Here is a 140,072-nt window from a genome sequence, read left to right on the forward strand (position 1 = left end):
GCTCAGTCTTGGGGGTTTTCCTGAAACTACAATGATCAATCATTCTCAAGTAGAGAGGATTGAATCATGTGGTGAGTAGTAGCAGGAGGTCCTAGTCTTGGAGGCTTCCAGTATGCTCTAGGGCGCGGAACGGACTAACCTCGTTAGTGTAGTAGGGTGGAACCCATTGGCAACGGCTTTGCAAAGCAGTAGAGGCCACCACGAGTGCATAACCCGCCATAGCTCGGTAATCATTATGGTTCGGACGAGTCGGTCTATAAAACAATGAGTCTTGTGATGTCAATGTATCATGTTGGAGTGACTTTTACATGTCGTGTGTGATTGAATAACATGATTTTTATATCTAGCTCACCCTTGCTCGTTTGTATTGCTTGTGTATGTTTCTTCTTGCGATGATCATCCATTTGGATGGGAGCAGATGGCGAGGAGGTTCCTTTGGAGACAACCTTGGAAGTTGAGGACAATGTTGTTACCTAGTCTCCTAGGATGTCATTAGTTGATTTTGTATTCTGAAATACTATTTCCCTTTCAGCTTACATTTTAGATCTCTTTGGATTTTAAGCTTAGATTCTGAAGTTTCTTTAAGGGTGACTGTAATCCTATTTACCTTTTACTGCTTTCCTATATTATGCATGATGACCTCTTTATTATATATATGCTTTCTATATAACTGGGATGTCACAGTATTAAATAATTTTTTCTTATAAAAATATGAAGTAATAATATATTAGTTTTGAATACTTACTTTTTTTTAAAATATTTATAGTTAATTAGTTTTAATCTTATAAAAAACATGGATTAATAATATGTAATAATGTAATATATTAAAAATTCATTTTTAATAAAATATTAGTATAAATATACAATTAATAAATATTGTCTTAATTTGAAGAGATAAAATATTTTTCCATTTGAAAAAAAAAATTAAAATTAAATTTAATCAAAAAGACAAAGGAACTAAATTGAAATCAAAATAATGATACAAATATGTGACAATACTTTATCACGTGACATCATAATGTGACATTGATAGTATCACGTGTTACACGAGTGACCTGACAGATGACAACATAATTTTTTACAAAAGAAATATTAAAAATTGAAAAATAAAAATAAAACAAAAAAATTAAAAAAAATCATATATTGATATGTTAACGACGTTAATATGTTTTTAAAAAAAACTTAATTGAGGGATATTTCAAAAATTAGGAAGCAATTAAAACTTTTTTCAAAAACTAGAGTACAATTGAAGCCTTTTTAAAAATGAAAACATGCTACAAGCTTTACGAGACCTACATTAAGCAGATCAACTGCAACTCTTTTGGGAGTCTTACCAAAGTGACAGATTGTGCTCTATCAAGGAATTGCACTATACTCCTCCTGAAAGCTTCCTTGATGTGTCAGTGTATGACTCTTGTCATGATGCTTTGTGAGGGAGATAAGTGTCACGTCTGCACTATTGGTTGAGCGGTCCTCCGTCGAGGACAGTGATGTGGAGGAGGTTTCCCATTCCCAGATCGACGAGCTTCTGGTAACGCTTGGAGATTGGCTTGATGTTGGGTGCACAAGGTTGCAAGCTCCTCATCATAGTGCTTGCATTATTGGTCGTTCTGTTGGATCAACGTCTATATTTTATTCTAAAGGCTTGTGATAGGGTTGGGCTCCATCTTGTATGACAATTGAGCATGACTTGAGGTGGTGACCATGATAGAGTGAGACTAGAGCAAAGTTTTATCAGGGTTCGATGATGGACGCCAAATGTTCTTATTGGGAACTTGGAGCAATCCTTTGGACAAGTAACAATATCTTGATGACTTTTGAGATCTTTGATGAACCTTGTTGAAGGCTGGAACACAAAGAAAGATCTACTTGTAAAAGACTATCTGACACTCAAGTCAGTATGAGAGTTTGTATTTTTTGAGTAAAAGATAATATGAGAGAGTGTGTGTTTCCATGATAAAATATGATGTGTATTTATAGGTTTTTGAACCCCAGGACTCATGTGATAAAAACAAATAGTATCAAGATTGATATTAAACAATATTAATAAAATAACAATCTATTACATATATGATAATTAATAGAAAAATCACAATCATGTGACACTTTATCTAATATACTAAATATTTTGTAAATATATAATATTAAAAAATATGATAGCGTAATCAAACTACTGAAATTGTTAATATGTAAATATTTACACCAACAAATATATTTTAGAATATCTTTCAACCATTTTAGTCACTAAAAGGATTTTGTTGAACTATATTAATTAACATATTTATTAGATTGAATATATATATTTCCTTCAAAACATTTTTAAGATAAGAAACACTGTTTATTGTTTAATTGTGAAGATCGAAATGATGTGTAGATGAAAAATGCAAATAAATTAAAATGATTCCATTTTCAAATTCCACTTTCTTCCCTCTAGATTTGTTTGAAAATGGAATGTAAAGAAATTTGGGTTCCAAATTCTATTAAGGTTCAAAGGATTAGTTACATTTCGCTGTTTGAAGTAGAATTTGTTGGCATAAAAATTAAAAATCATTAGTTTCACACTTCAACTACAATCTCAAGTCAATAGTCACCGTTCTTGTTAGTTTTTTCTATTTTTTTTGTGTTGTTTTTTCTCTTTGTGAGAAATTAATTTATCTATTCACTTTTAGTGGTGTTTCTGGAAAAGAATGCAATGAAGTAAAGAAATACATAAAAGGTTTAACTAAAGACAAAATCAGATTTAGAACTACCATAATTTTGAAAAATAGAACGCAATATAAACTCTGGAATATTATTTTCTTCTAGAAGCTATTTTTAATTTTTAACTTTTTTTAGAAGCAACTCAATTGGAATGGAAGTATGTTAGTCCATCGTAGGTGAACAAGCTCAAAATCTTTACCAAAGAGCACATTGGCGGAATAACCCCTCAACTATATTTTTATTTTTGTATTTTCAAATATATATATATATATATATATATATATATATATATATATATATATATATATATATATATATATATATTAAAAGTATATTATAAATATTTTTAAATTTTAATTAATTAACTAATATTATATTTACATAATAAATTACTTTATTTTAATTATTTATCTATATTTCGTAGTAATATAATAATCAAATTCAATATTTTAAATTAATTTTTATTAAAAAATAGTTAGTGGATAAATTCGTCTCTTCTTGTCTTTGACTTGGTAAATTGATGAACCAAACACGACATACTAAAATGGACTAATGAGTTAAAAACTCTGCGTCAAAGTTTGCTGTACAAGAAACTCGTGCATTAATAGTTTTAAACAAAATCTTATATGAAGAATAAGCAATAACTGATTAATTAATTTACAACATATCAATATAATGTTAGCATTTTTAAACAAAAGTCATCTAAATAATTGTGTAGGTTAAAACCTTCAAAATAGAAGCAAGTTTTGTTTGCATTGATTATATATTATTATATGTAGTATTGTAACTTGATACTAAAAATAATCAAGTGGTTAAATTTGATCTTTTAATTATTATTTAAGTGATTCTATTAGTAATATCTATGTAATTTCAAAATATTCATTTTACGTGTGGGAGTGGTTTATCCAAACTAATATAAAATTTTATTTTCTAAAATATATAAAGAAAATTAAATAATTTAATTTCATAATATTTATGTAAAATAAAATTTATAATCACTTATATATTATAAATTATATAATTAAATATAATATTTTTTATATATTATACACTATGAAACTGAGTATAATATTGATACGACGAGTTAAAAAATAATAAATATGATTAAAATTGATTTTAAACGAGGTTTAATATTATTTTATTATATAAATTTAAACTTAATTTAATTTTATAAAATTAATTTATAAAATACATTTTATATTATTATATATATATATATGTGTGTAACATCCCGATTATATAATAACAATTATTACATAATAAAGACGTCAACATTCCAATAAAGAGAACAGTCGGAGTATGACGTGTAATTAAATGTGAAATTACAGTAATCCAGAAATAAAAGAAACGAAAATTTAAACTTAAACAGTTTATAGGTTCGAACACTACACATGTTCAGATAGGAAATTCCTAAGAAGACTATTCCACAATCTCGGTATTCCCCAGCTCTTGCTCCAAATGACTCTTCCCGACAGCATCTGCTCCCATCCAAGTGGATGATCATCGCCAAAGACATATAACCAAATTGGCACACAACACAAACAATGCAAGGGTGAGCTAGATATAAAAAGCATGTTATATCAATATCACAGTTAACTCATGGTATCATACATAGATTCATACAAAAGAACAGTTAAGGAATACTCATTAACCCACAGTTCACACCCTCATCTTTACACTCGCATAGTCTGCTGGCACTCCCCAACACTATGCAAGGTAAACACGCACGACTCATCTTTACACTCGCATAGTCTGTCGGCACTCCCCAACACTATGCAAGACAAATACACCCGACTCATATTTACACTCGCATAGTCTGCTGGCACTCCCCAACACTAGGCAAGATAAATACACACGACTCATATTTACACTCGCATAGTCTGCTGGCACTCCCCAACACTATGCAAGATAAATACACACGATTCATCTTTACACTCACATAGTCTGCTGGCACTTCCCAACACTATGCAAAGTAAACACACACGATTCCTCTTTACACTCGCATAGTCTGCTGGCACTCCCCAACACTATGCAAAGTAACCACGCACGATTCCTCTTCACACTCGCATAGTCTGCTGGCACTCCCCAACACTATGCAAAGTAAACACACATGATTCCTCTTTACACTCGCATAGTCTGCTGGCACTCCCCAACACTATGCAAAGTAAACACACATAATTCAATTCTAGAGAAAATCAACTTTGAACCCAATACTATTCATCCAAACACTATTCATCCGAATACTATTCATCCGAACACTATTCATTCAAACACTATTCATCCAAACACTATTCATCCGAACACTATTCATTCAAACACTATTCATCCAAACACTATTCATCCGAACACTATTCATTCAAACACTATTCATCCGAACACTATTCATCCGAACACTATTTTGTGGAACGAACGTTACCGGACGAGCGCCCTTTTTAAACACTAGGCCGAACACTATTTGGCCGAACGTCACCACAATTCTTTTGGACGGACGTCATCTAAACCATTTGGACGAACGCTATCTGAACGAACGCTAACACCCTTTGGACGAACGTCATCTAAACCATTTGGACGAACGCTATCTGAACGAACGCTAACACCCTTTGGACGAACGTCATAAGTCGCTTATAAGACCGAACGTTCAGAGATTTCGAACTTAAGATTTATCCAATTAGGACCGAACGCTCAAGATTCCAAACTTATAATATCTTATAAAGGCCGAACGCTTAAACCACTTGAACACAATTACCGAACGCTACTTTGCTAATTGGACGAACGCTATAAGATTCAACAGGCCGAACGCTAAAATCGATTCAACACTATTGGGACGAACGTCATTTCCGAATACTAGGAATAACATTACATGGACGAACGTCATTTAAACAATTGGACGAACGCTCACTGCCGAACAGTCTGGACGAACGCTCACTGCTGAGCAGTCTGGACGAACGCTCGTAATCTAAACGAACGCTGACGAACGCGGACGAGCGCACAGTGGGACGAACGCTCGCTCACAACATCAGGCCACTTGCGCCGGGCGCCTGGCGCGACAGAGGCGCCGGGCGTGAATTCTGCAGAATGCAGAATTCTGCAGATTGAGGCCAGAACCTCGTTTTACCATTTTCAACCCTTTTTATCAACTTTTAACACCCTTAATTCTTGTTTTATACTTGATTGAACATACCTAATTGATTATAACCGTTCCTTATTCAATTCTTAAGGGATTCATACTCCAATTTAACCATAAAACACCAATTTTCATAACTTTGATACTCAAAATCCAATTCCACTACTTTGCACCTATTTTGATCAATTTAGTGACTCAAACAAGTCATAATCCAGTGGGTGAAACTGTTCCAAATGTTCAATAACACTCTAGACCCCAAATACTCAAAATCACTACCTCACTTCCTCTCCAAATAACTAAAAAGCTATAAAATCCTAATTTCCTTCAATTCCAAAACATACAAGATTACATACATGAATCAATATATCATTTTCAGTCCAACCATACACAAAATCTCAAATTTCCAGCATCTACATCATGCAACAACTACCATCACACAGAAAATCCAACTCCCCTTACCTCTTGAAGACTTCCTTGAATCTTGAAATGCAGTGTGCGGATCTCCTTCCAATTCCGAAAGCTCTCTATTTCTCCTCTCCCAGATCTTGCAGTAAGCTTTTCACTCCTCCAATTACAGCACCAACACTCTTCTTGAATCAATCTCTGCACTGTGTTCCTCCTCTGCCGTTCCAGTCCTCCACTACAGTGCCAGCTCTCCTTTTCTTCTTCTAGATTTTTCAGCAACTCTCCCACTCTGCCCAACTCCCAAAAATTCCCCTGAATTCACGAAACCCTCCCTTTAAGAGGAAGAAAATGTGCACTCCACTGCTGAACGAACCTCAGTCGTTCCCTTCCACTTCTTAGTGTTGTGCCCATTATGAAAGTGAGGATGGTGGTCTCATGGTGGTTGGAGCACTTCAAAGTGGGAAGACCCACCATCCACCAGCTGCACCACTCTGCAGACAGGGAGCCCCTCCACTTTCTCCAAGTGCAGCCGCCCACTTCCACTTCCAGGAACGTGCCTCCCTTCCCCCACCACTTCTTCTTTTATAAAATTAAAAAGGACACTCGGTCCTTACAATATGTGTGTGTTTTTTATTATAATAAATTGGTATTATTTTTAATTAAGAAAATATTTTTTTAATATTTTTTTGACAACTTTTTTAATACAACATGATTAATCTATTTTAAATATACGGATCAATAAAATAATGACACGTGTATAATAAAAAAATTGTTAAAATATCATCTCATTTTAATTAACCTATAACCATCGTTCCTTTATTTACATTTAAATGTATTCAACAAATTTGAAACATACGGTCTCAAAATTTGTAGTATGGTTACAAAGTTGCCTTTAATGTTGCCGAAAGAAAGAAAGAATTCGTGAATTCGTAATCACGCGTATGCACAATTCCCTCTTCAATCAGAACATCTCTAACTTGCAATACTTTGATCCACAGCGACAAAAACATTTGCAGTCACGGCCTCATTTGCTTCAATCACAACCCGATTATGAGACGCATTTCTGAGAGCATGATTTGGGAAGGTGCTGCCATTAACGATCAAAGTATACACAACATGCTTGATAAGGTTAGGAAAAAGCAAAAGTTTGCTAAAATCAGCAGTCCATGAGGTTCCATTCCCTTGCATAGTCATCTTTGCAACTGTGGCCTTTAAGTTCATACCCTTCACAACATTCCTAGCCACAAAAACTTGATCAATTTGATTAAAGGGACCGTTTGATTGGTCCAACTTGACCACATCAACCCCATGATTTAAGCCAGAGAACATGTTATCAACAATGTTCAGACCATTCACAATCCCTTTTACTGATTTTAACACAATGTTAGCATCACCAAGGAAGAAACTGCTAGAGATATGAAGTTGAACGGGGTCTTCTGCAACAATATTGGTGTAATCCATGTAAGAATTCACTATCCTAGTTTGTGTCAAACCAGGAAGTTTCAAATAAATTCCAGTGCCTCCAAAACCAGAGGCCTTGTTATAGCAATGCACTCCAGAAATGGTGTTGGCTTGACCAGTGACCATTATTCCTATGGCAGCAGAGAAAATCACAACATCTGTTATTGCATTGTCATTTCCCTGAAGGCTTATTCCAGTGCCTGAGAAGTTCCTTTCATGTTTGTCCCCTCCAGCAGTGATGTGCTGGCCAAGGAAGCAGTTTCTGATGAAGGTTTCATGACCACCTTGGACTAAGATTCCAGTGTTGGTGAAATGTGCTATGTAACAATTGTCTATGTTGATTCTCAGTGAGTTTTTCACTGAAATGCCCCCTCCTCTGAAGTTGGAATCCAGCAAGAGATCCTTTAGAGTTATGTACTCGTAATTGTAGGAATTTCTTTCTCCTGTGGTGGACAAGTCTATGAGATATCCATCTGCTGGAAAATTATTTGAGGCCCTTATAGTTCCCCCATGTATCTGTTATAACATTCAATGATAAAATTTTATCAAACTAAGACCAAAACTTCAGTTATGCCTTGATTTGCTGCAGCACTGTGTCTAAGAATTGGTGAAATATGAAAAGTCTAAGAAAAGAACAAAATAAAATATTGACTGAAAAGAAGAAGAGGTTGATAAAGGACTATATTCCTTTTGAATATTAAATGGATAGCCATTCCTAAAACCATTTTTCTATTTCAAGTTTGGCCAAAGCCAAGCTTCCAAAAGTTGCTATTTTTTTATGTTCTAGTTTAATGTGCCAATAGACCATTTGATATTATTAAGGAATTAAAGATCAAATATCATTACTAATACGTCTTTTAATATGATAACCTTTTAGTTTGTAATTTAAATCTTTAAAAAGTGAATTTTAAGTCCAACTCACAAAATTAGGATAAGTTATATATATATATATATATATATATATATATATATATATATATATATATATATATATATATATATATATATATATATATATATATATATATATATACTAGATATTAATCGACATAGAACAATTGATCGATCAAATAACAAGTTTTGTTATAATAGATTCTAACTTACGAGTAAATTGACAATTAAAACCATTTCAACTTATATGTAAGACCATTTACCGTTGAACGTTTCATGAAAATTATGCTTTTCTTACCATGAAGTTTCCAATCCCTGGCTGTGGCAATTGCAGTGGTTTGCTAATGAGGTACTTTCCACCCTCAAGATGAACCTGAGCACCTCCAAGATCTTTGATGTCCTGCATTAAGAACCCTTCATTTGGACCTTTGGCTGCATCTGCTATGGCTGCAAGAAGAGCTTCAGTGCTGTCTGAATTTCCTGTCGGATCTGCACCATAAGATGTAACAAGGTACACATGTGGTTTCTTGAGATCCTTCATCAACCGAAAAAGAAGTCCATCAAACATTTGATATTTTCCCACAGAAATAGCATGACCAAGTTCATGAGTACCTTCATCAAGGGGTTTCAAATTTCGACACTTTCTTAGAAAGGAAACAAAAGGGTATCTATTGATGACTGAATTACCTGTGGTGGAAGAGGAGAAGGAGTAGGAGAGTATGAAGGTGGTGTTGAAGTAATGGAGTCACGCCTAGTTATAGAGGCCTTGAATGCCTTAAGTCCAAGGAGTGCTTCTTCATGAGTGACACCAGAAAGAGTCCTTAGAGACATGTTCTCCACATAAGCATGAGCCACAAAGAAACAAGTTATCTCTAGAAAAATGAACAACATGGGAGACATGGTTGCCATTGTGGTTTCTAGTGGTGTGTTTGTTTTATAGAAAATGAGGTTGGGGAGAAGCAGTTATACGAGAAGGGATTGGTTGAGAGTGGATATAAATAAGGGGGATAAGTATGACATCATATGAAATCTTTGGTGTTAGTTTGAAGGCTTCTCTTTTAAAGTTTTCTTGTAAAATTTTCGTTTTGTTTCATGTGTCAAAAAAAGTAAGCAGATAATTAATCTGGGAGTTTTGCAAGTTTGACATAGAAAAGTGCTTTTTTAGGTGCGTTAGGTATCATGAAGTCACCAACTTCATGACATGTCTCAATGAGCCTTGGTTGAGTGAGTTGTTGACAAAGTGTGATAAGGTTTTTATGATAGAAAGAAACAAGCACTTTCACTGAACAAGAATTATATGATGACATTAATGAGCAGAAGGTCCATAATTTATTTGATGAAAAAGTTAGTGCTATAGAGCTTGATATATCTTGGAGATGAAGATACATCTTGGAGAAGTTAGCATTATTTAGTAGTATGGTTGATTTTGTAATAATTCATAAGAAATTGTCTGAGATCTAAGTTCATTAATGTATTATCCTTTAAGATATTATAAAATATTTTAAAAACATTTACTGGTAATATAATGATTCATTATCAGATTCTAAATAACACTAAATTACAATACATAAACGGAAACAAATGTCATGGTATAAATTGAATTTGTGAGAATATGTTTTGATTATTCCCATCTTTTCCTAACATGATATCAAATTGAATAAAGGAATAAAAATGGTTGGTGAAAATAATTCATGTTTATATTTTTGATAAATATATTTCAAAAAAAATATTTTTTTTAATAATTAAGTAAAACCATTTAAAAATTGTACTTTTGTGCAAGAAAATTATTTATAAAAAAAGTAATATTTTTTTAGAATTCTATCAGAAAATTAATAAAAATAATATTTCTGTCAAATAAATCAAATTGTATAGCATCGTTTTTTATGAAGTAATTCTCATATATAGAATTGGTTTTGACCGAAAGAAAAGTTTTCAAATCTGATTTCGTTTAAACTAGAATTAAATTTAAGAATCCAAAAGTGGAATAGAACATGAATACATTGTTTGTTTAATGTGTAATTCTTTTGTTGTTTAATGCACAGGCTTGATTGGATGAAAAAAAAGGACAGTATAGAATTGCAAATCAGTCAAAGATGCCATGTTTGATGTTGAAAATGGCCCAACAGGTAATTTTAGTCGTTTGTTTCTATATGGCAAATTGTTTTTCTAAACATGTGTTTAACATGTAAATTTAATTAGTCATTTAGAGCATATAAAATGGATGTAAAATTCATTTTATTTGTGAAATTGATTTATATTAGAGTTATCTATTAGAATCTATTTTAACGAAATTTCTTTTTTGTTTAGTCTATTGTATCACTTTTTATTGGGATATTTATTATTTATTGAATATATTGTTCTACCCACTATTGGAAGAAGATAATTCACACTTTCCATTAATGGTAAACTTTTAGATATTAATTTTAAATCTAAAATATAATTTACAATTTCAAATATATTTATCACTATAAATCTTAATTATGATGTCATTTGTATATCCAAATATATTTTTAATTCAACTTAAAATTTTATTATATAAAAGTAGTAAGAGCCTAAAAAATCGTGTTTTAGAATTGATAGAGTATTTAAAATAATAAGATCTAATTATTTTAATAATAAAAATCTAAAGTATAAATAAAATTCTTATAACGATTTTCATTATCTTAAAATCACATCATCTTTCTAAACACTTTTTTTTCTAGAACTTTCTTTCTTCTCTCTAGATTTTCTCATTGTTTATTTATCCGTTTGAAGATCGGAGACCGCTAGGATGATCATTAAGGTGAGTTCTCCACTTCTGTCCAATCAATTTTTTCAATAGAGTAATTTAGTTTTTTGTCCTTTTCTTTGTCAGTTTATTCTTTCTCTACTAGTCTCTGTTGATCAGTGATCCTAATGGTATGCTCTCATTGTTTGTGTTGCTCATAGGGTAGATTGAGCTTCATGTTTGTCTAAAGGTGTTTTGGGGGTTCTAAAGTTGTTTGATTATCTTTTAGGTAAGGGAAGCTGATTGCATTATTTTTAAGTTGTGGATATCTTGAAATTTTTATTTGCATGATTGAGTTGTATGATGATGTTTAATCTATTGAAATTGGTTTGTTTTGGATGTTTGTCATGTTGTTTGTCTTGGCTGAACTTGTGCTGAATTAAGAACTTAGGATTTGATCGTTTGAGCCAGTTGATGATGAGTTATGTTTTAGCTATGGGTGATAATGAAGCAACAGAATGGTGGTTTGGACCGTGCGTAGAGATGATGTTGCGCACTGGATTTCCTTTGGCAGCGGAAGTAATGAATTAAGTGAAGGTTGTTGGTGGAGGAAGGAGCTATCAGTGGAGGCGAAGCTAGCTTAGACGACCTTCCATCCCTGGAAGGAAGCTAGAGGAGAGAAAGGGGAAGCTCAAGGAAGGTGACTTTTGGGCAGCGTAAGGGAGCTGGCTTCAAGGCAGCAAAGACTTACTCATATTCATTCAAAAGTGAGATTTACAAAGAGGGTTGGGTGAATTTATAGGAGATTCACCGCCTTGCTCTAGAAGAAATGCAAGGCCACTAATCAGTTGTGTTTTAAGCAATATTGGCCACGTGGAAAATGCAAAGCAGGTGATGGATCACATGAACCACGTGCTGATTGAAGTGGATGAAAGCCGCTAGCGCCGGGCAGTGTAGGGTGAGCGCTCAGCGCCACCCGATTCCTTTTCTTCAAGCTTTCTACCCTTCATCTCATGATGTTTTGGTCCGTGATGGACTTTGTTGGATGCTCCTAAAGTTGCTCTTTGTTATTTCTTCAAGTAAATGGGTCTTTGCCTAAATGATGGGCTTGGGACCAAGTCATCAGTTGGTATATCCCTAATATTAAAATTTGTTTTCTACCAACATACTAAGAAGGAAATACCAATTTGATCATTTAAACAAGTTCCTTTTTCCCTAAATCACAAAAATTCATCGGCTAATATTTGATATAATGAGTAGTGACAGCCTAGCATTGAGCGCCAGTTCATTGTGCAGGTTTGGAAGCATTTTAGTTCTAGACTGTTAAGCGTCAATTTTGTACCACTGAGCGCATTAAAATTGTTAATGCTTTTGTGTTGAGCGGTAGCAGGGCACCGTTGAGCGCTATCTTTCTCTACAAGTCTATAACATTTTAGTTTTAGGACGTTGAGTGATAGAAGGGTGTCATTGAGCATGACTTTTTGTGAGATGAATGACACTAAGCATCAAGATTATTGTTAAGCACCACCTTTTGTGAAAGGCTTGGCGTTGAATGCTGGGACTATCGCTAAGTGCCACGTTCTACGAAAAGTCTAGTGTTGGGGGCCACTTCTGCGGGCCAGTGCACATGTTTGAAATTTATTATTCCATGATTGTTTGAGATAAATTTTTAATGTTCTTTATGTAGGTTTAAAAGTATTATTGTGTCTATTTATGTATGATATTGTAATGATGTTTGGCATAATTCCATGAATCTCGTGGGAAGATTCTATGGTGGTGTTCCACTAGTGTTTGTATTGATATAAAGATTCAATATTGAGAGTTATTTTTATCGCTCTAATAACCATCCAATCTCATGTAGAGAAGGGTGGGGTATATGGTGAGAGGTGCAAGAGGTCCTAGTCTAGGAGCTTACCTTAGCCAAAAATGGTTGAGAGACTAACCTTATGTATGATAGCTTGGGTGGATAAGTTTCCACCACCACAAGTGCATAACTCACCAAAGTTTGATATCAATACACGTATCTAAATAATTGAGTCTTATATGAGTCTTCATAATATTTTCTTGAATAAATGGTGTGAGATGATAATTATATGCATGTTGTTTGAATATTCTTTTTGCATCGTATCTTACCTTTTTTTTGTTTGTGTTTATTCTTTGTTTGTAATGATTACTTTAATGGTGTGAGGAGATGAAAATATGATAGTTGATCCAATCCAAGATGTGAATGATGCAACGACTTAGATTAAGTTGATGATCAGTTGTAATTATTGTTTTGAAAAACTCTAGTTTATGTTAGCATAGTTATATGACAATATGTACTCAGTATATACTTGATGACTGTAATATAGCAGTTATATGTTAGTTTTCTATGCTTAAATGATTATCATATCTATAATGTTTTGTTTAGTAGTTTTATATTAATAAATAAGATGTCATAAAGTAAATATTTTAGTTAAATATGTTTTTGGTCTCTTAATTTTAAATAAAAATTGAAATTAGTTTCTCTTCGAAACTTTAGTCTAATTTAGTTCTCTGAAATGTGTGAATTTAATATTTTAAATCAAATTTTGTTAGGTTTATTTGACGTTTCAAGTATGTTTTATGATAACATTTGAATTCTTTATACCTTTTGACACATTTCAGTTCCAATTTCAGCTTAGAAACGCGTCTGAAAAGTCAAATAAACTTAACAAAATTGGGTTAAATGAATTAAATTCACACCATTCTAAACATGGAAGACTAAATTAGTCTAAATTTTAAAAGAAAACTAATTTCAATTTTCATTTAAAAAATAAGAGGTTAAAACATATTTAATGCTAATATTTTACGCATAAGATTAAACTCTTAAAATACCAGTAACGGTTGTCTTTTTTAAGGTATAAGAGTCAACAATCATCTTTCACGTTACGAAAAACAAAGTTTTTACTATGTAGAATTACAAATCTAATATTTGAAATCTAAAACTAGCAATTAAATTAAAACAATCTTACGTCAACTGACTAAATTAAAACACTTTTAAGTGTTTTGCAAAATTACATATTTTTAAACTCTAGAACTCATAATTAAAGTAAAAAATCATATATCAATTCATTTATTATATAGATTTTGTTTCAATATACATTAAGACGAGTTAATTAAATGAAACTCAACTTTATCAGATCGGTTTATAAAATAAAATTTATATTTATTTATATATTATAAATTATTTTTATTTTTAGCATTATGAATTTTTAACTCTAATTTTTTTATTTATGTGTCTTTCATAATTTAAAAACTGTTAAAAATGGCTAACAACATTGGTTTAGAGAAAGCACGAGAATAATGTGTCCTTAAATTTAGAGGCTCATTGCAGAAAGCTGAATCACGTTTTGGCTAACGTTCAATAAAATACAACTGATATATAGGAAGATACGTGGGAATGTTTGCAATGTTACTAAGGAATTTTCACTTCAACTTTCAACGACGTGTGTCACCCCGTTTTTGCCTCATTTTATGAGTACAATTTTTTATTATTGAATTTTGAAATTTTATTATGTGAAATTTTATATAAATATATTGGTGTTTTACAAAAGAAATATTATAATTTTATATTAAACCAAGTATATATACATTGTTTCTTGATTTGAATCCCACTATCAGCGTATTTAATAGTCAAAGAATGAAAAATGTAATTTTCCCATGTAATGCTCTTTCTGAGCTCTTGTTTTGTCAAATTCAAAATATCCTAAAAATTGGATTTGAACCTGAGAGTAAGGTTGTGAATATTGAGTTGAGATGCTCTTAAACTAAATATAATTTAGTTTTGTTAAGATAAGAATTTGTGTTTCTTTTATCTTTTTTGATGAAATTAGGAGATAGAATATGAACTAAGTAATTCAACGAAAATAAAGGATAAAATGGTAGAGAAAAACTTACGAAAGAATGGAACAAGTCAGTTTCATTGAAGAAGTTTCAAGAGAACAGTTGAAAAGACAATAATTATGATCCTAAGATCCAAGCCAAGACTCAAGCACAAATACGATTCTTTTTTTTCTAATAACCCTAAATGCTTTAAAAGTCTATCTTAGTTCTCATATATTCAAAAGTTTTTACAAAGAAAATGAAAAAGTTGTTTTCAGCTACATTCCTAAGCTTTCTGAGATGCAAATGCCCCTAGAATTACACTCAAATGTGAAATTTAAAACCTATATCTAATAGCTAAAATTTAATCTTATTCTAGGAAGCGAAATCCGAAATTCAAAACTCAAAAATACTGGTGAAAGCTAAAAGAGTTTCCGACAGAGTTAAACTCCGAGTTTACCTGTCTCACGATGAACGTTGATTGTTTTGATAGAGTTTGAAACTCTAAACCAGAAAATAAATAAAAAGTGAATAATCTGATTCAAAATTAATTGTACTTTAAGCTAAATAATAAGTGTCACAACCTTTAAATGATTCTTCTATTTATAAACATTTCATCGTATAAATCTGAAGTTGATATTTATGTTACCCATCCTATACCTACAGGATACTCAGATAATAAATATAAACCATACAAAGATAATAAGAACCACTTCATAATTTCCTAAAGTCGCACTTAAAAATCTATAACCCACCTTATAGAATTATAAACCTTTGGACATTGGTCTATTGAGCCAGCTTGATCTCTGGCAATTGGTTGCTGACCCAATAGCAAAGTCGGCCTTTGGATGTTGATTTCTGGCTCAATAACTGAGTCGACGTGGATCGAACTTTGTATGTTCATATCTAACCTAGTAAGTGAGTCAATCTTTGTACAATGATCTCTGACGTAATAATTGGATCGACCTTCTAAAGAAACAAAATTGCAGCTAAGCTGTAGCTTAAAAATCAGTCTCAAAGTCTATAGAACCCAAGTTCAGTGACAGCAGTTAATGAGACATCTGATATCATCAGCAACGTCATTGAATTATAGGCTTAAATTGAAGCAGAAAATAGTGATTAATAATTCAGTTGGCCAGAAAGTGAGCATACTTCATATGAATAATGTTTATTTTAATGGATACGCTTTATGAAATTGTTAGCAGATTAGCCAATTCCGGGTTTTGTAACAAAAAATACAGGTCCTGGGTTCAAAGGAAGGAGACTCCAATATGAATCTTGACTATCAACCATACAGCTATGCCACTTGATTCTATAAGAACCTACGGGAAAGTTAGACACATCAAGTGAGCAATGTGAAAACCCCTGCCCTTTCTCATTAGGTCTAAAATCCATGAATGTCTCCACAGCTACGCTATTACCATGGGCCCTACTGCGCATACCAATTCTTCTCTTTCCTGCCACACCATCCAAGACATGGCAAACCAACTTCTGGTTCAGTTCAAATATTTCACCATCTTTCCAAGCTTCAGATATAGACTGTGAGTGCCCCAAAGTTTGTCCACATGGCACAAGGAAGGACGTACTGCAATGAAGGATGCAGTAACACTTAGTAGACTTAACCAGCAGGTTTAGTGGCACGTTCTTTAATTGAAGACAAATATTCAATGTGATGTGGGAGCCATGCGCCACGGATATTTCAACCCCATTAACAGAGTCCTCATTGTGGAGAAAAAGTTCTGCCCCAATGAATGGTCTGCAAAAATAATGCAAAACAGATATTTCAACACCGTATTTTTCAGAGTTAGGAAACACAAACAACCACCAAATTGCCAACTCTTGGTCATGGCTTTGATCAAATTAAGTACTTTAATGGACTACAATTGTTCTAGATTTGCATATAAGGCAGCTACGTCATAAAATTGGAGAGCACTATACGTGTAAAGGTTCACAACAAAGAGAGCATATCTTAAACAATAAAAGAAAACTAATTCAGCATAAAATACTAACCAAATTGGGAAACCATTTCTTGAGACTCCGATAAATCAAACGAAAAAGCAGATTAATCAATTCCTATCGACAATAGTTTATAATTATATAATTCATTTTCACATGAAAAAGAAGATAAGGGACAATGCTAAAGGAGAAAATAATAGTCCATGTGACAATCAATACAATAAAATCACACTATAATACAAAATACACATACATTTAAACTTTCATTAAAAAGTTCTCACTGACAACAGTGAATAATTGATAAACATACCTTACTTTGAAGAAGTACTTTGGAATCCCAAGATGAATCTGCATCAATTTTATCAAAGTACTAGAAACTAGTGACAAAGCATTCTTGGTAAACTCAGATGCAGTTTTCTGAAGCAAGCGTACAGCACTAGAGACAGCATAAGTACAAACATTGACCACCTGTCTGTCTTTAAACCTAATGCTACAAGCTCGGTACCCGGATCCTGGAGATAAACAATTCTCATTTAGGTCAAAATAATTCAACAGCAAAGAGAAACTCGCTCTGGTTCTATTATCCACACACCAAAATAGCCTCTGTAAATTTTGTATTGTGAAAGCCTGTAAATTACTAGAGGATGTGACACCAACAAAAATTCTATGAGAATTTTGGTCTATATTAGACACTCCAAAAGCAGTTACAAATGCTAATACTGAAGAACTCAGACTATGAGCTGCAAGGACTTCAGAACTTTCACTGTCCATCCCAATGAAAGATGCTCTAAGTAGATTAAATTCTTCTGCTAGTCTGAACAGTTGTAAAGAAATTTGATTAAAATCTTGACAAGACTTCAGGAATTGAAGCTTATCATTACTCTCGGTCTCTACCTGATTTAAATTCTGATCCACGTTCAATAAAACTTCACTCAAAGTTTTAACCACACACACTAAATTTTCCAACACTCTAGCTCTTAATGATAAAAACCACCTCTGGAAACAAAATTCTTGAGAACTTGTTGCAGAGGCTTCCAAGATTTTCAAGGAGGAGCACAATTCCATATGAGACTGAGTAAGCTGATCATAGTAATTACAATCATAAATTTTCCTGGCAAGTCTTGGACATATATCATCCTTGTAATCACATGATAAAGGAAATTCAATAGTCCCCACCAACTCTATTATTGATGTGGTTCCCTGTTTTGGCTGCTTAGGAAGTTGGAATTTTTCTTCAGAATTAGAATAATGAAACAATGCATTTAACCAGCTACAGCAAGAAACAGACTTCACTTTCTGTATTAATGTCCTGAATATAATAGTAGCCAGCGACCATTCACCCTGACACGCTGCATGAGCACCAACCTTGTAAGCAGTCCAGCCATTTGTTCCTGTCAAGACTTTGTTTACAAACGTTGTGCATTTAATAAGACAACTCGCCGGATGTGTTTCATCATTCTCATGGACTAAGCCATCACATATAGGCTGACTGTGCAATAGCAAATGGTACAATAAGTATGTATAGCAATCAATTAAACTACACTGGCATACAATTTCGGCCAAAATATTCACTTTACTTATCACTTCAGTATCGATAGCACCAACTACATAAAGGTTGTCAAGGCATGCCACCAGAAATCTGTATATTTTGGAAAGAAATTTAAAAATAAAGGAATTTTGCTTTTTCCCTTTAAAATTTACAGCTAGATGAGTTGATCGTACTGCACGATCAGTAGATGCAACAATCACAAGATAATATTCAATTACTTCTTTTATGTTATCAAGTACCAAACAACCAAGAGAAGGATGATTTTCAACAACAGTTAAAAGAATCTTTAGCAGACGCTGGAGCTCCTGACAAATTGTCAAATCATTTTGAGAATCTGCAAACAATGGCATCAACAAAAGTTTGATATGATCTTTGATTAAAGAGATAACATGTGATGGAAGGGAAGAACAACCAAAAACATTCTCAATTGCTGCTCTGTCCTTTGTCCTACAACACAAATCTGCTAGAATACAAATGGCCAAGCAGCTCTTCCTCGAGCCTGGATATTGACTTGTGTTTTCAATAATAGTTTGAAGCCTCATAAACTCACGAAGTTCCATGTGAAGTGAAGAAGGCGGAATAGAAAGAAGGACCTACGAATGATTTAATGCATGTCAAACAAGTTCATATATCATAAGAAATCAAATGAGAGTCTCATTTTGCGAAGTACTGAGCTCAAACCTTGTGCAAGACCCTTAGAGCTTTATATTGCATGGGCATTGAAATTTCAGGTTCCTCCATTATGGAAAACAGCCCACGAATTATACCTGAATTATCTGAGTTCTCACACAATCCTCTTCTGAATAAAAAATACAAGCATCTTAATGCTGTTTCTTTTACATGTGAAGTTCTTTCTCGATTGAGAAACAAAAGAAGAAAGTCCACCTGAATCCAAATGACTTAAAAAATATTACACAAGGAAAGTACCGTACACTGTATATATTTGAATTGGGACCATCATCTATGTATGCTAAAGCTGGCTGTGTGATGCTTTATTTTATCACAAGAATAGTTTACTAGCCATTTTTCAAAGGAAACAATCTAGCAATGAGTTTCATGAACTTCATATTATGGATAACTAATAAAACAATCACATTCAGTTGAAGGAACAAAACACTTGCCAAATGGTCACACAATCTTTCAAACAGACATAAAAGCAAGGATCCTGCTCAACTAGGATGCTCAAAATCATATAGTAGGACAGATACACACCTGATAAGAGGTTAAAGGAATTAAAATGCAAGCCAGTTTTGAGAGCGAGTATAACATAGCAACCATAAAACCTTCATCTGACGAATTTAGTACCAACTCCATACCTGTCTGCATCAGATCAATCATCACATCAGAAAACCAACTATGATTGTTCGAATAGTGAATCAGACAAAAGAAAAAGTAACAAATTTCTTTGGGTTGGTTAAACTTAACAATTGTTATGCTATTAAGTTTGGAGACTGAACCATGGTTCAGGGAGCTCATTGGGCAATAAAATATATCAGCACTGTACTGTAAGAATTAGTTCTGTTTTTATTTTCTTATAAAGTCACAGTATTGGTTTGAACAAAAATTGAATTCTCTAACTAAATTGTTCTATGGCAATACGGGAGCAACACACCAGAATACATTGTTCCATAATCCACTAGTAGTAGTCCTAGACTCTTGATTAAATTGAAATGGATAATGCATTATAACTCAAGCAAATTCAATGCAGAACAGTCTACCACAGAAACCATAATATTATAACAGAGAGAAGCCACAAAAATAAACAACAGAAGATAAAAGAAGGAAGAAGAAAGAATCACACACAAAAAACATGGTTGGGTTAAAGTGTTAATAAACTTCAATCTATGTCCATGAGAGAATTTACTATGCATAGAGATTACAACATGAAGTTTCTCTTTCAATGAACTCTCACTCAACTCCAATAGTTTTCTGTTTTTATAATTGAACTCAACTCTCAATTAGTTTAACTACCCTTACAGGTTCCTATATATGGCGTACAATTATTTTAACCAACTACTGTGAAATGCACCTAAACATGTGAAGATACATGACCACTATCTGCTTGAGTTGAAACGTCACTTAGGCAACTGTTCTAGTCAATACTAATCACTGTAGAAGCTATGAGACTAGAAGTTCTACTCAAACTAACCATCACATGCTGGAAATGCATATAGTCTAGTCAAGTTTGACGGTTTAGGAATCCTAATAAGATTTTACTGAAGCAATCTTCACACACTTTGATGTACGCTTAGTGTTATGACAGTATATTACAGCTAGTTGAGGCACAATGTCAGGAAATATTTACAATAAACTAGATGAGCCAATTTCAAAAAATTAGAACTTCACTCCAACCAAAATAAAAGAATCTAGGTCTTTTCTTCATAATTCCTCTAGGTCACCCTGTTTCCACTTGGTATCTTGTTAATTACGTCCTAAGTAAAAGGTAAAGGAAGAAAAAGTAAAGGAAGACAACATAGATATATCTAGAAACAAAAAAATTTCAGTTATTAGAAATACACATAAACAGAAGCCAGCAGGAAGTCACATCACACAATATTATAGATGTCATAGCATATAAAATTTTCAAATACCTTGTACGCTTTATGTGAAACTGAATAAGAGGATTTGCATTTTGCCAAAACGCGGGCAGCAGCCAACTTTACTGGCAAAGACACTGAAGATGAACTCATTATATTAAATAACATCTCCACTGAAACAGATGCAAAATCATCTGATACCTCACAAAGGCACCCAGTGGCATACAAAGATGCTCTAACCTGTGAAATCTCAACACAACATTTCAGATGTATTGATACAGAAAATTAATTATAATAAAAGTGTCTTCAAATAAGGTCAGGTAAACAAGTTATAAATCAGAATTAAAGAAAATTTGGAGAATATTCCAAGGCATTCACCCTCCACATTTTATTAAATAAAGAGGACAAAAGATATCCAATCAAGCATTCACTGTCATGTATCAATCAATCCATTTAGAGTCATGTAAATCAAATTAAGATTGCAGTTCCTCACTTGCAATATATTTAACAGAAAAAATTGAGACATTGGAAAACATGATTTAGGTAAACAGGTAGAAAATCAAAGTAAGCATATCCAACCAAGAGGTGTTAATATGAATGAAATCAGACATCTAAAACAAAAGTCACACTAAGGCAGTTATTTTACCTCACAGTCATGAGCAGAAACAAGGCTAGAAAATATCAAGTACCGAATCTGAGCATTGTCTTTCAGAAAATCAGCCCAACAACCTAACAAAACCAAAGCCAGTGCCTTCGACTCCAAATCCCCACTATCAAAAACAGATTTTACTCTCGTTAACAACTCCAAGTGATTAGCTACTCTGGCCTGTGAAAGCAACCCTTTGCATTGATTTTTCTTCTCCTTATTGCGATGTTTCCGTTCAGACAAGAAAACCCTAACAACCGCAAGTCTGGTCTCTATGTCTCCTCCCCTAAAGGCATCAGCAAGGCGCAAGAGGATAGCATTGGCAAATATTCTATCTTCGCCTGGAACAAGACCAAACATAGCATAGGGAGCAATGCCAGATTCAGGTTCTCTACTCCATTGCCAAAGGCGAGGCTCCATTTCCAATATGGCTTTGACAGGAGCACCTGACAGTGATGAATTTCAAAAATCATAAAAACAAAGCAAACAAATGAACACAAAAAACTATAACAATTTTAACTTTAAGGCTTTGTATGGAGCGATAATACACAGTGAATGAGGCATTATTTGAATAGTCACCATTGTTAGTATAGCCCAAATTTCAAAGGAATAAAAGAGAATATAATGATGGGAAAAAAAAGGATGAAAGAAAATAATTAAATAACCAGGTTTTGCAGAACGGAGGCCCATTTCAAGTTGAATGCTCCATTCCATGGCACGAGCACCACAAGTTGGTTCCATGGCTAATTCTCTTCTCCAGGCAACGGTGCTAACTACAGAGGACAAATTGCAAACTCGGAATAATCGTTATTTCAAGAAGTTTTAATTGAAAATTTCCCATTAACAATTTGAAAATCTAAAACATTAAAATAATTTGCAAATTGATCCTAAAATTTTTCCATAAAGCTATTATCCCCCTCCTAAAGGATGTCACGTTCAATCCATACCTGATAATTTAAGCTGGAAGGAAATAGTATGAAGAAGAGGCAGCAACAGATGATAATCCTTCTATAATCTATCCTGTTAAACCTTCATGAAACAACACAAATGCAATTGGCTTTTGGAATTCATATACCCAACAAAACCAACCCTTCCTTCAGTTAACTATACTTCCTTCTTTGCGAATTTCAGTAATAAATTTCGCAGTTTGAACAATGGAAAGTACCCTGTTAATGTGCCTCGGAAAGTTACAGGAGTTTCTTCTTCATGATAGGTCTCGGGAGCATTTTGTGTCCTAGAAACCAAACATGTGAAGGACCTAATAAGAGGACAAAATTCGTTGCTTCCATGAACAACATATCTTTCAATCTCTCTTCAGTGGCAATTCTTGAACAACATTTCTTAGAGAAGGATAGCGAGGTGTTGTGCCTCCTTTTGCAATATGTGCAAGAGCGTGGAGGTGTAGGGGTGTAAAGAGATTTAGGGTTTTAAAAAAATAAATAAAATTAAATGGTAAAAATTAAATTAATATAAGGTATTTTTAGAATAAAAAAAATAATGGAAGGTGTATACTAGATCATTTAAAGGGTGCATTTTTATTATTTCTTTTGTTTTGATTCTTACTTTTTTTGGTTTTGTTTTCTGGGCAGGTGTCCTTTACACATATTATTCTTATAAGTTTGTTATAAAAATAAAATAAGAATTATAAAATAAAAAGATAAAAAAAATAGAAAATGAAAAAAAGAGTAAAACTACAAAATTGTAAAAATAGTTTTAATTTTTTTTTTAACACTTAATATCTTTTAATAACTAAATGCACAGCTTTAATTTATTTTCTAATTTAGACTTTCTTAAAAAGATACGTATGCAAATATTATTTTTATTTTATTTTAGGTACTTAGATAAATATCATTATTGCTTCATATTAAACCCTTATGCAAATACAATTATTTTTTATAATTTTATTTTAAATATTTATGTAAATATTATTTTCATAATAAAAATTACAAAAGGAAAATTACAAAGTAAAAAATGAAAATAATAAAAAATTAAATAAGAGTATGAGTAGGATTATCATCTAGTATTTAATTCCTTCAATCTAAAAATTAAATAATGGTATAATTATTATGTAACAACTACATAATTTTTGATTATCCGTTAAGAGTAGAAATAAATAAGAGCATCTTATCAAATTCACTTTCCAAAAATCTAAATTTTTCTATAATCATTTTTAAACAAAAACAAACTTTCCAAACAGTTTGTTCAAGAACTACTTAATATTTTAAATGAGAATAGATCGGCCCAAAAAACTAAAAGATATATTTTGTTATTTTAGAGTATCGTTTTGGGAGATAATTGAACATTTTAAAAAGCATATCACTATAGCTTCACGTATTTAATTAAGGGTGATAGGATACTAATATCTTTAGTACGCGTAACATATTACTTCCGAACATAGAATATGATTTTTTGCATAGCATGTCTATTTTCATAGTTTTTTAATATTTTTTAAAAATAAATTATGGTGATGAGTTCAAAATCTTTTTTTTTCTAAACTTTTTCTTTTTCATCTTTTCATCACGATTCTAATTGCGACACCGTCTAATGTGTCAATGTAGTTCATGCAAAGCTGTAAACATGTCTGGGTTGTGGTCTGACCAAGGTGTCGTCAGACTGGGTTGATGAGTTGTTAAGTGTCGGGTTGTTTATCTTTACTTCGTAAGCTTGAACCAATTCGATCATTGTTGGTGGAGCTCGGATGTTGTTTATGAAGCTTGATCTTCATATGGGAGGTGCTCGAATGTTGTTGGTGGAACTCAGTCTTTATCTAGGAAGAGCTAAGATGTTGTTGGTGGAGCTCGACCAATACTTATATATAACTCGGTCTTTCTCATATTAGCTCGGAAGATATCATCAAATATTTGAGTTCGGTGTTCATACCTAACTAAATAAATTTCATACTATTAAATAATATAATTCGTTGTCTCCGATGATACCATTTTCATGTTTGATTCTGTTGCTTTATTTTCAAGTTATAACAAACATATTATCTTTTTGCTTATTCTTTTTTTTTACTCTGATATTTGATGAAGTTGATTGGAAGATATATAATGTAACATCCAAAATACAGTTAAATACTATAAATCAGAATTAATTACAATTAACAGTAAATCAATGCAGTCTTAATATTAAAAGATCAAGGTTCAAAGCCGAACGGCTTAATACAGGAATAACGAGCACCAAAACGAAAACAGGGATAATCTAGAACGAACGGTTTTACAAAATAATTAACCGAACGTCAAAAATGGAACTAACATTTACAATCCTAATCTAAACGAGCGCTCTAGGGCTCAGCCTTGACTTCCACCTCGACCAGATTTTCTTCTTCAATGATGTCCTCCAGAGTGGCCTCACCTTCTACTCACATCCACACGGATGATCATTGCAAGACAGGACGAACGTACATATACAATGGACAACACAAGGAAAACGAAAGGGTAAGCTTATATGATTTAATTCATACAATCAACAAGACATTTATCACTTACAATTCATACACAGCACATAACTTAACATAGAAAATACATATATAGATAGATATACTAGACAGACCGTCCGGACTGTATGAACCGTGTAGCTACAGGCGTCCTTACACCCGAGTGATGTAGTAACTGGGATACACTCAACAGCTGCCACTCGAGGTTAGCTCTATCCAAAGTACCCCTAAGGAATAGAACCTCCTGCCATTCCCACACATGACTACTCTCCTCTACTTGAAGATGAGCATCACGGAATATCAGGATGGACCAAGCCAGCATTAGCAATAACCACAGTCATACTTTACCAATCCAATATTTAACATATATGAGACGTTCCTCCCTGGAACGCTCGTCCAAAATCCAATATCATAATATCGCTCCATATAGCGTTCACACTTTAAATTATCATAATTCATCATCATTTACATTTTTAGATTTAAGAGCATAAAATGACGAACGCTCAGTCCTCTGAAGAATTAGGACGAACGTCCAGATAAATGTACTGGATGAACGGGAAATATATAACGAACGTGACTATCTGTTGGGTCAGTTAAATGAACTAACTCGGTTGGAGGTATATTGGTACTTAGAAAAATTTCATAATAAAGACCTTGGACCAGATCTAATGTAAGAAGGAAGATCAAGAATACTTGGAATTATCTTTGTAGAATTTTGCATATGGAAGACCGATGCCAGTAATTGAACGAACGTAAGGAGAAATGAATATTTTAATACTTGAACGAACGCTATTTTATCCAAGTGGTTATTCCATAATACGGGCGCTTGGTATGAGACCAAACACCGCTTATGACGAACGCTAGGTAGATGACCGAGCACCAATTATGACGAACGCTTGGTATAAGACCGAGCGCTATTTAGGACGAACGCTTGGTATAAGACCGAGCGCTATTTAGGACGAACGCTTGGTATAAGACCGAGCGCTATTTAGAACGAACGCTTGGTATAAGACCGAGCGCTATTTAGAACGAACGCTTGGTATAAGACCGAGCGTTACTTATTTTAAGGTGTAATTTAATAATATTTAATTCAAGGTATACGACATCTCTATGTTGAACCGAACGCTCAACATAGTAATTCAAAAGGGGACGCTCGTTCTCGGATAGAATTCTTTCCGAATGAAAGAATTCCATTCTAAGTCATTTTCAGGGAAACCGAACGGTATAAGACCGTACGATGACGAACGTATTTTATCATAGGGAATTATCATATTCAGATTTGTTCAACTATAACAGATTTCCAGATTTTAACATTTCAGTTTATACTTTATACTTCATATAAATATCAATTCATCAACTTTATAACATTCATTTCAAATAATTCATATTCAATCATCATCATACAGATTTAATTCATACACCAAAATATCCAGGATCATACTCATACATCTCAGTCATCATCTTTCATGCATTCATACTCATACTGTATACATACATTCATTCATAAATCAACAGGCATTCTTTTTCATCAATCATACAATCAAAATACGAATTAAATATATAAGCTTCCCTTACCCGGATTTGTACGCACTTGTCCTAAACTCAAGATTTTTGGCTTCGTCCAACTACTGTTTGTCTACCCTCAACGGTCACTTAATTTTCTTCAACTAAATCTAACCAAAGAAACGCAGAACATCAGCTTATACCCTTGCATGCAACTGAATCTGGGTTCGCAGGAAATCCATAAACGAACGCCTAGGTTGGAAAACTTACCGGTTACGGAATCGAAAGTGGTTCGGTCCAAAACGAAGCTCACGGCGTAGTGAACGTTCCTACGGTTCTGAATGTTGAACGGAGAAGAAGAGAATGAGTAACAGTAGAGAGAAGTTGAAGCTTCTAGAGAGAAGATGGAGAAAGTGAAAGGTTGGTTTCTGAGGAAGAAGATGAGTGCGTGCAGGTGAGTGAGAGGGTTTTTCGAAAATTATTTTTGTTCCTTCCAAGTCCAGACGAACGAGCGTCTTCTCTGCTGACACCTGCACCCCCACTTCTGATTTCAGAAGCTTCCAACGTGACAAGTGGCGCTCGTGCATGCAGTGCTTGGTGCGTTTTTAATGGCTCTGCGAATGACGTGATGTGCATTAATTGCGATTTGACAGCTAATTTGGAGAGTTAATTTTCGAGGCCTTACATATAACAACTTAAGGTATAATAACCTCTTCTGTATCTTTTTTTTTTTTTTTTATCTCATAGCATTTGTTACTTACTTAAAATATGATTCTTGTACCATGTATGCATGATGTACTGATAAGAACTCCGAAAGTGATAATATATATATATATATATATATATATATATATATATATATATATATATATATATATATATATATATAAATTTAGAAAATAACTAAATTCAGCTTTGAAGAAAATACGCAGTATAGATATAAATACAATTAAACTTTATAAGCTAACAAAAAGTCAGATTTGAAGAAACAAACATATTAGCAAAAATGGTTGTTTAGTACCACAGGCTATGGATTTTTAACTTATTCGACCCATTTTTCAATCGAATTGGACGTTTAAAGTTTTTTTTTGTGAATAAAAAAGCAATTTTTTTTTTCTATTTAAGTCAATTCAGTTTAATATTATTTAAACTCGATCTTTACTTGATAAAATTTACTTATAAAGGAAAAATATGTTTTTTAATCAATTTTTGAGATGATGTAATTTCACTAAAATTAAATATATTTTTTGTTCTGAAATTATTTGCAAAAGTGATTTTTTTTAAAATTGAATTATATATATATTTCATTTTTTTTAACTTCATAAAAGTGAAACATCATCATAAGTTATGTGTGAAAGTTAAATTAGTCCACTGTATAAAATTCTGATTCTCATTCCGAAAATATTTCTGTTTGCTAATATTTCATTGTTTTCATAAATTACAAAAATAAGATAGATATATAATTTAATTTAGATACGAAATATAATTTTTAAAAATAATTTATAAATTAAAGAAACATTTAACCCAGTATTTTTTTATTAAAAACCTAAATAGTTCAAAATAAATTATGAAATATATAAATAGTATCTTAAAGCATAATTTCGTAAAAAGCCTGAATTTTAAAATATTACTTTGTTTAATATATAAAAAAAATTATATCTAAGATTATGACTTTTAATTTTGTAATTGAAGTCGTGATTTATAAACAACTCCTTTTAGAAAAATAATAATGTTAAATTGCTTGAAAATAAGGTTAAATGTCATTTGGTTGTTATAGTTGAACAATTTTCATCGTTTTAGTTCTTACATTTAAAAGGCATTTCTTTTAGTCCCTATATATATATATATATATATATATATATATATATATATATATATATATATATTATAAGTACTTGTCATGTATTTTGAATGGTCAAATTCAGCATTAGTGTCCCTTTTAATAGGTTATTTAATCATGGTTACTTTGACATGCTTGTTGTGCTTAGAAAAATTCATATCTGGAGTAAAATTTTGTGAAAAACTATGATTTTATAAATCTTGAAGTGACATGACGAAGAAAATGGATTCCACCATGGAGTCTTGTGAAGAACAACAAGTGGAAAAGTCCATATATTTGAATAGAACATTCAATTATTGTAATGTTTTATTAGTGCCACTATCACTAGAGTACAACACTGTCCAAATAATATCCACCCTTCACTTAGGCATCACAAGATAAGTTACAAGACAAAACAATGATGTCATATACTATTATTTCTAATCTAAAAATAATATCTCATAGTATTAATGATAAATTTTCAAAAGTATCACTTGCCATCAACCTAATATAATCTTTTTGACAGAAATAACAGGACATAATTAATCAATATGGACAAATTGCGATATTGTTTAGAATGATTATGAATCACATCTGCATGCATGAGTGATGTAAAAAAACATCTGCATGAAAGGAACGTAACATGTTACCGTTCTTTTAAACAATATTTTATATGAATAGAATATTATAAAAATAGAAAATGAGATAATTTGACTAATACATCTTTGAAGTTGGAATTTATCTGTAATTAATCTTTAATTTATGTTTAATTGTCCTGTTAAGGGAATGCTTTTTTTTTTTGTTAAGATGCCCAGAAACGCGTCTTTCATGATTTTTAAAATTTTCCTTTTGATAATTTTCAATGACATTTTTATTTTCTAATGAAACTGATTAGCAAAAATCCAAAAGAAATTCTAGAAAGAAAGGATTATTCATTAAGCATGTGAACAAAAGCTTGCTAATTGAATAGACAAGACAAAGCTGAAATTATCGTACCCTAATCTTTGTTTTTGTTTTCCCTTTCTTTCAAGTAAGGTTTTATAACAAAACCGTGGAACTTTGTGTATCAAAGTTGAATTGGTCAAAAAGAGATAACTGCAACCAAAGCAAGATTCATATTTCACCAGTAGTGGTCGCAATCGTCTTCCACTAGCAACACTATCTCCCGAGCTTCCTAGTAACTACCCCGAGACATCAATCAAGATAATAAGTACTAAGTCTTCATAGTTTCAGTGACTTTGTTCTTTTTTCTCTTCTCACTGCAAACCATGACCATCTTCACTTTCACCTTCTTAAAACTCTTCTTCCTCCTCCTACTACACTTCTCCACACACCTCCAAGCCTACACCTCAGAGGAAGTTTTCACCATCAATTGCGGCACCACCGGGAACTCCTCCGACGGTCAAAGAACGTGGACCGGCGACGCAGACACAAAGTACTTATCTTCCCAAGACGGCTCCGTTTCAGACAAGGCGACAACACAGTCTCCTTCCGTCAATCAAGTCCCCTTCTCCACTGCACGCTTGTCCCGTTCCCAATTCAATTACTCCTTCCCTGTCTCCCCAGGCACCAAATTCCTTCGCCTCTTCTTCTACCCTGCAGACTACCCTTCCTTTCCCCGCACCCACGCATCCTTCTCCGTTCAATCCAACCTATTTACTCTCCTCAACGATTTCAACGCCTCTCTTAACGCCGAAGCTCAAGCCACCGACACTGTTTTCAGAGAATACGTCGTCAACGTCAACGACGGTGAGAGGCTTATCCTCACCTTCACTCCCTCGCATCCAAACTCTTACGCTTTCATCAATGGAATCGAGGTACTTTCCATGCCAACCGATTTATATTACACACCAGCAAATGAGACAGGCTTCACGTTCATCGAACGTAGCACGCTGTACAGCGTTGGAACCAGCTTTGCTCTTCAGACTGAGTATAGAATCAAAGCCGGAGGACAAGAAATCTCGCCATATAACGACAGCGGTTTGTTCAGGGATTGGGCTGCCGAAGAACCTTACTTTATCAAACACAATCCAAAGAATGATGATCTATCAGCTGACGTTGATGGGAAAATAAACATAACCGTGAATCCCGATTACTTGGCACCAAAGGAACTGTTCAGAACATCGCGTAACATGGGCAGAAACGCCACTCTGAACAGAATGAGCAACCTCACTTGGGAGTTCCCAGTTGATTATGGCTTCACTTACGTTCTCAGACTCCACTTTTGCGAGCTTGATCCCGATATTACTGCTATCGGTGACAGGCGATTCACCATTTACATAGCGAGTCAGTTGGCTGATGAGCGTGCAGATGTAATGGTTTGGAGTCAGAAACAAAAAGGTCTAGCTGTGCATAAAAACTATGCCGTTTTTATTCCCAAGAATGGTGCTCAGAAAAAGTTTAATCTCTCGCTTCAAATGCACCCTTACGGAACCAGTGTAGATTCGAGATACCCAGATGCCTTCCTGAACGGTCTAGAGATCTTCAAAATCAGTGATTCGAACAACCTAGCTGGACCCAACCCGGACCCGGTTCAGACTCCACAGAACAACGTTCCCAGCCAAAACGGAAAGACCAGCGGCGGAAGCACAACTATCATTGCCGCTATAGCAGGGGTGGTGTCAGGCATCGTTTTGATCTCGCTAATCGTTTTCCTTGTCGTGTTTTTCAGACGTAAGAGAACCACAAAGCCAAAAGATTACAACAAGTCAAAGTCTTCTGCGACTTCCAAATGGGGTCCACTCTCCTTTACAACGACCAAGTCAACCACTACGAACTCCTCTCTACCGTCCGATCTCTGCCGCCACTTCTCCCTGTCGGAAATCAAAGCCGCCACCAACAACTTCGACGACGTTTTCATCGTCGGCGCCGGGGGATTTGGCCATGTGTATAAGGGCTACATCGACGGCGGTTCCACCCCAGTGGCCATCAAGCGACTCAAACCGGGTTCACAGCAGGGGGCGCACGAGTTCATGAACGAGATCGAGATGCTCTCGCAGCTCCGCCATCTTCATCTCGTGTCCCTAATCGGATACTGCAACGAGATGAACGAGATGATCCTCATCTACGACTTCATGGCACGTGGCACCCTACGCGACCATCTCTACAACACGGACAACCCCGCTATCCCGTGGAAGGAGCGCCTGAAGATCTGCATCGGCGCCGCGCGTGGGCTGCACTATCTGCACACTGGCGCGAAGCACACGATCATCCACCGCGACGTGAAGACCACAAACATCTTGTTGGATGATAAGTGGGTGGCCAAGGTCTCGGATTTCGGGCTTTCCCGAATTGGGCCCACAGGCATGTCAAAGGCCCATGTGAGCACCGTGGTGAAGGGCAGCATAGGGTATTTAGACCCAGAGTATTACAAACGACAGCAATTGACGGAAAAGTCTGACGTGTACTCTTTCGGCGTGGTGTTGTTTGAGTTACTCTGTGCTCGTCCGCCTCTGATCCGCACCGCGGAGAAGAAACAGGTGTCACTGGCTGATTGGGCGAGACACTGTTACCAAAATGGGACCATTGCGCAGATTGTTGACCCCGCATTGAAGGGGAGGATCGCACCAGAGTGCTTGAGGAAGTTCTGCGAGATTGGGGTGAGTTGTTTGTTGGACGATGGAACGCAGAGGCCGTCGATGAACGACGTCGTTTGGATGCTGGAGTTTGCGTTGCAGTTACAAGAGAGTGCGGAACAGCGGGATAATGATAACGTGATTGGCGGTGAGGGGGTTAATGAAAGAAGAGAGGAAGGTATGGAAGATTTGTTTAGTAGTGGAACGAGTGTGGGTCAGGTTTCGGATTTTAACAAGAGTAGTGGAAGTGTGGTGAGTGTGAGTACCAGCAGCGAAGAGCTTAGTAGCAGCTATAAAGAGAGTGATAGATTAGTGTCTGGGACTGTTTTCTCTGAAATTGTTGACCCAAAGCCACGTTGAGGGAATCAATCAAGTAGATGAGAACACCTACTACTACTGCTAAAGCTCAAAATTTATGTGTTTAGTTTCATATTTCTGATGTTTCATGTCTCTGTACAGGAATCAAGTTGCTTCTATCTCTCTTGTGAATGAAGACAGGTTGCAAAGTAAACAGATTTCAAGATTACGTGTTTAATTGTTGTAACAATTTTTCTCTCCGATGATTTATGTCAATTTCAACATTTTTGTTGTCCGCTAAGTATCTTAATTTCACCTGCACGTATACCTTACGAGTTTGTAGTTATGAAACGCGAATCAAACATAATGGTAATTCTGTGTCTGCATAAAATAGTGTTTGTATGATGATATTGTAACCAGGAAGCATGGGACAAAGCAAGCAGTAAAATTTAAAAGACTCAACAGGTTCAAGAAGCTTGTTCCTTAGTTATATCACCAGTCCACTTGTTCTATGTGCAAAGATACACGTCCAGAAAGTAGTCTATTCTGCATAACTTCCTACATTATTTGTGACCTGACCTCCACTTTTGTAGTGGTATAACTAGTATGCAACTTCTACCTCTCCATCTCTTTAGAAATAATTTCTTTGATTCTTTTTGTTAACTTGTTTAACTCATAACCTTACTCACCTCTTTCTCAATATATCCACTTATTAGAATTCGTTAACTTTTGAACACTTAGCAGAAAATAAACACTCTTTGTATAGAAATACTTGTTTTATCACTCTTTTGAGACTCTGTATAGAAGACAAGTTCAATGTTATGACTGGAAACCAATTGAGATATAGAAATCAAGTTGTAATCAAAATCAGGTATGTATAAAACATCTTGAAGAAATAGTTTTCTGTTAATTTTAACAACTCTTTTATGGGTAGCTTTAACACATTTTCCATTAGGGAGCTTAACAGTGATAGGCGTAATAAGATTACAAAACAAAAATTATCCAAGCAGCAAGATGACCTGTTCCACCAGATTCAAAAATCGAACCACCTTTATTTTCGTCAAAACCATTAATGGAGAAAATTTTACCTCCATGCTTACCATTTACATAGTTGTTGATAGAGCCGACAAAATTAATTTGAGTATTTATTGAATCAATGTTGTTATCACTTTAGATTTTTGTAGCAGCTTCAGAAGTGTTCGATATTGATGCTATGAAAGTATGAAGTCTCCAGAGTCACTGAAATTGTGCAACACATCAAATCCCGCAGCCATTCCTTTTCCTGCATCTCACAAGCATTTTCTCGAACTGTTTCCATGTTGTTATCAAGAACGGGTGAAACAAGACAGGTGTTGTAGAGTTTTCGTTGGGATGAATATACATGCAATTATCTACAGCATGTGTTTGACTTACTTCTTCTACCATGGAAGAAAGAAAACAAGAAAGAAAACAAGATTTGGAAAGAAAAGAAACTAAGAAAAAGAACAAGAAAAAATAAACGAGAGATGACGCAAGAGAAAAATCTAATTCATTAGCATTCAAAAAACACTTTTAGAACAATATTTTGTCAATATAGTTGTTTTTACGAAATTTGGTATTCGTGTTAACAAAACTTTACAAAATAAAATGTATTGGTCGAGTATTTTTATGCTGGATGACTATGAATAAAGAATAGTTTCTAGTAATTTATTTTGTAATAAAGAATAATAAAGAATTACAAAAACTTTACAAAAACTTTCTACGGTAAAAATAATAAAGAATCGAAAAATTTGTGATTTTTTTTATAAAATCTTTTCAAAATTTATTAATTCTTTTAAATTTAAATTACACAATGCTAATCATAATTTTTTCAAAAAGAATTACATTATGAAAAATCTTTTCAAATTTTATGATGCTCTTATCTAAAAAAAAACTACTAAAATTCAATTAAATACTCCTCTTAACAAAACTCCGTGTCTGCCCTCTTTGTTTTTGACGGTATTCATTAACTGGTGTTGATTTGTACAAGAACGCAGTGGTAGCAACCATAGCACGTTGCGAAAATGGGTTCGTTGGGTCGGAGGAGCATGTCCACGGTGGCGAAAGCGGTGGCAGATATCACAGGAACCGGCAACACCAAAATCCGCAAATCTTCCAGTGAACTCTGCACCTTCCTTGGCATCCCTAGGCATTCTCGTTCCGAAATTGCCCTCATTCTCTCGAAGTTTATCAAACTCTACAATTTCCGGGTTCTCTCACCTTACCTCACTCTTCACTCCCAATCTTATTTTACACTTGATTAGATAACCGTGCTTCCTAGTTCGTAAGGTTAAATTTAGGGTATTATTGACATGATATGTTTGCTGTGCAGAGTCCTGGTATTAAGAAGGACAAGATTTGGGAGCAGAATTTGCAAAATTTGTTGCGTGGAAGAAACACTGTTGGTTTTCCTGAGATTGCCAAGATACTGTCTCCGGAGTTCAGCCAGGGTGCCATTAATATGAAGGACAATAACATGGATTCTTCGATGGATAACACAAAGGGGAAAGGTTCTCAAAAGAAAGGGAAGCCTTCTAAGAAGTAGGTCTTCCACATGCTTATCTTTTTAAGACCCAACTTAGATTTTTGAAAGTTGAACTTTTGTGTTCGCTTAATCTGCAATTTTTCGCGATTATGTCATGAGTGAGTTTGAGTGGCAACCTGTTGAGACGGGTTTGGTTATTGTGTTGTTGTCCTTTGATATAATGTGATTTCGCTCCCTCTTTTAGCAAATTCATAACTTACATGATATACTTGTTTTCATTTGCTCTTTTTATTTGTACTGTGTCAGATGAATATTTTCGGTATTATGCCCATCAATGAATGAAAAAATATTGTTAGGTTGTCAATTATGCAGTGTTTGATTGTTTTCTTCAAACCTCTAAGCCATAACTTAGCAATTCATTGTGTGAACTTCCGATATGAGGCATGAACAGTAACCCGAGATGTTGTAGAAGTTCTCTGGTTGTATCTTTTATAGGTAAAGATGCAAGAATTTGCAAAATATCTGATAATTTCCACTCGATTAGAAAGAGTAAATAAATAGTGTATGCACTGAGTGTAAAGAGTTTTTACACCGTCATTCATTCACTCACTGCCTTGCATGATAAGTGAGTTGATTTTTACAGTAACTATCTTTAGAATTATACTTAGGAAGATTATATATTGATTTTGTTTACCCTGACAGTATCTACAAGTTAGATAAAATTCATCGTTGAGAGAGGAAACAACAAACTCGTGGTTTCAAAGGCCTAACGATGACCATAATTGTGTTTTAGGGATTGAAAACGGTTATAAGCATTCGGCCTTAAAAGTCCAGATGCTATCTTTGACCCTTATGCTTATTAGAATGCATAGTGTTATTTCCCTTGCTTCTTATCATTTGGCGTACATAAACACGTATATCCCTTGCATTAAGGTAGTTGAATTTATGTTGGAGAAGAAACATAGAGTTTGTATTCTCTAATTTATTAAAAATATGTCTTGTACATCCAACCCAGTTAGGGAGAGTTGATAAAGTTTCTGATGCAGACCATAACAACAAAGTAAAATGGAAATAAAAAAATAATGCAAAAATGGAGTAGAAATGGAGGATGTATTATTTATCACTGAAAAATTGAAACAAAATGCACTAGAAAGGGTAAATAATACCCCAGAGCGCAGCTCCTTACAGAGAAGCATAAAAGCTACTCAGTCCCTCCATAACAATGTCAACGAAAACCCCCTCCTCATCTTCTCATACTACTTAAATAATGGGATTCTACTCTCTCTATAACTAATTTTGCCAGCTCAATATTCTCTTTTCCTATATCTGATCTTTTCCCTTTTCTTTTGTAGACAATCCACTCTTTGGGCTTTGTGGTTGCCTCTTGGACTATCCTTTCTTCCGGCCCAAAACTTCCTTCTTGATCCCCATCATTACCCCTTCCACTAATAGCAATCTTGTCCTCAAGATTCAAGTCAGGAAATTGGCTCCGTATGACCACTATATCTTCCCAAGTTGTTTCTTCGATTGGTTTTGCAGCCCACTGTTTCAACCACTGTTTGACTCGTTCACCATGTTTTACCACCACTCGAGAAGCCAAAACTGTAATTGGAACCCGTGTATCAACACCATCCCCACCCAAGCCTGTAGGTAATTCAGACTGCACCTTGTAGTTTCCTACTGCTTTTTTTAGCAAGGACACATGAAACACGGATGAATCCGAGTTGTCTCTGGTAATTTCAAGCGGTAAGCCACAGTTCCTATGCGACTGATGATTTCAAAAGCTCCATAATATCTTGCAGAAAGCTTGGCATTATTTCTAGAAAGAACAGATTTCTGCCTGTGAGGTCTCAGTTTCAGAAACACCCAATCTCCTATGTCAAAATTGCTTTCTGATTGATCATCATGGTAAGCCGAACTCATGCTGAGAATAGTGCCTTGCAATCTGAAAAATTCTTTCCAGAATTGACTCATGAAAATAGGGTCTCTATCACTGAAAATTGAGAGAAGAACACCATGTAACCTCACAATCTCCTTCACAAACACCTCAGTAGAAAGTCTGTCCACTATGACAAATATAGCTTCATACCCTTTAGATCCTGGCAGTCCCGAGATGAAATCTATCGTGATGTCATCACATACTTTCTCTGGAATAGGTAGTGGCTGCAAAAGCCCTTATGGAGATGCGGCAAGATATTTTTGGCATTGGCACGTGTCACAAGAACGCACATACTCTTGGACTGTTCTTTTCATGCCTCTCCAATACAAATTCGCTACCATCCTTCGATATGTTCTGTAATACCCAGAATGTCCTCCTTGAGGTGTTGAATGGTATTCTTCCAACAAATACAGACATCCTTGAATAACTTAGCATGAAACACAATGACATCCCCTTCCTTCAGTTTATGCGCAGTCGTTTCCAACCAAATCAATTCTTGGCAGACCTCATCGAAGAATTCGTAATGAGAATTTTGCATTTAACTTTGGATTCCATACCATTGAGTTGGAGATATGTGAACCTCCATTTGCGATTCGCAAAGTTAGTTAGAAGGTCATGAGAAAATTAACATAAAGAAATAGACAAATCAAAACGAAATGAAGTTGTTTTTAAAATTATAAAGTTAGGAAGTCAGAAAAATAAAGTGGCTTCCTCTGCATTGAGAATAAATGAGGGTAAGTCTGAAAACAGAAATGGTGTTTTGCCGAGCAACTGCAATGTGGAACTTTTCCAAATTTAAGTTCGTACATTCACCTAGTTCAACTGTTATTTGGAAATAACATTGTCGTCGTACCTAAACATAAAATGATTTCCTGTTATGTTATAGATTTCTCCTAGGACTAACCAACCTTCGATAATCCGAGGGTGGTTGACATCTCTGTTGTAGATGACCACAGTTTTACTACCTCTGGCATCTACAAAAAACCATTTCTCTGGAAGTTCTTTGACGAAGACGAAAGCAAAAATTAAGTCTTCACTATATTCAACAATAACCAAAAAATATACTGAAAAAAGTAATTTTTTTAGGGAAATAATGGAATGAAACATAAATAATAGATAAAGTCACGTAATAATGCTTTTAAAATCACATCTATTAGATGTAACAGAATTTCTTAAAATACATAAACTGACTTATATGCAGTATTAAAAACTTAAAAAAAATGATTTTTATAATACATTTATAACTAATGAGGCATAATTTAAAACTGACAAAGTAAACAATTTTGTAGGTTAGAATAAATATTGTGTGAAATTAAAAGTTTGAAAAGGAAGAAGATAATTGTAAACAAAAATATAAGAAAAATATGAAAGAAAAATGGAGTAAACCTGAATTTGAAGATGGATGAGACAGATCTCTCCTCTTGTATGTCTTGCATATATCATGGAGGGTAACTCCATTTATAACGATCAAATAGGAGGAAAAAAATTCTCAAGGTCTTTACGAAATGAAATGTACAATGATGTGAAACATAGAATTATAAGAGATTTTTCAATCTCGTAATCAAAATACTTTTAATTTAATTTAATTCAAATTTAAATACATTTAACATTCTCATAATTAAATACATTTAACATTCTCGGAATTGAAATTAATTAAATGAAGATACTAATGTCTCGATTTCCAAGAACTTTATTTTTAAAAAACATATAACCAAATATTTTAATATATATTAATGAATTAATAAATATGAATATACATTAATATAAAAAGATAAAACTTTATATAAATATATAATAAAAATAATAGAATAACAATACGTACTAACAAGGATGAAGCATTTGCTGGACATGAGTTTTTTCTTACTCCGTAAGGATGAACTATTTGATTTCTTCTATAAACTCTCTAAGAAGATAGAAAATGAAAAAGGCTATAAAATTGTTTCGATCAGAAGTGATCATGAGAGAAAGTTTGAAAATGAACATTTTTTAAAAATTTTGTGAAAATTCTGGCATTAATCACAACTTCTCAATTCTAAAGACACCACAACAAAATGAGGATGTTGAGAAGAAAAATATATCTTTACTTGAAAACAGATCTATATTAAATGATTTTAATAGTCCCAAGCACTTCTCAGCCGAAGGAGAGAACATAACTTGTTATCTTCATAATAGAATTTATACAAGACCTATACAAAACTCCATATGAATTTTGGAAGAATAGGAAACCCAACATTTCATACTTTTTTCGGATGTCAATGTTTCATTTTGAATATCAAAGATAATTTAAGAAATTTGACTTTGAGAGCAATAAAGGAATCATGCTTGGTTATTTTGAAACCGAAAAGAATTTAGAGTTTATAACTTTAGATTGTCTAAGGTGGAAGAAGTTATTCATGTCAAGTTTAATGACAATGAGCTTGACCATAAAACTTTAGAGCTAGACGATGCATTTTCTACATTACAGATAAGAGAGATAACGTCTAAACCTGCCAACACATCAACTACGCTAGAAGCGTCTATAGCTCCAAGCGAGTCAAGAGAAACCAAAGCGTCTAAACAAGAAGATGAGAATTCTGAAGAGAAAAGAGAGCCTAGTGGGTCACATCGTTTAATGAAGAAGAATCATCCAATGAATAAGATTATAGGTGACATTAAAGAGAGTTTCAAGACCAGATCATTCTACAAACAAAAGCCAACAGCTCTCATCTCCCAAGTTGAACCATCTAACGTCAATAAAGCTTTGGGAGATGACTCCTGGGTCAAGGCCATGCAAGAATAACTTGACCAGTTCCAGAAGAACGATGTTTGGAAGCTAGTGAAGCTATCCCAAGGCAAGCACATCATTGAAGCTAAGTGGATTGTTCGTAACAAGCTAGACAAAGATGGCAAGGTGGTAAGAAACAAGGCACAGGGCTTGTCGCAAAGGAGAGAGATTGTTAAGACAAAATGGTCTAGAAAGATTGGACTATCTAGCAACTCATATTTTAAAGTTTAAACATCTTATACTAAATGTAGCGTTTAAAAGAAATTTTACTAAAACACAGTTGATCAACACAAGCAAATTAAAAGCGACATCTCTGGAGTTATAAAAGTTAGAACTATGATAAAAAACGTGTCTAAGACAAGCATTCTTAAATGCCATATATATTACATTTAAAAGCATAAACTTGTGCCAAACGATCAGTTCTGCATAACATGCCTAAACACTCTCTTAAAGTAAGAAAATTAAATGCATGGGACATACTGCACCGTTGTCTACTTTGTTTTCTTTCTCTTTATCAATACAGATAATGACAATACCAAAGCACACCGAAGCACGTTTAACAGATTTTGGTAATCAAACTCATAATCCGGTAGCACTGGCATACAATAGTACTTGTACGATAACCAGGAAGCGTGGTAATGAAGGCAATTAATTACACTTAAAAGAGACTCAAACATTACAAGAACCTCGTTGCTACTTGCTATGCTTTCTGGGCTGAGCAAGCTTGTGAAGTAGATCCTGGCTGAAAATGAAAAAGAATCAAAATCCAATGAGTTATTTACTAACTTTGTGTTCAAGAAAGAAAGTGTGAAAATTTCCTCACCACAGGCATGGACATCATCACAACCACACAAGAGTTTCCCATTGAGTTTATCCAAAGCTTTAAAGGATCCTCCTCCTTCACTTCTCTGCACAATGATCCTCAAACATAGCTAATATTAGAACGAATGAGTCAAAGGCTTATGCTTCAGCAACAAAATTAGTAGCAAAAGAGAAAACGTGCCAAAGTTCTACCTTGTAATAGTCAACAGCAACATAATTAGCCCACCTGTTGCCAGCAGCACCATGACAGGTTTTGAGCATGTCAACGAGACCTCCAGAGTTATCTTTACATGTGATTGGCTTAAGTGGAATAGTACGAAAATAGTTTATCAACACTAAGGACTTGCTCATGTCATCAAGAGGAGAAGATTCTTTTCTATTTGGACAACTTCCCGCTTTTCTTCCTCCATCTCCATCTGCGGAAATTAAGATCACACCAAAATGGAATAAAAATGTACTCCGCGTGAAGAACACGAAAGATTTAATGGTTGGTGATATCTTACACTGATTTTCAACCATGTAATTCCACTGGTATGCAATGCCTTCACTTTGTTCTTTAGATTTTCTTGAAGTGAACACAATTAGCCTTTGATTTTTAGCAACCATATCACTCACAAGAGGCCAGTCTCCTTTTTTTGGCATTCTTGTCACAGGAAACCAAAACTTCATCAAACCAGCTTCGGTGAAGACTCTTGTCAATCCTTTGGGTGTTTTAACATAATCCTCCAGTATGAGTGTGACAATTTCCTCTGGGTTGGCAGATAGAAAAGCTGCAACTTCCTTAAGTGTATCTATAGCTGGTTCCTACTTGTAGAATACAAAGTTAGGATCTTTTTGTAGCTGAATTAGTGTTAGTCATAAATGTTTGTATTTTTGTAGAGAAAAGAGTTAGGAAAATCCTAGGCCAAAAAAAACACTACTGGGAAGATGAATTTTACATACAAAAGCTGTGAAGTCATTGCAGTGGCCTCCAAATGAATGACATAACCACACATCTCCATCAAAATCATACGCATCTAGCATTAGTCCCCGAACTCCATTCTACAGATGAAACATTGATGGCAGAAAATAGTGACCCTTAAACATCCTGGGAAGTAGTGAAACAGAACATCATAAAAGTTAATAGAAGATAAGGCTAGTAGTAACGAGTAACATACTTTTAGCTGCTGGGTTACACTGTCTTCTTGATTAATGATGGTGACTCGATGTACTCTTCTGTTAGATGGTTCTCCATCAATAGCAAAAGAATTGTGCGTTGTCAAAAAGGCATACTTGTTGAATGGAAGAGAATTATTCTATACCAAAAGAAGAAAAAAACAGAAGTTAAAAATTTGATTAAGAAGAAACAGTCCTAAATTTCCTTTTCTGTCTAAAGACACTGTACATATCTCATATTATAACTTATATTTCTCTTTTGGTATCCAAAAATAAATATAATAATACAAAGTCTTGAAAAATTTTCCTGATTTTTTCAAACAATAGCAGTTAATATTCAGTTCATGTAAAATGATGGAACTAGTTTCTATACATCACCAGAACCAAAACCCTGCCAAGTGTTCAAGTACTTTATATTATGTCGCTCGATGATGGCATTTCAAAAATCTCTAGGCTTGTGTTGTGACAGTTTCTTGAGAAATAAGGCAAAGACCAAGGAGAAATGAGAATCTTACTATGAGCTTGAATTGATCTGTGACAGAAGATCTCACACACCTAGAGCCTGAAAACCCACGTGGACATGAGAAACAATAGAGTCCGGTTCCACAATCACCATTGGACGAGCACTCATCATTTAGCTGATCAAAGATTGAAAAACAAATATAATACTAATTTTGAAACTGAAAAGTTAAAGGCATGATTCAAACAATAGGTGGTAGGCTATACAAACCTTGCATTTTCCATTGGAGCAAGCAGCATCAACACAATAACACAAGGGAAGAATAATTACCAAAAGAAAGCTCGGAAGAGAACCCATTTGTTCTGTGACAAAGTTGGGTGTCTAAAAGGAAGTGATAACGAAAAGATAATCACAAATGATCTAATATATGTTAAAAATGAAAAGAGGGAAGCGACTCATGGCTTTCTCAATTCTTATGAACAACTGAAGTGTAAGAGGTTATGTATTTATGCTGCATTAATTATTGGAAATAAAGACAACTTAGTATTTCACTAATCTGAAAGTGTCCCCATCTTTTCATAGTTATCTTCTACTTTTAGAAAGCAACACCAACAGTTGAAGGGTTGTTTTGGATTTTTATTTGAGTGCTAGATCTTGGTGTTGACAATACAAGATTCTGGTTCAACAACTGTTGTTGATGCTACTACGGTAGAACAAAATATATAGCTTTTTCCTGTACATGTAAGTTACAAACAAAAACGCAGGAAAGATTATCCTTTTAAATCAAATACGCTCATAAGTAAAATGTACATGCATAGTGTTGTTTTCAAGACAACTTTCGCTAAAGGCTCGTATGGACTAATATTAACAAGAGACAAAGGAGGTAACCACTATTAAAATAGAGAGTTAATTTTAGAGTTTTTCATCTTCCAAATGCCATTGCCATTGCCAAACCAATATTACAAAAATTGAAAAGAAACATGAAAAATACAACAATAACCGTATTCTCTTCTTAATGCCATTGCCACTCAGCTTTTGTCATTTGTGTCTCAGTTCTAGGCTCATCACACTCCTTCACACATCTGCTCTCTCTTGCAACAAAAATGCATTTTCAAGAATCACTACCACTTCACCCATCGTTGGCCTCTCTTCAACTGATGCCAAACATCTCTGAACAATCTCAATGAACACTTTCCAACAAGCAGGTGCTATTTTTCCAATGAGAGATGGGTCAACAATCTTCTCAAGAACCCCCTTCCTTTCATCATCAAAGGCCCACTTAGCAAGGTACTCACATTCTCCACCTGGGGTTAAAAAACAAGCTTTCTTCCTACACAAAATCTCTAACATTACCACCCCAAAAGAGTACACATCTGATTTGTTTGATAACCTTCCAGTCATAAAATACTCCGGCTCCATGTATTCCAAACTAACCTCCAAGTTCTCCCTCAACTCAACTCTTGGTGGCTTTGGCCTTGACTCCTCTTGTGGGTGCTTCTTGCAAAGTCCAAAATCTGCCACTTTAGGCACCAAATTATGGTCCAAAAGAACGTTGCTTGATTTCACAGCACGGTGTATGATAGGTATCTTGGTTTCGAAGTAAATGTAGTGCAGTCCACGAGCCACCCCGATGCAGATGTTAAGTCTTTGTATCCATGACAAGGGAACAACACTGTTATTGTTGGTGCCATGCAAACAATCATGGAGGCTTCCATTGGAGACATAATCATACACAACAAACTTGTCATGTTTGTGATCACAGAAACCAACCAAAGGAACAACATTTGGGTGGTGTAGTTGACACAGAATCTTGACTTCGACCCTGAATTCTATATCACGATCTGGGCTTCTAGTCTTGAAGTGCTTGATGGCTACGTCTCCATGGCCTTTGAGGTGGGCTTTGTAGACCTGACATTGACCTTCTCCATTGACAATTAAACTCGGCATGAACCCATTTGTGGCTGCTTGAAGCTCAGCAAGAGAGAAGCGGTGACAGAGCTGTTCTATTGGATTACATTCGCTCGTGGTTTTGGATTGTGTGGTGGTGAAAAATGGAAGAGAGCAAAAAGGAGCCATTTTTGGGTGGAATGGAATCCTGCGTCTGAAGAATATATAACTGAATGCTACTTACAAGATGCATGGTTCTCGCTGCTATGAATGGATGGATTGATTCAAACTATGGTCAAATTTGTGGGCTTGACTTGAAAACATGTGATCTTGAATGTGATTGCCATTGATTGCTGCAATTTGTCATCTGCCATTGGAAGAATTATCACGCACAAAGTCAAGTCTTGTGGAAATGTACACTGATCCCAAAGTAACATTGAACCTTTTAAGTACGAGAATGAGTATCTTGACACGCCTGTATATCAAATATATTCATTTGACATGTGTCATATCATTTATTTATAAAATGGTTTAATATGACTAGTTGAATAAAACTATTAATAGAATCCACAAAGTATCATTTTAGTGTGAAAATAAAAAATTGTGTCAAAAGTATTATTATTCTTTAATTATAACTTAAGTATGTGTTTTTTTATCCCATTATTTTGATTTTTGAAAAAAAAAACTTTCGAGACCGTGAATTCAAAATTTTAAAGTAAATAATACTTCAAATTAAGTAATTTATCCTAATGACATGGAAAAAAAAGTTTTAAAATTAACTTTCCCTCTCTTAAGTTTCGATTGAAGACTTATTTCAATACACTAAATAATAATTTAAATACATTTATATCTTTCAATCCTCCAAAATATATTTTAAAAATAAAAGAATTACAAAAGATATGGACTTTGAAGCAGAAGGCATAGACTTTGAAACTGAAAATAACTGCATTATTAAAGTCAGCTAAAATTAATTACTATGTGTATTGACATGATTTTTTTTTTCAAAAAGAAATTTCTTATGTTAAGGATAAAGTAGGATAATTAACTCTCTTTTTATCTTAGTTCCTCCATCATTATCATCATTATTTTTATTGGTGTTATCACTACTCTTGTTAAAATTATTGTTGTTTTTATCGTCACTTGTATCAGATTTTTTAAGCTTCCATTATTATTGTTATGGTAGGAACCGCAATCACCACCTCCACACGGTTATTACAACAACCGCAGCCACTTGTTTCCAAAAAATTTCCCACTATATTTCCACGTTTTCAAATCAATCTTATCATTATCATCATCATCTTCTGTCATCATTATAATCATATCACCTTATCTTAACAATTTAACAATTGTCATTATAATTAGATTGTCATTAGAATTAGCGTTAAGATGTAATTATTGTCTACGATTGCAGTTCCATTATAACTACTTTCAATATTATTATTATCTCAAATATAAGGTGTATGTTCGAGGATATTTTGGTCAACGTATTTAGATGTATTTGACTTTTATTGTTTGAACATGTATTATGATGATTTGGTCGATTATGTATTGTTGTTTCTAATCTAAATATATTTTTTTTTAACATAAAAATGGCAAGACCATATTATAATTATTGTAATCTAAAGTTGTTTGGAATATTAATAGAATATTATGTATAGAAGAATTATGTAAAATTGTTGTATTTGGGTTAGGACACCCAAATTGTCCTACTATTTATATATATTTTATTGATAAAATTATTATTATTATTATTATTAGGCTTAATACCTCTTTTTGTCCCTCTTTATAAGCGAAATGTTCAAGTTCGTCCTACCTTTTTTAAAAAGTTTAATGTGGTCCCAAGTTGTGAAAAAAATGTCCAATTAAATTCTTTTTGGTCACGGCGTTAAATATTTAACGATCCAGCTGACAGCATGGAGTAATCTGTGCAACGTGACTGTTTACCTTCATAATGTGGCAGTTGACGTGAAAGTGGCAGTGATTAAAAATTCTGAGTTAGGGTTTGGGTATTCGAAATCGTGCCACCACCATCAACCCCTTGAGCAGCGCCGTTTTTGCGAGCTCCTTCGTGTTATGAAAGAACCACCAAACACAGCAAATCACACCACGCGAAAGAACCCAGAGTCGCGAATACCTAATCGCAGAAACCCTCCACGCACAGATCCAACGTGACCTAGAACAGCCACTACTGCTTCTCCTCAGAACCACCATCATCCACCTGATTACCTTCGTCCAATCCAGCACGCGAACCCTAAAATCGCAGAGTGTCAATCCCAAACCGCAAGAACCACGCGAAATGCAAATTGAAACCACCCATACGCGAGTTCAGAACCCAATTCGGTTCTCCATTCGAAAGCCACAAATCAGAATCGCAATACCTGCAAAACCCCAATTCGTTCATCAAGCTTCTCCAATCTACACCGCGAGCTCGAATCACCTACAGGAAAACCAAGAACAACTCGCAAAAACGGCGCTGCTCAAGTTTGTCCTCCCACCCCAAATCACGATTTCGAATACCCAAACCCTAACTCAGAATTTTTTAATCACTGCCACTGCCACGTCAACTGCCACGTTATGAAGGTAAACGGCCACGTTGCACAGATCACTCCACGCTGTCAGCTGGATCGTTAAATATTTAACGCCATGACCAAAAAGGATTTAATTGGACACTTTTTTCACAACTTGGGACCACATTGAATTTTTAAAAAAGATAGGACGAACTTGAACATTTCCCTTATAAAGAGGGACAAAAAGAAGTATTAAGCCTTATTATTATTATTATTATTATTATTACATATTTTTTTTCATCATCTTAGTTATTATAATTATTACTATTATCATTACAACCTATCATTATCCACTTTTTATTAATCATAATATACATCAAACATTAGATAAATTTTATATTTACCTTACTCTTTATCTTATTTATGCTTTTATCTTATTTTATGGTATCCCGCAAACTAGTTCCACGAATTTGCATACCATATTTATCCTACATCATCAATTTATTTAACATGTCAGTTGAACAAACATAGTACAATTAAAGAAAATAAAATAGAAATAAAATAACGTAGAAAAATCAGAACAAAAGTTAAATGTATATATAGAAAGTAAAACATAAATTAAATACAATAAAAAGAAATAAAATTAAAATTACGCGCCTCATTAACGATGCAAATTTGTAATACAACTGTAGGAAAAAATTAAGAAAATAGAATGAAATCACATTTTCTTAAAAGCTAAAATTATCTTATATAAAAATAACAAAATATTTTTATATAAATTATTAGAAAGGAAGTTCAATAAACTAATTTCAGTTTTTTTATCCAAATATTTCTTAAACTCATTAAGTTTTTACCGCCAGCCCAAGTTATCATTGTTGGTTTCGTGGAATTATAAAAATCCAAAATGTGTCACATTATTTTTGAAAAATATCTTTTTAATTAGAAAAAAGAAAATAGACTAATATATTTTTGATTTTTTAATTTTAATGTAAAATTGAAATTGATTTCAATATGAAAAATTTAATACATTTTAATTCTCAAATCTTAAATGTAACATTCCATTTTTAACAGTAAAATACTACTAAAATGAATATTATATATATTATAAATTAACTACTATAAGAAACAAACCTACGAAAGTCAATATCTACACATGCAGATTCGTCCGACTTCTATTCTGAATCCCCTTGATCACCTACCGCATAAGTAACTGAAACAAATGTCTCCCCAAGCTCACACCAATCAAGTGATCATCGCAAAAGAGAAAACATACAAAAATAGACAACATAAAATCAAGGGTAAGCTAGATACAAAACAATACATTATAAGTTTAAAGCATTTCACATAAGAATCATATATAGTTTAATCCAATCCAAACATCTTATCATACAAAGACCTAAATCGACTATCCGGACCTAGAATAATTACCGAGCTATGGCGGGTTGTGCACTCGTGGTGGCCTCTACTGCTTTGCAAAGCCATTGTCAATGGGTTTCACCCTACCACACTCACGAGGTTAGTATGTTTCGGGCCTTAGAGCATACTGGAAGCCTCCAAGACTAAGACCTCCTGCTACTCCTCACGACATGGATCAATCCTCTCTATGTGAGAATGAAAGACCATTGGAGTTTCAGGATAACCCCAAGACTGAGCTCTCTACAATCATTCTAAACATACTTTGAACCTCACCAAGAGGATTCACTTTGGAACACAACATAGGGCACCTCTATGTAACTTCTCCGTGAGGATTATGGAATTACGTCCATCAACCATACTTTGAAATCACATACTTTCACTTGTAAATTCACTCATAATAATACTCAATTATATATTACCATACACCATCAAACACACTTCACAATACATGCAACACTTGACTTAATTCAACTCAAGACAGAGAAATAAAGAGTAGACTAACTCAAACCTTTCACTCAACGCACCCTATTCGTAGTGTGAAACCAGGAGTTTCTTGCATAGCGACATGTCTTGCTGTGTGAATTAACTCGCAGAGATACCAAACCTCAACCCCTCGCATAGCGCCCCAGGTCGCTATGCGAAAGCCCAAACAGAGACAAAAACCCTCAATCACTCGCTATGCGCTCCCTTTTACTATTCGAATTAAACTGACAGTGATCCTAAACCATCACCAGTCGAACAACGCCCAGATTCACTATGCGAATCATCAGACAGAGATCAATCCTCTCCAATCACTTGCACAACACACCAACTCGTTGTGTGAATGACCGAACAAAGAGCACCATATGAGGACTTGCTGTGCGAAACCATTCGCTCATCGAGTCTGCATAATTTGCAGAACGAAATTCTGCAGAATTATGCAACTCAAACACCAATTATCATTTTTAACTATTTTTCCCAACTTCTAACACCCCTAGATTGTGTTATATACCTAATTAAACTTGTCTAAGTGATTCTAAACCTTCCTACCATCAATCTAAAGTGGTCATGAACCAAATCCTACTCTAAAACCTCAAATTCCTCAACTTAAAGACCCAAATTCAATTCTACCACTTTGCACATGTTTTTTTTTACCATTTTAATGACTTAAACAAGTCACATTTGACTTACCTAAACTATCCCAACAGACCAATTGAGCTCTCAATTCCAATTTCTCATTTTCACTACCTTACTTCGTCACCAATGACTTCAAACAATTATATATCACTTCAATTTCAAACTAAACACATTATTAACAGATTTTAAACCTTTCACACCACCAATTACATATCATACAACATCCAATCATGTTTAATTACACAAATCATCAAGTTGCACATTATCACATTCAAGTTACACATCACATATATTAAAAATATCCAATTCAGTTCAACCAACTCAATACTCAAAATTTCATCATGCATATACTACAAATTTAATTCAAAACAAATCTAGCTTCCCTTACCTTAGAGAAACGCAACACAACTCTAGAGAACCCTGACCGATGCTTCCATCGCAAGAAAACTCTACAAAAACCTACAACTCACCGATTGGTGATTGGAGAGAAATCTAAGAACCTAAATTGAGTTCAAAATTGAAGAAGAGAGACTCTTGATCCATGCAAACAGAATTCCTCCGCAGGATCAAGAACCATAAACACTAAAGAAAGGGCTTTACCACTTACCTACTTGATTCAACCAATTGATCGGTCAGATTGGTAACCCTCAACGCCAAGATCACCTAGACACTTCCTGATCGTCGAACAGACACCCTAAATGAGAGAAGATATAGAGAGAAGGCAGAAAACTCTAGGTGAATAAGGTTATAGAGAGATAGAAGTGTTTTAGATAATGAACCGAGCTTTAGAAAGTTTTATTTATATTATAAGATTATTTTAAAGTGACTTGCTCGTCTCATTATTTTAATACACCTATTTACTCTAATACTCTATTTTCTAGGTTCTTACATTAAAAATAAATGTTTATAATTTTTTAATCGGAACATATTAAATTCTTTTGACATAACTAACATTAAAATAAAAATATATTAAATAGTATAAACAACACAAATATTAATATGAAATGTATTTAATAGATTATATTTATTTACTTTTAAAATTTGTCGATTAATATTAAAATTTTATAAATTCTAAACTAAAATTTAAGAGCTAAAAACATACTTAATAAAAAAATTGTTTATTTTTTAAGAAATGAATACATCTAAATGAAAAATAATATTAACGTAATATTCGTTGTTTTGAGAAGCACTTAGCTACTACCACCAAGTGTATTTGGGTAAAATCTTTTCATTATTGGTTTTCGCGTAAAAGTTAAATATAACAGTATACAAATGTTATGCATGGTTGCCACGTGTCTTGAACCCTGATCTATACATAGCTGAAAGTTGAAAAGGGCTGATACATATATCTAATTAATTGTCTAATTCGGAATTTGGATGCATGTGTGGCTTGTTTTATGGTCATTTCTTTTTCTTAAAGTCTATTATTATATCTTCAATGAGTTGGATTAGTCTAAGAAATTAGTGGAATGAAAGAAATTAAAATTTTGTATTTACTTTTAGAAAGGTTTTCTAATATATTAATCAGTGGAGATAACTTATAAATGGTACACTATACAAATAAGATTAATCATGTATGCTTGACATGTTTATTGCACATATTGGTTTGAATTACTTCTCTCTCATGTAAATAAAGGATTATTTTAAGAAATGTTTGTAAATTATTTTTTAAAAAAGAAATATAAAAAAAAACTTCTTTACAAAATTAGCTTAAGTTAAAAATAAACTTTAAATAAATTATATATAACAACTTTTACAAATTAGTTTTTGTATTTTTATTTATTTTAAAAAATTATTTTTTAAATGGATATTTAAGATAAGATATGTTTAAAAAGATATATTTAGGTGAGTGGTATCAACGTTTTTCACATCTCTAGCTATCAGTGTTGAAATGTTGTCCACATGAATTCCAACCAGTTACGTAAATTGAAAATTTTATAACTTAAATTTCTTTCTATCGAAATGTTGTCCACATGATTCAATCCAGTTATGTGGATTGAAAATTTATAACATATTGTTTCTATAAAAAGTTTGAAAAAAGAAAAGAAAGACAAACGGTAAAATAAAATTTTCTAAAAACTAAAATTAATTTCTATACAGGAGTTAAAATTTAAAATATAAGAAAATTTAATTTGAACTTTTCTATTTTTAATTTTATAAACAAATTCTAAACATAATCCTAATACAAATAATAAGGTTTTAGTAATGCAATATTTCTTTTTTATAATTGTCAATATAAATAAGAAAGTTAAAGTATAGTATCGGTAAAAGTGGATGTAAGAAGACATAAGTCGTCGTTAATGAAGGATTAGTATCGGTCTTGCATTAAAAAAAGAGATATAGAATAAAGACATGGAAGCTACATAAAATATCGTCGGCTAAATGCGGACGCTAAGTTGCATCGCTACTGTATATGCTAAAGCATAAAAAATATATATTAATTCTTTATAATAATAGAATATGTATAGTATGAAATATTAACCGAGCGGTTACAAACAACCAACCGGATATTTAGGTAATCTGTTTATATCTTATTCTGTTTATATTTTATTGGGCTTATATCAGCTCAGGATCCATGAGGTAAATTATAAATACAAAGCCAGGGCCAAAAGCCAGGTACGTTCCACTTACGCATTATTCACTCTACGCTACTCTCAAATACTCAATAGTGATAATCATTCACTAAATATTCAACCAAGAGCTGAGGCTCTTCAAATCACACGCCTAACTTGGGCGTCGGAGTACCTTTTGCAGGTACATCCTCCCTCGTCAAGAAGGAGACCGATCGGTTTGTGCCAACAGCGATCGGCCAATAGCAGGAGTTTGGAAGCGAGCGAGCGGCCCAGACACGTCAGCAGGTTAGTCTCTCGGTCCCCAAAAGTATCCACCGAAACATTTTGGCGCCCACCGTGGGGCCGAGCGGCAAACCCAACGGCGACTACGAGGAGCATGGAGGAACAACAAAGCTGAACGGTAAAGCCCGTTCCCTATGAAGCACTCTACGTGAATCATCATCTCTACGTGAGACGTCATCCACAAGATAAGTATTTTTTGAAATATGAATATTTCATAAAATATCTAATTGATAATAGATATTATAACAACTATTTTTATGTTAAATATATAGTATAATCCATAATATATTATATGATATATGATATATAATATAGTACATAACTATAAATATAGTTATCTAATTATTATAACCGAAACATTTTCTGGCGTGATTCAAATAGTCAAATAAATTATTGTGTTAGAGATAACTATCAACAACAATATTATAAAATCTCGAAACGGTTTTGATACCTTGTTTATTATCTATGTTATTTATTCGGTGCAATTCATAATATCTGGTAACCGAATCATTTATTATACGGTTATATACCATAATATATATCATCATGAGAATTTCAGCAATGAACATCTTGAACAAATATATATCGAAATCCACGCCATCAACTATGCAAGTGCAGACTAAGATCTAGTCATAAACGAACTTCATGCTTAAAGTATCATGGAATTCAATTAACGAAGGGGAAGTCTCCTATTGCAAACACTGATTGCCAATTTTGTCAGCAAAGTTCATAATTAACGATCAAGTCCAAGACCGAGCGGTAAATCCCTCTCGGAAGAGAGGTAAAACCCTCTCAAAGCCGAACGGTAAAGCCCGTTCCCTAGGAAGCACTCCTAGGTCGAAGACCGAGCGGTAAATCCCCCTCGGGAGAGAGGTAAAGCCCTCTCAACGATGAACGGTAAATTCCGTTCACTAGGAAGCACTCCTAGCTCAAAGCAGAGGTAAAACCCTCTCAAAGCCGAACGGTAAAGCCCGTTCCCTAGGAAGCACTCCTAGGTCGAAGACCGAGCGGTAAATCCCCCTCGGGAGAGAGGTAAAGCCCTCTCAACGACGAACGGTAAATTCCGTTCACTAGGAAACACTCCTAGCTCAAAGCAGAGGTAAAACCCTCTCCAAGCCGAACGGTAAAGCCCGTTCCCTAGGAAGCACTCCTAGGTCGAAGACCGAGCGGTAAATCCCCCTCGGGAGAGAGGTAAAGCCCTCTCGGTTAAAGTCGAAGGTCGAGAGGTAAACCCCTCTCGGTTAAAGTCGAAGGTCGAGAGGTAAATCCCTCTCGGTAAAAGTAGAAGGTCGAGAGGTAAATCCCTCTCGGTTAATGTCGAAGGTCGAGAGGTAAACCCCTCTCGGTTAAAGTCGAAGGTCGAGAGGTAAACCCCTCTCGGTTAAAGTCGAAGGTCGAGAGGTAAATCCCTCTCGGTAAAAGTAGAAGGTCGAGAGGTAAAGCCCTCTCGGTTAAAGTCGAAGGTCGAGAGGTAAACCCCTCTCGGTTAAAGTCGAAGGTCGAGAGGTAAACCCCTCTCGGTTAAAGTCGAAGGTCGAGAGGTAAATCCCTCTCGTTTGATGTTGAAGGTCGAGAGGTAAACCCCTCTCGGTTAAAGTCGAAGGTCGAGAGGTAAATCCCTCTCGGTAAAAGTAGAAGGTCGAGAGGTAAAGCCCTCTCGGTTAAAGTCGAAGGTCGAGAGGTAAACCCCTCTCGGTTAAAGTCGAAGGTCGAGAGGTAAATCCCTCTCGGTAAAAGTAGAAGGTCGAGAGGTAAAGCCCTCTCGGTTAATGTCGAAGGTCGAGAGGTAAACCCCTCTCGGTTAAAGTCGAAGGTCGAGAGGTAAACCCCTCTCGGTTAAAGTCGAAGGTCGAGAGGTAAATCCCTCTCGGTAAAAGTAGAAGGTCGAGAGGTAAAGCCCTCTCGGTTAATGTCGAAGGTCGAGAGGTAAACCCCTCTCGGTTAAAGACGAAGGTCGAGAGGTAAACCCCTCTCGATTAAAGTCGAAGGTCGAGAGGTAAATCCCTCTCGGTTAAAGTAGAAGGTCGAGAGGTAAAGGCCTCTCGGTTAATGTCGAAGACCGAGAGGTAAACTCCTCTCGGTTCCTGTTGAAGGACGAGCTGTAAATCCAGCTCGGTTAGTGTCGATCGTCGAGCGTCGATCGTCGAGCGGTAAAACCCGCTCGCTTATTATCGAAGACCGAGAGGTAAACTCCTCTCGGTTCCTGTTGAAGGACGAGCTGTAAATCCAGCTCCGTTAGTGTCGATCGTCGAGCGTCGATCGTCGAGCGGTAAAACCCGCTCGCTTATTATCGAAGACCGAGAGGTAAACTCCTCTCGGTTCCTGTTGAAGGACGAGCTGTAAATCCAGCTCGGTTAGTGTCGATCGTCGAGCGTCGATCGTCGAGCGGTAAAACCCGCTCGCTTATTGTCGAAGACCGAGAGGTAAACTCTTCTCGGTACCTGTTGAAGGATGAGCTGTAAATCCAGCTCGGTTAGTGTCGATCGTCGAGCGGTAAAATCCGCTCGCTTATTGTCGAAGACCGAGAGGTAAAATTCCTCTCGATTCCTGTTGAAGGGCGAGACGTAAATTCCTCTCAGTTCATGTTGAAGGACGAGCGGTAAAACGCCATCGGTCTGTCTTTACATGGAAAAAGTTCTAAAAAGAACTCTCTTCAACCACCGACAAGAGCGGCAGAAGCTCACCAATACAACAAACACACCCTCCCTCAAACTCATAAGTCCTATAGTTAACCACGGCTAAAGCGATATATATATTTTTTGTAAATAAATAAATAATCCCTTATAATATATTTTTTTTTAGTTTTAACATATTATGAATAACATTTGTTATATTACTTTAAAACATAATTAATTTTTTATTAATATTATTTCAAGAAAATTATTCAATATAAAGAATGATAAAATATATTTATATATTTATGATTATATATTTATCATTCTATATGTAAAGAATGATAAAATTTATTAGTATACGATGAATAATATATTAGTTTTAAATTTATATTATTTTTTTAATTACTTTATTTATACTAAATAATAAATATATTACTTAATTAAATTTTTTGTTTACTGGATTCTAATTTTTAAAAATTTTTATTACCTTTCTCGTATCAATTAATATTTTTATTTTCTTAATTTTATTTAACTATACTTAGTAATACATTTTAAAAATAATTAATAAAAATGGTCAAATATTTAAAAATTATATATATTTTGCTAGGAACATGGAATAATATTTATCATAAATTAACAAGAGAAATATATTTAAATCAATAAAAAGAGGATTATCTCCCCTTGTAGCAATAGCCTCTAGGAATAAACACAAATGCCAAGAATGTATACACGTATGAATCATCCATAAATCTTGAATTGATTGCTATGAATATGATTGTTGTATAATTAAAGTCAGAACTAAAAAAGAAAAGAAAAAGAGAGTGGAACTCAAACCAATACAAAAGACAAAATGTTTATTTAATTATTATATTATAAGTTATCTTTTGTCCGTAAAGCTACTCAATATATATAGAGACATGGGTAAATTTATATTTATTTCTTTCTTTATAAAGCTGTCCACTGTATTAATTATACCAGCATCGATAATGGTTGAAGAACAACCACCAGTAACCACAACCTTATATTTGACAAAACCAATGCTTATATAAATGTATTCAACCACCAACCTAGAGCAAGTGTTCTTTGCTTACCAAAATATCTTATACTTTCTGTCCTCCAAAGTCCAAATTAATTATTAAAAATTCAAAAATAGCACTTCAACCGTTGGTGTTGTTCTTTATAGTTCGGCGATAGGTATGAAAACTGAAAAGTTAACAAACCTTTCACACTCTCATTAGTCTAGCACTAAAACTATTGTCTTGAATTGATTTGTCTCCAATTATTAATGAATGCAACATACCCTCTTTCCCTTTCTATCCGGGAGTTCCTTTTTCTTCCTTACCCAAAACAGAAAATCCACCATTGCATGTTTTTTTCACTATAAATTTGACACCTTTTTTGTGATTATCTTTGCTCATTCACCCATTTCAATTCCTTTCACGAATCCCACAAGTCATTGTACAAATGGGTTTTCGTGTGTTCTTGCTTTTGGCTGTCATGCTTCCGCTGTGTTATCGTGTTGATGCTGCTTGCTCTAATGGAAACTGCAAGGTTAGTGTACCCTACCTCATTTGCTTTGAATTATGCCTTTAATTTCTCTGTTTTCAACTTTTTTATCATATTCTTTCCGAATCTTTGATCAGCTAGATGATGAGTGCTCGTCTAATGGTGATTGTGAAGCCGGACTCTACTGCTTTTCTTGCCCATTTGGGTATTTAGGCTCTAGGTGTGTGAGATCTTCCATCACAGATCAATTCAAGCTCATTGTAAGATCCCAATTCCTAAATGTCAAAGTTCTTAACATGCTATCACCAAGTTATATAAATTCTGAGACACTTGGGGTGATTCAGATTCTGGTGGGGTAGGCCAGAAACTGATTCCAGTTCCATTATTTTATATTATCTGAACATTAACTGCCTCTTTTGGAAAAATGTAAAAAAAAATAAAAATCAGTAAGTTGCATTTTTTCAGTTTGGATACCAAATGCCAGTGCACATTCTCTGTTCTTTTGTTTCCGAATCTTTAAATTCAGCCTTTAGAGGTGTTTAATCTTAATCTGTTGTTTATTGATTGTTTTTTTCTGTTTAGAATAACTCCCTACCCTTCAACAAATATGCATTTTTGACAACGCATAACGCATTTGCCATTGATGGAGAACCATCACACACAAAAGTGCCTCGAGCTACCATCACTAACCAAGAAGACAGTGTAACCCAGCAGCTAAAGGTATATTATTATGTAATTCACTATTACTATGCTTAGCTTCTTCTAATTTTCCTGATGTTCTGCCTCTTACAAGAGCTTAAACTCACTATTTTCTTCCGTCAATGCTTCATTTGTAGAATGGAGTTAGAGCACTAATGCTAGATACATATGATTTTAATGGAGCGGTGTGGTTGTGTCATTCATTTCAAGGCCAGTGCTATGACTTCACAGCTTTTGTATGTAAAATTCATCTTCCCACTTCTGTTTCTTTACAAACACTAATGACCAACAAGTTCCTCTACACCAATACCCTAACTTTATAATCAACAAGTAGGAACCAGCTATAGATACACTGAAGGAAATTGCAGCTTTTCTATCAGCCAATCCAACAGAAATTGTCACGCTCATATTGGAAGATTATGTTAAAACGCCAAAAGGATTGACAAAAGTCTTCACGGACGCTGGTTTGATGAAGTTTTGGTTTCCTGTGACTAGAATGCCAAAGAAAGGAGGAAACTGGCCTCTAGTGAGCGATATGGTTGCAAAAAATCAAAGATTACTAGTGTTCACATCCGTCAGGGCTAAAGAACAAAGTGAAGGCATTGCATACCAGTGGAATTACATGGTTGAAAATCAGTGTAAGATCACACCAACTTCTAAAGCTTCTCTGTTCTTTATTGTGTAATAGGCACTGGTTAATTAAAGGAAAAATACCAAAAGGTAGAGTGTGCATTATGGTATACATTTATTCTTCCTTACATTGTCAGTTTTCATTTTTGATGTTCTTAAATTCATCAGATGGGGATGGTGGAAGAAAAGCAGGAAGCTGTCCAAGTAGAGCAGAATCTGCTCCTCTTAATGACAAGAGCAAGTCCTTGGTGTTGGTAAACTATTTTCGGTCTGCTCCATTTAAGGCAATCACATGTGAAGATAACTCTGGAGGTCTCATTGACATGCTACAAACCTGTTATGTTGCTGCTGGCAACAGGTGGGCTAATTATGTTGCTGTTGACTATTACAAGGTAGAACTTTGCCATATTTTTTATTTTCACTACTAATTTTTGTTGTTGAAGGATACACTGTTTTATTCATTCATGCCAATACCAATTATAATTTGGGGATCATTGTGCAGAGAAGTGAAGGAGGAGGTTCCTTTAAAGCTGTGGATACTCTCAATGGGAAGCTCTTGTGCGGTTGTAATGATGTTCATGCCTGTGTGGTAAAGATTTTCAGTCTTACTTTCTAGAAAGAAACATGAAGTTATTACATAACTGTCCAACAATTGAATTATGATTCTTTTCATTTTCAGCCTGGATCTACTTCACAAGCTTGCTCAGCAAAGAAAGCATAGCAACAAGCTTCCTCAATTGTCTAGATTAAGAGTCTTTTTAACTGTAGTAACTTGTTTTCATCCCCTTATGTCTGCTTCGATACAATACAAATACTATTTTATGCAGCCAGCCAGTTTTACCAGATTATATGTTTGGTTCACAACTACAAATGTGTAATACTAGTTACCAGAAAAGAATATCTTTTAAGGTGGAAGTGACATTTATAGGAAACCTTGGATGTTTCAAGATGAAGATACATATTTCACAAGCTTGTTCGGCATTGAAGAACCCCCTTTTTTTAATCATTGTCCTTAAATGCAAAGGATTGTACAAGTTCAGCTTGTTAAAACAACAAAGAAATCAACCGTAAAAAGAATGGTTGTAAAAACTCAACCTTCCTAAAACAACAATAAAATATCTGCGTTTGTTAGAACCATCGTATTAAACTCGTCTCATCAAAATCGTTGATCCAAGAAATGAAGTAATTCAATCTGCCTAACCAGACAATGGGTTTTTGGTATTGGAATACGCCTCGCTAATATCTGCAATTTCTTGTAGTTGCAGAGCATACTTAAGGTTCCCAACCACATCATTCATGGACGGTCTAAGCGTCCCGATTTCCGACAAACAGCTCACCCCAATCTTGCAAAACATTCTAAAGCATTTGGGCGCGATCTTCCCATTCAAGCTGGGGTCCAATATCTGTGCCATGGTTCCTTTTTGGTAACAGTACCTAACCCAATTACAAAGCGACTCTTGTATCGGCTCCGCGGTGCGGATCAGCGGCGGACGAGCGCAAAGTACCTCAAACAACACTACCCCGAAAGAGTACACGTCAGACTTTTCCGTCAAAAATTGCCGTTTATAATATTCTGGGTCTATATACCCAAAGCTACCCTTCATGGCGGTGTCGCAGACATGAGCCTTGGACTCAACTATGGGTCCAATTCTGGAAAGCCCAAAGTCCGAAACCTTAGCCACCCACTCCTCATCCAACAAGATGTTCGTGGTTTTCACGTCGCTGTGGATGATCGTGTATGTTTTGGCGCAACAGTGGAGATAATGAAGCGCCTGCGCTGCGTCGATACAAATCTGCAAGCGTCGCTTCCATGGCAACGGAGGTTTCTCGCTGTTGTAGAGATGGTCGCGGAGGTTGCCACGAGCCATGAAACTATAGACCAGGATCAGCTCCTCCTTGCTGTTGCAGTAACCGATGAGTGGAACGAGATTGCGATGGCGGAGCTGCGAGAGCAACTCGATCTCATTCAGAAACTCTTTAGCGCCCTGCTTTGAACCCGGTTTGTGGCGCTTGATAGCCACCTCCATCTCGTTCAGGAACTTTGTAGGGCCATTTGAACCCGGTCTGAAATGCTTAAGTGCCACCGGCATGAAAATTCTGCGGATGGTGCCCCTGTACACGTGGCCAAATCCCCCGACGCCGACGACGGCAGCGTCGTCAAAGTTGTTGGTGGCGGCTTTGATCTCGACGAGGGATAAGCGCCGGCAGATGAGCGTGTTGGTTGACAGTTCGTGTGCATTTGTTGGCAGTTGGTATACATTGGTTGAGAACGAGCGTAAATTGAACTTGGATAATAAGCACCAAACGACGGCGAAACCAACAAACGAGACCAAGACGAATACCACCCCTGCTATGATAATTTTCTGTTTTGTGGTGTAATTCGTTTCGTTTACGATTGATAAGACGTTCCTTCTCTTTCCGACCGCAAGACCGTTCTGCACGTTCGGTCTGGCGAGGTTGTTGGAGTCGCTGATTTTGAAGATCTCGGCACCGTTGAAGCACGGATTGCTCGAATTCAAATAAGGATGCAATTGGAGCGAGAGACTAACCTTTTCCTGAATATCCTTTTTGGGAATCAAAAGGACGAAATTTCTCTGCACAGCGAGACCTTTACCTTGGTTGCTCCATCTCATAACCTCAGCGTGATCCTCAGCCAGGTCGCTCCCTATGTAAATGCAGAACACCCTGTCAGCGATGTTAGTAATGTTCTGGTCAAGTTTACAAAAATGGAGGCTAACCAAGTAGTAGAAGCCAGAGTCAACGGGGAAGTCCCAAGTCAACTTAGGTGATCTCTTCGTGATACACGCTGTTCTGTAATAGAGATCGCTTGGGATGGAAAATAACTCGATTCCGTTGATGAGAGCGTGGGAGTTAGGCTGTGAGGGAGTGCAGCTGAGGTTGAGTGTCTCACTGTTGTGAACGTTGACCACGTATTCTCTGAACATGGTTTCCGAGTCTTCTGCGTCGGCGTTGAAACTGTAGAGAGTGAACTGGTTGCAATGAACGGTGAAGGATGCTTGTGTACGGGGAAAGGAAGGGTAAGAAGCTGGGTAGAAGAAGAGGCGAAGAAATAGGAGCCTGGGGTTACCGGGAAGGAATAATTGAACTGGGAACGAGACACACGTGCCGTGTTGTAGGGTACTTGAAGGGTGGAATTAGGTTGTGGTGTTGTTGGGTTAGCGGAAACGGTGTTGTCTTGATTAGAGAAGAACATTGAACCTGTGTCCCCTGTCCATGTTCTTTCACCGTCGTAGGATGTTCCAGTGGCGCCGCAACTGATTGTGAAATTGTTAACTGTGGTGTGAGCTTGGAGGTGCGTAAAGAGAAAGAGGTGGAGGAAGAATTTGAAGGGGGTCACACTGTTGAACCTCATTATTAGGGTTAAGTCGTATTGTGAAGGCTCGATGTTCTCGTTTACTATAAGTTTCTAGGAGTTGTTGAGAAGCACACAAAACAAAGGAAGGATCGTTGTACTGAGCGAAACCTGAAAGGAATTTCGTCTCAATCCTCATATTTGGAAATCTAGTCTAATTATGCAGATACACTAACATTTCAGTTTTTATTAAATACTATATAACACTAGTCGTAGTGCTTAATATTTCTTTCACTTAAAAAATAAAATATTTAAAATAATCACCTAAGTAAAACTATTCCAATTTTATTAAATATTATGTAACTTTTTTATTTTAAATATAAAATAATTTAGGATAATAAGGTGTACCTATCTAGTTAACAAATATATTAAAGAATTTGATTTAACAAAACTCATTTAATATAATTTGATTTAATAATATCTGTTTTGATATAAAAGTTGATACCGAGATATGAACCTGATGAGTCACGTCCTTTCCTCCTAGAATGTTGTTATCTTCACGTCTTCTTCCTGTTTAGAATACTCCGGGGAGAAGGGAGTGTGTATCTGCGAAGGCACTCCGACGCTCAAGTCAGAAAAAGGGAATTGTAGAACTCTTTTAGTTCAATACTAGAAGAAAATGATAATTTTCTCCTCTTCTCATTCAGAAAAACGTACCTTTTTTTCCCTTGCTTTTCATATTTAACCTAACGATAAAATAAACCGTTTACCTAAAAATCCGGTTGGTTAGAGAACTTGACCATTTGGAATCGACATATACATACGATCGCTATAATACGATCGTTTAATGATTGATGCCAAGAGGGTGACTCGCGGGCCAATCGCCAACCGCTTAGTGTAATCGATGTATAATACGATCGCTTAACGACTAATGCCAAGAGGGGTCATGGCAAGCATGTGGTATTCCTAAGCGGTAGTTCTACCTAGTGGATGGACGATCGTTCAGGAATGATTGTAAGACGGCTCACTATTTTGCGCTTTATTTATCCTCAGTGGTCGCCTGGGTTACCGGTCGACTACCTCAAATATCCTACTATACAATATCTAAAGATATTGTTGGTTAAATTATTGTAATATATGTTGAAATCTTGATAATTTAATTATATTTCAAATATTCCTTAGTATAATGTATCAACAAAATATATGATGTATTTAATTAGTTTATATTATTTTTTATTATCATATTCAACCTTTATATGATAAATTTGTGTTATATATTCTTGATTTTGTGACTAATTTTGTAAGGGTTTATAAACTCTATAAATACATGTGATTCCTTTAAGGAATGACATACACTCTCTTACTCACTTATACACTCATATATATTCAAACTCTTTTACTTAAGCATCACAGAGTTTTATTGCCTATGTTCCATATGGATCTTCCTCTGTGTTCCAACATTCAGGACCCCAATATGGATCTTCTTACTCATATATGTTTTATCACTCAAGAGCATTCATTAGGAATATTCAAGCCATTTAGATTTTGTCACTTGTTAGGAGTTCGGTAAAACTTTATCTAGGATGTAGCAAGCTAGCAGTGGGAGGGGCAAAAAGGTGTGTTTTATCTACCTTACCTAAGGATGTCGAAAACTCTTAAAATTATGTGTATGTATGTACAATGAAAATTTATTAAATTTTAATTAGGTAAACTCATTTTTATAAAGCACATGTTGATAAATAGTAAAATATAACATTAAATATATTAAAAAATAACACAACTTTTTTTACTATATAAGCTTGTAGTAGGTGCTTAGAAGCATATAAAAAGGTAGGAAGGTTCGGTGTATTGAGAGCGAAACCTAAAAGAAAGTTGCGAGGAGTGGAGTGACGACTCTCAATCCGCGTATATATGAAAATTCTAGAAGAATCTCTCTTTCAGTTTGAACTGAGAAAGTGAGGGAGATGATAGTGATGGAAACTTGACTTGCTATGTTAGATATTTGTACACCTAACATATTAAATTCAACTTATTAAGTTAGACGGTTTCGATAGATATTTTTGGATCGAGAGACTAACATGTTGACGTGTCTGGGTCGCTCGTTGGTTTCCAAACTCCTGCTATTGGCCGATCGGTGTTGGCACAAACCGATTGGTCTCCTTCTTGACGAGGGAGGATGTACCTGCAAAAGATACTCCGACGCTCAAGTTAGGCGTGTGATTTGAAGAGCCTCGGCTCTTAGTTGAATATTTAGTGAATGATTATCACTATTGGGTATTTGAGAGTAGCGTAGGTGAATAATGCGTAAGTGGAATGTACCTGGCTTTCGGCCCTGGCTTTGTATTTATAATTTATCTCATGGATCCTGAGCTGATATTAGCCCAATAAAATATAAACAGAATAAGATGTAAATAGATTACCTGAAAATCCGATTGGTTGTTTATAACCACTCGGTCAATATTTTATACGATACATTATGCCCCTAAGTCCGAGTTAAGCGTTTGGCTTTAGCCGTGGTTAACTATAGGACTTATGAGTTTGAGGGAGGCTGCGTTTAACGAACTAAGAGCGTTTTACCGCTCGTCCTTCAACATGAACCGAGAGGGATTTACCTCTCGTCCTTCAACATGAACCGAGAGGGATTTACCGCTCGGTCTTTGACCCAGGAGTGCTTCCTAGGGAACAGGTTTTACCGTTCAACTTTGAGAGGGTTTACCTCTCTTCTTTGAGCTAGGAGTGCTTCCTAGGGAACGGGTTTTACCGTTCAACTTTGAGAGGGTTTACTTCTCTTCTTTGAGCTAGGAGTGCTTCCTAGTGAACGGGCTTTACCGTTCATCTTTGAGAGGGCTTTACCTTTCTCCCGAGAGGAATTTACCGCTGAACGGGCGTCAAAATGTTTCGGTAGATATTTTTGGGACCGAGAGACTAACCTGCTGACGTGTCTAGGCCGCTCGTTGGCTTCTATACTCCTGCTATTGGCCGATCGGTGTTGGCACAAACCGATCGGTCTCCTTCTTGACGAGGGAGGATGTACCTGCAAAAGATACTTCGACCTTCTTGACGAGGGAGGATGTACCTGCAAAAGATACTCCGACGCTCAAGTTAGGCGTGTGATTTGAAGAGCCTCGGCTCTTAGTTGAATATTTAGTGAATGATTATCACTATTGGGTATTTGAGAGTAGCGTAGAGTGAATAATGCGTAAGAGGAATGTACCTGGTTTTCGGCCCTGACTTTGTATTTATAATTTATTTTATGGATTCTGAACTGATATTAGCCCAATAAAATATAAACAGAATAAGATATAAACAGATTACCTGAAAATCTGATTGATTGTTTATAACCACTCGATCAATATTTTATACTATACACTTTTCGCACATCATAGAAAGCGCAAATTTTATATATCGTCCACAACTATAATGTCAAAATAATTGTCATAATAAGCCTCGTTCAATTGACATAAAAAATCTTGCATATAATAGTACGTTATTATGTATGTTATTAATTTGATCAAATTTATTTATGAATCAATATGATTTCTTTTATCAAATTGTTGGACCACTGGTTACCATTGTTCATTCACCACCTTTGACTCTTCATCTTCTTCCTCCACCATCATTAATGCCAACATTGACATTATTATCATTTCCATCCCGTGAACTCCTCCTCCTCATTTTCCTTTTTCTTTTTCTCTTCTTCTTGTCACTCATCTCCATTTAATTTATAATAATAATGAATTTAACTAAAAAAATTATCAACAAATTTAAAAAACTCAACAAAGGAAAATATCTAAATTTAGAAAGAAAATTATGTTCTCTTTATAAAACTTTATAGAGTTTTGAGTTATAAAAACTTAAATTTAATCTTATTAGAATAATTTATTATGAATTCCATGACTTATCATTTACCTTTTCACTTTTCTTAAAAGTGACATTAATATTATTCTCAAAACTAAATATCAAAACAATTTGATCTTCTCTGTTTACAATAGATAAAGACAAAGATTCTTATTAACCTTAATGAATTTTACACTTAATTAAATATAACTCATGTTATAAGAACCAAAATTAAATGATCATGAAACAAAATAAAGACTTTATAAATCATTAAAAAAGACTTTCTAAAGCTCGATTTATAATTTAAAAAATTTGGTGAACAAATAAAAAAAATTGTGAAATGATATTTTAATTGATAAACTCTAAAGTTTATAGAATTGAAAATAAAAGTTTTTTCCTATAACTAAATATTTTATTTATTCCATCCATTTTAAAATTATTTATACAATTTAGTTTTTTACACTTGAAATTGTATTAAAGAAAAATAAATAATTTTAATGTTTTAAGCATAACTAGTAGTTATAAGAAAACATACTTAAACTTGTTACAGATTTCAAATCCTGTTACATTTTAATATATTTTATATTTCTTTTCCATAGAAAAATAAGATAATCCACTGAACTTAAACATGTAAAAATGTAAAAGATGATACTCTAACCGTTGTATTCACATGATGGGCGATATAAAAAAGATGTTCATTTACACTCCTAAACAAGTCGTTTGAAACGACTCATAAACAAATGATCTTAGAAATAAAGAAGTAATTCAATTCAATAATGCTTATTCAACCCTTCAATAATTCAATTCGCCTAACTAGAAAAATGAAATTTTGTCACTAGAATGTGCCGCACTAATTTCTGCCTTTTCTTGTAGTAGTAGGGCATACCCTAGCATCTGAACGACGTCGTTCATAGACGGTCTCTGCGTCCCAATTTCTGATAAACAACTCACCCCAGTATCGCAAAACATTCTAAAGCAATTAGGCGCAATCTTTCCACTCAACGTGGGGTCCATTATCTCTGCCATGGTTCCATTTTCGTAACAGTACCTAACCCAATTACCGAGTGATTCTTGTCTCGGATCCGTCGTGCGAATGAGAGGCGGGCGAGCGCACAGTACCTCGAATAACACTACCCCGAAAGAGTACACGTCAGACTTTTCCGTCAAATGTTGTCGTTTATGATATTCTGGATCTATATATCCAAAGCTACCCTTCACAGCGGTGGCGCAGACATTGACCTTCGACTCTCCCATGGGCCCAATTTTGGAAAGTCCAAAGTCCGATACCTTGGCCACCCACTCCTCGTCCAACAAGATGTTCGTGGTTTTCACATCGCTGTGGATTATCGAGAATTTATTGGCGCAGCAGTGAAGATAATGCAGCGCGTGCGCAACGTCGATACAGATCTGCAAGCGTCGCTTCCATGGCAAGGAAGGTTTGTCGCTGTTGTAGAGATGGTCACGGAGGTTGCCACGTGCCATGAATTTATAGACCAAGATCATCTCCTTCTCGGTTTTGCAGTAACCGATGAGTCGAACGAGATTGCGATGGCGGAGCTGCGAGAGCATTTTGATCTCGTTCAGAAATTCTTCAACGCCCTGCTTTGAACCCGGTTTGTGGCGCTTGATAGCCACCTTCGAGAACTTTTCAGCGCCATTCGAACCCTGTATTAAGTGCTTATGAGCCACTGGGATGAAAATTCCGCGGATTAAGCCCCTGTACACGTGGCCGAATCCCCCGAAGCCGACGAGGGAAGCGTCGTCGAAGTTGTTGGTGGCGGCTTTGATCGTGATGATGGAGAAGCGTCGGATGAACGTGTTGGTTGGCAGCTTTAGTGGCCATGGATTGGACTTGGATCTTGCCCTCACAACAAAGACGAAACAAGGAAGCGAGAAGGAGAAGAATACCCTCCTGCCCATGTTCTTTCACCGTTGTAAGGTGTTCCAGTGGTGCCGCAACTGATTGTGAAATTGTTCACAGGAGTCACGCTTGGAGGTAGATGTGAGTAAAGAAACTGTAAAGGAAGAAGAATTTTATGGGAGTGAGATACTGCTGAACCTCATTGTTAACTAACGTGAACCTGAGAGACTACGCGTGGGTAAATTCTTACTGTGAAGACTTCCTGTTCTCATTTATTTCTATTATTTTTTGGGTTATCGGTATTGACTTCAATACAAGCTTGTAGTAGTTGATAAGAAGCAGCGAAGGCAGGAAGGTTCGTTATTTGAGAGCAAACTTGAAAACATGAATAAATCAACAACTCTCGATATCATATATGAACACTTAGTCTAACGATGCTTACATATTAAGATTTCAATTTTTAATAACATAAATGTTTCTTTTTTATAACGGTGGATTTACATTCAAATGACACAAAAAGTGACATGTATGAGTTTCAATTACATAATGAGGTAAGAGGATAAATGTTACAAAAAAGAGATGGTAATAAAGTGTGAGAGCGCATGATTTACCATGAGATCAATACAGCTCACTCTTCCACCATGAATTTTAGTTTCAGCTTGGCCTTTCACCATAGATCTACAACTTCAGCTCAACCTTTCCATCGGGATCTCCATATCTAGCTCAATACTTTCACCATGCATATGCAACTCTAGCTGGGCCCTTCCACCACGAATCTTCAACTCCAACTTAGCATTTCCATTACAAATCTCCAACTCCAGCTCTATCCTTTCACCACGAATTTTTCGACTCCAGCTTGTCATGAATCTCCATCTCCAACTTGACCCTTCCACCACTAATCTCTATCTCTAGCTTAGCCCTCTCACCACCGAGATATCTAAGTCTTTCACTTGATGCACTAAGGTACTTTGGCAACAACATACTCTACCAAGCTTTATACATGCTCTATTAAGCTCTCTATACGTTATTTTGAGTTATGTGAGCTGTCTAGACACTTTCCTGAACTATTTGAAGTTTGTATGTCATTCTTTGTGCAATATGAGCTTTCCTTACCAATCTCCGAACTATCTGAGATTTCCTTGCCCATCTTTGACATATTGAGTTGTTTAGGCATCTTATCTATTCTTGGAAATAAGTAGCGAAATGTTTGTGGGCAGACAATAATCAAGAGGGAGTGAATTGACTTTCTTGATAAAAACAATGGCTCTTTATAAAATCTTTCTTTTTTAGGAAATAACTTAACAATACAAAGAAGTATTTCAGATAACAAGTAAATAAAAGAGTGTAGGGAAAGAAAAGCTTACATAAGTGATTTTATACTAATTTAGATAAATCTTAACTGTTAATCTCTCTAAAAAAGTGACTAACCAATAATTCTAAAAAAGTGACTAACCAATAATTATAAAATAACCAAAACTTACGATAAAATAGTAAGGTAAAGGTTTAAAGTTCACCTCTTTTGAACACACAAGAAATGATTAACACTTTCTTTTGACAGATAAAAAGATGAGCAACTTAAGCTTGCAACGACATATATGTTCTCATTTAGACACACTAATGAAACACTTCCTTGTACTCACACAAGGTCCACAAGCTCACACTTAATGAAAAGAGAGTTCTTAAGTTAAAAATAAAACTTGAGTTCTCAGACATACTAAGTAACATTTAAAGTGTTCAAAAATAAGGTATGTATAGACTTAGTTCAAAATTAGGTCAAAAGATAAAGAGTCTTTTCAAAATTGTCATTTATCATCATCATCCCAAGTGATAATCGATTATTGACAAATCTTTTCAAAATTATTTTTTCTAAGATAATCAATTATCCCAAGTGATAATCGATTATATGCGAGCCTTTTTAAAATTCATTTTCTCGTGGATAATCGATTATCCCTATAGATAATTGATTATTTGCAAGTCTTGCCATTTTTTATTTTAAATGAGATAATCAATTATCCCAAGTGATAATCGATTATTGAAGTGTGTTTCTGAAAAAAAAATGCTTTTCTTCGAACATGGTTGTGCATCTTTCTATTGTAAGCCTATTACACTACTACTAATTAAGAATTACAAAAGCTTTAATTTAATCAATGCATTAAGCAACAAATTCTTGTCTTCAACCACTTCATCCTTAAAATCTCTATGGCTTTAATTCAACCTTGTTGCTAACAATCTTTCCTTTTTTGGTGAAGATCAAAATCCTTGTTTAAAGCTTTTGTGATTACCTGTATATGCATACCCTTGAGCACTAATTAAAAAAAGTACTATTAAGAGTCAATTCCTTATTAAGAGTCAATTCCTTGAGCAAAAATAAAAGAAATTACTATTAAGACAAGATCGTCTCAAATATCTTGCTTTGAAGTTTAACAAAGCTTATAAATGAAATAACATTTAACAATGTTAAACCATCTAGGATAAAAATGAAAAATGTTAACTATTGTGTACTAATCATATCTTAAATGCTATAAGTTACTTAAACAAGTAGTGCTTAAACACTTACACATGTATAATGTCTAAACGCTTAGGATCGTTTAACACTTTAAAACATGTAAGTATTAATATTTCTTTGTCTAGTGTGTTATGCTCTCCTTTTCTATGCAGAACAATTCAGTACAACAACTTTATTCAAAAATCTAGATTAGAATCAGAAGAACATTAAGAGATGAGAAAATATTCTAGGAATATTTCCTTCATACCTTTTGCTTGTCTTTCGTACATAAAACATAGTTGTCTCTACAAGACACAATATAGCTTCTGACCTCGTACAAAATGGCTACACCTCTACAAGAAATTCAAAGCTCTAAGTAACACATATTTTTTGAAGAAGGATATATAAATAAGTTAGCATGAAGTGAAGAAAACAAGAATAACACTCTGATCATTCATTACATTATTGTTATATTTCTAAGCTTTCATCATCTAGCATCTTCTTTTGAAAAGAAAAGTTTACTACAAGTTTTCAAACTTCATTGTATTAAATCTTTTATCCTCTCTACGAGAGATTTGAATATGTACTTGTTCTTCAATAACATTTTCATAGTACAGAAGTGAATCAAAATGCTTGTTTGTTAACTCAATGAAGTCTAGTCAGTTGGACTAGTTGTATACCAGGAATGGTGAAATTCGTTTATCTAGTTGGGATAGTTTGTAAACTAGGAGTGGTAAAATTCGTTGTAATCTTTGACCCCTTAAGAGTACTTAAGGTAGAACTGAATGCACCTCATTTTAAAGTGAACTAATATAAAAATAAGCTTGCCTTATTCCTTTCTGTTTTCAAAATTTTTTCTAAACGCTTTTTGAAAAACAAAAACTTAAGTGTTTAACACTTATGCAAACTGTCTAACCACTAGAAAAAAAATTACTTGCGAAAAAGTTTGAATATCTATTCAACATTCCACCTTTCCCATATTTCTAGAGTTTCCCTATGTTTCATTTACTTTCACAACAAGGATTTAAGACAACTAATGAGTCAAACTTTATTCCTAGACACAAGCTTCATTAGGTATTTTGCTTCAATTCTTAATTATAAAAAATATTTTTCAATAACTAAATATAAAGCTATAAGTGATCAAACCACAATATCTAATGAATGTAAAAACAAATACTGACACTGAATGGAAAGACATATAAATATAAATAATACAAATTATATGAGAGTTTAGTTGCTTACATTTAATCCCAACAAAACGGACTTAACTCTTCATGGTCATGAAGAGCTCAAAAAGAGAAGATGAAAAATGGATGTGGATAAAGATCAAAGGAGGAGAATGAAGGTCTATAAGGAAACCCCTAGTAGCTCAAAAAAACTCCAAAACGCATTCCACACTTTTTAGCACCCAAAAAAAAACAAGGAGAAATAAGCCAAAATGTCACATAAAAAAAGTAGTGCCTAACACCAAACACTGTTATGGGAATGTGAACTATGAAGCATTGAATGAATTCTTTGTCCAAGTAGTACTCAACACATGTGAAATGATGCTAAATGGATTTCACCACTAGGAAGTGAGGCTCAGTATAAGTCAAGTGACGCTCAACGTAACTTACCACTCGAAGATGATGTCCAACCCATGATGGTGGTGTCAACTTCATTAACAAATGTTTCTTTATACCTTTGCAGCGTTGTACATGATTCAAGTGACACCCAATTCGAGAGATCCTTTAAAAATTCCAATTTTGACTTTTTATTAACACTTTCTTAGATTTTAATCTTTTTTGTTTAACCGAAATACTTTCTTTTTTAATTATTTTGACAAAAATTAATGGAAATTAATAATATAATTAGATAAAAATATCCAATATCTAAGTACTTAAAAAATATTAAAATGAAAACTAAATGAATTAAAAACTAAAAAGAAGTTGGTTTTATTAATATAAATAACTAATAATGTTGTTGATGATTAACATTATCATCAAACAATAGTGACTACCATCCAAAGAACATTCAAGCGTAGTTTATAGTATTAATTTGTTTATTTGAATTAATTCAGTTGATTGAGAATTCGAGATGTCTCATTGTATAAATCAATATAAAAATATAATATGTATTCAATCTTCTTCCTTTTCTTTTTATATTACATGTTATTTTTATTTATACAAGGATAATCTATTGAAGAACAACCACCATAATTCTGAACAAGTAAATAAAGTGTTTCGATGACTGTGTGCTTGCTCATAGCTCAATTTATTGTCAACAAGTGTTCGAAATATTTGAAAAGACACTTTATATTGAGTTACACAACTCAATAGGACGTGTGTATGGACACTTTTATCAAATGATTGTTAACCGCGATTCCCTTGTTTAATGCCTAATTGACGACTGAAACATATTTTTATATAAACTTGTAAGATTTTTCTTTTAATCAAGATGCATAAAAATACAAAATAATTATAGTTAAACTCTTTTAGATATTTTGTTGAGTTATTTATAATGTAAATAGACTAAATTATTATTTGTAACGAAATATTATTAACTTATTTTAGTTGGTAATAATAATTTAACTATTAATACTATTTGAAATTCTCATATATTAAATATTTTTCCATATATTTAATCTTGCAAATCTTAACAATTATTTAATTTACATCATAAACAATACATCTTAACAAAAGGAGTTGTATTATTAAATATTTGGATAAGTATACAAAACTCAATTTAATTTTCTTTCATATACAACTTGTTAAATCTATGAATGGAGACAAAAATGCTAAAGTGTTACTGTTGTACAGAGGTTCCACGATCTTTTTGGTTTTATAAGGCCAGCATTTGGAGAGGTCTGCGTTAACTGGATTGGTCAACGCGGCTTTGGATCCATAATTTCGGAGAAAGGAGTCCAAGACGACACCGTATTATTACTATAGTTATTATCTTCACTGGTGGTAGTCGTAGTAGTGACATACATGTCAGTAGTAGAAAAGCTATCCGCACTAATTTCCTCTCCTTTTTCAGACGAGTGTTGCTCTGCACTTTCTTGTAGCCGCAGCGTAAACTCCAACATCGCAACCACGTCCTTCATGGAAGGCCTCTTCGTCCCATCTTCCAACAAACAACTCATTCCAATCTGACAAAACGTTTTCAGGCACTCCGGTGCAATCTTCTTCTTCAACGTGGGGTCCACAATCTCTGGTATGGTCCCATTTTGGTCACAATGTCTCACCCAGTTAGAAAGCGATACCTGCTGCGTCTCTGCACTGTGAATCAAAGCTGGACGACCACACAGTATCTCAAACAGCACAACCCCGAAAGAGTAAACATCAGACTTTTCCGTTAGACGAAATCGTTTGTAGTACTCGGGATCTATGTAGCCAAAGCTTCCCTTCACATGGGTACTCACGTGGGACTTGTCCGTGCCTGTTGGCCCGATTCTTGAAAGCCCGAAGTCCGAAACCTTCGCCACCCACTTATCATCTAACAAGATGTTCGTTGTTTTCACGTCGCGGTGGATGATCGTGTGCTTCCCGCCTGTGTGGAGATAGTGCAGCCCTCGCGCCGCGCCGATACAGATCCGCAAGCGCTGCTTCCACAAGATAGCGGGGTTGTCCGTGTTGTAGAGATGGTCGCGTAGGGTGCCGCGCGCCATGAAGTCGTAGACCAGTATCATCTCGTTCATCTCGTTGCAGTATCCGATTAGGGAGACCAGATGAAGATGGCGGAGCTGCGATAGCATCTCGATCTCGTTCAAGAATTCGTGCGCACCCTGCTGCGAACCCGGTTTCAGGCGCTTGATTGCTACCGGGGTGAAGCCGCCGTCGATGTAACCCTTGTACACGTGACCGAATCCTCCGACGCCGACGATGAAGACGTCGTCGAAGTTGTTGGTGGCGGCTTCGATCTCCCCAAAGGAGAAGTGGCGGCAGAGATCGGACGGCAGGGAAGCTTTCTGTGTGGCTGTGAACAACTTGGATTTGTATTCCTTGGGATTCGTTTCAGTGGTTCTGATGTGTCTCGAGACAACAACAAATAAAATCACAAGAGAGATAAATACGACACCGATTCCCACCCCTGCGACGACAAAAATTCTAGTTTTTCCATTTCCGCTGCTTGTCTTTCCGGGGATGATGTTGTGCGGAGTCTGAAGGGGGTCCGGCTCGGGTCCAGCAAGGTTGTTTACATTGGTTTTGAAGATCTCGAGACCGTTGAGGAAGGCGTCGCTGTATCTCGTATCCACGCTGCTTTCGTAAGGGTGCATTTGAAGCGAGAGATTAAACTTTTTCTGACTACCATTGTTGGGAATTAAAACGGCGTAGTTTCTTTGCACAGCTAAACCTTTTTGTTTCTGACTCCATTTCATTACATCTGCACGATCATCAGCCACCTGACTCGCAATGTAAATGTAAAACTGCCTGTCACCGATGCCATTAATATCGGGATCAAGCTCGCAAAAGTGGAGTCTGATAACGTAAGTGAAGCCACAATCAACGGGGAACTCCCAAGTGAGGTTGCTCATTCTGTTCAGAGTGGCGTTTGTGCCCATGTTACGCGCTGTTCTGAACAGTTCCTTTGGTGCCAAGTAATCGGGATTCACGGTTATGTTCATTTTCCCATCCATGTCAGCTGGTAGATCATCATTCCTTGGATTGTGTTTGATAAAATAGCGTTCTTCGGAAGCCCAATTCCTGAACAAACCGGTGTCGTTTTGTGGTGAGATTTCCTGGCCTCCGGATTTAATACGATAAACTGTTTCCATGGCAGTGCTACTTCCGACGCTGAATAGCGTATCATGTCCCACGAGAGTGAATCCTGGGTCATCTAGTGGAGTGTAATATAAATCGGTTGGCATGGAAAGCACCTCGATTCCATTGATGAAAGCGTAGGAGTTTGGATGGGAGGGGGTGAAGGTAAGGATAAGACTCTCACCGTCTTTGACGTTGACGACGTATTCTCTGAAGATAGTGTCGGTGGCTTGAGCGTCAGCGTTAAGAGAGGCGTTAAAAGCGTGGAGGAGAGTGAATTGGTTGGATTGAACGGAGAAAGATGCGTGGGTGCGGAGAAAGGAAGAGTAGTCAGAAGGGTAGAAGAAGAGGCGAAGGAATTTGGGGCCTGGGGAGACAAGGAAGGAGTAATTGAATTGGGAACGGGACAATCGTGCAGTGGAGAAGGGGACTTGATTGGTTGAAGGAGATTGTGTTGAGGCCTTGTCTGAAACGGTGGAGTCTTGGGAAGATAAGTACTTTGTGTCGATGTCGCCGGTCCAGGTTCTTTGACCGTCGGAGGAGTTTCCGGTGGTGCCGCAATTGATGGTGAAAACTTCCTCTGAGGTGTAGGCTTGGAGGCTTGTGGAGAAGTGTAGTAGGAGGAGGAAGAAGAGTTTTAAGAAGGTGAAAGTGAAAGGGAGGAACATCATGGTTTGCCTCTAACGAGTGTAGTTGTGTGGCTTAGTACTATATCATGATTTGTACTAGTACTGTGGTTGGAAAGGAGAGGAAGAGATGATTGTTTGTTAGTGAATGACTTGGACCAGTCAAAGTCAAAGTGGAAAATATGTGGAGTTGAATGACTTCTTCAGATTTCATAGAGCATATTTTAAAGGGCAGTACCTTGACATGCAACGTGCCAAATATATTTATTTGAGTGATAGGTGTTATTAAATTTTAAAATTGTGTACTGATATGAAAATTCTGCAAAAATAACTTTCACACCATATCAAATTAGTGTTAAAAACTAAAACTTAGTCAAAGTATTAATTATTGTATTTCTAATTTCAACACAATAGTAATGACTTGTCAAATATGGTACTAGATTACTTGCTTATATCCTAAAAATCAAATCAAATTGTCATTCCAAACAACACATGATGTTATCATGCTGATGCCTAAAAAATTGATCTATGAAATAAAGTATACCCTTATGTACTTTTGAAATGAAATATTAAGGACTAACAACATCAATTTGAAATTTAGGAAGAATCAATTTTGAAAATTTATACAAACAACAATTAAAATTTACGTACGTTATAAGAACTACAATAGTGTATTTTCAAATTTTTATAAAAATAATAACAGATAAAGTTATAACGCTACTAGAATTTTATGGGAATTTTACTGAGATTTTTGTATATATAAAAAATTGTAAAAACAACAAGATTTCTGTGGGTGTTTTTGGAATTTTAGTCAAAAGATAATTTGTCCATCGTCCATGTATAATAAATTAGACAGAACTTTTAAATTTGAAATAAATCTCCTACATTAGTATTTGTCGAAGAGATTTGTAGAAAATTTTCATATGAAATATTTTGTTCAAAATGTACAATATCCTTTTTCCAAACTTTTAGATGTGCAGGTATGCTTTCTACAAATCTTAAGCTCATAAATAAATTTGTTGTAAATTTTAAAGTTAAATTTATAACTGGTAGGTAATTTCATGTTAACTTAATATACAAAGCAGTATGTAAGAAAATTATGTAAATTAAACAAATAAAAATAATTTATGTTTCGGCAGGATTTAGAACCCTAATCCAAAACATTCACAGTTGTCTGCTCCGATGTCCAGTTGTGTGGTCTTCTCTCTTCTCCTTGTCCAAGCCGCGCAGGAGGGTGCCTGCAAAAGACACTCCGACGTTCAAGTCAGTGACTTTGCGTGATAATCTTGTAATCAAGATTTAGTTATCAGAGCTCTAAGTTTCAGTTCAAGTTCAAGTTACCTGTCTCCTTTGCCAGAAATATATTTATAAATTATAATGAGCTTACCGTTAGGTCTGACTCATTAATCACCAATGAATGACAATATTAATTGTCAATAAATGACATTTATTTTCATTAACACCCCGACAGTTATTACTATTGATTATCTTAACGGCTCTTTTTACCGATCGGTTCATTGACCCGAGAGGCATCATCGATCGGTCGACTCTTCTGCACCTTTACCGTTCGGTTGGTTATAAGCCGATAGTAACAATTTATATTTGACGAAATAATTCGTAAATTTATCTATACATATTTAATTAATTAAAACCTTAATAGAATTGATATTTATTTAAAAAAGTTTTTAAACTATAAATATCTTTTCCTTTTTCAAATTTTTCACTAAAATATTCAACCGTAATCTATACCTCACTTTTTATTATGCCTGAATATACTACTATTCGATAATCATAGCGTAATTATATACCTGAATTTATGCATCACGTATGAATAGAAGACTCAAAAGTTTTCCACGTAAACTCAAAGCAAAAACAAAGTTCAAACTTTTTTACATTTATCTCTCTTAACTTATGACTTTATGATGCATCATGAATATCATTTAAAAGATTAAAAGTGAGACGTTTTGAAATTAGGAAACCTAAAAGCTAAAAAAAGATAATAATATTTAGTGTTAGTTGAATTTTTTGAAAATAGACTAAATCTAAATTGTAAATATTTAGAAAAATTGTAATGACAATATCCACTACCTCACTATTTCGAAATAAAAAAGTGAAAAATAAATTGTAAACCTTCAAGACCCTATCCTCCGTTCATAATATGAAGGGACAGGCCAGTTCGATCGATCAGACAGCAACGTTTTCGTAGATACCTTTCAACATTTTCCTATCGAGGGCCTTCTGATTCGGCTTCCAGGCTTCCTTATCCTCCATGGCATATTATTCGACACTGCTACCTTTTCAGAATCATTAATCATCACAAATGCTCACTCTTTATGTACCATGTAAGATTCCTTTCAACTTTCAACTTGTAATTTATAAATCATCCATTAACTTAAGAAATAATCCTATGATATAATCACTAAACTAAACAGTAAACTTTAAAAAAAATCATCCATTTCAACTCTTTGCTTGAAGCTCGTCTTCGGTGTCTTACGTACTTTCTCTATTTGCTCCCTTACCTATTCATACATACATCATACTTATAGTTAATTCTTGCCATTCTTTTACTCATAAATCTAATTAAATTGAAAAACCAATATTTTATAAAACACTTTGTAATAACTTGTTATTGTGAAACAAATAATCAATCCTTAAAACTAGGCACAGGCTTAACAAATATTCATATGAAGGAAAATTAATACACAGATGGAAAAACAAAAGGTCGGCAAAAAGGAATTTTCATCTTTAAGATGAATAAACATACACCTTAAATGGAATTCCGTTGAATTTGATTTCCACATAGACAACTGTGCAAATCCAAAATTGAAACTTTTAACATACAAGTTTAGATAGAAGCTAATGTCATCTCAATTTCAGCACGACTAGCATATTTCTGATGTGATTATTTTATCATCATACCCTTATAACTACTCCTAAAGTATGCATCTTAAAACAATGGTTACTTAAACTAGATACTAAAACCATGCATCAAACTATCAGTTCCTTATCAGCATAGGCTCACAAACCTCATCGGGCGTTAACGCAGGAACATATCCTAAATATTTCATCGTAATATAGGCTCATACGACTGAACTTCGTTATAATAATGTTAGATTATTGCAAAAGAAAACGTTAGATTGCAACGGTCAAAACTTTAATTGTTAATAACGTTTAAATTCATTTTATTAAGTGATTCAACGGTAAAATATTTAATGATTTTTATTGTCTTTTATTGATTTTATTTTTCTCTAGTTCTATAAATAGAGAACTCTTCCTCCATTCCAAAACACACTCCAAAACACACCAATAGCACTCTTCTCTCCTTCTTCTTTCTTCTTTTCCACTTCTAATATTCTGGATTTATTTTATACTCTTTTTAGAGATCCTTGCTAGTTTTGAGATCTTCATTCTGAGAAGTTCCTGTTGTATCCTAGGGATTTGCGCAATATACCGCGGATAAGTCCTTAAGGACAGTGAGTCTACACATCTCAGGAAATTTTGTTTGTGATTATGTCAGCTTTAATACAACAATATTAAGGACTTATAGCACATCAACAACTCAATCCTGAAGGATCAAAACTTTGTTTACATAACTCAGACGGTATTTGCGAAACCCATAACTTCCAGAGGTTGCCAAGGTGCTTGCAGCAATGATGACTTCTGATCGCATTTGTAAGGTAGAACTTAACGCACCTCATTTTGAAGTGAACTAATATAAAAATAAGCTTGCCTTATTCCTTTTTGTTTTCAAAAGTTTTCCTAAACGCTTTTTGAAAAACTTAAGTGTTTAACACTTATGCAAACTGTCTAACCACTACAAAAACAATTACTTGCAAAAAAGTTTGAATATCTATTCAACATTCCACCCCCACCCCACCCTCCCATATTTCTAGAGTTTCCCTATGTTTCATTTACTTTCACAAAAAGGATTTAAGACAACTAATGAGTCAAACTTCACTACAAAAAAAACATTTATTATCGACGATCAAAATCCGTCGGAAACGTCAAAAATCCGTCGATAATAGTATTTTTCTGACGGATTACCGACAGGCCTAACTCTGTCGGTAATAACGTTGTCGGTAACCTTTACCGATGGCTTTTTATGGTCGTCGATAATTATCGAAGGACAAATCCGTCGGTAATGGCTAAAAAAATCCGTCGGTAATTACCGAAGGAAAAAACCGTCGATAAGTCCATCGGTAAATATCTCGATCTGGTTCATCTTCTTCCTCTTTTCCCTTCGTCTGTTTCCTCAAATTTTAATTTTTTTATCAAACTTTCTTCATTCCTAAACCAAAACAACAATCTAATTAATTCCAAAACTAAAATCAAAGACTAAACTTAGGTTGTCCAATTGTTTTATAAACCCTAAAATTAGGAAAAATCCTCAATTAGGTTTTGAGCATCCATGGCAGCAGTGACGACGCTCTCCCATGGCAGCGGTGACTCTCTCTAACGACAACAGTGGCGCTCTCCAAAGGCAACGGTGGCGCTCTCCAACGACAACAGTGACGTTCCGCGTGGTTCTCTCACGACAGTGGTGGAGTTCTCCTATGGCAGTGGTGACGCTCTAACGCCAACGGTGGTGCTCTACAACGGCAGCGGTGACAGTATGGGTAGATGGTTGCACGAGAGTGAAAAATGGTTGCAGAGAAGGTGAGAAATGCTCTTGAAAGAAGAAATGACGATTTGTGAGAGATGAAAATGTAGTCTTGTTCGCGCAGTGAGAGAGGAAAAATGGGCGGGAATTTTGCCGCTCTTTTTATTGAAGGCTTTACCGACAGATTTTGTTCGTTGGTAATTACCGAAGGCTTTACCGACGGATTTTGTTTGTCGATAATCGAAGGTCAAAATTCGTCGGTAATCACTTTTTTACATCCGTCGATAAAATCCGTCGGTAATGCATTCTTTACCGACGAAAATGATTCTGTCAATAAAGTTCCGTCGGTAATTCCATGTATTTTTATAGTGCTTTATTCCTAGACACAAGCTTCATTAGGTATTTTGCTTCAATTCTTAATTATAAAAAATAATTTTCAATAACTAAATATAAAGTTGTACTATAGGATACCTAATCCTCCAACTGTCGACCAATAACCCGACGACAATTAAACCACTGCAGGACATTCTCATGCCCGTAATGACATTCGACCACATAGCGTGGTCGACCACTAGATAACCGACTGTAATAACATACGACCATGTGGCGTTGTCAACCAGTTGAGGCTCGACAACCGACATGAAGCATATGTGCGACACGTCGTCCACTTAGGTCGACACGAATGATGATCGACATACAGTATGCGACATCGTGATCTAGCGGTTACAGATAAGCAGTTACACATCTTGGCTACACAGCGCCGTGAATCACGGTCATATATCACGGAAGTAATTGACTCGGTATCAGCACACGATATGACGGTTACAACTTCTAAATAGTCAATTTCAGTAACCGACCGGATTTTCAGGTAAACGGTTTATTATGTTAATTTAAATATACAAAGCACACCAGAAAAAAGGTACGTTTTTCCCCTAAGAGAAAATTAAGAAAGATTTGGTTGTTCTAACAACACCCCTATTGACTTGAGCGTCGGAGTGCCTTTGCAGGTACCCAGCCCACCTTACTCAGAGACTTGGAGAAGAGAGAAAGACAACATAGTGAAAGCAGCACAGAGAAGGAAGAGAGTAAGGTTGTTAGGTTCGTATCTTGGTCTCCACATCCCTACTGAAACAAAAGTTATAAGTGATCAAACCACAATAAACAATGAGCATAAAAACAAAATACTGACACTGAATGGAAAGACATATAAATATAAATAATACAAATTATATGAGAGTTTAGTTGCTTACATTTAATCCCAACAAAATGGACTTAACTCTTCATGGTCATAAAGAGCTCAAAAAGAGAAGATGAAAAATGGATGTGGATAAAGATCAAAGGAGGAGAATGAAGGTCTCTAAGGAAATCCCTAGTAGCTCAAAAAAACTCCAAAACGCATTCTACACTTTTTAGCACCCAACAAAAAAAACAAGGAGAAATAAGCCAAAATTTCACATAAAAAAAAGTAGTGCCTAACACCAAACACTATTATGGGAATGTGAACTAAGAAGCATTGAATGAATTCTTTGTCCAAGTAGCACTCAACATATGTGAAATGATGCTAAATGGCTTTCACCACTAGGAAGTGAGGCTCAGTATAAGTCAAGTGACGCTCAACGTAACTTACCACTCGAAGATGATGTCAAACCCATGATGGTGGTGTCAACCTCATTAACAAATGTTTCTTTATACCTTTGCAGTGTTGTACATGATTCAAGTGACACCCAATTCGAGAGATCCTTTAAAAATTCCAATGTTGACTTTTTATTAACACTTTCTTAGATTTTAATCTTTTTTCGTTTAACCGAAATAATTTCTTTTTAGTTATTTTGACAAAAATTAATGGAAATTAGTAATATAATTAGATAAAAGTATCCAATATCTAAGTACTTAAAAAAATATTAAAATGAAAACTAAATGAATTAAAAACTAAAAAGAAGTTGGTTTTATTAATATAAATAACTAATAATGTTGTTGATGATTAACATTATCAAACAAAAGTGACTACCATCCAAAGAACATTCAAGCGTAGTTTATAGTATTAATTGGTTTATTTGAATTAATTCAGTTGATTGAGAATTAGAGATGTCTCATTGTATAAATCAATATAAAAATATAATATGTATTCAATCTTCTTCCTTTTCTTTTTATATTACATGTTATTTTTATTTATACAAGGATAATCTATTGAACAATAACCATCATAATTCTGAACAAGTAAATAAAGTGTTTCCATAATTGTGTGCTTGTTCATAGCTCAATTTATTGTCAACAAGTGTTCGACATATTTGAAAAGACACTTTATAAACGATTTTGTGCTAATTATTTGAGTTACACAACTCAATAGGACGTGTGTATGGACACCTTTATCAAATGATTGTTAACCGCGAGTCCCTTATTTAATGTCTAACTGACAACATGAAAGATATTTTTATATAAACTTGTAAGATTTTTCTTTTAATCAAGATGCATAAAAATACAAAATAATTATAGTTAAACTCTTTTAGATATTTTGTTGAGTTATTTATAATGTAAATAGACTAAATTATTATTTGTAACGAAATATTATTAACTTATTTTAGTTGGTAATAATAATTTAACTATTAATACTATTTGTAATTGTAACATCCCAGAATTATACAGTCAGCAACTATATAATAGAATATTTACATGTATTAATATAACAAAACAGTCTTACAATTAAAGAGGTAAAACTCGCAAGTGGCCAAACGGCCTTACCTAGTTACATAATTTTACGAGCGTTCACTAAATAATAAGAACGAACGGTTTACAAAAATAAATATCGAACGTTCAAGTATTTAACATAAAGCAAAAAGGGCGCTCGCTCTGAAACGGCCCGCTATCCTAACTAAACTAACATATAACCGAACGTCCTACTGTTCGGCCTTCACTTCAATCTCCACTAAGTTCTCTTCTGTCAGAATTCCTTATTCAAGCGTTTCTTCCAGAGACGCATCTCCCTCTGCTCACGTCCACACGGATGATCATTGCAAGGACAAGACGGACGTACAGGTACAGACAACACAATGGAAACGAAGGGTAAGCTTATTGAATTTAATTCAAGTAAAACATACATTTCATAACATATCAAACATATCAAATAATGCACAACATATACTTCAGTTCATTCATTAACTCAATCAATTTCCTGATACTAGACTGACCGTCCGGACTGTATGAATTCTGTGTAGCTACGACGTTCGTGCACCCAGGTGGAATAGCTGGAATTCTCATCAGCTGCCACCTGAGGTTAGTCCGTTCTGTCCAAGTTACAGTTATGGACTAAGACCTCCTGCCATTCCCACACATGACTTACTCCTCTCTACTTGAGAACGAGCACTCACGAAATATCAGGATAAACCGCCAGCTAAGCTTACCACATTCATACTTTACAAATCTCAACTTTCATCCCAGAGTCGTTCCTCCCTGGAACGCTCATTCAAACTCCATAACCATAATTTCATTTCTTATACTGTTCACACATTATAATACATCATCTTAATGTTGTTTTCATCTTTCGTTCTATTTCCATAACAGGACGAGCGTTCAGCCTTCTTTGTAATCGAGGATGAACGTTAACGTAAGACCAAGAAAGACTCGTTCACGAGTAGAATGAAACCAACACAGGTTATTTGACGAAACTTCATTTCCACTTGAATCAGTTAAATGAACTGACTCTCGTACGATCTGGATAATACTTAGAATAACTTAAGTATGAGAACTCGAGGCCGAATCCAAAAGAATGTGACCACCAAGAGAAGAAATAAGAACTTTACCGAAATCAATTCGTTTAGGAAGAACCGACTGCCAGTAAATGACCGAACGCGGTAATACGTATTTATTCAAGTTCTGGACGAACGCTACTGAATCTTGGACGAACGCTATTTAAGTTTTGGACGAACGTTATTTCTACTCATTTGGTAATTACGGAAAGAACGAGCGTTCGGTATAAGACCGAGCGCCACTTAGGACGTACGCTGTGGGTCGAGACCCTTCGCTGATTTAAGTTCATAATAAAGAAAAGTAGTAAGGGTACTATACGATGGTGAAATTTGATTTCAAAATGGCTAAGAGTCCAAATATATATTTATAAGCTTCTCACTTCTCACAAAGTACTCAGGATAGTTACGTTCGGCCGATCGCTCAAACGTAAGACTAATATAAGAGGGCGTTTGTCCTCAAATCGAATTCTTTCCAAATGAAATGATTCCTTTTCAATTGAATCTGACAACAACATCGAACGGTCAAAGACCGTTTGATGACGAACGTTCAATATCATATGAAAATTTATATTCAAAGTTTCATTTACAGTAATTACATTTCTCAGCATATACTTTCATACATTCATCTCATCACACATCTCATATTTCAGTTTAACCATACCATAGTACATTTCATCATTTACATACATCAGTTCATGATCATATTCATATACCAAAATTCAATATCATAAATCATACTTTATACAATTCACAGCACGTGCATGCAGTACAGTGCAAACATAGGAATTAAATTTAATAAGCTTCCCTTACCTCTAAGGTGAACGGACGTCCTACAGTGTGCGACTTGACTTGTAAATTATAAATTCCTTCTACCCGCAACGCTCACTACTCTACGAATCAACATCAAAGATAGATGGAAACGGGTTCAGTATTTAACTTAGAAACTCATCAATTCAACGCGGGGTGTTCATGTCCACTAGAATGAACAGTAGAAGGAAGATGAACTTACCGGTTTCAGAACTTTAAAGTGTTCAATTCCAGTGAAAGCTCACGACGCAGGGAACGTTCCTACAGTTCTAAATGTTGAACGGAGATGAAAGGTGTGAGTTACAGTAGAGAGAAGATAGAGTTTTCTAGAGAGAAGGTGGAGAAAATGGAGTCTGAGTTTGGAGGGAAGAAGATGCATGCAGGAGAGTGGGAGGGTTTTTCAAAAAATCCATTTTGTTCTCCCCACGTCCACACAAACGTGCGTCTCTCCTGTCGACACCTGCACCCCATTACTGACTTCAATTCTTTCCTGGTGACACTTGGCGTGAGTTGCACAGAGTATGTAAATGGGTTTTAAATGCAACTGGACAGGGTTTGGGGTAATGATTATGGCTTAACAGGTGGGGTTTTTGGTGCAAGGATTTCTAAGTGGGTTTTTAAATGTTTCAGTGCATGATGTCTGGAAAATTAATGGGTTTGAGAGGTGGGGTCGGGGAAAAATTTTGCTGATATAGGTAGCTGACTAGGATACGTTTAACTAGGTTCTTACAGTAATTCTCATATATTAAATATTTTTCCATATATTTAATCTTGCAAATCTTAACAATTATTTAATTTACATCATAAACAATACATCTTAACAAAAGGAGTTGTATTATTAAATATTTGGATAAGTATACAAAACTTAATTTAATTTTCTTTCATATACAACTTGTTAAATCTATGAATGGGGAGACAAAAATGCTAAAGTCTTACTGTTGTACAGAGGTCCCACGATCTTTTTGGTTTTATTATGCCAGCATTTGGAGAGGTCTGCGTTAACTGGATTGGTCAACGCGGCTTTGGATCCATAATTTCGGAGAAAGGAGTCCAAGACGACACCGTATTATTACTATAGTTATTATCTTCACTGGTGGTAGTCGTAGTAGTGACATACATGTCAGTAGTAGAAAAGCTATCCGCACTAATTTCCTCTCCTTTTTCAGACGAGTGTTGCTCTGCACTTTCTTGTAGCCGCAGCGTAAACTCCAACATCGCAACCACGTCCTTCATGGAAGGCCTCTTCGTCCCATCTTCCAACAAACAACTCATTCCAATCTGACAAAACGTTTTCAGGCACTCCGGTGCAATCTTCTTCTTCAACGTGGGGTCCACAATCTCTGGTATGGTCCCATTTTGGTCACAATGTCTCACCCAGTTAGAAAGCGATACCTGCTGCGTCTCTGCACTGTGAATCAAAGCTGGACGACCACACAGTATCTCAAACAGCACAACCCCGAAAGAGTAAACATCAGACTTTTCCGTTAGACGAAATCGTTTGTAGTACTCGGGATCTATGTAGCCAAAGCTTCCCTTCACATGGGTACTCACGTGGGACTTGTCCGTGCCTGTTGGCCCGATTCTTGAAAGCCCGAAGTCCGAAACCTTCGCCACCCACTTATCATCTAACAAGATGTTCGTTGTTTTCACGTCGCGGTGGATGATCGTGTGCTTCCCGCCTGTGTGGAGATAGTGCAGCCCTCGCGCCGCGCCGATACAGATCCGCAAGCGCTGCTTCCACAAGATAGCGGGGTTGTCCGTGTTGTAGAGATGGTCGCGTAGGGTGCCGCGCGCCATGAAGTCGTAGACCAGTATCATCTCGTTCATCTCGTTGCAGTATCCGATTAGGGAGACCAGATGAAGATGGCGGAGCTGCGATAGCATCTCGATCTCGTTCAAGAATTCGTGCGCACCCTGCTGCGAACCCGGTTTCAGGCGCTTGACTGCTACCGGGGTGAAACCGCCGTCGATGTAACCCTTGTACACGTGACCGAATCCCCCGACGCCGACGATGAAGATGTCGTCGAAGTTGTTGGTGGCGACTTTGATCTCCGTCAGGGAGAAGTGGCGACAGAGATCGGACGGTAGAGAGGAATTCGTGGTGGTTGACTTGGTCGTTATGAAGGACAGTGGACCCCACTTGGAAGTCGCAGAAGAATTTGACTTGTTGTAATTTTTTGGCTTTGGGATTCTCTTGCGTCTGAAAAACACGACAAGGGAAACAATTAGCGAGATCAAAACGATGCCTGACACCACCCCTGCTATGGCGCCAAAAATAGTTGCGCTTCCTCTGCTGGTCCTTCCGTTTTGGCCGGGAACGTTGTTCTGTGGAGTCTGAACCGGGTCCGGGTTGGGTCCGGCTAGGTTGTTCGAATCACTGATTTTGAAGATCTCTAAACCGTTCAGGAAGGCATCTGGGTATCTCGAATCCACACTGGATTCGTAAGGGTGCATTTGAAGCGAGAGATTAAACTTTTTCTGAGCACTATTCTTGGGAATAAAAACGGCATAGTTTTTTATCACAGCTAAACCTTTTTGTTTCTGACTCCAAACCATTACATCTGCATGCCCATCAGCCAACTGACTCGCAATGTAAATGGAGAATCGCCTGTCACCGATGGCAGTAATATTGGGATCAAGGTCGCAAAAGTGGAGCCTGAGAACGTAAGTGAAGCCATAATCAACGGGGAACTCCCAAGTGAGGTTGCTCATTCTGTTCAGAGTGGCGTTTGTGCCCATGCTACGCGCTGTTCTGAACAGTTCCTTTGGTGCCAAGTAATCGGGATTCACGGTTATGTTCATTTTCCCATCCATGTCAGCTGGTAGATCATCATTCTTTGGATTGTGTTTGATAAAGTAAGGTTCTTCGGCAGCCCAATCCCTGAACAAACCGCTGTCGTTATATGGCGAGATTTCTTGTCCTCCGGCTTTGATTCTATACTCGGTCTGAAGAGCAAAGCTCGTTCCAACGCTGTACAGCGTGTTACGTTCGATGAACGTGAAGCCTGTCTCATTTGCTGGTGTGTAATATAAGTCGGTTGGCATGGAATGTACCTCGATTCCATTGATGAAAGCGTAAGAGTTTGGATGGGAGGGAGTGAAGGTGAGGATAAGCCTCTCACCGTCGTTGACGTTGACGACGTATTCCTTGAAGATAGTGTCCGTGGCTTGAGCGTCGGCGTTAAGAGAGGCGTTGAAATCGTTAAGGAGAGTAAATCGGTTGGATTGAACGGAGAAGGATGCGTGGGTGCGGGGAAATGAAGGGTAGTCTGTAGGGTAGAAGAAGAGGCGAAGGAATTTGGTACCTGGGGAGACAGGGAAGGAGTAATTGAATTGGGAACGGGACAATCGTGCAGTGGAGAAGGGGACTTGATTGGTTGAAGGAGATTGTGTTGAGGCCTTGTCTGAAACGGTGGAGTCTTGGGAAGATAAGTACTTTGTGTCGATGTCGCCGGTCCAGGTTCTTTGACCGTCGGAGGAGTTTCCGGTGGTGCCGCAATTGATGGTGAAAATTTCCACTGGGGTATAGGCTTTGAGGTGTATAGAGAAGTGTAGAAGAAGGAAGAGTAGTATGAAGGAGGCGGTGAAAGGGAGGAACATCATGGTTTGCGTCTAACGAGTGTAGTTGTGTGGCTTAGTACTATATCATGATTTGTACTAGTACTGTGGTTGGAAAGCAGAGGAAGAGATGATTGTTTGTTAGTGAATGACTTGGACCAGTCAAAGTGGAAAATATGTGGAGTTGAATGACTTCTTCGTATTTCTAACCTTAACATGCCAACTCGCAAATATACTCATTTGAGTGCTAGGTGTTATTAAATCTTAAAATTATGCATATGTATGAAAATTCAGCAAAAATGAGCTCCACAGTGTCAAATGAATTTTAAAAATAAAAACCGTGTGAATTGAATTTTAAAAACCAAAACCGTGTAAAATTATTATTATTGTAATTCTAATTTCCACACAATAATAATGACTTGTCAAATATGGTACAAGATTACTTGCATATATCCTAAAAATCAAATCAAATTGTCATTCCAAATAACACTCTCATGCTGATACCTAAAATATTGATCTATGAAATAAAGTATACCCTTATTTACTTTTAAAATAAAATATTAAGGACTGACAATATCAATTTGAAATTTAGGAAGAATCAATTTTGAAAATTTATACAAACAACAATTAAAATTTACGTACGTTATAAGAACTACAACCGTGTATTTTCGATTTTTTATAAAAATAATAACAAATAAAGTTATAACGCTAGTAGAATTTTATGGAAATTTTACTGAGAATTTTATATATTAAAAAAATTGCAAAAACAACAAGATTTCTGTGGATTTTTTTGGAATTTTAGTCAACAAATAATTTGTCCATTGTCCATGGACAATAAATTAGACAGAACTTTTAAATTTGCAATAATCTCCTACATAATTATTTGTCAAAGAAATTTGTAGAAATTTTTCATATAAAATATTTTGTTCAAAATGTACAATATCCTTTTTTCAAAATTTTAGATATGCAGGTATGTTTTCTACAAGTCTTAAGCTCATAAATAAATTTGTTGTAAATTTTAAAGTTAAATTTATAATTGGTAGGTAATTTGATGTTAACTTAATATACAAAGCAGTCGGTAAGAAAATCGTGTAAATTAACAAAATCAAAATAATTTATATTTGACGAAATAATTCATAAATTTATCTATACATATTTAATTAATTAAAGAGCATTAATAGAATTGATATTTATTTAAAAAAGTTTTTAAACTATAAATATCTTTTCCTTTTTTAAGTTTTCACTAAAATATTCAACCGTAATCTATACCTCACTTTTGATTATGCCTGAATATACTACTATTCGATAATCATAGCGTAATTATATACTTCCCTGTACTAGTAAATTTATGCATAATGTATGAATAGGAGACTCAAAGTTTACCACGTAAGAGTTAATTTTCGCCCTCTACTGAATTTATGCATCATGTATGAATAGGAGACTCAAAAGTTTTCCACGTAAACTCAATGCAAAAACAAAGTTCAAACTTTTTTACATTTATCTCTCTTAACTTATAACTATATGATGCATCATCAATATGATTTAAAAGATTAAAAGTGATACGTTTTGAAATTAGGAAAACTAAAAGCTAAAAAAAGATAATAATCTTTAGTCTTAGTTGAATTTTTTTAAAATAGACTAAATCTAAATTGTAAATATTTAGAAAACTTGTGTTTCGGTAGGGATTTTGTGAGACCGAGACACTAACATTCGACTGGTGTGCTCTGCTTGTCTGCTTCCAGTTTGGACCAATCGGTCACCTTCAATATTGGTCGCTCGATGAACTTCAGTCTTGACCGCTCAGTCACCCTCTTTGTAACAGAGGGGAGGGACCTGCAAAAGACACTCCAACGCTCAAGTTAGGGGTCGCTTTATGAACTGTTTGTTACAGTTAAATATTGAATTCCTCATAGGATGTAGATAAGGCGTACTAGAGTATGAGTTGAATGTCCCTCTACCTCAAGCCTAAACTCTTATTCATAGAGTTTAAAGGATTATGACAAATTAATTTACCTCTTAATGGTCATTAATGCAAACTTTAATTGTCTAACAGTAGCCGTTACCACATTTATTTATGTATTAAATCTGCCCAACAGCTGTCGATAGACCAATACCGATCGGTTGCCTACAAGTCCGTAGTAACATAAGCCCCCCAAGTCCGAGTTAATCGTTCGGCTTTAACTGAACGGTTAACTATAGGACTTTTGAGTTTCAGGAAGGTTGTTCTCGTTATATTGAGCAATTTGTTCTCCGTGTGCTTCAAGTCGTTATATCCTTTTTAGGTCGAACGGTTTCATGTATTGAATCTGGCTGCATATTTGACAGTCCTTGTTATCAGAGCTTCCCAGTTGATGAGAGTGAAAATCGTTCGGTTGGGAGGGATTTTCCTCTCGGTCTCACATCAACTCTAATGGTCAAGAGGGATTTATCTCTCGGCCAATAGGGTCGAGCGAGATTTACTGCTCGCTCTTTTTCTTCAATCTGGACGAGAGGGCTTTACCTCTCGGCCAAGAGGGCCGAGCGGGATTTACTGCTCGGTCTTTTTCTTCAATCTGGACGAGAGAGCTTTACCTCTCGGCCAAGAGGGCTTTACCTCTTGGTCTTTATCTTCAACTTTGACGAGAGGGCTTTACCTCTCGGCCAAGAGGGCTTTACCTCTTGGTCTTTATCTTCAACTTTGACAAGAGGGGTTTACCTCTCGGTCGAGCGGGATTTACCGCTCGGTCTTTTTCTTCAGTCTAGACGAGAGGGCTTTACCTCTCGGCCAAGAGGGCTTTACCTCTTGGTCTTTAACTTCAACTTTGACGATAGGGATTTACCTCTCGGCCGAGCGGAATTTACCGCTCGGTCTTTTTCTTCAGACTCTTCTTGAGAGACTTTTTCGTTGGATATGAACTTCTTTAGCAACGTTTGGGAACGATTGACTAGGCATCAATTACTTGGCCTTATTTATTCCATAATGAAAGCGTAAGACAATAACAAAAGTCTAAATCGAATGAAACTGAATTTAAACATGACATTAATAGAGTTTTGGATGTTTCTCCTCAGTTGATAAATCCACGAACCGATCGTTCCCGATGACGACTGGGACTACGACTATAGCCCCGCCCTCGCTCGTCTTTCCTATTTGCCCGTTCGGGGCCTCTTCGCGAATATCCTTCCCTAAGGAGGTTGTATCTTGCTTCCTTTATATACCTATGGAGATGTCCCGCCCGAATAAGATTTTCTATTTCATTTTTTAACGTGATGCAATCTTTTGTAGTATGTCCATGATTTTGATGGTACCGACAACTCTTTCTTTCATCTGCATTTCTTGGAGATGGTTTCCTTCAAGGTGTGAGAAGTTCTGCGCTAAGGGCTTCTTCGAGAACTTTTACCCTAGGTGCATTAAGGTTGTATAATGCTGAAACTTGAATGTTCGGGGAAGCTCCCTACTCTTATCGTTACTATCGAACGATCATTTTCTGTCCTTTCTACTTTCGCCTACATCAGCCTCTTGTTGCCGTTTCCTTTGTGACAATCGCATTTCCTCCATACGGATGAACTCAGCTGCTCTCTCTTGGAGCTCCTCCATAGTTTTTGGCGGTCGTGCATACAATTTTTCTGTAAAATATCCTGATCTCATACATGAAGGCAAATCGTTGATAATAAAAGATTGATCGATCTCTCTAACCCGTCGTGCGATTTTAGTATACCTTTTCATAAAAGCCTTCAAAGTTTCTCCTTTCTCCTGCTTAGTATTTACCAATTCTGCCGGTGTTATCTCCTATTTCCGATTAGATGCGTATTGTCTCCTAAAGAGGTTTTCCATAGTAGCGAAGCAATCCACTATGTTGGGAGGAAGAGTTTTATACCATTCCAATGCCTCTTCCTTAAGTGGTAATGAGAAGACTCTACACATGATCGGGTCGTTGTTTATATAGAATGTCATTGCATTACCGAACGTCCTTAGGTGATTATCCGGATCAGCTGAACCATCATACTTATCCAATATGGGGGGAGTCTTCTTTGGCATTGGGGTTTGCATGATGGTCGTTATGAAGGGAAATAAACTGGTAGGCTGAACGGTTTGCAGGGGTGTTGGTTCCCTTCTAGCCCGACCGTTCGAGTTGGCGTGATTATGGCTTGCCTCATTAGCATTCTCTCGATTTGAGGCAGACCGCTCGGGAGGGCCTCGTGCGGCCCTTAGCGCTCTCATCTCCTCCGCATGCCTCTGCTGCATCTCTTGCTGTGCATGCGCCTACGCTTGTATAGTCTGCGCATGTGCCTCAATCTGGGCTTGCAACTCTCTAATTAAATCTTTGGTGCTCTGCTCTTCCATATTTCTTGTGGTCACCATTGGGTGTCTTCAGCTTGCTCTCGGCCCCACGGTGGGCGCCAAAATGTTTCAGTAGGGATTTTGTGAGACCGAGACACTAACCTTCGACTGGTGCGCTCCGCTTGTCTGCTTCCAGTTTGGACCAATCGGTCACCTTCAATATTGGCCGCTCGGTGAACTTCAGTCTTGACCGCTCAGTCACCCTCTTTGTAACAGAGGGGAGGTACCTGCAAAAGACACTCCAACGCTCAAGTTAGGGGTCATTTTATGAACTGTTTGTTACAATTAAATATTGAAGTCCTCATAGGAGGTAAATAAGGCATAGTGGAGTATGAGTTGAATGTCCTTGTACCTCAAGCCTATACTCTTATTTATAGAGTTTAAAGATTCTGACCAATTAATTTACCTCTTAATGGTCATTAATGCAAACCTTAATTGTCTAACGATAGTCGTTACTACATTTATTTGTGTATTAAATCTGCCCAACAACTATCGAGACCGAACGACTAAGAGGCTTTCCGAGACCGACCGATTGAGGAGCTGATAGACCAATACCGATCGATTGTCTGCAAGTCCGTAGTAACAACTTGTAATGACAATATCCACTACCTCACTATTTCGAAATAAAAAAGTTAAAAATAAATTGTAAACCTTCAAGACCCTATCCTACTTATTGTCTAGTTGCCAAAAAACAAAACAATTACCTCCTCTGTTCATAATATGAATGGACAGTTCGATCGATCAAGACAACAACGTTTTCATAGATACCTTTCAACACTTACCTATCGAGGGGCTCGAGGGCTCGTTGGAGCGTTCTGATTCAGCTTCCAGACTCCGTATAAAACAAACCATATGAGACCACCCAGCATTTGAAGAAATAAAATTACAGATGCATAAACACTCATATATGAAGCCGTTCTCTTGTGTTTGATTCCCATCGTCCAACACAGTAATAATAATAAAAATAAATTAACATCACATTTATTAGACTTAAGGGCAAAAACGAGAAAGAAATGCTATCACGTGACAAGAGAGAGAAATTATAAACTTTGAGAGTTTTAGAGAGAGAGAGAGCAGAGAGAAGTACTCTGCTAGGGTTCCACCTTCTTCCACTAGAGATGGCCAAAGTCACCGCACACAGGAGCATTATAGCGTACTAGAATCAATGAAACCCCTTTATCATCCAGCTTCTTCCTCAACTGATCAGGTACATGTATGTAGCACAAAGAACAAAACATCTTTAGATGTTTGACATCTGGTTTCACTCCTGTCCAGGCCTCCTCGGGTGTAATACCATTCAGTCTCTTTGTTGGAGACAAATTCAAAATGTAGGTGGCTGTCAGCATAGCCTCACCCCATAGGAAACTAGGCAGCCCTTTACTCTTCAGCATGCACCTAACCATATTCAATATGGTTTTGTTCTTCCTCTCTGCTACCCCCATTGTGTTGTGGTGTGTAGGGAGGGGTAACTTCATGAACTATTCCCTCTCTTTCACAGTAGTCTTTGAAATCAGTGGAGGTATACTCTCCTCCTTCATCTGTTCTCAAGACTTTCAGCTTCTTCTCACTTTGCCTTTCAACAACATTTTTAAACTTTTGAAACATCTGTAACACCTCCCCCTTTCTTTTCAACAAGTAGACCCAACATTTCCTGGTCCAATCATCAATGAACAATAAGAAATACCTGCTGCCCCCAGGTATTTCTACTTGTATAGGGCCACACACATCTGAATAGACCACCCCAAGCTTCTCTACAGATTTCTAAGGTAAGAATTTTTTAAAAACACGCTTGGTCTGTTTGCATTGGACGCACTCCTTGCACACTGTTTCTGTGATGTTCACCTTTTGTAAGCCAATTACCATACTCTTCTGGCTTAACTGGGATATATCTTTAAAGTTTAGGTGTCCAAATTTGAGGTGCCACAACCATTCTTCCTTACTCTTTATTGCAGTAAAACACTGATGATTTACTGCCTCCATCACCACCTTAAATGTTTTGTTCTGTGACAGCTGGGCATGCACAATAATCTTCATATTCTGGTTGAAACCACTGAGGCAATTGTTCTCCATTTTCATCATGTAACCCTTATGCAAAAGTTGCCCCAAGCTTAGGAAATTGGTCTTCAAGCCTACGTACCTCTTCAATTATCACCTCTCTTCTATCTTCACCTCTCAAAACCACCTTGCCAGAACCCTCTGCAGCCAAGCTACTGTTGTCTACAAATCTAATTTTACCATGTTCAACCCCATGCATTCTCACAAACCAATCCTTTCTCCCGGTCATGTGAGTGAAACTTCCAGAGTCTAAATACCACACAGTATTTTCTGGTTGATTTTCATCAGTATTGGCCATCAAGATCACTACTTCAAAGTCTGAATCTTCCTCCTAGGCCAGATTAGCCCTCTTCTTAAGCTTATTCTTCGCCCCTTCTCCCTTCCAACACTCCTTAGCATAATGACCATATTTCTGACAGTTGTAACATTTGACTTTCTTCTTGTCAAACTTCCATTCTCCTCCGAATTTCTGGTTTCTTCCTTTCTCAGATTCACAGCAGATTCACTGGAATCTTCCCCTTGCTGTTCCTGTGAATCTTTACCTTTCTTTCTACCTTTACTCCATTTCTTGAACCCTTTTTCCCTTTAAACTGATATATGGCCTGTAGGGCCTGTTCTTGGCACTACTTGCGCTCATTGATGCGATACGCATGAGCTTCTAATGAGTGCAACAGCTCATCAATCTCCATGGTCTCCATTTTTCGAGTCTCCTCAATAGCCACCACAACATTGTCAAATCTGGATGTTAGAGTTCTAAGGATTTTGTCAACAATATACTCATTAGAAATCCCATCTTTACACGCCCTCATTTTATTCACCAATTCTTGTACCTTGTCAAAATATTCTGCCACGGTTTCACTCTCATCCATGACTAGAATCCTAAATTATCTTCTCAGTGCCTACAATTTCACCTTCTTGTTCTTGTCTCCATCACCATAGGTCTTCACTAGGATGTCCCATACCTCCTTAGCAGTAGCAGCCTTGGAGATCTTGTTAAAGATCTTTGGGCTGACACATTGGTACAACAAGAATCTTGCCTTGATGTCCAGTTTCACTTGCATCTTGTAACTCTTCTTCTCTTCTTCAGAAGCCCTTCCACTCAATTCAGGCAATCTGTCTTCTATCACTTTTGAAACATCCTGGAATCCAAAGATGGCTTGCATCTTGATGCGCTAGTCATCAAACTGCTTCTCATCAAACACTAGTAATGGTCCTTGTATTCCTCAAATTCCTGTCATCGTTTCTTGCTAGATTCTTGTAGTTTCTTTTCACACACCCAAAGAAACATTCTTTCTCCTCTTCTGGATACACACAATTCCAGTCACAGATCACACACCCACTTCACACACACACACACACACCAGGAAATACAGCCTATGCTCTTGATACCATATTAGACTTAAGGGCAAAAGCGAGAAAACACCAAACCAAATATCTCTGATGATTAAAAGCAATGCTACCACGTGACAAGAGAGAGAAATTAGAAAAGTTGAGAGTTTTAGAGAGAGAGAGAGAGAGCAGAGAGAAGTACTCTGCTAGGGTTCCACCTTCTTCCACCAAAGATGGCCAGAGCCACCACACACTGGAGCAAAACAAAGAATAAGACAGAGAGCAAATGAAGGCACTCACGGTACTGAATATCTTCTAAGAAATTTCATTAACCTTTACAGTATGTGATTACAACTTTTATATACATGAAATGAACTGAATGTAACTGAAAACTGAAATGTTTATTGTTTATTCTGACAACATTTTCAATGTGGCAACAAAATTACGTGCAATAGGGAGTGAAAAAGGAGAGTAACATTGGAGGAGTCGACGTCAATGGAAGGAACCTTGGGAGGAATGAGAATGAGAAGGAACTTGCAGATGACGAAAGCCAGTGCTAGAACGAGCAAGGGCCACCAAAAACGCCATTGGAAGAACTTCACAACAGATTCAAAGAAAAGCAGTTGGATAGGGTTTAGAGAAGGTTGGGCAATGTTTTTGTTTTCCAAACCCTTTTGAACAGCAAACAACATCAAAAACTCACTCCATAAAAAATCTATCGACATAAGAAATCACAATACATGGCAACATACCTATCATGAATCACGTTGTAGCTACAATCACTAGTGGAAAAATGACATTTTATAACGTACAAAAATGATCTTTTATAATGTAGTTACTGGGGACATAGTTCTGGGCGATATAATAAGTCTACGCATTTTATAACGTAGCAGAAATTTACGTTATAATATGTTATTATAACGTAGTTGTTGAAATACGACATAATATGCACAGTTTATTATGACAAATTTTCATCTATATGTTATAATAGGATGGAAGGTTTTATAACGTAAAAGTTTTTGTACGTTATAATATGTGATATATTATTACATATATATTGTTGTACGTTATAATATGTGATCGACTATCATAACATACATGGTTTAGTACGTTATAATATATTTTTAAAAAATAATTATTACATTTGACATCCAATAAAATTATAATAATATTCCTGTATTATAATCTCATCCAATCAATATATAAACAAATTTAAGAAAATTAACAAAATAGAATTCATTTCAAATATTAAATAGTCTAATATTTAATAGATGAAACTATATATTAAATCCAACTGTTACATTAATGTACATACACTATTAAATTGTAACCAAATTTCTACTAACACTTAAAATTTCTACTAACACTTAAAATAAAAGAAGCTCAATTTCTTCTTATGTCTTCCATGTCTGCAACTTTCAGGGGATGAATGATTAAAGATCTACAAATAAAATAATAGAATTAAAAAAGGTAAAATAAAAAAAAGTAAGTACAATTAGATATAAAAACAATCAGATTTTTTTAAATTATTTATTTCCAATCAAAGACTCTTTCTCTTTTACAAAATGAAAAAAAAAAATACAAAAAGAAATGAGAATACGAAATAATTTGTCTGGAATAAAATATCAACCTCATGTCATTTCAAGAAAAGAAAAAAGACTAGTAAATTACACAAATGATGACAAATCCATAAAAATAAAGTAAGAAGTGGATAAGTTTAAAACAAACATTTGAGGCATTTCCTTATAATTCATCGAGCAATGATATTAAAATCCATATAATTTGAGGCATTTTCTTATCTAAACTGGTACAAATTAATTTATTGATTTCATTAATTACTCAATCCAAGGATACCCTTTGGCCAGAACTCATTGACCACTGCAATCAAAGAACTTTTGAATTATTCTATATACATAAACCAGAAAAAATATGGATGCCCAAAAAATAAACAACTTAGATTAGAATTAATTACCTGCTTTGAATATATCAAGATTTTGTCAAATTCTCTCCTCTCTGCAAAAGCTGCAACAACTTTTGGTGTTGCTCTAGCTTTGATATAAATTTTCAAAGCAAGGTCATTATCCACCGTCTGCATATATGCAAGCCTCGTAAAAATTAGGAAAAGCAAAGGAACAGATCATGGGTTTCTTTAAAAGGAATGGACAATTTGGATTTTCCTTCCCCAGACCATCAATAAAATAAAATTAATAAATATGTCCAAATGAAAAACAAATAACACATTAAATTTCTGTCAAGACCTTCACAAGGTCACCAAGCTCCCCACTGCATTCAAGTTTATCCTCTGCCAGCCAATTTTCCAAAAGATTCTTTTTGTTCTGATTTATAACAACTCGTCACAGTTCCAGTGACTCAAAAGCATTAAGCTTTCCCATGGTTAACAGAGTTCCAAAGTATTGCAACAGTGGTGGTGTTTGCCCAGCTTGCACTCTGAAAGCAAATTAACAAACGCAACTTAAGAACACAGGATAAAAAACATATTGATATATTAATGTGATTATGAATACCCTAAATTTGGTAACAAAACCAAGACATATTAATGTAACAACATTTTCATGCATAAAAGACCTGAAATTTAGCAACAGTATCCGGAGTTCGAAGTACTCCTTGGGGTGATTGTGCAGCAAGCTCTGCAGCTTCCTTATACTTGGTCTGAGCAAATAATTCTTGAAAACGCTTAACAACCTGAGAGAAAAAACACAAACAAAACAATAACAATAGGTAAAAATAAATGAACTTTAAAATTGAAAAGAAAACTCATTCTTCCCTCTCTACTATCAAACAACCTACGAAGAAAAAAATTATGGTTGGGGAAAAATTTATGCCCTAATAACTCCAGTTATTGATCTTTGAATCAGAAGTTACAGTTGCCATGTTCATATTTCACATCAACATTTTTTTTAGCACATACTTTTAATGAAGATTCCCTTAGGCCTCAAGTAATTACACCTTACAAACTGTTACCTGTTCATTCCGGTATTCTGTCAAAAAATAAAAACATATATACAAGCAAATGCTACAAAAGAAAATCATTTTCCATCATTTTCTCAAGCTTTTATGCTAATTGTCTTGTTGATAACTGCTCTACTCCAGATGACACATCTGAAATGCTTTATGACTGTCATGTACTCCTCCTTGTTCTTGAACATCAGAGGCACCTTGGATCAGGGACAAGCAATGACCCTGCAAACCATAAAGGGAAGTTCAAAAGATAAAAGTAGAGGTGTGATGCAAAACTGGACTTTGACTCCTCAAAGGTGAGAGGAGAACACTTGATAGAATTGTGATAAAATAAATTATGCTTAATTGAAGGAGCCAAATACATTCAACAATTGTGAGTTCACTTTGTTCTCTAAAGTGCACCTACTAACTTTAAAGGAGCCAAATCCCTTAGTGGCAGAGGACAAAAGGGAGAATTTATATAAGAAACTCTACTTAGCGTGACTCTAATAAAACCACCTTGCATCTATTTCATGTTAATCACCAATATTTCTTAAGTGCAACCAACAAATCATGAATGATAAGACCTAACATTGTATCGTATGCCTTCACTCTTAGATTGGATTAAACAAATGAAAAATACTTGGGCGCATAATTTCATAAACATTTTAATAGAGTAATTCTATCTGTTTGTATGATTTCATTATACTACTATGAAAGAAGAAACGAGAACAGGAGCAGAAGCTCCTCATGATCAAAGATCACTCAATGACCCTGTTTCCATATGACAACACTTGTTTTCTTTCCACAACTAACTATTCCCCATCCCATCTCACTACTCACGTAAAGGGGTCTAAGATAACCAATCACACCATGTGTAAGAAAAGAAAATCAGACACTTTAAATTGGAAGTGGTAAATGGTAATTTTGAAATAAGAAATATACCACTACAAGTCAAAGCAATGAAAATAAATAATCATACAAAATTAAAGAATAAGTGCAATGCCAAAATTCTAAGGATACATACCACCCGTCCCTTAGTTACAGACAAGTATGCTTGAAGCTCAGACTCAATAACCTTGAGCAACGAAAATGCTCCAAGCATGTGCTTCTTTTCCAATTGGCAGGCTATCTTTAAGAACTGATGCCTGGCAAGGAGATTGATGAATCATCGAGGATGAAGGAGAGAAGAGAAGAGAACAGAGTAGCATTGCAGTGATAGGAAAATTTATAATGCAGGGAGATCTGTATCACAACAACTGCAAAAGGAAAACTCCTCAAGCGAGCATTTGAGCAAAAACCCAAGGCCCAAACGGCAACCATTGCAATTCCACTCAATATGCTAAGAAACCGCTCTCTCACCACACAAAAACCAAAACAAAACCACACAACATTGACATTTTCGTTTTCATATTATACACATCACCTACAAAACATTCTATCAAACGGCCATAACTTCCCAAATCAACTCGGGATCAAAAGAAGGTAACCTCGCCAGAGAACAACCTTCGAACTTCGTCTCGTCTGTTACCATCATCGGACACTCCGTCGAAACCAAGGTCGGCGAGGTCTCACCCTTCCAAATCCCATCCTCCTCCTCTCTCTCGTGCTAACGCCGCTGATTTCCACATCAATCCAAACACAATCTCCACCATTCTAGGACAAATTAGTGAAATTAATAGAAGAAAAACATAACAAATTAGGAAAAAACAAATAGTAGAAGAAATTTTAGCGATTTCGAAGTATGAATCATAAAACCTACTTGGTCAGACTTCGGAGATTTCGACGAAGAGGCAGCGGAGGCAGAAGCAGTCTCCGAAGGTTCTATAACTACTTGGTCAGCCGTAGGAACAGTGCTTTCAGTTCGCTGGCCTTCGCCTTCCCTTAACCTAGCTCTCCTTCTCTCTATAGCCTAAACCACAACCACAATCGCGAGGAGGGAGGAGTGTTCTCAGAGTGTTTGGAGGGAGGAGTGCCGATAAATTAAAGATGAGAGGGAACGAGTCTTTTGGAGGTTCAGAGACGCGGAAGAGAGGAATGAGACGAGAGGGAAAGTTGAAATCAAATTAGGAAAATGTCAAAAATTCGAAAAGAGGAGATATTATAACTGATTTTCAAAACCACGTTATAATATGTTTTAAATTTATTTACAAGTTTGCCAACGTTTCAATTTTATAACTGATTTTCAAAATTACGTTATAATATGTCTTAAATTTATTTACAAGTTTGCCACCGCATTTTATATTATAACTGATTTACAAAACTACGTTATAATATGTCCTATGATGGATAATTTTTATATGTTATAATAGGTCCGTTATAAAATGTCATTTTTCCACTAGTGAATACCACTGAAATGAAACAAATTGCAAAACATGATTTCAAACGAAAAATAGGGAAAATGACGGCGTTGAGGATTAACGTGATGGATGAAAGTAAAGAGAAGAATGGGTGTTGTGATGGATGTAGATGAAAAGAAAAGTGCGTGGATTTTTTTAGACAATGTAGATGAAAAAAAGACGAAGGAGTAAGAGAATGCAAACCAAGGGAACATGAATGGTTGCTGAAATGTTTTTAGGAATATTTTATTAAGGTTTAATACCTATTTTGGTCCCGCAGTTTGTAGGATGTGTTCAAAGTTGTCCTCATTTTTTTCAAAAGTTCACTAACGTCCTATATTTTGCAAAAACGGTTCACATTAGTCATTTTTATTAACGGCGTTAAAAAGGACATAATTGCTCTACTTACAAAAACTTGATGACGTGTACAATTATTGTTGATGTGACGCTGTGAGGTCATTTGAGGCCAATGAGAAGATGGTACATGGCATATCCCTTTCCACCCAAATTTAGGGTTTCACAATTACAGAATGGCAAGGGCTTTCTCTGAACTTTTATCACCACTCGGTTTGGACCAGGAGTTTTTCGGATAACGTCCCTGGGTTTTGTTTACGAGAGTGACAGTTCGTTTAGAACTTTTATCATAGGAGTTTTTCGGATAACGTCCTTGAGTTTGTTTACGAGAGTGACAGTTCGTTGAGAACTTTTATCACAGCTCGGTTTGGACTAGGAGTTTTTCGGATAACGTCCCTGGGTTTGGGTTTGTTTAAAAGAGTGACAGTTCGTTGAGAACTTTTATCACCGCGGGCATGTCATGGAAGAAGTGACTTTCTATCCGCCTCTCACTTTTGCTGGAGTTAAGATATACCATGATCTGTAAGAATAGTGAAGGTGACTTTCAATAACAAATAAGTAAGAGACAAGTGTTGGACTTAATAAACGTTAACAAATAGTGTTAGAAGACATTAGTCTAAGTCTTAAACTTTAAATAGAATGATAATGACGTCATATATTTTTATCTGGTCACAAAGTGGTTCTAGAAAATAAAGATGTTGCTTGCAACCGTTCAATTATTGGCTTATGTAAAAATAATTTCTTGTAACCAATGTTTTTGTTATGAAAGCATTATATATTATATTATTAATCATATATATATATATATATATTTAATATCTATATAAAATAGTTATTATAATATCTACTATCAATTAGATAGTTGGATTTTAATGTGGTTTATCATAAAACTCAAACACTATTGTAAAATAATATAAGGGCATATTTTTTATTATTTTATTTACATATTCATATTTTAAAAATATTTATCTTGTTGATGAAGTTTCAAGTAGAGATGCCATGTAGTGTAGCTTTCGCTTTATTTAAAGTTCCTGGTGTCGATCTGAAGTAGCAATGTCGAGACTGAGCGCTCGTCTTGGTTCCCTACGGTTTCAGCGGGATGTCGATCGGCCCCACGGTGGGCACCAAAATGTTTCGATAGGGATTTGTAGGACCGAGAGACTAACCTCTTCTGATGTGGCTTTGCTACTTTTCGACACCGGAATCGAGTGCTCCGCTCGCTTGGACTCCGGATGTCGTTCGGTTGTGCTCTTGATGGGGGAGGTACCTGCAAAAGGCACTCCGACGCTCAAGTTATGAGCGATTTTGTGAACTGTTTATCACACTTTAATATTTAAGTCCTTATCGAACGTAAGTAGAACGTACCTGACCTTTGGCCCTATGAGTGCATTTATAAGTGTTTCATAGATAAAATAAAAACAATCTTACATGGAGATCCGATTAGTTACTCATAAACGACCTTATCAATATCTTAACCGCTTATCAAGATCTTCAGATCTTCATATCTTCAATTAGATATTCTTGATTATTTTATTTTCTTTTGATTATTTTATCTTTTGTTAGACTGCTGGCCCAATAGTACCTTAAGTGTTAGCCCAATTATGGTCTAACACTATTTAACACGGTTGACTTTAGTTGATGCTTGATGATGACTTGGAGGTGTAGAAAGAACAAGTATTTTTTTTAGTGACAATTTGTTAGTAATTATGTGAATTCCTAGAATATTTTTAGTTGAATTGTTAGAGACTAAAGAAAAATTTACTAACAATTTTTTTTTCTAATGTGCAAATCACTTAAAATTTAAGCGGTGATAATAGTAAACTGAACAAAAAAAATTGAGTAAATACTTCCTCAAATTTATTAACATGATTCTATATTTTAGTCTCTATTAATAAAACTAAATGAAAGAAAAAAACATTTATCTATTAATGTTTTCATTATCAGCTCTTATATTTTCAATATAAGACTTATTTGATGAATTCGCTTAGTCCTAAATGATTAGATTGAGTCTCATTATTCGTAACAATTACATTATTAGTAACAATTAGAATACATAAGTAGATAAATACACTTCTAAATCAAAAAGGAAAATCAATAAAAAAAAATAATAATAATAATAAAAAAGAATATTAAAAAAATGAACAAATATGTTATTTCATTAAAAATGTATAATTTTTTATTTATATAACACAATATAACTTCGAGTTATAACATATTATATATATTATATTAAATATTAGTGTATAAATAGACTTTGATAAAAGAAAAAATACCGTTTCAAGTATTTTGGTGTATAATAGGAAATTTACCAGTAAACGTGTCTTCTTACATTAGCAGGAAATAGAAGAAGCCTGATTGATATAGAGAGATAACACTACTTTAACACTACAACCACGAAACTGAATACATAAATTTGGAGTATCCAGATAATATTAGGTCTTCAAATGTAACTGTTTAAGCAAACCTTTTCATGTTTTACTGGTAACTTCAACGTGGCTCTAGGTCGACAATCTCAGAAAAAAGATCCAACATCAACTTATCATTATCCTTGCAACTATTGTGGTGCTCTCCAAGATCAAGCACATGGTCAATGGCTTCCTGTGTTGCGCCTTGGTCGGCACTCTCTTGCAGTTTCAGTGCAGACTCTAACATCAAAACGACATCGTTCATGGAAGGCCTCTGCATCCCCTCTTGTGATAAACAACTCACCCCAATCTCACAAAACTTGGCCAAACAATCGGGAGCGATCTTCCCTTTCAATATGGGGTCCACAATCTCCGTCACTGTCCCATTTTGGCAACAATATCTGGCCCAATTGGCTAGTGACACCTGTTCGATTTCTTCAGTATGAATCAGAGGAGAACGGGCACAGAGTACCTCAAACAACACCACCCCAAAAGAATACACGTCAGATTTCTCCGTCAGCCGCCGTCGAATGTAATATTCCGGATCCAAATACCCAAAGCTGCCTTTTACGACGGTGCTCACATGGGACTTCGACATCTCATTCGGCCCAATTTTGGACAGCCCGAAATCCGAAACCTTCGCCACCCATTTCTCATCCAACAAGATGTTCGTCGTTTTCACGTCACGGTGGATGATCATGTGGTTCGCGCCAGTGTGAAGATAGCGTAGTCCGCGCGCAGCGCCAACGCAAATCTTCAACCGCTGCTTCCACGAGAGAGGGGGGTTATCGGTGCCGTAGAGATGTTCACGGAGGTTTCCACGTCTCATGAACTCGTAAACGAGGATCATCTCATTGTTATCGCAGCAGTAACCGATGAGTGAGAGGAGATGGCGGTGGCGGAGTTGCGAGAGCATCTGGATCTCGTTAACGAACTCGCTAGCCCCCTGCTGGGAACCCTGTCTAAGGCGCTTGATAGCGACGGGCACTGAGCCGTCGTCGATGTAGCCCTTATATACGTGTCCAAATCCTCCGTCGCCGACGATAAGGACGTTATTGAAGTTTTTGGTGGCGGCTTTGATCTCGACTAGAGAAAATCGGCGGCATTGACCAGAAGGCAGAGAAAAATTGTGTCGCTTGGTTGACTTGGTCGTTAAGAACAACGGTGCACTCCACTTGGAAGTTGTCAACAACCGGATAAAGAAAAGGACAAGCAAGATGAAAACGACACCGGAAACTACCTTCACCGTGTTACCAATTATCAGGTTTTTGCTTCTGCTTCTTCTATTTTCCTTTTGATGTGATGTCTCAATCGGCTCCGGGTTAGGTCCGGCGAGGTTGTTAGACCTAGTGTCGCTGATTTTGAAAATCTCTAGACCGTTCAGGAAGGCATCTGAGTATCTCGAATACACACTGCTTCCGTAAGGGTGCATTTGAAGCGAGAGATTATACTTTTTCTGAACACTATTCTCGGGAATCAAAAAGGCATAGTTTTTCTGCACAGCTAGACCTTTTTGTTTCTGACTCCAAACCATTACATCTGCACGCGAATCAGCCAACTGACTCCCTATGTAAATGGAGAATCGCCTGTCACCGATGTTATTAATATTGGGATCAAGCTCGCAAAAGTGGAGCCTGAGAACGTAAGTGAAGCCATAATCAACGGGGAACTCCCAAGTGAGGTTGCTCATTCTGTTCAGAGTGGCGTTTGTGCCCATGCTACGCGCTGTTCTGAACAGTTCCTTTGGTGCCAAGTAATCGGGATTCACGGTTATATTCATTTTCCCATCCATGTCAGCTGGTAGATCATCATTCCTTGGACTGTGTTTGATAAAATAACTTTTCTCGTCAGCCCAATTCCTGAACAAACCGGTGTCGTTTTTTGGAGAGATTTCCTGGCCCCCGGTTTTAATACGATACACTGTTTCCATGGCAGTGCTACTTCGGACGCTGAATTGCCTATCATGTCCCACCAGCGTGAATCCCATATCATCTAGTGGCGTGTAATATAAATAGGTTGGCATGGAAAGCACCTCGATTCCATTGATGAAAGCGTAGGAGTTTGGATGAGTGGGTGTGAAGGTGAGGAAAAGACTCTCATCGTCTTGGACGTTGACCACGTATTCTCTGAAGATAGTGTCGATGGCTTGAGCGTCGGCGTTGAGAGAGGCGTTGAAATCTTGGAGGAGAATGAATTGATTGGAGTGAACAGAGAAGAATGCCTGGGTGCGTGAATATGAAGGGTAAGAAGCTGGAAAGAAGAAGAGGCGAAGAAATTTTGGACCTCCGGTTGAGAAATAGAAGGAGTAACTGAATTCGGAATGAGAAAGGCGAGCTGTGGCATAGGGAACTTGGTTGATCGAAGGAGATTGCGTTGTGGCTTTGGCTGAAACGGTGTCGTATTCGTTTGTTAAGAGCGGTGAACCTATGTCCCCGGTCCATGTCCTTTGGCCGTCGTAGGATGTTCCGGAGGAACCGCAACTGATGGTGAAATTGTCCACTAGGGTGTACGCTTGGAGGTGTGAGAAGAGGTGGAGAAGGAAGAAGATGACTGCGTTGGACCTCATGGTTTGCCGTGAGAATGACAGAACTAAGACATATTATCATCCTTTATAACTTGCACTTGCTTCGATGCCCGCCTGAAAGAAAGTTCAAAGTGAAAGATGACTACTCCACTGCTACCGACCACATGTTGTAATAAAAGAAAAACTATAATAAGATATTTTTCAATTTTTCTTTTACATTTTTTAATATTTAATAAAAAGTTAATATTCACTAGTGCAGAAAAGGCTTTAGACGTATGTTATTTTGGATTTTTAATGTCATATCTCTAACCGACGCCTTTGTGGGTGACGTTAATGGGACGTTGCTATGTGAAACATCCGACGTCTTTATAAACGTTTGTTATAACCATAACTGACATCTAATGATGTTGTAAAGACGTCAGACACGACACTAACCGACGCGACACTAACCGACATCTAAAGCACTATAAAAACGTCCGACATGAAACTCACCGACGTCTAATGGCACTATAGATGTCGGTCATAACTGACGTCTACTGAGATATCGTTGTGTTTTAATGCAGTTTTGCTCGTGTTTTTGGGTAGCATAATAGACTTCCGCCCTTTACTAGCTTCTTCGTAAGAAAAAATTGTGGTTTTTGGACCTCTTATGACATTTCAACCCAAAACCGAGCCTAGATCGTTGCCTATATTCATTCCAACCGCCAAGAAAAAAAATACGGTGACATGAAAACTAGGCAAGGACCCAGGTTCAGCCTTAGGTTGAAATGCCATAAGAGATTCAAAAAACATAAGCTTTTCTTATGAGGAAGCTAGCAAAGGGAAGGTGCACTATGCTACCCAAAAGACACGGAATAACTACACCAAAACACAACGAAAACTCATTTTAATTAGTTCAAACGAAAGATAATACATCAAATATTACTTTAATCGGAGTAAAGTGAGTTTAAACGGTTAAAAATAGATCAAAAACGCACCTGGAAATGCAATGAGCGAAGGAAGGAAGACAATGAACTTCGCGTATAACTGCTGGTTCGCAATGGCTTATTTAATAGCGATCCAAACGTCAGTTCCCCAAGAGACCGCCGTCTACGCTCGAATTTACGTCGGGGACCTCACTAATGTTACGTCCATTCGATTGAAAAATTAATATTCATGGTAGGGATCAGACGTCTATAATTGAATATAGACATCAGGGAGGCGGGATCAAAAGTCTATATGGCGAAAAGAAATGACTTTTTCACCTACCTGTCAATCATCCAGACGTCCGTTGGTAGGGGCACCGACGTCTATAATATTATAGACGTCGGTGCCCCTACCAATAAACGTCTATATGGCGAAAAGAAATGACATTTCACCTACCTGTCAATCATCCAAACGTCCGTTAGGAGGGGCACCGACGTCTATAATATTATAGACGTCGGTGCCCCCCTCCCAACGGACGTTTGTATGGCCAGTTATTTACGAAAATGCCACCAGCCAATAATTTACGTTGGATACAGAGTGATCCGACGTCTAACGGGTGATGTCAAACGTTAATTCTGCACTAGTGATTTTTACATTGTTTATCTCAATTTATATATTATTTTAAATAAAAATATTTTTTAATGTTGAATAATTTTAAAATAAAAGATATGATATTAATGTACATTCCATAACAAAAGTATTAGATCATGTATCGTACCCACTGGAGACCGAACGGTTAACATTCAGCACCGTTCGGTCCATCCACTCAAATCAAAGATTGGGCTGTAATTGGGCCAGTGCTTAAGCTATTGTTAGGCCAATATTCCAACAGATGATAAAATAATCAAAGAATATTTAATTAAAGATATTGATAAGCAGGTTATAAACAACCAACCGGATTTTCAGGTAATCTGTTTATATCTTATTCTGTTTATATTTTATTGGGCTTGTATCAGCTCAGGATCCATGAGGTAAATTATAAAAACAAAGCCGGGGTCGAAAGCCAGGTACATTCCACTTACGTTAAACTCACCCTTCATAACACCCAAACATTCAAGAGTGATAACTCTTCACTAAATATTCAACCAAGAGCCGATGCTCTTCAAATCACACGTCTACCTTGAGCGTCAGAGTATCTTTTGCAGGTACCTTCCCTCCTGGAGCACAAAGGCAACCGATCGGCCAAGACTGATGTGACCGAACGGTCAAACTGTGAAAACTGAACGGTCTAAGCGGAAGGAGCAGGTGGAGCACGTGATTCAAGTGTTAGAAAGGTTAGTGGCTCGGTCCCACAAAAAATCTACCGAAACATTTTGGCGCCCACCGTGGGGCCAGGGGGCATCCTACTGAAACTGCAAGGAACCAGACAAGGACGCAGCCTCAACATCAACGTCAACAAGCTTCTACGGCTTTACAGATAATTTATTCGATAAATTCATTTTATTATATGATTTAATTTAAATATCTTAATTCAATATTATAATATTGTTCAAGATTTATTAATGCACTCACCACTTATCCAAATTTGGCATCTAAGTGTTTAACCATGCAATAGCTCGACCCTTCGGCCTCATTGCTTTTCAATCGTCCTGCTTCACAGTGCAGGTGTTAGGACCATACAAACAATCATCCTTTAGGAAGTTCCAAAACGAACTCCTACGCTGAAAAATCGAGCGGTGTTGCACGTCCTCAGGGACTAACACTCTCCTCCTCTACGAAATTCCAAAACGAACTCCTACACTGAAAAACTGAGCGGTGTTGCACGTCCCCAAGCACTCACATTCTCGTCCTCTAGGAAGTTCCAAAATGAACTCCTACGCTGAAAAACCAAGCGGTGTTGCACGTCCCTAAGGACTGACACTCTCGTCCTCTAAGAAGTTCCAAAACAAACTCCTACACTAAAAAGTCGAACGGTAAAGCTCGTTCCCTTGAAAGAACTCCTAGGTCAAAGTCAAAGCATGGAGGTAAAGTCCTCTCAAAGCTGAACGGTAAAGCCCGTTCCCTAGGAAGAACTCCTAAGTCAAAGTCAAAGCAGGGAGGTAAAACCCTCTCAAAGCCGAACGGAAAAGCCCGTTCCCTAGGAAGAACTCCTAGGTCAAAGTCAAAGTAGGGAGGTAAAGTCATCTCAAAGCCGAACGGTAAAGCCCGTCCTTAGGAAGAACTCCTAGGTCAAAGTCAAAGTAGGGAGGTAAAGTCCTTCAAAGCTGAACGATAAAGTCCGTCCCTAGGAAGAACTCCTAGGTCAAAGTCAAAGCAGGGAGGTAAAGCCCTCTCAAAGCCGAACGATAAAGCTCGTTCCCTAGGAAGAATTACTAGGTCGAAGTCAAAGACCGAGAGGTAAATCCCTCTCGGCCGAGAGGTAAATCCCTCTCGTCAACAATTCGAAGTAAAAGACCGAGATGTAAATCCCTCTCGGTTCATGTTGAAGGCCGAGAGGTAAATCCCTTTCGGTTCATGTTTACATGGAAAGCAAGCTCCTCACTATAGGAAAAACAGCCTCCCTCAAACTCATAAGTCCTATAGTTAACCACGGCTAAAGCCGAACACTTAACTCGGACTTGGGGGGCATAATGTATCGTACCCAGTGGAGACCGAACGGTTAACATTCAACACCGTTCGGTCCATCCACTCAGGTCAAAGATTGAGCCGTAATTGGGCCAGCGCTTAAGCTATTGTTTGGCCAATAGTCCAGCAGATGATAAAATAATCAAAGAATATCTAATTAAAGATATTGATAAGCAAGTTATAAACAACCAACCGGATTTTCAGGAAATCTGTTTATATCTTATTTTGTTGGTTTAAACCCTCGGATGATCCTCGTATTTATATGGGAATCTCAAATGGGTCATTGTTTTTTTTCGGTCTCAATTGGGTCATATTTTTGTAAAAGTGAGCCAATTTTATCCTAACCATTAAGTGCTTTCAGACGGCGTTAAGTTTAGCTGAGCTGTATTTTATATTTTGATGGCGTGACATTGTTATTAAAATTGAATGACTGATGTGTTTTAAAATTGTTCACATCACACCTCAAATCAACTTCTTCTTCTTCTTCTTCTGTCTCACCACTTTCTCTCTATCCTATCTCTTCCAACGCTCAAAAGGTGCGATTTTTCTTTGTTTTTTCCTCTTCTACTTCATCTTCCAACTTCTTTGTTTTTTATTCAAATTCATTATTATCTTTCAATAAATTAAATTAACTTATTTTTCATTGTTTTTTTTCTTCATATCACTAGTTTTCATCTGAATCATCATTTATCTTTCCTGACCAATTATCGCGTTTCACAGAATCCGAAACACATGTATGGTAAGCAGGCTTTATTCTTCTTGACCAATATCAATTACGCACTAAACATACGCTACTTCTGGCTTCTGCAGTATTTTTCCTGTTCTTCATTGCTTAGCTTTATCGTATTTTAGTCAGTTTTTTCCTTTTATGAAAAAGTGTTTTTTGGATGGGAAGAAGGTGTGCATAACCGTTAAATATTCATCTCCTCTTATTTAATAATCTTTGAACAGAAAAGGCCAGTATGCATCTGATGTCATGGATGCATGATGCATCGGCTGCCATGTTAAACTTTGCTTTCGAAAGGAAAAGCAGAGAAATAAAGTCAATTATTTTATTTATTTTTGTTTTTAATGGATGCCTCATTCATACAGGTGGAACCCTTTCAAAGTCTTCAATCAATGAATTTTGCATCCTGACCCAACTAATGTCAGTAGAAGCACCACGCATCAGCTGCTTTACAATTAAATTAATTAAACACATAATTAGATATTTTTGTAATTCTAAAATTCCATTTATTGATGAGTCAAAGTCCAAAGTAGTTAAAGTAGAGAAGAATAAAGGATAGAGCAATGGAGAGATACTTTTAATGCAGAGAAGGAGATGATAATGAAAAATGATAGAAAATGGAGAAGGATCGGAAAAGTTGGAAGATGAAGTAGAAGAGGAAAAAACAAAGAAAGATTGCAGCTTTTGAGCGTTGGAAGAGATGGAAGAGAGAGAAAGTGACGAGACAGAAGAAGAAGTTGATTTGAGGTGTGATGTGATGTGAACAATTTTAAAACACATCAGTCCTTCAATTTTAATAAACAATGTCACGCCATCAAAATATAAAATACAACTCAGCTAAACTTCATTTGAGATTTCATATAAATACGAGGACCATCTGAGGGTTTAAACCTATTCTGTTTATATTGGGCTTGTATCAGCTCAGGATCCATGAGGTAAATTATAAATACAAAACCAGGGCCGAAAGCCAGGTACGTTCCACTTACGTTAAACTCACCCTTCATAACACCCAATAATTCAAGAGTGATAACTCTTCACTAAATATTCAACCAAGAGTTGAGGCTCTTCAAATCACACGTCTAACTTGAGCGTCAGATTATCTTTTGTAGGTACCTCCCCTGGAGCACGAAGGCAACCGATCGGCCAAGGCTGACGTGACCGAATGGTCAAACTATGAAAACCGAACGATCTAAGCGGAAGGAACAGGTGAAGCACGTGATTCAAGTATCAGAAAGGTTAGTGTCTCGTCTCAAAAAAATCTACCGAAACAGATCATAAATAACGTGATAATTAAATTATATGTTTTATTGTTTATTATATAGTCTATGCATATATGCATATGAAATTATATTCTTCTACGAGACATAAAAGTCATTTGAATGGGCACTCGCGGACAAAAAAATTAATTTAACATCATACAAGTCAAACAAATACTATACTTGGTGTTAACTTATATGTTTCCTGGCAAGTCATATTTATTAAATATAAATTTATTGATGTGATCTTACATGAGTCATGTGAAAAAAATATGAAAAAAATAAAACAATATAATAGATTTCATGACGTGTATTTTGGCTTTAGTTTAGTTGTATAGATTATTTCTTCTTTGTTGTTTTATTTTTTTTAAGATGTCATTTTTTCTTTTAAAGTGCCAGCAATATAAGATTTCACATAATTTGAATTTAAAAGGAAAAAAAAATTAGTCTTCACCTAATTGTTTGTAATGCAAGTTATCTCTTTTATAACTTTAAATTTTAATTTTTAGGTTACACTAGTGTAGTAAAGATAAATGATAACGGTCATTTGTTTAACCTTCTTCTTCTCATAAACCTATATAAGCATCCTATGACTTCCTTTATAAGATGCACCTTTCATTGAATGAAAATAACATGATTTACATTAAATTACATTTCTTCTTTGAAATAGAATCCATCTTAGTCTAAATTTTGGATCTTATCTAGTAAAGAACAAGTGGCGATCCTTTTTGCACTTATCTTGGATTCTTCCAAGTGTTCTGACTTGAATCTCCTAAGTTTCCTTTCCTTTTCTCTCTTTCATTTTCTTAATTCCATTTTTGTTCTTGTTTGTTATGTTCTTAGTTTCCTTTCTATCTAGGCAAGTTATTTTATACAATGTGGTATTTAGAGTCTTAGGTTTGATCATTGTAGGAATGCATGCTAGGTAGAATTTTTTTTTTCTGCTGTCTTGTTTTTCTTTTATGTTTTCAGCGTCAATTACTCGTCTGTTTGGTGCACTTTTGTTTTCATTTATGTTGCACCAATTATATGCCTTAATAATTTCCTTTTGTTCATTTTAAAATGTCTAAACCATGCTTCCTTTCCATACATAACAATAGCCATTTAATTTTCAATTTTTGTCCGAGTTTGAAACATGATTCCCTGTGTTGTTACTAAATTTTGCTTGTTGTTTCTGTTTTGATTTTCACTGGATCGTGTTTGCTGGTTGTGTACACCATCAAGAACACCTTAACGCCATGCACTTAAACGAGGATCGTCTCGTTATTGTCACAACATTATTTGATGAATGAGACGAGATGGCGGTGTCGGAGCTGCGAGAGCATATAGATCTCATTAATGAACTCGCTAGCCCCTTGTTGCGAACCCTGTCTAAGGTGCTTAATATCGACGGGACTTACCCGTCGTCGATGTAGGCCTTCTACACGTGTCCAAATCTTTTGTCATCAATGAAAGCGTTGTCAAAGTTCCATTGCATCAATGTGCTACTAGGGTGTCAAAATGAGCCTACCTGGTTCACACAAGTTGACTCATCAAAAATTAAGTTAAAAGGGAATCCAATTCTATTCAATTTATAGTAAGCCAAAAATTTTACAACTCCTCAACTCTCCATAGATTGAAGATTAAATAGGTTGATTCACTAACCTATAAATAATAAAAAATATATTTTTGTTATTTTAAAAAAATAATTACAAAATAGATTTAAAAGTCAACCTCATCAATTAACAATAAAAAATAACAACGAGAAATAAAAAATTTAAACGTTGAAAACATAAAATTTTAAAAATAAACGATATCGATGTGAAAAAAAATAACCCTTGAAAGGAAAAAAATAATTGTTAAAGTAATTAATAATTTCTTTTATGAATCTAAAGTAACATTTTAAAAAAATATCATTTAAAAATTTGGTACTATAGATAGGGAAAAAGGAAGACTTTCAGGGTATATATTGAACAAGATATTTAAATATATTTTTAATTTCTAAAAAATGGACAAATTATAGTAATTGTTGAGGTAATGAAACAGATTATAGTAAATGTCATGGTGATGAATCGACACAATAACGCAAACAAGTTTCATATCATTTTAAAAACAAAATTCAAACAATTTCTTCAAGATTAAAATTAAAATTCACGAATTAAAACTGAATAAGTACGATTATAAAGGATCGAATCGCATAACCCTAACAGAGATCTTGTGATCATCAGGAACGGTGCCGACACTTTTGGGATTAACAACGTAGTAATTGCCGGTGGAGATGACGTTGGCCTTCATATCCTCGAAATGTACTTCGGGTGAGAGGATTTCAGCTCGAACACCATTGGTGTAGACGTTTAATAAGTGCAATATTGGTGTTATTTGAAACTGTTAGGAGAATGAATGAAGGCAGAAAATCACTTTGGAGGAAGTTGCCAATTAGTTAAAGCAAAATCAGTCGGGAAATGATTCCAGTTGCCATTATTTCCTCTTCAAGACAGAAAGAGGCCACATAATATGTTGTTGCATATGACAATTTCTGAACTTTGAAGATTTTTTCTGAACTTATGCTTTTGTTGAGTGTAGTTGAATTGTCTTAAACATAGTATTCTTTTTATAATTTACATTATAATTATCAATAAATATATTTTATCTTAAAATATTAATAAAATTAATTTTGATTATATTTTGTATTTTATAATTTTTTATTTTTTATTATAAAAAACAGATTCCATTAAATTAACAAATTATATATAGATGGATAATTATAAATTTAACTGTATAAAACACAGTATGATTGTGAGACTTTAACTGTATAAATTTAAAAATCTCTCCCAAATTGATTTATGGAAGAGGGTAAAAGCCTCCGTAAATAAATAAAAAAAAAATCCATTAAGTAACAATATTTTTTAATATACGTTTAGATCCCACTAAGAACAATTTGACTATTTCTTCTTATCTTAGTAGGAATAAATTTAAATTTATACATAATTATTTGTCTAATTTTAAGAAAATTATAAAAGTTAACTCTTAAAAATATAATTATTCTTTTAATTTTTATAAATTGCGACAGTTTTTCTTTTCTTTTCTTTTGTGATATTTTAAGAAATGAAAAATAACTTGGCACTCTTCAAAGTACTCAGTTAGGAATAGCAACATTAACATTTTGGCGCTGCTCCGCACTTTCTTGTAGCTCCAGAGTAAACTCTAGCATCGCCGCCACATGCTCCATGGACGGCCTCAGCGACCCATCTTCCAACAAACAACTCACCCCAATCTCACAAAACTTCTTTAAGCACTCTGCTGCAATCTCCTTCTTCAACGTCGGCTCAACAATCTCTGCTATGGTTCCACTTTCGTAACAATGTCTCACCCAATTAGAAAGCGACACCTGTTGCCTCTCCGCACTGTGAATCAAAGGCGGACGACCACACAGTATCTCAAAAAGCACAACCCCGAAAGAATACACGTCGGACTTTTCCGTTAAACGGTATCGTTTATAATACTCAGGATCCAAATATCCGAAGCTACCCTTCACATCGGTGCTGACGTGGGTTTTCGAAGTTCCAATAGGCCCCAGCCTTGAAAGTCCGAAGTCCGAAACCTTTGCCACCCACTTATCATCCAATAGGATGTTCGTCGTTTTCACGTCCCGGTGGATGATCGTGTGCTTCGCTCCTGTGTGGAGATAGTTCAGTCCATGCGCCGCGCCGATACAGATATGCAACCGCTGCTTCCACGAGATAGGGGGATTGTCCGTGTTGTACAGATGGTCGCGGAGGTTGCCACGTGTCATGAAATCGTAAACCAAGATCATTTCCTTATTATCGTTGCAGTAGCCGATGAGGGACACGACATTGAGGTGGCGTAGTTGCGAGAGCATGTTGATTTCGTTCGAGAACTCGCGAGGCCCCTGCTGCGAATCCCGTTTAAGGCGCTTGATGGCGACGGGAACGGAGCCCTCGTCTATATAGCCCTTGTACACCTGGCCGAATCCTCCGGTGCCGATGATGAAGACTTTGTCGAAGTTTTGGGTGGCCGCTCTCATCTCGTCGAGAGAGAAGCGGCGGCAGAGATCTGTCGGGAGGGAGGAATTCCGCGTGGTCGTTGACTTGCATTCGTAATCCTTGCTCTTAGTATAAGGTGTTCTCTTGTATAGTAAAAATGCGACAAGGAAAACGGCAAGAGAAATCAGAACAACGCCGGATACCAGCCCCACGTCGACTTCAATTATATCCGTTCCACTACCCCTGCGGATCTTTCCGTTTTGGCCATGAATGCTGATGTCTGGAGTTTGAGACGGGTCTGGGTTGGGTCCCGCGAGACTGTTTGACCCGGCCTGGCTGACTTTGAAAATCTCAACACCGTTCAGAAAGGCGTCGCTGTATCTCGAGTGTTCGGAAGGATGCATTTGAAGGGAGAGATTAAACTTCTTTTGAGTACCAATATTGGGAATCAAAACGGCATAATTTTTATGCACAGCTAGACCTTTTTGTTTCTGAGTCCATTTCATTACATCTGCACCTGGTTCAGCCAACTGGCTCGCTATGTAAATGAAGAATCGCCTGTCACCGATGTCATTAATATAGGGATCAAGCTCGCAGAAGTGGAGTCTGAGAACGTAAGTGAAGCCACAATCAACGGGGAACTCCCAAGTGAGGTTTCTCATCCTGTTAAAAGTGGCGTTTGTGCCCATGCTACGCGCTGTTCTGAACAGTTCCTTTGGTGCCACGTAATAAGGATTCACGGTTATCGTCATATTACTGTAGTCAGTTGATACATCATTCAAGTGTGAATTTTGTTCAATAAAATAAGGTTTTTCGTTAACCCAATTCCTGAACAAACCAGTGTCTTTTTGTGGTGGGATTTCTACTTGCCATCCAGATTTGATTCTATACTCAGTCTGAAGCGCAAAGCTGGTTCCAATGCTGTACAGCGTGCTACTTTCGACGAACGTCAAGCCTGTCTCATTTTCTGGTGTGTAATATAAATCGGTTGGCATGGAAAGTACCTCGATGCCATTGATGAAAACGTAGGAGTTTGGATTCGAGGGAGTGAAGGTGAGGATAAGCCTCTCACCTTCGTTGACGTTGACCACGTATTCCTTGAAGATAGTGTCCATGGCTTGAGCGTCGGCGTTAAGAGAGGCGTTGAAATCGTTGAGGAGAGTAAATTGGTTGGATAGAACGGAGAAGGATGCGTGGGTGCGGGGAAAGGAAGGGTAGTCAGCAGGGTAGAAGAAGAGGCGAATGAATTTGGTGCCTGGGGAGACAGGGAAGGAGTAATTGAATTGGGAACTTGACAAGCGTGCAGTGGAGAAGGGGACTTGATTGGCGGAAGGAGACTGTGTTGGGGCCTTGTCTGAAACGGTGATATCTTGGGAAGATAAGTACTTTGTGTCTGCGTCGCCGGTCCACGTTCTTTGACCGTCGGAGGAGTTCCCGGTGGTGCCGCAATTGATGGTGAAAACTTCCTCTGGGATGTAGGCTTGGAGGTGTGTGGAGAAGGGTAGAAGAAAAAAGAAGAGTGTTAAGATAGCCATGGTTTGTGGTGAGAGGGGGAGAATAGAAGTGACTGAAGAGGCGATGACTTATCAACACTGTGAGGTTGGTATTGCACGGAAGCCCGGGAGACCGGAACAAGCAGTGTGTTTGTTAGCGATATATCACTGCCTGCTTATGCAGTTGACGGTTTCTTTTTCCAGACCAAAAGCGAAAAATCAAAAAGAAAAAACAAAGATAAAAACCTAACTTTTCTCCTCCATTCAAATTACAAGTTCCTAAAATTATTATTTTATTATATAATTCTATCTATATTTATTTTTATTATACTTTATTATGAAAATGATTTGTCGAAAGAATGTAAAGAAAAGATAAATTTTACCACCCTTATAAAATTAAAATTTTGAATACCGATAATATGAATGACATAAATTGTAAGTTGGTAAATTAAAAACATTCTAATTCAAATTTGGGATACGTATACTTCCCACATGCCTCTTTCTTCTACCTAAATATTATCTTCCACTGAATTTTAATTAGTGTGACTAAATAATTGTCGTTTCCTTCAACCGGTTTTAGTGTTCTTATTTTCTTTTAAGTCAGGTGCTTTTTTGTATACTAAACATTTATTCTTTTTTCTATATTTTTCTTTTGTTTAGTCAAATTTAATTTTTATATTCATTTAAATTATATTTAAATATTGATATAATACAAATTAAAGAAACTGTTTTTAGATAATAAGTACTCATAACCTACCCGAGAATGTGGGGTAGTTGCGTGCAGGGAAGAAGGAGAAGGAGGAAGGTTGTGCCGATGACATCAATGGTCTTCAATGGTGGTGTTTAACGAGAGAGGTAAAGAGGAAGGAGAAACATTGCATACTAAAATACTATCTCGAGTTTTATAAAGGTAATGTGTTTTATTTGGAAACTATTTGAATGTTTGAAGCTAGATGACAAGAGATTTATTAATAAATTATTGTTTTAGAATCTTTTAAATTGAAGATTCTCGAATAAGAAGTTGATTTATGATTGGATTATATGCATGTTATAATATATGGTTTATTAAATTCACTTGAGTATAATTTTGATGAGTATGAATAGTTTCCTATAATTTATTATTTAAATTGAATTGAAATAAGTGAAGGATGGTTTGAGAAAATTTCAAATTTTGTAGTGATAATTTTGAATGTGTTTAAGAGTTGTATTTATAAATTAGTTTTGGATAAAAACATCAAATATAAATTCTATTGCATGAGGTTGTTTTTATAATATTTTTGTTGAAGAAAGACTTTCGCTTAAGTAAAAATAGAAAATAGATTTAGACCTTGCTCGTTGAATCTTCTATATTTTCACTCAAAAGAGATAATTTCTGCTCAAGCTAGAAAATAAAATTTTCCTTTCTTTATTTCTTTCTTTCTCTTATCTGTGTTCATTTAACGAATCATATTGTGTGTAGTTTTTTTGAATTTATTATACTAATATTTTAGTGAAATTAAATTGTTTTTGGTTTGCTAATCATAATATTTCATTTATATATATATTTAAATAAAAAACTTATGTTATTGAAAAAAATGTATTTCAATAGTTTACCAAAGAATCCAACACCGATCCCTTACTTTAATCTACATTACTTGCAAGAGAAATAATTGATGGAATGTGTTCATAACAGATGTAGACACAAGATACAAATAAACTCCTCTCCGAAACAATTTCACTGTAATTTTAATTAAGGAACACTTCCCTTTGCGCATGAAACATTTGATTGGTTTTTGGACAAAAAAAAAATGACAAGTTCGTTGATGCTTATTAAATCTTATATAATTACCACAACGAGATGTTATTTAAAATTAAAATTTAGATTTCAAATTGTCCATTTGAAAAATATAAACAACCTAGTAGGTGTTGATTTAACCCTAAAGACATAATATAGATTATAATAATTGAATAAGAGAATCTTAATTTATCACTATAATATTAAAATATACAATATATTTGTTATTTTTATTAAGAAATAATATAGTAAAAAATTTAAAATTACTTTTTTGAATAGCAGAATCTCTCAAACACTAATATAGAAACACGTATTTCCTGTTCATTCTTGTAAATTCTTCTGTGAATAATAATTTGTAAGAACTGGTACTCAACATTTTTGTCAAAAATTTTCACACAAAATCTCTACTATAATTTTACTATATTACGTACTTATTATTTATATATTTTATTCACTAGTATTTGAAGATTAAAAATAAGCTAGAAACGTTGCAGGTTTTTCACTTTTTTATTTTCCATATCTGGATTTGCTTGCGGAAAGAAATCTCTCGGTGAATTTTAATAAATGTTCTTGTAGGAAGTTGGAGATAAAACAAATAAGAAATTGCGTTCTTTTATTTTTTTCTATTATTACAGTGCTATTCTTTCTTTCTCCCACTTAATTCTTTAATTTTTGATTTATTATTCTTAAGGGTGAACATACATTGGATTTCTAGATCCAAATTTAATCTAATAAAATTGATTGAATTTATAATTCATATCTATAATCACTAGATCAATTAAATTTAATTTTTTAAAACCAATTTAAATTAATTTAAATATAATGAGACGGATCTAATATATCTTATTATTAAGTTTATAAAAAATGTACTGGGTCACTCAACTCGACTTAGATCTAAATTGACTTAGGTCTTATTCACACAGCACAACTTTTGGTTGTAGTCGGTTTGACCTGACCTTTGAGCTGAATTAACTAACATTCAGTCAAGACTAACTCAACATGATATTCAATCGAAGTTGACTCAAGTTGACCTTTAATTAAAAGAAACTTGACTCAATCTTTGGCCTAAACCGACTTAACTTTACTTTCATTTTGGACCGGTTTAACTCAAAGCAACTCAACCCGACATTTAATTTGAGCTAACTTGACTCAACGTTCAATCCAATCGACTTGACTCAACTTTTGGTTGAAATCAATTTAACTTGACCTTTCGATTCGGGTCAACTTAACTTAACTTTTCAATCCGAACTAATTGATCAGTACAATCTTATATCTAAACTAACTTTAATTGAAATCTGTATACAATTGATTGTTTCTGAAAATTTTTAGAATGTTTTGATAACATGCTAATTGTAATTTTTTGAAACCATGTCCAATTTTTCTCATCTTAAAAAAAGGTTCATGACCTGACTTTAATCTATAGAGTTTTGGAAATATTTAATCCTATAAATTTTTTAATGAAAAAGGTTTTTTTGACTTTTAAAGTTTTTCTACCTCATTAAACTAGATCTTATGAAATGGACTGTTTCGACATGTCTACATAAACTATTGGAATACGTAGAACTCAAATTTTAGAATTTTTGTATCATCTTTGTCCACAATGTGTATTTTACAAAATTTATATTTGCACTGATTTACTATGTCTTTTTTAAAATATTCTTTATAAAAAGAATAAATTGAATTTACTTTTGAAATGGATAAATTAACTAGTTGTGTAATAAATTATGTTTCTATTAAATCTTAAAACTTGTTATAGCAGCAACATGATGCATAAATAAGATAAAATAAGATAGATACGAAGTCTAATTCCTAATAAAAAAGAAATAGAAAGATCATTAAATAACATGTGAGTATGATGTCTACCTGATTTAATAGATTTTATTATTCCTTAAGATTTTAATATATATTTAACTAATTAAAATACATAATGAGAATACCTTGAATTAACTATTGGTTCTTATTTCTTAACCATTTTCTTTTTTACCTTGGCGAAACTTCATCAATATCATTTAAAAAGTGTAAGGTTTTAAAATTAGGAAAACCAAAAGCTAACAAAAATAATAATAATCTTTAGTGTAAGATCGTTTTCTTTTTTAAAAGGACTAAATCTAAACTTTGAACATCTCAAATTTAAAAGGTTTTAAATTTGTACAGAATTATAAGAGTTAAGCCTTTAAAAATATAATTAATTTTTTATTTTAATTCTTTTTTACAGAAATGTAAAGAAACTATATTAATCCCTTTCCAGCCATTTCCATAGAATTGTTTCCGATGACAGCTTTTATTCTTTGTTTTCTGATATTTTAGAAAGGAAAAAAAAAACTTGACCCCTTCACACTACTTCTCAGTTAACAATAACAACATTAGCCACGTCTTCACGTTGCTCTGCACTTTCTTGTAGCTGCAGAGTAAACTCCAACATCCCAGCCACATCCTCCATGGAGGGCCTCAGCGACCCATCTTCCACCAAACAACTCATCCCAATCTCACAAAACTTCTTCAAGCACTCTGCTGCAATCTCCTTCTTCAACCTCGGCTCAACAATCTCTGCTATCATTCCACTTTCGTAACAATGTCTCACCCAATTAGAGAGCGACACCTGTTGCTTCTCCGCACTGTGAATCAAAGGGGGACGACCACACAGTATCTCAAAAAGCACAACTCCGAAAGAGTACACGTCAGACTTCTCCGTCAAACGATAGCGTTTATAATACTCAGGATCCAAATATCCGAAGCTTCCCCTTACGTCGGTGCTGACGTGAGCCTTCGAAGTTCCAATGGATCCAAGCCTGGAAAGTCCAAAGTCCGAAACCTTGGTCACCCACTTATCGTCCAACAGGATGTTCGTGCTTTTCACGTCCCGGTGAATGATCGTGTGCTTCGCGCCTGTGTGAAGATAATGAAGTCCACGCGCCGCGCCGATGCAGATCTGCAACCGCTGCTTCCACGATATAGCTGGGTTATCCGTGTTGTATAGATGGTCACGGAGGTTGCCACGTGTTATGAAATCGTAGACCAAGATCATTTCCTTATTATCGTTGCAGTAGCCGATGAGGGACACGACATTGAGGTGGCGAAGTTGTGAGAGCATCTTAATTTCGTTCAGAAACTCGCGAGCCCCTTGCTGCGAATCCGGTTTAAGGCGCTTGATGGCTACGGGAACGGAGCCCTCGTCGATATAGCCCTTGTACACTTGGCCGAATCCCCCGGTGCCGACGATCAAGACTTCGTCGAAGTTTTGGGTGGCCGCTCTCATCTCGGCGAAGGAGAAGCGGCGGCAGAGATCTGTCGGCAGGAAGATGGTCGTTGACTTGGATTCGCAATCCCTGCTCTTAGTATAAGTGTTTCTCTTGTATCGTAAAAACACTACAAGGAAAACGATTATCAAGATCAAAACGACGCCAGACAGCACCCCTGCTATGGTCTTTCCGTTTTGGCCTGGAATGTTGTTCTGTGGAGTCTGAACCGGATCTGGGTTTGGACCAGCTAGGTTGTTTGAGTTGCTGATTTTGAAGATCTCGAGACCGTTAAGTAAGGCGTTTGCGTATTTAGAATCCACGTTGCTTCCGTCAGGCTGCATTTGAAGAGAGAGATTAAACTTTTTCTGAGAACCATTCTGGGGAATAAAAACGGCATAATTTTTATGCACAACTAGACCTTTTTGTTTCTGACTCCATTTCATTACATCTGCACGTACTTCAGCCAACTGGCTCGCTATGTAAATATAGAACTGCCTGTCACCGATGTCATTAATATAGGGATCAAGCTCGCAGAAGTGGAGTCTGAGAACGTAAGTGAAGCCACAATCAACGGGGAACTCCCAAGTGAGGTTGCTCATTCTGTTCAGAGTGGCGTATCTGCCCATGCTACGCGCTGTTCTGAAAAGTTCCTTTGGTGCCACGTAATCGGGATTCACGGTTATGTTCATTTTCCCATCCATGTCAGCTAGTAGATCATCATTCTCTGGATTGTATTTGATAAAGTAACGTTCTTCGGCAGCCCAATCCCTGAACAAACCGCTGTCGTTATATGGCAAGATTTCTTGTCCTCCGGCTTTGATTCTATACTCAGTCTGAAGAGCAAAGCTGGTTCCAACACTGTACAGGGTGCTAATCCCGATGTTCGTGAAGCCTGTGTCATTTTCTGGTGTGTAATATAAATCGGTTGGCATGGAAAGCACCTCGATTCCATTGATGAAAGCGTAGGAGTTTGGGTGCGAGGGAGTGAAGGTGAGGATAAGCCTCTCACCGTCGTTGACGTTGACGACGTATTCTCTGAAAACAGTGTCGGTGGCTTGAGCGTCGGTGTTAAGAGAGGCGTTGAAAGCGTTGAGGAGAGTGAATTGATTGGATTGAACGTGGAAAGATGCTTGAGTGCGGGGAAAGAAGGAGTAGTCAGCAGGATAGAAGAAGAGGCGAAGGAATTTGGAGCCTGGGGAGACAGGGAAGGAGTAATTGAATTGGGAACGGGACAAGCGTGCAGTGGAGAAGGGGACTTGATTGGCTGAAGGAGACTGTGTTATCGCCTTGTCTGAAACGGTGGTGTCTTGGAAAGTTAAGTACTTTGTGTCTTCGTCACCGGTCCACGTTCTTTGACCATCAGAGGACTTTCCGGTTGTGCCGCAATTGATGGTAAATACTTCCTCTGAGGTGTAGGCTTGGAGGCGTGTGGAGAAGTGTAGTAGGAGGAAAAAGAGTTTTAAGGAGGTGGTGATAGCCATGGCAGGGTGAGAATAGAAGTGAGTGAAAGGGCGAAGACTTTATCATCATTGTTTGGATGGAATTGCTGGGAAGCCGGGAGTAAGGAACATGCAGTGTGTTTGTTAGCGAAATATCACTGCGAGTCTATGCAGTTGACGGGTTCTTCTTCTAGACAAAAAAGAAAAAGCAAAACACAAAAAAATTTATTGGAGAGAGAAAACAAAATTTAAAAAGATCAGAAAGGGTAAAACATAGAGATGTTGATGGAAGACTGAATCTTACTTGGGTGATTTTTTGCGAGAGAGATGACTTTGTTATTCGCGATGAGGTCGCGAGGGATGACTTTCATCATATCCATTTAGATTCAACTTCACGCTTTATCCTACTCATCCTACATAATGCATCAAGTTCATTCTTAATCTCTTTCAATACTAATAGATACCCAACATCAAGATACCAACTCGTGATCTTCAATCTCAAATTCAGTACATTCAACCCAAGAATACATCTCCAATCTTCCAATTTTCACTTAGTCTACAAACTCTAAACTAGCCATCCCAACCCCCATCCTGTCTCCACCGCAACCGTGAAGCTCCCACCGCTGTCGCTCACCACCAAGCTTACCGTCGCCAACACACTGTTGTAACTCGTGTGGCCACGACCCCAAACCCTTGCGTCATCACAGTTTCACCATCTCCTTGCGTAAGCAGCCAACACCAGGCTTCGGGTCTCGTCGTCGCTTGCCTCCGGCCATTCGGAGCTTCCGTCGTCGATGTCGTTCATCATCGTGGTCGTCGCCGGAGACATGGTGTCTCCAGCCTGCTTCTCGTTCTTCTCGGGAGGCCAAACGGCCAACACCTTAGCTCGCGACTGGTCACCTTGCCACCTCCTAAAGGCCTCCCTTCTCTTGCTCATTCTCACGGAGGAAACCCTAAGAGGGGTTTGGGCCCATCTTCAACGCAAGCAAGCAGCCCTATCCTTTGTCAAAATATTTTTTTTAAATTTAAATTTTACACGTCACTGTCACGTAATGACATAAACTAGACACGTAATTATGTTTTGTCCACGCTATCAACTGCACTGTTAAAAAATTAATGCCGTGACCAAAAAGGATTAAATTGAACCGTTTTTTCAAAAGTTGGAACCCTTTTTAAAAACGTAAGACGCAATTGAACATTTTTTCCCTTTCGAGGAACCAAAAAAGGCCTAAAGTAAAAAAATGATAAATTTATTTTAAGGATGAAACGCATTCTTAAAAATAATTTAATAAAAAAAACATATTTAATTTTATAATAATGACTAAATAATATAGATATACACCTAATATAACAGTAATATTTACTCAATAAAAAAAGCTCTATCTTGAAAACATAAGTTTTGTCATTAATCCAAATTAAAGGAATGGATTGTGTATGAGCCTTGTAAGAATCCTTATATTAGAGTAAAAGTTGCTAACCAATAATCTTAAAAGTGATATTGAAATAGTAAAATTCTCATTAATAAGCTTTAATGTATTTTTAGTGGATTTTATTGTGCCACGTCAATTTTAATATATTTTTTTATTACTTTTTTTATGTAATGTAGGAGTTTTATTAGACTATTATTTTTCTAATTAATATTTTATTTTGTTGTTGAAAAAGATACTCTTGTTAGGAAGGAATTGTTTTTTATTCTTATAATTCAACGTTTTACAACTTTTAAATTTTGTATCACTTTTATTACAGTAAAATAGTCTTATAAAACTCATTTTCTTAATTAATGTTTTATGAGTTAAATATATTTTTTATTTTCAAATTATTATAAAATATTATGTTTGTTTATAAATTAAATTATAAATTATAAATTATTATATTTTTACAATTTATGAAAGTAATATAAAATATATTTTCAACTCATCAATCTTTAGAATAAAAATTTATTCACATAATAAATATATATATATATATATATATATATATATATATATATTAATTATGTGTGTTTTTTTTTAAGTTTCAACTTTTAAAAAGAAAACATAACAAGTCTCTAATATTAAATTGATAAAATTCTGATATAACAAAAGTGTATATAATTACTTCACAAAATGATTTATGCGTCAAGAAGTAAACCATACCACTGATAAAAAGCTGACAAGAGCTGAGGAATAAAAGAAAGAGAAAGAAAAACTAACGCCGTTTCCACATATTTCACGGAATGGACTTGATTGAGACAAATTTTATCAAGTATGGACGAAATTGACACTTTTTTAAAAGATTAGACCAACTTGACACACTAGAGCGAAAATAAGGACAAAGAAGGATATTAAACCTTTTATTTTTAAAAGACTTGAAAAGTAAAAAAAAAAAAAAGTATTTAAACCATTATTTTGATTCTTGAATGATGTGAGGAGCCTTATAAATGATGTGATAGTATTAGATATACCTAAAACATTTTATTATGATATAAGTATTATTTATCAATATTCCAAATCTTGAGACCCAAACCAAAGGAAAAGAAAATAGCTGTAAAGTAACATTTTATTGGTTATTTTGATAAAAGAATACAACCTGGGGTTGATATTCCTTTGAAGACCTAATTAATATATATATATATATATATATATATATATATATATATATAATAATTTAACAAGAAAATATTAACTAACAATTAATATTTAATGATAAAAATAAATAATTTATCAAGTTTAATATAATATTTTTTGTTAGTTTTAAAATATAATTGATCTAAAATTTTCAGATAACATTTTCGAATAGGAGAATCTCTCAAACTCTACTATATATGAAACACATATTTGCTGTTGATTCTTTTAAATTTTTCTGAGATATAATAATTTGTAAGAAATGGTCGTCAACTTTTTTTGTCAAAAATTTTCACATAAAATTTCTACTAATTTTACTATACACAGTACTTATTATTTATATATTTATTCACTAGTATTTGCTGATTAAAAATATATAAGCTAGAAACGTTGCAGGTTTTATATTTTGATTTGTGATCGTGATTTTGATATATTTAAATTCGTTTGTGACTACAATGCCTTTTTTATTGTGATGGTGATTTTTAAATATTTAAATTCGTTTGTAGTTTTGTTAAAACTCAAGTCCAAAATGTTAGGTTTTTATATAGTTTCTTTAGTTTTCTTTTCAAAGTTAAGGAAAAATTGAACCGAAGACTCTTTCAAAATTTTCTGCTTTTAATACTTTGTTTGAAAGGCCTTTTTTTCTTATGACCCGAAAATTTCACTGCCATGCAACAAAATTCAAAAATAAATTTGAGAACATGATCTTCTGTAAATTTTGATGACTCAAACTACTGTAAATAACGTAACCTATACCTATGATTTTGAAGTAGAAACAACTTTGATTGAAAGCCTACATACAATTGTTTGTTCGTGAAATTTTTAGAATGTTTTGATAACCATAAAAGTCCTTGTAACTGTAAAATTTTTTAAATTAACTTTTCTGTTCAGTATTTTGATGAAACTATGTCCAATTTCATAGCTCTTGGGAAAATTGTTTTTGAGTGAACCAGCAATGAAAGATAATAAATTATTTAGTCTATGAAGTTTTGCAATTCTTCAACATCTCGTGCTGCATAAAAATGCAGCACCAGTTTTGTCGAATTCTAATTTTTGTGATCCGAGCATGTGTTCGAAACCTTAGGAAATCTAGCTTCTTGGGATAAATCTCATAAATGATCCATTGTGATCTAATTCCACTTCTAATTTATTACTAAATTTTATAATTCAAACGACATTGAAAGGGTTGATTCTTATATTGTAAAATCTTCAAGTTGTTGTATGATATAAAAGTATAAGTTTTCTATTAACTGTAAAAAGTTTAAATAAGTACTGAAAAATCCCACTTTGACTAAAAATGAGTGTAGTGAATATTATATAAAAGTAAATATTTATAAAAAATTGTTTTAAGATTTTAGTTTAAAATTGATATTGAATTCAAGGTCGGTTTATTACTTAAGACAGATTAGTTCAACAAATATAATGCAAAGTTATTGAGATGTGATAAATTTAGTACATCACTTATTATTGTTTATGTTTTTTTTTGGTCAACTGTTAATTTCTTGGACTCATATGCATATTATGGTACATATTATGCATACCATGGTAGTATTATCGATGCTTTGGATTTTGCCAAATTGTAATGAGAAGTGATAATATAGCTATTTTATTTTGTAAATTCTTTATAATTATGAGTTTTATGAAAAAATGATAAGGAAATATATAATTGAGTGAGTTTTACGAGAAAGTGATAGAAAAATCAGGATGATGAAAACAATGATCATACTAAAAATAGTGATATTTGGTCTTTTATTCTTTATTATATTACTTTTGATCTAACCTTTGTTTATTTTTTAAGAATAAAAAATTGTATTTAAATTTGAATGGTTTATGTTGTCTCTATAGCTACAGTTTTTATATCTTACGTTTGCATAGGTTGCTATGAATTTACCATTTATTATTGTTAATTATGTTTAGTTCTATATGCATGTATAGTTTATTATTGAGATTAGTCGAAGTTTATTTAAGGCAAGATGTTAGTTAACTTTGAAACAACATTTATACTAAATATATATTCGATAGTGGATTATAAAGTTGCTGTATAGTTTGACCAAATTTTGATGGGAACCTTAGTTGTTTTGAGAAATATTACTTAAAATATCGTAGATTTAAGTTTTGTAATTCTTGGAAATATTTCATATATTTTAAAAAATAAATAAATAAATTACTTTTTAATGTTACTTATATTTTTAAGAACTGTTATTTTATAGATAAATATTATTTATTAGTTATATAAATTATTATTTTATTTTAATCAGATTCATTAAAATTTACATATATTTTACTTTTTTTTATCTATAAATATTACTATTTGTATAAGAAAACAATTTGTATAAATTTCTTTTAGTTTTTTATTTTATATTGTTTTTCAAAATGTTGGTGTTCACCGGTTTAAAAATTTATCATTCAATCGATTTAACGAGTTGTTATATTTATATAATACTCTTTGTGATTGTTTAAATAGATTTTTGTATGCTTCAATATAAGTTTTTTCAGAATCATTAAAAACGCACTCAAAAACCCTCTTCGCGGACGCCAGGTGTCAAGCAACAAGGATCAGAAATCAGATAGTGGGATGCAGGTGTCAGCAGAAGAGCGGATGCTCGTTTTGACGTGGGAAGAAAAATGATTTTCTGAAACTTCCGTCCCACTCTCTTCTGCATGCACCCTTCTTCCCAGACTCTGAAAATCTCTTTTTCTCCTCCTTCTCACTACATCTCCGTCATCTTCTCTCTAAAGAAGCACTCATCTTTTCTTCTCCGACCTCCGTTCAGGCACCGTAGAATTATTTCCGGCGTCAAGGGCTTCCGTTTAAACCGATTAGTTTATGATTATGAACTGGTGAGTCTCTTTTCGCTAGTACGTTCGGTTACGTCTTGCATGCAACTCCTTGGTTTTGGTCGTCTGAGTGGGTGGTAGTAGTCTTAGTGTTTCTGGTTTTTCTCTGTAGTTCAGTATTCTTAACAAACGTGATCGTTGAACGTTAGCTCTGTGGTAGAGAGAAGTTTTATTCTGGTTCGTTTGAGCGTTCATCTACGTATTGAGGTAAGGGAAGCTTATTAATTTAATTTATATGATTATGTGTTGCATGAACGTTCGTTGACTTGATTGGATATGAAAAAATGATTGTGCTATGTTATGATGTATGAAAAATATGAAATTCTATGTTTGGATGGTATGAAATATGAAAATTGATTATGGTATGAATGTATAAAGGTGTGAAACTATATGTTAAGAACTGAGTTTGAATAATAATGATTCTGGTATGAAATTCCCCTAAGAAATTGTACGTACGTTACTGAACGGTCCTTGACCGTTCGGTTTTCTAGTGAATTTGGATTTGTAGTGGATTCTTTCCTTTGGGAAGAATCCTAGTTGAGGACGAGCGTCTACACTTTGAAATACTGTGCTTGAGCGTTCGGTCAAGCATAGTTCTGTCTTGATATCCTAATATAAATTTAAGTACATATATATATATATATATATATATATATATATATATATATATATATATATATATATATATATGAAATTGTATATTTTAGTTATTCTTAAATACAACCCCAATAGTATATTAGCATAATTATCAAGCCTCTTTTCTATAAGTTAGTAACACCTGGTCTTATACCAAGTGTTCGTCCTAATAAAGTGTTTGGTCTTACACCAGGCACTCGTTCTATTTCCTTAAACCAAATTTTCTAATACGAGCGTTCGTTCAAGCCCTCTAGGGTTCGCTCACTATAGTGTTCAGTCTTTGACTAGCATTTGGATTTCTTGATATTAAATTCAATTAAACTAAGTATTCACAAGTGTTCGGTTTCTTCATTTGAATTATTCTAAGTATTAATTTTGAATGCCTTGAAATATTCTTATTCATTGGTTTCACTCTAGAGTCCTCGTTCTTGGTCTGGTCTTTTGATGTTCAGATAAAGTTCTCTAGAGTCAGTTAATTTAATTGGCTCAATGTTGTAACTGACGTTTGTTCCATTTGTTTCTGGTGTTAGAAGATTTCACTCGTTATTTTTCTTAAAACCGATATCAACCCTTGGTCTTAATCTACTCTCAAATTTGAGATCTCTCGGTATCGCTCTACGTGTTCGGGTTAAACGTTCGTTATTTGGAATCCTCATGAATCTTTGTACGAGGTGATTAAAGGAGATGGTTATTAATAAAAGATGAAGAAAATGTGATATGGAAATGTTGTGAATTATGGACGAGCGTTCCGGGGAGGAACGACTCATGTATGAATATTGGAATTTGTAAAGTATGACTGTGGGTATGCTAAGCTGGCTGTTCATCCTGATGTTCCGTGAGTAATCGTCTTCACGTAGAGGAGGGTAGGTCATGTGTGGGAACGGCAGGAGGTCCTAGTCCTTAGGGGTACTGTGGACAGATAGGGCTAACCTCTGGTGGCAGCTGTTGAGTGCATCCCAGTTACTACATCACCCGGGTGCACGAACGCCTGTAGCTACACAGAGTTCATACAGTCCGGACAGTCAGTCTAGTGATAGGCTTTGTATGATTCGTATAATGAAATTTATCTTGTGTGTTGGATTGTTTGAAATGTATGTGTATGTATGAATTAAATTACATAAGTTTACCCTGTGTTTTTCTTATGTTGTCTCGTCTTGTACGTTCGTCTTGTCGTTGCAATGATCATTTGTGTGGATGTGAGCAGAAGGGGACGCGCTGTTGGAAGATACGTTGGAAGAAGAAAATTTGGTCGAAGTTGAAGTTAAGACCGAACCTTAGGACGTTCAGTCAGTAGAGTAGTTTTTGTAATGAGACGGTCTTTTGCTACTTTCTCATCTTTGTATGTATGACCGTACGGTACTTGGTTTTTGTAAACCGTTCGGTCAAACTCGTATTTACGTATTGTTTAAATATAGTAACTCTTTTTGTGAGGCCGTTCGGCCATGCGCATACGTTCTTTTAGTGTAAGACTGAACTGAAATATTATTAATTGTAATTATTCTATCATATAGTATATTGCTGTATTTTTGGGATGTTACAAGTTTTATCTAACCCTTTTTTCATTTATGTTTTTGTTCTATATTCTTATTATTAGTTTGACTTCAATCTAAGCTTTTTCTAACTCTTTCTTCATTTATGTTTTTGTTCTATTTATTATTAGTTTGACTTGATAAATTTTTTTATTATTCCTCTAATAATAATTATTATTTATTTTGATTAATATTTTCTTAACATTCTTAAAAGAAAATTATGTTGTTTTACTTTATTTATTATTATTTCTTTTATTTAATTTATTGTAAAATTTTGTTAATATTATACAAAATGTTTGTTATGGTTATGATTAAGACATTCTCATACAAGGCAATAAATTTTATGGATATACCTTCTTTCGTACTAGTAACAATAAATGAAATCATGGACAAATGAATTCTCATTCATTAATAATTTGCGTGTGATTTCTAAAACTACTGCTTTTTCTATTATATTAATTGATGCTTTAACATTTTTTACTTCTAATTATGATAAAGATATTTTATATCATGGATATATTTTAAGTATATTTTATATAATAACATTTATAAAATAATCTGGCTTACTAAAACTATTATTGCATTATGAGAAGTGTTACTATGGGATTATAGTCGATCGATCTGACATGATGACAAACTGGATAGAAAGGATCGAACGATTAACGCACAGGAAAGAAGTTGAGCAGAGTTAAGGCGCAATTAATGCTACAACGACTATTGATGAGTGGTTAAGGTTTGCATTAATGATCATTAAGAGGTCAATTAATTGGTCAGATTCTTATAAACTCTATAAATAGAGGATTAATTTCGAGATAAATTCACATTGACTCCCTATTGAATTACTGACTCCTTATTCAATCATGCACATCAAGCTTAAAACAAAATAATCACAATTTAACATGCCACATACAACAATTTAAAACAGTTTAAATATAATCAATTAAACACAACATAATTAATCACCATAATCACATAGATACACAATAAAAGCTAGATAAGCTCACTCCCTAAGATCCAAATTTTCTTTTTTGAAAACCCAACTTTGATACCAAAATGTAACACGCCTTTCAGGATGCCACATATGATTTATAGAACGTTCATTACTTATGAAAAACTTAACCTTGATACCATTGCGAAAAACTGAATTAACAAAAACCTTTATTTGTTTATCACACAACTTAATCAAACTAGGTGAATGTCATATTAAACTAAGTTTAAAACCTTCTACTAATAATCCAAAAACATTACATTAAATTAAAATAAAGATTGTCTAAAAATTTAAATTTGAAAATCCCCCATAGGACTCCCACACATCTCCTCACTCTAATAAGCATCAACAACATTTGTACTATCATTTGCTCCCGAATAACAGCACAAGTTATACGATCATTGCACAACACAAGCAAACAAGCAAGGATATGACTACAAAAACAACATCATTTAAAATACACATCATACTCACCCACTATACACAAAACATTAATTTTAATCATTAAGATAACACTACCAACTTGTCACAAGGTCAACATCACCTCAACCAAAACCAAACCAAAGTCACACCATAATCAAGTGATTCCAAACCATAAGTCATTCTCTCGTATCCTACCGTCACTTTGCATGCTCACCAAATCCTCACGATTAGAGTCATCTTTCTTTCTTCCATAAGCTTTACGAGAAACATTAATATGCTTAAGCTCAAAGCCTTATGGTTAGAGCTTCCTTTGCCATTTTCCATAAGCCTTACAAGTATACTCTGCTTAAGCCCATTTCCCCTGCTTCCATAAGCCTTACAAGTAGACCCTGCTAAAGCCCAAAGCCTTATGGTCAAAGACATTCTAACTGCTTTCGTGAGCCTTATGAGTATCAACTCTACTTAAGCCCAAAGCCTTACGAGCAAAACAAGCTCCCTTCCCCACTGGCTCAAACAGGCAAGAAGGAACAACCCCGACTTTACAAGGAACGACAAGAAAACATATCAATCAAACATGTTTTTAAGCTTCACACTTAATAGACAATCAATTACTCCACCACAAAAGTAAAACCAACATCTAACACAACAACCATATTCCAACACAACACAATAATCATCATAACAACTTGGAAACATCATACACAATTTGACAATCATGCAAAATAACTCAAAAAAACATCATACATAGCTCGACAATCATGCAAACAACTCGAAAAACATCATACACAACTTGGCATGAAACATCACAACTCGGCCAAAGACACAAACATCCTGGCAACCATAAAAAACAGATCGGTTAAGGTTAAAAAAACCTCAAGCTAACCTCAAAAACATCCAAAACCGAGTTTCACAACCTTCAAACCAATGACTAATGTCTTAAAACAACTCAGCCAGAAAACCCGGCCAACAGCTTAGCTGGCCTAAAAGCCTGACTACCTAGCTAGGCCTAACACCATGGCTACCCAACCCGATCAACCAAACTCATCCTAGCCAAACACAACCCAGTCCAACCAAACAAAACCTAGTCCGACTAAACACAACCTATCCCGACCAACACAGCTCGGATAGCCTCACCACAACTAGAAAAACAGAACCACAAAGCAAAATATATTCAATTCAGCATGGGTTCAAATATTTCCAATAGCCAAACATACACAAAATAACATAACAACACATTTGAACACTCAGGAACATGTTCACATAACTCGACAACACTTAAACATCAGTGTATCAGAAATAAATAACTCAGAAACAGGTAAAAACAAACTATACAACATGAAATAGGCTAAATAACTCAAGTTCATGCAAGACAACGCAATATGGCACAAAAACAACATGGCTTCATAATTAAACAACCAGAAACATGTAAGCACACCTCTATAAAGAATGGAACATCATGTCAATATACCAAGCAACTCGACACAATCCTAAAAACAACATTGTAGCAATTATAATACAATAGATCAGACATAACACATCCTACTAACAAAGATACACAACACGACATATACACTTAACCATTTAAAACAACCTGACATCACCCAAACTCCATGACAATATGTCTAAGCTACTTGGTGACACTCGAAAATAACATGATAGCACTCTTAAACAACCCATCATCACCCCAAACCCCATTACAGTAGATTAAACACTTGTTTTTAATGCATAACATGTCAGTGAGGAGAAAAATAATGCAGATGTAGTGTCAAACTATTCTGTCATGCCAAGAAAAATGGTTTAGCACGATTTTAAGGAAAAAGAGCACGACCAAAGACATATTTATCACAATTCTGACACAACCTACACAGCCAACACATTAAACAACACGATTCATAAGCATTTAACAGAAGACAGGTGAAAACAACCCTATTATGCAATTTGTGTTAGAATTTATGATTGATAGATTAACAATTAATGAGTAATAAAACCTTTAATCAAAGTAACAGTTCCCAATACCCCTTAGAACAATAAAGTGGAAGTGTACCTGAATGATTAGACATTAGGAACAATGAATAAGTAACCTGAGTTGGTCTTTGATCTTCCCTTTGTAGAGCACCTTAGGTTCCCTCTGGATTTTCTCTTCTGATGGGGATAAAGAGAAAGAAACAGAAATGATACGATGTGCTCACAGATGGGGACCATGACCCTTTAAATAACCTCTAACGGTTAATATTCTTTAGTTTCAATAATTATAATTTGGCCCCTTCAACAAATTAAAATTATTGTTGGTCTCTACATAATATACCTTTCATGAAAAATATACCCTTAGCCATATTTATCTTAATTAGATCACTTTATAAAGTTGGCTAATAAAATATAATGACCCTAACACATTTAATAATTGTTATATATATATATATATATATATATATATATATATATATATATATATATATATATATATATATATATAAGTGACCCAAATTGCTAAAAATTTGGACTATCGTAGCGACAAAACCTTCACTACACATGCACCAATTGTTATAAGATATTAATGTTGATTGCAAAAGAGAAACGTTGGATTGCAACGTTCAAAACTTTAATTGCCAAACATTCAAATTCATTTTCTTAAGTGCTCCAATGGTAAAATATTAATGGTTTTTATTTTCTTTTATTCTCCCCTAACTCTATAAATAGAGAGTTCTTCCTCCATTCCAAAACACACCAAAAAGAAGTCTTCTCTCATTCTTCTTTCTTCTTTTCCTCTTCTAAAATATTTTGGTTATATTTTATACTCTTTTTTAGAGATTCTTGCTAGTTTTGAGATCCTTAGAGATGTTTTAGGAAGTTCCTTTTGTATTCTGGGGGACTTGCGCAATACACCGGATATAAGTTCTATACACCGCGGATAAGTCCTTAAGGACAGTGAATCTACACACATCAGTAAATTTTGTTCGTGTTTTTGTCAGCTTTTTACAACAATCTTAAGGACTTATGGTTGACATCAACAACTCAATCCTGATGAATCAAAACTGTATTTCCAGAATGACGGTATTTGCGAAACCACTTACGGACGTGTCAAAAGTCTAGGTCTTCTCTAGAAACACTACCGGAGGCTAGCAAGGTGCTCGCAACAACGGTGGCTTCTGATCGCATTTGTTGGGACCGCGGATGAGGATGAAGAAGAGAGAGATAAGGTGACAACTTAGAGTTCATTGGAGTTAGGATGATGAACCCTAATTTTCATGTGTCATTCCTTTGTAATGTTTGAGGAAAGGTGGAGAAGATTTTCTCTCGAGAGAAAGGAAAAGAAACAAGAAGATGAAGTACTTGAGTAAATTTTCGTATACTTTACCTACAAAGAGAAAAGCACAACCAGGTATTTTCTCATTTACCAATCTTAAATATTTTAAAATTGTAGGAGCGTAGGTAATTTTACTTAATTACTTAAAGAAATAAATTTGGTTTTTCACCTAATGATATTACTCTAAATCTGGAAGTAGAGAATATGAGGTTATATATTTATATATGAACGACATGTTAATGATGGACACATGCAATCAAATAATATTTAAAAATTAAGGTTTCTAGGATCAAATTTTGAAATGAAAGACATAGGTGAAACCAATGTGATGCTAGGTATTAGAATCATAAGGAATGGAGATAGTATATTACTATCCCAAAAATAATATATTGAGAAATTTCTTAAGAAGTTTAGGCTTTATGATCTCAAACCAGTGAGTACCCCTTATGATACTAATTTTATAATTAATAAAATAAATAAATAAAGGAGAATCTATATCTCAGCCTTAGTATGCCCAGATAATTGGGACCTTACTACACTTGATGAGCTTTTCTAGACCTAATATTGCTTATACAATAGGTAGACTGAGTAGATACACTCAATGTCTAAATCAGGAACAATGGAATGCACTTGCTAGGCTTATGAGATACTTAAGAGGTTCAATGGATTATGTCATTGAGTATAGTGGATTTCTCGCTGTACTAGAAGGGTACAATGATGCTAACTGGATCTCTGATTCAAATGAGACAAAATCCACTGGTGGTTATGTATTCACACTTAGGGTTGGTGCGATTACATGGAGGTCAGCCAGGCAAACAATTATTGCAAGATCAACAATGAAATCTGAGTTTGTTGCTCTTGAGATGGCTGATAGTGAGGCTGAATGGTTGAAAAACTTCTTAGCAAACATTCCACCAGGAATAAAACCAACCCCATCGGTGTCAATACACTATGATTGTCGATCGGCAATAGCTATAGCTAAAAACAAGAATTACAATGGAAAGAATAGACATATACAATTGAGACACAATTTGGTGAAGCAGCTGCTAAAGAGTGAAACTATTTCCATTAACTATGTGAAGTCAAAACAGAATCTAGTAGATCCTCTGACAAAACCCTTGGGAAGAAATATGATCTTAGAAACATCAAGGGGAATGAGACTTAAGCCACTGGCTAACAAACAAGTGATGGTAACCCAACCTTTGTGATTGGAGATCCCATGAATAAGGTTCATATGGGTAAAAATAAGTAACTTGTTAGTTCTGATAGCACTAATTTGATTTTAAATCAAATATGTTCATTCCTATGGTGTGTGTGAAAGTGGTAGAGACTGCATTATTGAGAGGTTAAACTTTGTAATTAAACAAAGTCTTAATGATCTTCATATCCCTTATGTGTGATGTATGATTTATAGCATACACTTGATGAAATCACCTATGTGAGTGTCAAGTGGGGCCGCTTGCATGAGATCTTAGCATGATCTATAGAGAACTCATGAATACCGGGCACGTTCATGGCCTAGTGAGCGCATCACAACGATAACAACAAGGATTGTGAGGGTGTATTGTGATTGATAAACCTCTAACACACATCAAGTGTCTTTGGTTCATATAGCTTATTATACCAGCTCTGATGCATTACATCCTTTGAGACCCAGAATAAAAGGTTTTATCTTTTCTTTCAACTCTCTTTTGCAATAAGTGGGAGATTGTTATAAAATATTAATGTTGATTGCAAAAGAGAAACATTGGATTGAAACGTTCAAAACTTTAATTGCCAACTGTTCAAATTCATTTTCTTAAGTGCTCTAACAGTAAAATATTTAATGGTTTTTATTTTCTTTTATTGATTTTATTCTCCCCTAACTCTATAAATAGAGAGTTCTTCCTCCATTCCAAAACACATAAAAAAGAAGTCTTTTCTCATTCTCCTTTCTTCTTTTCCTCTTCTAAAAATATTCTGGTTTTATTTTATACTCTTTTTTAGAGATCCTTGCATGTTCTGAGATCCTCAGAGATGTTATGAGAAGTTCTTGTTGTAACCTGGGGGACTTGTGCAATACACCACAGATAAGTCCTTAAGGACAGTAAATCTACAAACCTCAGGAAATTTTATTCGTGTTTCTGTCAACTTTTTACAACACCAACCATAAAGTGATAGTGAGCACAAGTAATAATAGAACCCCAAACATGATTGAAAACCGACACCACAAACAGAAAAACATCATATATAGCATCATTAAACCAAAAGGAATAACATCAATTTAACATGGCAATCTGCACTAACACATGACAATAGCATGACTAAAATTACAAAGCATCACAATTCAAACTACACATCTTGTCATTCACACATAAACATTAAAGGTAAGCTCCCCTTACATCTCTTCTCGCAAAATCTTCAGCCTCTGCCTACAATACGACTCTCGTTTCCCTACCCTTTTGCTGTAAACAAAAGCACAAATAATCTTTCTCTAGACTCACAGCTCACTGTTCACTCAGGTTTTTTCTGATTTATGGTGCTAGGTTTCTCAATAAGAAAAAACATATTAATATCCTACGTTGCAAACCTTGAACCTACCATCAGCTATTATCTCCTAATCTTTCCAGAATAATTTTGTTTTAATTAGAGTTCAATTCTTATTAAGGATTTCCTTTTCTTGCTCTCAATTACATTAAAACAAAAATATAATGATATCTCCTTGATTGCACGTTATAAATTATAATTCTTCATTACCTCATTTAGATCGGGCTACGGTTATGTCCAAGTGAACCTAAGCCGTCCTCATCCACAAAAAGAAAATGTGACAGAAAATAAAAATACACACCTAAGCTCTAGCCAAGGTTCAAACCCTTAACCTCAAGTCTCACTTTATACACCAAACCTCTCAAGATATCACAATTAACTGTGGTATAACCATAGCCAACATATGATATAATCATACACATACATAACATATCAAATAAACCATAATTAAAATAAATAAATGCATTTTATGCATACCATAAGAATTGAACACATGACCACCAATCCATAACAAAGAGCTCTACCATTTATGCTACACTTCACTTTTGTTAAACATATAATCTCTTATTGTAATGAACTTGTTCAACATACATTACATCTTTTCATACCTTTTTTTCTTGGTCTTACATCTGGCGACAACAACTCCTCTATATCAAGATTCATTTTCAATGCTTATTGTAATTCCTCACTTTGTTTCCAAAGTTCCTCTTATGCTAACTTGGCAGCATATGCTCTTTGTTGGTTTGCCTTTGATTGTCCCCTTAATTCCTCCACTATCCACGTGAATTGCTTTATTTGTCCATGAGCTAACATTAAGTATGTTTGATCGTCACTTTGCTACAACTAAAGTTTCTTATAGTTGTGGGAATAATCACTAAAAGATTCATTGTTGTCACTTATCTGATTTGATGTTGTTTATTTATATGTCACATACAAATTATCTGTAGATAATTATATGTGAATTTATCTGTAGAATTACTTACGGATTTATCTGTAGGTACATACGAATATTACCTATGGATTAATTTGTGTGTCATTATTTATGGATAAATCTGGACATAATTACCTATGAATAAATTTGTAGGTAATTTTCATATGCTGTAAAATAGTCATAGGAAAGTTACCTACAAATTATTTTCTGTAGGTAATTCGTAGGTAAAATTACCTTACTTAGCCCAAAAACACTCAAAAGCATGTATATATTATGTCTATTTCGCTCTTCTTAGTTAATACTATATGTTTGATCTTCCTAAGGTTCTTTGTGTCTTCAATTGTTCTCTTTCCCTTATATGCCATTTGTCAACCTATTCATTTGCCCGTAGTGGGGAAGTTATTGTGCATAAATGAGTATTTTATATAACTATTTCCTGTCTTGGACTTACTAAGGTTGTTGTGGGAAATTTGGATTTAAACCATTGAGGTTGAGGTGAACAAACTCGACTCAAGTCTTCTGAATCCTTACAAATTGAACCTTTTATCAGGATATCATAAATATCCCTATGTTGACTTCACGGATCACACACATATATATATATATATATATATATATATATATATATATATATATATATATATATATATATATATATATATATATATATATATACATTAAAGGAACCTTAGGTGTTGCATATGTGTATACACTTGCAAGAGTGATAATAAGTTGGTTACCTAAGTTACAAGATCTTATAGCTCTTCATACTACATAAGTTGAGTACATGGAAACTACTCAAGCTTATAAGGAAGTTAACTACACTCAAACATTAAAGGAAAAACTCAAAAACAAGCAACAAAAACTTATTATATATTGTAATAGTCAAAGTGTTTTGCACATGACACGGAATCTTGCCTTTCATAGGATAAAACATGTATGTATATGCTACAACTTATACCAACAAGAAAAATAGCAAATGTTATGACAAAGCTAGTTAATATTCTACCATGAGTTATAGAAGAAATAAGCAACATAATAACGAACAATAAAATACGGTCAGATCTAATTAATTTCATCAAAATCTTACGTGGAAATATGAAAAATAGAAGTCTTACATTCAAAAAATTTACTTTTGTACTTACTTTTCACGTTATAAAAAATGTGAAGTTTTTTCTTTAACATGACACACCAAAATTTCTCATTTTCTTTTATATTACTTTAGTATTTGAGAAAAAAAAATATTAAGAGATGAAATTAATTTTTCTTTCAAAGTTTTTCTTTTAATTATTTTTCCTATTTTTAAAACAAAATTATTATTTTCTCCTTAAATATAGAAATAAAGTTATTATAATTCTTTTTCTCTTAATTATCTAACACCCATCAAATCACTTGTGTTGCTTACAACAAAAATAATTAAGAAACTAATTATAGCGATAACTCGAACTCCTTTGAATTCTCCCTAAAAACGGCAATATAAACTACAAAGAATATTTTTCTCCCTCACAGAAGACAACAAACATTATTCATTGTTGTTTCAGTCTATATTTTGTGGGACCGATGAACATACCTTGCCAACGTGTCTTCCTTGCTTCCGGATGTCTATGTCGCTCGCTTGTCCTTTGATGTGTTGCTCGCTTGTCTTTTCTGGAAGTGGTTCGCACTTCTTCAGTTA

At 35.3% G+C, this 140,072-nt stretch overlaps 6 protein-coding genes and 9 pseudogenes across 10 annotated transcripts; 3 read left to right on the forward strand and 12 right to left on the reverse strand.

The window, feature by feature from the left end:
- Nucleotides 1-3,949: 3,949 nt before the first annotated feature.
- LOC124825787 (polygalacturonase QRT3-like) lies at nucleotides 3,950-9,617 on the reverse strand. The gene is made up of 4 exons (XM_088113946.1): nucleotides 9,269-9,617; nucleotides 8,880-9,116; nucleotides 6,284-8,206; nucleotides 3,950-4,178 (listed from the first exon to the last, which is right to left on the reverse strand). Exons 1-3 carry the CDS (start codon nucleotides 9,488-9,490, stop codon nucleotides 7,202-7,204), a joined length of 1,464 nt encoding a protein of 487 aa, XP_087970072.1. The 5' UTR covers nucleotides 9,491-9,617; the 3' UTR covers nucleotides 3,950-4,178; nucleotides 6,284-7,201.
- A 6,666-nt stretch (nucleotides 9,618-16,283) lies between these two features.
- LOC124837520 (uncharacterized) lies at nucleotides 16,284-23,210 on the reverse strand. 2 transcript variants are annotated; one of them, XM_088113415.1, is made up of 9 exons: nucleotides 22,985-23,210; nucleotides 22,767-22,848; nucleotides 22,485-22,592; nucleotides 21,820-22,265; nucleotides 21,228-21,413; nucleotides 19,849-19,956; nucleotides 19,318-19,521; nucleotides 17,398-19,229; nucleotides 16,284-16,887 (listed from the first exon to the last, which is right to left on the reverse strand). In XM_088113415.1, the coding sequence occupies exons 3-9, from the start codon at nucleotides 22,558-22,560 to the stop codon at nucleotides 16,338-16,340; spliced, it is 3,402 nt and encodes a 1,133-aa protein (XP_087969541.1). In that variant the 5' UTR covers nucleotides 22,561-22,592; nucleotides 22,767-22,848; nucleotides 22,985-23,210; the 3' UTR covers nucleotides 16,284-16,337. The 2 variants fall into 2 exon arrangements, with proteins under 2 accessions (XP_087969541.1, XP_087969540.1); XM_088113414.1 differs by having other exon boundaries at nucleotides 22,767-23,210.
- A 6,381-nt stretch (nucleotides 23,211-29,591) lies between these two features.
- Nucleotides 29,592-32,744, forward strand: LOC148200131 (receptor-like protein kinase FERONIA pseudogene; annotated as a pseudogene).
- Nucleotides 32,745-34,397: 1,653 nt separating this feature from the next.
- LOC148200132 (uncharacterized) lies at nucleotides 34,398-37,318 on the forward strand. The gene is made up of 3 exons (XM_088113824.1): nucleotides 34,398-34,677; nucleotides 34,800-35,008; nucleotides 36,305-37,318. The coding sequence occupies exons 1-3, from the start codon at nucleotides 34,492-34,494 to the stop codon at nucleotides 36,399-36,401; spliced, it is 492 nt and encodes a 163-aa protein (XP_087969950.1). The 5' UTR covers nucleotides 34,398-34,491; the 3' UTR covers nucleotides 36,402-37,318.
- A 2,081-nt stretch (nucleotides 37,319-39,399) lies between these two features.
- LOC148200133 (PI-PLC X domain-containing protein At5g67130-like) lies at nucleotides 39,400-42,580 on the reverse strand. Of its 2 annotated transcripts, XM_088114418.1 has the most exons (8): nucleotides 42,363-42,579; nucleotides 42,148-42,270; nucleotides 41,635-41,772; nucleotides 41,420-41,518; nucleotides 40,981-41,281; nucleotides 40,670-40,893; nucleotides 40,479-40,563; nucleotides 39,943-40,397 (listed from the first exon to the last, which is right to left on the reverse strand). In XM_088114418.1, exons 1-8 carry the CDS (start codon nucleotides 42,447-42,449, stop codon nucleotides 40,147-40,149), a joined length of 1,308 nt encoding a protein of 435 aa, XP_087970544.1. In that variant the 5' UTR covers nucleotides 42,450-42,579; the 3' UTR covers nucleotides 39,943-40,146. The 2 variants fall into 2 exon arrangements, with proteins under 2 accessions (XP_087970543.1, XP_087970544.1); XM_088114417.1 differs by having other exon boundaries at nucleotides 39,400-40,397; nucleotides 40,670-41,281; nucleotides 42,363-42,580.
- Nucleotides 42,581-42,969: 389 nt separating this feature from the next.
- LOC124837524 (putative receptor-like protein kinase At5g59700) lies at nucleotides 42,970-44,403 on the reverse strand (annotated as a pseudogene).
- Nucleotides 44,404-55,577: 11,174 nt separating this feature from the next.
- On the forward strand, nucleotides 55,578-58,149 carry LOC148200134 (PI-PLC X domain-containing protein At5g67130-like). Its single transcript, XM_088112180.1, has 8 exons — nucleotides 55,578-56,039; nucleotides 56,132-56,254; nucleotides 56,577-56,714; nucleotides 56,831-56,929; nucleotides 57,028-57,331; nucleotides 57,492-57,715; nucleotides 57,826-57,912; nucleotides 58,003-58,149. Exons 1-8 carry the CDS (start codon nucleotides 55,953-55,955, stop codon nucleotides 58,042-58,044), a joined length of 1,104 nt encoding a protein of 367 aa, XP_087968306.1. The 5' UTR covers nucleotides 55,578-55,952; the 3' UTR covers nucleotides 58,045-58,149.
- Nucleotides 58,150-58,304: 155 nt separating this feature from the next.
- On the reverse strand, nucleotides 58,305-60,869 carry LOC124848417 (receptor-like protein kinase FERONIA pseudogene; annotated as a pseudogene).
- A 4,256-nt stretch (nucleotides 60,870-65,125) lies between these two features.
- Nucleotides 65,126-66,762, reverse strand: LOC124848418 (receptor-like protein kinase FERONIA pseudogene; annotated as a pseudogene).
- Nucleotides 66,763-71,484: 4,722 nt separating this feature from the next.
- Nucleotides 71,485-74,565, reverse strand: LOC124845931 (receptor-like protein kinase FERONIA pseudogene; annotated as a pseudogene).
- A 9,550-nt stretch (nucleotides 74,566-84,115) lies between these two features.
- On the reverse strand, nucleotides 84,116-87,249 carry LOC124828886 (receptor-like protein kinase FERONIA pseudogene; annotated as a pseudogene).
- Nucleotides 87,250-95,840: 8,591 nt separating this feature from the next.
- Nucleotides 95,841-99,621, reverse strand: LOC124828883 (clathrin heavy chain 2-like). 3 transcript variants are annotated; one of them, XM_088111793.1, is made up of 6 exons: nucleotides 99,318-99,621; nucleotides 99,046-99,211; nucleotides 98,583-98,703; nucleotides 97,184-97,300; nucleotides 96,570-96,686; nucleotides 95,841-96,038 (listed from the first exon to the last, which is right to left on the reverse strand). In XM_088111793.1, the coding sequence occupies exons 2-6, from the start codon at nucleotides 99,090-99,092 to the stop codon at nucleotides 95,958-95,960; spliced, it is 483 nt and encodes a 160-aa protein (XP_087967919.1). In that variant the 5' UTR covers nucleotides 99,093-99,211; nucleotides 99,318-99,621; the 3' UTR covers nucleotides 95,841-95,957. The 3 variants fall into 3 exon arrangements, 1 of the variants encoding a protein (XP_087967919.1); XR_015785624.1 differs by lacking the exon at nucleotides 95,841-96,038 and adding an exon at nucleotides 96,856-97,045; XR_015785625.1 differs by lacking the exons at nucleotides 95,841-96,038; nucleotides 96,570-96,686; nucleotides 99,318-99,621 and adding an exon at nucleotides 97,013-97,045 and having other exon boundaries at nucleotides 97,184-97,798; nucleotides 98,583-99,203.
- A 2,880-nt stretch (nucleotides 99,622-102,501) lies between these two features.
- On the reverse strand, nucleotides 102,502-105,432 carry LOC124828882 (receptor-like protein kinase FERONIA pseudogene; annotated as a pseudogene).
- An 8,258-nt stretch (nucleotides 105,433-113,690) lies between these two features.
- LOC124828885 (receptor-like protein kinase FERONIA pseudogene) lies at nucleotides 113,691-116,408 on the reverse strand (annotated as a pseudogene).
- Nucleotides 116,409-120,106: 3,698 nt separating this feature from the next.
- On the reverse strand, nucleotides 120,107-123,723 carry LOC148200135 (receptor-like protein kinase FERONIA pseudogene; annotated as a pseudogene).
- Between the last annotated feature and the right edge of the window lie 16,349 nt (nucleotides 123,724-140,072).

Source organism: Vigna umbellata, chromosome 4 (genome assembly GCF_029865625.1).
Source record: "Vigna umbellata cultivar VRB3 chromosome 4, Vumbellata_1.0, whole genome shotgun sequence".
Taxonomy (NCBI): domain Eukaryota; kingdom Viridiplantae; phylum Streptophyta; class Magnoliopsida; order Fabales; family Fabaceae; genus Vigna; species Vigna umbellata.

Excerpts from the sequence above, each read along its gene's own strand:
- LOC124825787 (XM_088113946.1), bottom strand. The coding sequence starts at position 9,490 with ATGGCAACCATGTCTCCCATGTTGTTCATTTTTCTAGAGATAACTTGT. Across the intron at positions 9,117-9,268 it reads CTTCTCCTCTTCCACCACAG|GATCTCAAGAAACCACATGT; the intron begins GTAATTCAGTCA and ends CGGTTGATGAAG. Across the intron at positions 8,207-8,879 it reads CAGGGATTGGAAACTTCATG|ATACATGGGGGAACTATAAG; the intron begins GTAAGAAAAGCA and ends ATGTTATAACAG.
- LOC124837520 (XM_088113415.1), bottom strand. The coding sequence starts at position 22,560 with ATGGAACCAACTTGTGGTGCTCGTGCCATGGAATGGAGCATTCAACTT. Across the intron at positions 19,522-19,848 it reads TTCCTTTAACCTCTTATCAG|GTGGACTTTCTTCTTTTGTT; the intron begins GTGTGTATCTGT and ends ATTTGGATTCAG. Across the intron at positions 16,888-17,397 it reads AAGTACTTCTTCAAAGTAAG|ACCATTCATTGGGGCAGAAC; the intron begins GTATGTTTATCA and ends TTATTTTTGCAG.
- LOC148200132 (XM_088113824.1), top strand. The coding sequence starts at position 34,492 with ATGGGTTCGTTGGGTCGGAGGAGCATGTCCACGGTGGCGAAAGCGGTG. Across the intron at positions 34,678-34,799 it reads TCAAACTCTACAATTTCCGG|AGTCCTGGTATTAAGAAGGA; the intron begins GTTCTCTCACCT and ends TTTGCTGTGCAG. Across the intron at positions 35,009-36,304 it reads AAAGGGAAGCCTTCTAAGAA|ACAATCCACTCTTTGGGCTT; the intron begins GTAGGTCTTCCA and ends TTTCTTTTGTAG.
- LOC148200133 (XM_088114417.1), bottom strand. The coding sequence starts at position 42,449 with ATGGGTTCTCTTCCGAGCTTTCTTTTGGTAATTATTCTTCCCTTGTGT. Across the intron at positions 42,271-42,362 it reads GCTCCAATGGAAAATGCAAG|CTAAATGATGAGTGCTCGTC; the intron begins GTTTGTATAGCC and ends ATCTTTGATCAG. Across the intron at positions 40,564-40,669 it reads TTGCTGTTGACTATTACAAG|AGAAGTGAAGGAGGAGGATC; the intron begins GTAGAACTTTGG and ends ATCATTGTGCAG.
- LOC148200134 (XM_088112180.1), top strand. The coding sequence starts at position 55,953 with ATGGGTTTTCGTGTGTTCTTGCTTTTGGCTGTCATGCTTCCGCTGTGT. Across the intron at positions 56,715-56,830 it reads GTGTAACCCAGCAGCTAAAG|AATGGAGTTAGAGCACTAAT; the intron begins GTATATTATTAT and ends CTTCATTTGTAG. Across the intron at positions 57,332-57,491 it reads TTACATGGTTGAAAATCAGT|ATGGGGATGGTGGAAGAAAA; the intron begins GTAAGATCACAC and ends TAAATTCATCAG.
- LOC124828883 (XM_088111793.1), bottom strand. The coding sequence starts at position 99,092 with ATGATGGTAACAGACGAGACGAAGTTCGAAGGTTGTTCTCTGGCGAG. Across the intron at positions 97,301-98,582 it reads CTGTAACTAAGGGACGGGTG|GTTGTTAAGCGTTTTCAAGA; the intron begins GTATGTATCCTT and ends TTTTTCTCTCAG. Across the intron at positions 96,687-97,183 it reads ATACTGTTGCTAAATTTCAG|ACGGTGGATAATGACCTTGC; the intron begins GTCTTTTATGCA and ends GCATATATGCAG.